The sequence below is a fragment of the Lissotriton helveticus genome, chromosome 6 (assembly GCF_964261635.1).
Source record: "Lissotriton helveticus chromosome 6, aLisHel1.1, whole genome shotgun sequence".
Taxonomy (NCBI): Eukaryota; Metazoa; Chordata; class Amphibia; order Caudata; family Salamandridae; genus Lissotriton; species Lissotriton helveticus.
In genome coordinates this window covers 1,980,335,782-1,980,479,960 of record NC_136067.1, presented here as the reverse complement: position 1 = coordinate 1,980,479,960, position 144,179 = coordinate 1,980,335,782, and positions in this window count along the sequence as shown.

Below are 144,179 nucleotides of genomic sequence, written 5' to 3'. Positions count from 1 at the left end.
ACTTGCAATCTAGAGCTCCTTGCGGAGAAGAGATGCACTGCATACCTTGTTGACAGCAAAGTCTATCTTTATCAGTGGAGGTGTGTAGCAAGTATTCCCTGTGAAGGCACAAATACATGCTGCGGTCTTCCTTCGGGGCTCGGCTTCTGTCTTCAAGTGAGATTTAGCATCTGCAAAGTGTGCTGGCAGTACCTTTTCTGGCAGAATCTTGGGCAAAAATCTTGTCGAAAAACCTCTCCTGACAAGTGGTAGTCGTTGTATATTAAATCTTATCAGAGATTGGCATTTCTTATGTAAATTACGCAATGTCTGACATAGATTATGTGCATCAAGGTGTGCGGCATAGATTATGTGCATCAAGGTGTGCGTCACAGACGTTTCCTCATGAAAATTTAAGGTAAAATGATGTCAAGTCAGACTACATTATTTTGGTTATGTGTCTGTTTGTTCTCTTATTTAACCTTGAGAGAGTGGAAAGTAGATATTTGACCCAGACAAATGTTCCATCATGAGTTGTCTATGTCATTAATCAGATGTCTTTATGTTTTCACCATTCTTAGAAAGATAGGGTTAAATGACATCTGCATTAAATGACATGACAATGATTCTGCATGAATCTGGAATGATGGGGACTTCTATTGTCTAAGATTGAGACATTAGCAACTTCCATTATCCATGATGGAGTCAGGCCTATATAAAATGGAATCAGACCTTAGGGGGTTTACAACACCACTACTCAATCTCCAAAATGTCAACTGACACCTTTTGAGGACAGGATCTTTAGGAGGGACTTGGGGATGGTTTTACGTCCTGCAGAAATAGAAGCATCTGAGAGAAGGGCTCAGTCTCAAGCTCCGGCTTGGCTCTTGTTGAAGGTCCAGTGTCAAATGGATTCCTGTTTATATCTGGTGTCATGGGCCCGTATATCATTTATAGCCTCTTCTGGTTCATACACTGAAATATTGGAAACCTGCATCCACTGTCATCTAATCTAGTGCCTCTGCTTCAATTTAGTAAATAGCTTAAAAAGCTTGAAGTGGCACAAGTACACAGAAAGACACACTACATGTGTGAGATATTTTTGACACATGTTATGTTGTTATCTAAGGCAGTGGTTCTTAACCTTTTAACTTCTGTGGATACTGACTTAATCATTACTACAATCTGGGGACACCTACTGAATAATTATTGAAATTTGGGGACCCTTACATAGTGAATATTGGTATTGGAATCCAGAGACCATGGTCTAAGCAATTTCAATCATTTGAACTGAGAAACACAACAATACAGAAACAAGCATTTATCAAGCAAATACATAAATTAGTAAATATTTTATTTAATTCACAACCAAATATACAAATAATAAAAAAATTTAACTTAAATTCAAAGGTTGGTGCTTTTAAGGAAGGGCTGTGGAGAACCACACCTCCGTCTAGCCACAGGTGACTCTGCCCGGTAAAGGAGTTTTGGCGTACCTGAGTGAGTGCGTCACAGAAAGTGAAGGTCCGGCTGGCAGTCTTTCTTTCTCCTTCACGGCCGGCGTTTTGCAGCTGGCATTTGTGGCAGCCTCTTCTCCTTCAATGGGCTGGCATGAACCTTCGTGGCACCGAGGCGACTTTTGCTGAAGACGCCAGAAGCAACAATGGAGGCTGTTGGGCAGAGCGGGCTCAGAGTTCAGAAGCAGGAGGTAGGAGGATTTTTCTCCATGGCGGTTGAAATGCAATTAACCAATTGAAGTTGTTCTTGAGACACTTGAAGCTGCCTGGGAGCAGTCTGAGAGACGTTTTAGATACTGCAAATCTTTTTACTAGAATATATATTGCTCTGGATACCAATGGAGGGGTGAGTGAGTGCTCGAGAATGGGATTTAAAATGGACAGGGTGACTGATTATAAACAATCCCACAAGGGCACATCACGCTGTGTTCAGGGGGAGTGTCGAATACACAGAGGTTTAAGCGCCCCTCCCCTCCAAAGCTCTTGGTAGATTCTTCACAAGAGACACTTTGATCCATTTAACAAAACAGGCTTCCAGGCAACACATTTACTTGGTACACTCCCGCGAGCACACTGCATACTGCAATTATACTGGGAGGCCGATATATCTCTTCTGGCAGGGCTGGCGCTTTGGGAGGGGGCCGAGTAGCCCTGCTGAAGATGAACTGTGATTCTGGGCAAATCACTTAACCTCCCTGGCTGAGTTTGTGCTATATCAAACTGAAAATGACAAACAGTGAAAACGTAACACACATTCTCATTCATTACCATCACATTCTATTGAGGTGAAAGAAAAACATGCTTCACCAATACACAACCTGCTAATTTCACTTTAATTTATTGTTGTCCGTTCTCAATAAAGCAGCTCAGTTGATTTCACCTTCTCACTAGGGAAAGGTTACTACACGCACATAATGCTCAATGGACGAAGGGACGCTAGAGTACAACTCTGTTTCATTTTTATTTATGTAATGATAGCAGTTCAGGGGTGTAGCATTCGGCAGTGCAGCAGGAGCAGTAGCACAGAAGACCAGAGGTGTCAGCAGCGAATTACACCCCAATTGTGGATTTGTTTTACTACCCACCAGAGGGGCAAAAGAGCCCATGCTTCCCTTGCTACTTTGCAATATTCATTAATGTGCAGCATGCTCAGGTCTGACACCCTATTACTAGTTGGTGAGAAAAAAGAAACATCCCTGAGAACCCTCAGAATGGACTATATTAAGATCAAACATACTGTCTCCAACCTGTACACACAAACATTCTCACACAAATGTCCCATACACACAACCCTCATCCTTCCACACATACAATCACGCTTACACAAATTACCTCGCTATATATATACTCAGGCACACATACACAAGCTCCCTATATAAACACACAAACACAATCTCCCTATCTACACACACGCATTCAAACATACATACGCCAACTCCCTATACACATCCAAACACACACGACTCCCCATAGAGACACCTGAGCAAACCACATGAATATAACCTTTTTGTAGACACCTTAGCACACATTCACACACACACACCCACAAAAGTGCGAGCACACCCCCACACATACACAAACTATTTGCCAAACACCGAAGCCCACACGCGCGCACACTCAATTACTATGAGCGGTTTTGATTTACTTCCAGCTGCGCCAGCTCTCTCTTCATTGAGTCCTTCCTTATACAGCAGAGCAGCCAGGAGGAACCTGCCTGCTGAAGGGGTTCTCTGCTGTAACCTTCCTGCCTCACCGCCCCTGTCACAGCTGATGCTCAGGTGAGAATTCCACACGCAAAAAATTGTTCACATGTATCATTTAGCATACATTTAGGAATTCCGAAATTTGCCATAATCTTGACATTAGCTATTTTTTAAAAGATTTTTGTTTTAACATAGAACTTTAAGCACATTTCAAATCCCATTTGATTTAGTTACAAAGTCTATGGAAAGTCTGAGGAAGAAGCCAGGTCAGTAGGTATAGATACTGCAGCTGGCACAGTGTGTAAGAAGCTCACTGCTTTACAATTAGTTGTTGTTTTGCTTCAAAGCCGGAGGGTGTGGGCCAATTGCTGCAATGGGAAATACAGATAAAATGCGCACATGTACTGAGAGAACGTGCTTCCTTTTTGTCACGCTGCTCCGAAGCATACACACCTATAGTTACTGTTCCAATGCAACTTGTTAATGGCATTGTAGGTTTAGGCTGTTCAGGCATGGAAAGGGCCTTGTTGCTTGTTGGCAGTGCTTTATTGTCAACTGGAAGTCTCATGTCTGTTCAATTTCTCCTTCCCTCCAGCATTCATCTCTTTACTAAAACACCAGAGTGGCTTTGGACACCATACATCATTTTTTGGCCTATACAGCTCTAATCGCACACTAATTGGCTACGTAACATTAAAACTCTACTACCTACGGGCGCATTCTTGATTTAGGCATTTTGTCAGCTGCACCAACTGTCACATAATTAAACATTTTCTGCATTTGCCAAATGTTCAATCATCTGCTGCATATTCTGCAGATTTGAACAAAAAAAGTCTTGTTTCTAGCTCATAATATACCAAGCAAATGATGCCTAGGGCATAATTAACATACTATTTGTAATAGGCGAGATAACTCAATTGTCTCATCCTAAGAGAAATGTATCATCTGCACAGAAAAATTCTAAATCTAGTTTTTTCACTTCCCACATCCAAACCAAAAACACAACGTTCTTATTTCTTATTTATTTTTCACGTAAATTGGAAAAATTCAACTTTGGATTATATAATTTTTTAAACCCATTTTGAAATATGCAAACAAACAAACATATATATATATTCACTGAAAAAACCATAGGTTATAGACCATATATAGTTAGGAATTAGCATTTAAAAAACCTTATTTTACTCACACAAAACCATTGAAATTCCATATATAGTTAGTTGCACTAACTATATATCGCGCACCCGCAATCCACTGCTGATGATGTCACATATTACATCATTCATGACATGGTCAGTGACATCACTGATGACAACATCCAGTGATTATGTGTTTCTGTAAAGTTTAAATATGTTTTACATATTGAAGAATGAGTGGATGTATAAGTGTCTGAATGAAGGTTTTAGTAGGTGCGTGATTGACTGTATGAGTGAGTGATTAAATGCGTCTTACTGAATGCACGGGTTAGTGACTAAACTGTCTGAAAGTGTGCATCAGTATGTCTGTTGTTGTGCAAGCTGCTGCATGTGTTGATCAGTAGCTATATAAGTAGCTATATGGGTTATTGATTGGTTGCACAACTATTTGTATGGGAGACTGAGTGTGTGTATGGCTGGCTGGGAGGTGTGTGACTCTGTGCAGATCAATGTGTACTTGTATCAGTGATTCTATAAGAGAGTAACTATGTGTTAGTATATGTTTCAAAAATGTAAGGTGTTCTGTGTTTAACTGTATAGATGAGAAAATGGAAGTGTGATTGATTCTTTTCAGGACTGACTAGGTGTGTGAGTAACTCCATGGATGAGTGGCAGAGTGTGAGTGTCTGTATAGGTGTATGAGTGCAAATGATAGTGTTGTAAAGATGAGTGATTGTATGTATGAATGATTGTATGAGTGAATGTGTGTGTAGACATAGGAATCAGTGAGTGCGTATGTAGTAACTAGTATTGGTGTGTCAATGGTTTCAAAAATGATACTCTCTATTTAACACTGGGTGTAACGGAGGTTATATTACAGTGTGAGGAGATGCATTGTATTATCACATGAATGATATCATCAGTGATGTGATCATTGATGTCAAGTGAGATGTCATCAGTGATGTCATTTGAGATGTCATCAGTGATGTCATCAGTGATGTCACTGACCATGTCATGAATGATGTAATATGTGACATCATCAGCAGTGGATTGCGGGTGCGCGATATATAGTTAGTACAACTAACTATATATGGAATTTCAATGGTTTTGTGTGAGTAAAATAAGGTTTTTTAAATGCTAATTCCTAACTATATATGGTCTATAACCTATGGTTTTTTCAGTGAATTTTCAAGGTTTTGTAAATGCTAATTCCTAACTATATATGGTCTATAACCTATGGTTTTTTCAATGAATTTCAATGGTTTTTTAATAGCAAATATCATAAGCTGTCGAATGTCAAGTACGTGGTAAGTAAAAACATTTTCGTGTTTATGCACACTGATCTGCTTTGAATGCTGCCCCCCACCCCTCATTTCTATTAGGAGTACTCTCTCTTTGCAGATAGTGAAGGGTAGTTAACGCAGCCCTTTGCCCCCTTTGTAATCCGTCGTGCCTGCTTCTCTCTCCATTTGATTGATTGTTCTCTTTGGTTCATTCTCTATTTACAAACAAGCACAGAGTCGCAATACTCTGTTTAGTCTTTGCAGATAGCGAAAAACCGTGTATAAAAACAAAAGGAATCGAGCAAAATCAGTAGGCCACTAATGGGATCTCTTTTTGACCTCGCTAAAATAGAAACATTAGGAACAACCTGTTGAAAATAGCAATGCGTATGTACATAAGCGGCGTTCATTTGTGTTCACAGTACCCCTTGTTGATTGTTTGAATCGAGCATTGAATTGTTCGAAGTTGGTTCTCTTAAGGATCTTCTCTGCCTGCAAACGAGGAAGAATAGGAATATTCTCTCTCCCTTTGCAGATAGTGAAGGGTAGGTAACGCAAGCCTTTAACACGTCGTAGCTATTTCATTCCTCATTGATTGATTTATTGTCCGAACATTGACTGTTTGGGAATTAGTTCTTTTTGGAGGTATTCCCTGTTTGCAAATAAACGTAGGAAAATCTTTGCAAGTAGTGAAAGGGTACGTAATGCGGACCTTTCTCCCCCGTTGTAATCTGTCATGCCTATCTACTCCCCACTGATTGATGCACCTGTTTCACCCGGACCATTTACTAGACATACGTCATCTGGCCCGACCAGAGAGCACCCCTAGTGAAAAGGACATATGCAATAATAACGAAGTGATCACTGTATCCTGTTAACAGAAACTTTAGCATGAAACAACCTGGAAAGAAAAGAATAGGAAAACGAAAATCAGTAGGCCACTGATGAACATGAACTTTTATTAAACAACGAACAAAGAAACGATAACATAACGTAATGATAAAACCTATTAATGTCCTAGAAACAAGAAAACGTTAAAATATGCCATTGGTGAGAGACCAGAAAAACAGTAAGAGAAACCAAATCACCCCTCGCTGTCCCACCGCCTGCCACGCCAAAAAAATCGATAGACTAGGGAAAATGCAAGTCAGTAGAACATCCGCCCCCACTCTGGAAACTTCCAAGGTGGGGCAGGGTTCCGGCTACGCCCAGCCGGGAGCAGCCCATATAAGGCGGGTCCTGCTGCCACGCCTCGGCCAGGAGATCCTAACGTAGGGTGTAGCCAGAGGAGAGGCCGAGGCCAGCGGGACCCGGCCAGGGGATTGCCTTTACAATGCTGAACAGTTGCAGGGGGGGGGAATGTCTCCTCGACCCTCCCCTCTCTCTCCCAGTCCGGCCGCGGTGGCCCTTGAGAGTTGCAGGTAGTCCCGCCACATGTTCTTCCGGTCCGGCCACCAACGGTCGGGGGGCCGAGACCGACGGGATCCGGCTGCAGCCGATAAACCAAGAAACCCGTTCATGGGGCCAGAGCCAGGGGCGTCCGGCCGACATCTACCGGAAGCCCGGCCTGAAGACGGACGGGACACTTCTTCTTTCTTGTATAATTGCTGCAACAACCCTGGGGGGGGGATGTCTTGCACATGCCTCCGACCCCCCCCCCTCGTCCTCATCGCCTGGTCCGGCCATAACAAATATCAAGCGAGACGCCGTGGGGTGCACTGGGAGGGAGAGACGGTGCAAACAGGCCTCTCCCGCCTCCCCAGTGGAGGCTTCCCAGCTGCACCCTCAGCGCTCCAGGCGCCCGGAAAAGAGTTCTTCCACTGTGGCCATGCTGCAACGTCTCGCCCGGCAGGGTGGAGCCCGTCCGCTCATTTGACCCCGCGATCGCCAGTAGCTACCGAACTCTCAAAATGGCGGTCGACCTCGCAAGAGCGGGCCCAGCATAAAGAAATGGCCCGGTCACTGGTTGACTCCACCACCGTAGTCCTCCACGACCTTGAAGATTCTAGAGGAGCCGCGGGAGTCTCTGACCCCCGATGGGGAATGACTGCCATGATCACCCGTGGAGTGACGAAACTGTATCCGCGGGACGTCGGCGCCAGCCTCACTTTCAATTACTAGAATCCTGCAGACCTCACTTCCGGTGAAAGCACAGGGTGACCCGGTAGGAAAAATTGTTGCACCCCCTCCCCTTTTTGACTGATAGTTCAAACCACCGATCCTTTCCTTTGCCCTTTTAACGGAACTTTGGACTGCCTCCCCCTCTTTTACATTTTCTAGAGAAAACAAAACATTAACCACTACATTAGCATAGCAGTTGACACCAGAACTGTTTTCAAATTGAAAACCAACAACATCTTCAACAGAATCCTTTTTGTTTATGCTGTGACCCTGCTACAGCACAGGCATTGTCCCCAGCAGTAATTCTGCAATGCCGGTAAGAATAGCTGTGGTGCCTACTGGACTCACTCACCCCCGCGGCGCCCCACGCCGTTATGTGCTGGGCGGCAACTTGCTAGACATCACTTTCGTGCCATCTAGATTTCAGCGCGTTCTGCTGCCTTGGAACTATTCGCACAACAGACCGCTACTGACAAGAATATTTCATTATTGGTGCTGTCAATTTCAATAAATCTATTGGATAATTCAAAAGAAATTGCCACGGTCTCTTCGTTGTTTAAATGTTTTTACTGTTTTTGTTTTGTTGTATATATTTATATGTTATTAAAGTTTTATATTCCTACTACTTTGTTGGAGTGCTATATATTTTTAATGTGACACATAATTGTAAAAACTTTGATGTACAAAGAGTCATTCCTGGAATCTTCCGCTTCAGGCTCGCTCCCCTCCCCAATCACAATACAGGATAGTTTTCAGATAGTAGGAACACGTGTGGTGTGACGGATCTCATCGGGTGTGGGCCTTGATCTACTATAACTCCTTTGAAGAGGGGTGATTCTTTACAGCTGGAGCCATAAACTACATCTGCAGGGCTAGCTGATAGCCTGGACAATCGGACACAGAGGAAGAGGAGTGTCAGAGGTTGCGGTAGTGAATAGGGCGAAAGTGAGGTGTCGGGCGGGCACAGAGTGTGATTCTCAGGGAAGAGCAGCGCAGATGGGGGGAGGTTTATTGCCCATGCATAAGACAGAGAGCGGGGGTGACCAGTGCCTAGGGGGAAGATGCTTGCGAGGGTGAGGAGCCATGCTACGAATCGACAGCGTGCAGAGAGTGGGTCTGGTCAAGACATCTAAAATGGCTGCCGTGCACGACAAAAGTGTGGCATTTCAAAAAAGGCAAGATGGCGCAGACAATGTTTTTCAACACTTCCTCATTTCCTTCGAATCGAACGTTAACAGACGTTGGGGCATATTACCAAAGTTAAGCGATATTTATCGCTAACGATGCTTACCAACCAATTTTTTACCTCGTCAGAAATTATCGAAGATAAACCTTGCTATTATCAAGGTTTATCACAAATGCGATAATAAACGGCCGCAATGCATGAATATCGCTAAAAACTCAGCGATATTCATACATTACCGAGCTAATGCTCTTAGCCATGTTATCCACCTCCCTTTGGATAACATGGCTAAGAACTGCTCAGGGCAGGTGTTACTTTTTGGAGATATTCGCGCTTAGCGCGAATATCTCCAAAAGTTGGTAATAGGAGATAGATATCTTGCATGTTGTAATGCAAGTTATTGTGGTATATGGAACTCATACCATAATCTCTCAGGAAAGCAGAAACTGATCCTTTTGGGACCGCCTAAAAAGGCCTAGGGGGTGAGGAGTACTCTACTTTGCCCCCTTTTCACGTTCCGAACTATTTTATTTTACTCTCTTCTGTAATTACACAAAATAGCAGCGATAAGATGCATCGGAGACACACAGTGAGAGAAAGGAGGCCGGAGATGAAGAAGAGATGTCAAATACACATTGGAGATAATATAGTGGCAGAAGGGAAGTAAATATGAGTAAACTTACCATGTAACATAAAAATGTTGCACTCTATACTATAAGTCTCATTTTATACTACAATCACTTCGCTACAACCTCATAAATTAAAAATAAAAATGAATAATGTCTCAAACAATTTTTGATTTCTAAATATAAATTTATTCTTCAGAATTTTCTAAATTTGAAACAACTACTAACATGTCCTCATCAGCAATGTCCTCATGAAAAGTCTGCAATAATGATTCTTGTAACTCTATGGTCTCCAAACACTCGATAAATTCGCCATCAAGAGATTGATCAAAAAAATCATTCAAGTAATCTCCTCCTTCTGACAATATTTCATTATTGGTGCTGTAAATTTCAATCAATGTAGTGGAATCATTCAAGTCATCTCCTCGTGACAATATTTCATTATTGGTGCTCTCAATTTCAATCAATGTAGTGGAATCATTCAAGTCATCTCCTCCTTGTGACAATATTTCATTATTGGTGCTGTCCATTTCAATCAATCTAATGGAATCATACAAGTAATCTCCTCCTTGTGACAATATTTCATTATTGCTGCTCTCAATTTCAATCAACGTAGTGGAATCATTCAAGTCATCTCCTTGTGACAATATTTCATTCTTGGTGCTGTCCATTTCAATCAATCTAATGGAATCATACAAGTCATGTCCTCCTTGTGACAATGTTTCATTATTGGTGCTCTCAATTTCAATCAATGTAGTGGAAAATTCAGAAGAAATTGCCACGGTCTCTTCATTGTGAGCCATTTTATTTTGAAATTGCTTGCTGTAAATTGCAGAAAAAAATAATCACTTTCATTTATCGTTTTTAGTAATACATAATATAAAACTAACTTTATCAAGTATTTAGTATAACAGAAGGACTGCAAATAAATAACAGAAAACATTTTTCAAATTATCTTCAAGTGTACAACATAGTTCCCCTTACAAATTAACAACTCACCTTTTTAAAAGTAGGAAAAGTGTTAGTACTGTGTAAATCAAACACCAGAAATTCACCACCAAAAATTCCTCACAAATGTACCTCAGACAGTAGTATCACAAAATGGCTGTGGTTTCCTCTCATTTGAGATATATACATAACCAATTAACTTTCATCACACACAAATACAAAACCAAAGTAACATTTTAATTGGTTCTAAATTTCAACACTTTCAAATGTGTTTTCCCCATGCAATTTCCCATAGGACATTTACATACGTCTACAGCCTGAATGGCTGAACGGAATTACACCAAACTTGGCAAAATGGTACATCAAACCTAAGAGGTCAGGAAGGATCTACTATGCCCCCTTATGGTCATTTCCCCCTTCGCTTTGGCCTCCTCTTGTCTCTCAATCCTACCGAGAGACAAGATGGCGGCCGCTACGGACTGTTTGGAATGTTGACAGACGCCGGAGAACCAATCAGCTTCGCAAAGCTCCGTAACGCGAAAAGTACGCGAAGCGGAGCGCTGTTACAGATATATATATTTTTTTGAACGTTAATTTCTCAAAATCCACTGGAGCACATATATTGAGACCTAGCAAAGGCACATCGGGCTACCAGTCCCTAATATTTTACCAAGTTTCGTGCAAATCCATTCAGCCGTTCGATTATTATTATTATTTTTTTTTTTTGCCCCGCGGGGCCCTTTTAAAACCTCCACATCAAACCTAGGGGGTCAGCGAGGATCTACTATTCCCCCTTATGGTCATTTGCCCCTTCGCTTTCGCCTCCTCTTGTCTCTCGATCCTACCGAGAGACAAGATGGCGGCCGCTACGGACTGTTTGGAATGTTGACAGACGCCGGAGAACCAATCAGCTTCGCTTCACAAAGCTCCGTTGCGCGAAAAGTCCGCGTCCTGGGCCGCTGCCCAGTCCGCTGTTACAGATATATATCTTTTTTTAAACGTTAATTTCTCAAAATCCACTGGAGCACATATATTGAGACCTACAAAAGGCACATCGGGCTACCAGTCCCTACAATTTTGCCAAGTTTCGTGCAAATCCATTCAGCCGTTCGGGCTAAAAGTGAGGCCAACCGCCCTATGGAAATTAACATGGGAAAAACGCGTTTTGGGACCCCCCTTTTTTCTCGGCCCCCCCTTGACGAACCCCCCAAAATTTTCAGGGGCTGCTCAGAAACAAAATGTGCCATTTTCCTGAAAATTTCAGCCAATTCCGTCCACAAACGCCAAAGTTATTAGACATAGAATTTTCAAAAAACCCATAGAGAAAAAATCCTAACTATATATACCTACTGGCGACCGCCAGTAGGTAATATATATATTCACTGAAAAAACCATAGGTTATAGACCATATATAGTTAGGAATTAGCATTTATAAAACCGTATTTTACTCACACAAAACCATTGAAATTCGCATATATAGTTAGTTGCACTAACTATATATTTCGTGCACCCGCAATCCACTGCTGATGACGTCACATATTACATCATTCATGACATGGTAAGTGACATCACTGATGACATCACTGATGACATCTCAAATGAAGTGGCTGTAAAGAGTAAAAGGAAAGAGAAAAAATGATGTACAAATAAAAGGTAATAGCGGAACCAGATTTAAATAACACTGGTGAGGGAGAGAGAGAAAAAAGTAGTGTGCATAACTAAAGAGGGATGAAATAAGATGGATAAAATCGACAAAAGTTAAAACATGTGGATTGACAGAGAGAAAAAACTGAAAGAAGAAAAGAAGAAGTAACAGAAAGGGAATAATTGAAGCAGCAAAGAAATATAAATAACGTAGTGTGCTTGAACTTCAGGGAGAAAGCATAATGAATAAGTAGTGAAGAAGTGAAGAGACAGAGACAATTACAGAAAGAGAGACTGACTGAGTGAACGGGAGTGAGGAACTGTGAGAACAGAGGGACTGAGAAAAGGAGTGGAAGGAGTGCAGTAAGTAAATCACCAACACAACACAACAGCTACCCTACCTCAATGCACTCTAAAATATTATTTTACTGTTTCTCTTGGTTTTCCCCTTGTTACGCTTCCCGGTGCGCTACCCATAGTATAAGTAAAGACGGGTGAAAGAGGGAGAAAAATTGAATTAGGATAACACATGGAGAGTGACAAAGAGAGAGGACATAGAGAGTAAAGGAAACAGTACCTGAATGGGCTTGAGTAAAACAGCAAAAAAGATAAGTAATGCAGTGTGTGTGACTTACAGGGAGTCAGTGGGTGTAGTTCGGAGTGTGGGTGTGTAAGATGTGTCTGTGGGTGTGGTTGTGTGGAGTGTTTTTGTGTGGGTAGAGGTGAGGGTTTGTGAAATATGGGTGAGAAGTGTATGAGTGTGAGGTGTATATGTGTTCAATGTATGTGTGTGTATGGAATGTGTGTGTGTTTTTGGGAAGTGTGTGTGGGAGTTTTTTTTGTGTCTATGAGGTGTGTGTGTGGTGTGTGTGTGGGGTGTATGTTACAGGTGTGTGTATGTGTTGGGAGGGGAATGAGGTATATGTGTAGGAGTAAAGTAAATAATTTAGAAAAAGAGAATGAGTGAAGAAGCAAAGGAAGGGAACAGAGGGTAAGTGAAGTAAAGAATAGGGATCAAAAGAAGTTGAATATGAGAGGGTAAATAAAGAAAGGGGAGTAAACATGGAGAATAAGAATAAGTGAGAGAAGCAGAGTAAAAACACAGGAGTGAGGTAGATTGAGAAAATGTTAGTGACCTTAAAGCAAAGGGTGATAACATAGTACTTTTTTTAGTCATACTTATCATATAATAAATGTAACTTTAATTTTTTTTATTACAGTTGGTATCTGTGAAAGAGAGAAGAAAAAATAAGTTATAATTAGTAAAATATGTATTTTAAATTAAAAGATACAAATGAAGAGGTAAAAAATAATAACACTCTATTTAGAAATAAAGTTAGAGTGAAGGACACAGAAAGCGAAATAAAGTAAAGTAGAAGGACAAAAAGAGAGAAAAAGAAATAAAAAGAGAGCAAATTACAAAGAGTAAGGCATATAGTTTCACTGACAAAAAAAGAAAGAAGAACAGAGAAATGAACCGAAGGTAAGAAAGATACTAAAACAATGTGAATTAGAAAAACTAAATCAGGAAACAGAAGTAAGTAAAAAGATAATGACTGAGACAGAAAACAGTCTGATTAAGGATGCATTTAGAAGAATTAGGAATAGAAGATAACTGAGAGTAAGTGAAGAACAGTCAAAGAGTGAAAGGATGAAGGGAGACAGAATAATATACAACAATTGAAGGAAATGGACTGAGGAAGTTATATGGTAGACACACTAAGAGAAAAACTGAGTGAGGTGGAGTACAATGAGTGAGAAAAGAAAAAAAGTAAGTGAGCAAAAAAAAGGAAAGAGAGGAGAAGACGACTAAAACAGTGGTACTGAGAGAAAATAATTTGGTGATGAAAGTAAAGAGAAGGACTTTGAAAGAAAAGAAATGATGGATAGTAACGGAACCAGAGTAAAAGAAATGGGATGAAGAACGATGAGAGAGGAGCAGTGAAGTTGTTGTAAAAGAAGTGATAGAAGGTAGATAAACACAAGTGAAAATAACACAAGTAGAGTGAGGCACTGAGCACAGAGAAGTAGTGAACGAAAAATAGAGAGAAGAGGTCAAAAGTAAGGAGCAAACAAAGATAAGCGAGGGAGAGTGGATGTCAGAGAATGGGAATACAATTTAATTTACACAATCCAAAGCATAGAATACATAGTTTATTTTTGCTGTTCTCAGAATATATTGAATTTCACTTAAAGCAGTGAGTTCAAATTACTCATCATATGACAGCGGGAAAAAAAACACAATCTAAAAGATTGTGTTTTAAAAAAAAACTTATATACTGACAAATGACAAATGAACGCTAATCTTTGATTGGCTTACTTTTCCTTGAGGTCAAATAGTATATCATGGAGGTCCTTTTCTCGTTGCATAGTATTTTGCTGTTCACTTAGAAATCCATTTCATCGACTTTCTACAAGAAAAGCTCCAAGAACATCTGAAATATTTTCAAAATTTTAATATACTCCTTTTTTTCAGTCATGACTCTTTACTCATTCTTGCGCCTTTCCATTTGGCCAAATAGTGTCAGATGTATGAGTATATATGAGTACTCCTCCCGTCTTCATAGGCCAATTACCTTTACCTAAATTTTGGCTGTAAAAACACTAGGTATGAATTTATAAAGCCAAAAGGCAAACGTTCTTTGAAAGTCAAATGAGTGTCGTTACATTGGGTCCAACCTTTAGAAGTTTTGAAATAGCATGTGTAATGCCCTGATGTTGTAGAAGGACCGTCATGAAAAATAATAGCTACAGTTGCAAAGGTTCTTCCTGATATCGATAACTGAGAAGCCACGAAATTTTTAATAGAAGTTGTAAATTTAGTTCCATCAGGTCTACATCGTTGGAACATTAAAATAACATAGTGACCATAATTTTGTAGAAATAATGTGGACAGCATTGCAGACTTACATTGGGTACACACCATATTGTGATCCGCTGCTTTAACTAGATTATTGAAAGACACTGATTTGCAGTCTGGTAAAGTTAAATATATAAATCTTTCAGAGTCTATTCTAGTAGTACTTGATGAAGCACAGTTATCACAGTCATATTGCCATTGATAAGAAAGGCCAAATAGATTTTTTATATCTACTCCATACATCAAACATATATATTAAAAATTCCTGACAATCCTGCTGAATATTCTGTGAAAATTGATTTTGACCTGAACATATATCTAGAAGATTTCTAATTTCTGAAACACTTTCTATTTTTGCTCTATCACTACTACATTTGTCTAACACAGAATTCAACAAACAGCACAATGTTTGTTCCCGATTTTCAACAATCTGTCTTTGTAAATTTTGAAGAAAAAAAACAACATTAACTTCTACATTAGCATAGCAGTTGACACCAGAACTGTTTTCAAACTGAAATCCAACAACATCTTCAACAGAATCCTTTTTGTTTCTCTTTACAATTACACTTTTATCTACTTTATGCCTTTTTGCGGATACCTCACTGCAATTACTCTCATTTCTTCTTTTTCGGCCTACCACACGTTTTTCAATCAGAGGATATTGAGGCAAATGTGGAGCATACTCTCTTCTTAACCTATTATATTCTTTTACACAATCTAGATCTGCACAAATCTTTGTTTCATCACACTCAATCAAGTACAATCCTGATAAAGTTCTGACTTGTGATAATGCCACATATGCCATACCCTCTTTAAACACAGAACTTCCGATGTTCACCAAAGCGCTATCTACACTTAAACCTTGAGACTTATGAATTGTCACCGCATATGCCAAACAAATAGGAAACTGTTTTCGGCGAACATATAAGTCTTTCACGAGCAAAAATCTAGCTGAACAACGACAAATTTGTTCTATTTCATCAATGTCATCAAATGTAATTTTGAAAATTTCAATTCCATCTCTATTTTTGTAATTCACAAAACCAACAACATAACCCATTGCTCCATTTACCAGACCTCTTTCAACATTTAAATTCCTTCTTAAAATGACACGACAATTCAAATACACATTCAGAGTCTTTTCAAAACCAGCAGTTTTAGATATAGTCTTCTCTAATGAATCCAATTTTGATTTCAAATTTTCAGACAAAATAATTGTTGCTCCCATATGCTCTATTTTATCAATAGCTTCCAGCCACAAGCCTCACCACCTATGCTCCCCAGGAAAACCCAAACAAGTACCTTTTTGCCCCATATTTAAAAATTGACACATGTAGGTAGATGCGTCACTTTTTAAACCTCTGCGCCACATTATACTCAAAAATGTAAAAACTATGTATTTTCCCCAAAATCGTTTTTGACATCACATCTAGGAAACACAGCACAGATCCTATTTACAATCATCTGCCTCACAACAGGAATAAGACTCAGGCAAACGCTTTCACATGGAGCTTCACAATTTTACAAAATACAATTCCTCTATGCAAACAAACTCAATATGCTTCCTACATTGATTTAAAACACAGGTAACATCATTGTAAAGAGTCAAATTGATACCTGCGTCTAAGAATGCAGACAGGTATATGCTTCATGAAGCCTAGTCCACTGCACTCTTAGACACAAGCTTCACCACCTACGCTCCCCAGGAAAACCCAAACAAGTACCTTTTTGCCCCATATTTAAAAATTGATGCATATAGGTAGATGCGTCACTTTTTAAACCTCTGCGCCACATTATACTCAAAAATGTAAAAACAATTTATTTTCCCCAAAATCGTTTTTGACATCACATTTAGGAAACATAGCACAGATCCTATTTACAATCATCTGCCTCACAGCAGGGATAAGACTGAGGCAAAATCTTGCACCTGCCTCACAACAGGAATAAGACTGAGGCAAACGCTTTCTCATGGAGATTCACAATTTTACAAAATACAATTCCTCTATGCAAACAAACTCAATATGCTTCCTACACTGTTTTAAAACACAGCTAACATCATTGTAAAGAGTCAAATTGACACCTGTGTCTAAGAATGCAGACAGGGATATGCTTCATGAAGCCTAGTCCACTGCACTCTTAGATACAAGCCTCACCACCTAGGCTCCCCAGGAAAGCCCAAACATGTACCTTTTTTCCCCATATTTAAAAAGTGACGCATGTATGCGTCATTTTATAAACCTTTGCGCCACATTTTACTCAAAAATGTAAAATCCATTTATTTTCCCCAAAATCGTTTTTGACATCACATTTAGGAAACACAGCACATATCATATTTACAACCATCTGCCTCACAGCAGGGATAAGACTGAGGCAAAATCTTGCACCTGCCTCACAACAGGAATAAGACTGAGGCAAACGCTTTCACATGAAGCTTCACAATTTTACAAAATACAATTCCTCTATGCAATCAAACTCAATATGCTTCCTACACTGAGTTAACACAGGTAACATCGTTGAGCCATTTGGCCTGTAGCCCTGTCTAAATATCCTGAGGTAAATTACATAACAAAATCACATCTGAAGTGTTAGAATTGACAACCAATTTCATTTTCTATATATTTTTTCCTGACATTTGATTGGTTATGTACATGAATATAAATGAAAAATGAGAGGGAAACACGGCCATTTTGACTACAACTACCTGAGGTACATCTTGAAAGGATTTTCGCATTTTGTCTTCTTCACCTCTCTGTAAAGTAAGTTGATAATTTGTAAGGGGCACTTTAAGTTATTTTTTAAAAACATTTTCTGATAGTTGTTTACTGTCCCTCTGCTATAGGTATAGATAGAGATAGGCTCCTCTGTTATATTTATAGATTGACTTAGGCTTCTCTGCTATAATTATGAATTTACTTACGCTTCTTCACTGGCACTTTTTAATATTTCTACTTCCTGCCTGTTACCATACATTACCCAAAGTTAACTTCACTATTAAAAAATCAAAACTACCTGTCTGAACTTAAACCCAACAGTGCCATATTTCTACTGTTTTTTTTAATGCAAATTTCAGCACAAAAATGGAAGGAGAACAGAATGTTTCCTTTGAAATTGTCCTAGAGATGAACAATGAGGAAATCATTGAACCCATTGACTTGGAATTCATGGATGAATCACAGGACCATGAACTTCTACAATGTGTAGAATCTGTGGATTTGTTAATTCTATATGAGGACGTTTCTGACAGTCAAATGTTGGAAGTTATGTTCACTCAACAAGAGAACATTTCGGACAGTCAAATGTTAGACGTTCTATTAAATTTTGAAAAAGAATCAGAAAAATAAATTTATATTTAATAATCAAAAATTGTTCGAGACATTATTCATTATTATATGTAATTCATAAACTAGTACCAAATTGATTATAATATAAAGTCAGACTTATAGTATACTGTGCAACGTATTTGTGTTACATAGTAGTTTTGCTCATAGTTACTTCCTTTTTCCCACTATATTATCTCCAATGTGTATTTGACATCTCTTTTTCATCTCCTGCCTCCATGTTGTTTCTGCTTCCCTGACAGACTAAGGTATAGATTCCATATACCACAATAACTTCTGTAACAACATGCAAATTATCTACAGAGGAGACGGTGTACATTGACTTTAAGACTCAGCATTGGTACCTACATGTTGGTACTTAAAACACCCAAACAACACAACAACTCTATTCAGAGATACCCTACCTCTAAGCACTTTAAAATATTATTTTAGTGTTTCACTGAGTCTTCCCCATGTGTAGGCGTGGGGGAGGTGTGTGTGGGGGATGTCCACTGCACTCTTAGATACAAGCCTCACCACCTAGGCTCCCCAGGAAAGCCCAAACATGTACCTTTTTTCCCCATATTTAAAAAGTGACGCATGTATGCGTCATTTTATAAACCTTTGCGCCACATTTTACTCAAAAATGTAAAATCCATTTATTTTCCCCAAAATCGTTTTTGACATCACATTTAGGAAACACAGCACATATCATATTTACAACCATCTGCCTCACAGCAGGGATAAGACTGAGGCAAAATCTTGCACCTGCCTCACAACAGGAATAAGACTGAGGCAAACGCTTTCACATGAAGCTTCACAATTTTACAAAATACAATTCCTCTATGCAATCAAACTCAATATGCTTCCTACACTGAGTTAACACAGGTAACATCGTTGAGCCATTTGGCCTGTAGCCCTGTCTAAATATCCTGAGGTAAATTACATAACAAAATCACATCTGAAGTGTTAGAATTGACAACCAATTTCATTTTCTATATATTTTTTCCTGACATTTGATTGGTTATGTACATGAATATAAATGAAAAATGAGAGGGAAACACAGCCATTTTGACTACAACTACCTGAGGTACATCTTGAAAGGATTTTCGCATTTTGTCTTCTTCACCTCTCTGTAAAGTAAGTTGATAATTTGTAAGGGGCACTTTAAGTTATTTTTTAAAAACATTTTCTGATAGTTGTTTACTGTCCCTCTGCTATAGGTATAGATAGAGATAGGCTCCTCTGTTATATTTATAGATTGACTTAGGCTTCTCTGCTATAATTATGAATTTACTTACGCTTCTTCACAGGCACTTTTTAATATTTCTACTTCCTGCCTGTTACCATACATTACCCAAAGTTAACTTCACTATTAAAAAATCAAAACTACCTGTCTGAACTTAAACCCAACAGTGCCATATTTCTACTGTTTTTTTTAATGCAAATTTCAGCACAAAAATGGAAGGAGAACAGAATGTTTCCTTTGAAATTGTCCTAGAGATGAACAATGAGGAAATCATTGAACCCATTGACTTGGAATTCATGGATGAATCACAGGACCATGAACTTCTACAATGTGTAGAATCTGTGGATTTGTTAATTCTATATGAGGACATTTCTGACAGTCAAATGTTGGAAGTTATGTTCACTCAACAAGAGAACATTTCGGACAGTCAAATGTTAGACGTTCTATTAAATTTTGAAAAAGAATCAGAAAAATAAATTTATATTTAATAATCAAAAATTGTTCGAGACATTATTCATTATTATATGTAATTCATAAACTAGTACCAAATTGATTATAATATAAAGTCAGACTTATAGTATACTGTGCAACGTATTTGTGTTACATAGTAGTTTTGCTCATAGTTACTTCCTTTCTCCCACTATATTATCTCCAATGTGTATTTGACATCTCTTTTTCATCTCCTGCCTCCATGTTGTTTCTGCTTCCCTGACAGACTAAGGTATAGATTCCATATACCACAATAACTTCTGTAACAACATGCAAATTATCTACAGAGGAGACGGTGTACATTGACTTTAAGACTCAGCATTGGTACCTACATGTTGGTACTTAAAACACCCAAACAACACAACAACTCTATTCAGAGATACCCTACCTCTAAGCACTTTAAAATATTATTTTAGTGTTTCACTGAGTCTTCCCCATGTGTAGGCGTGGGGGAGGTGTGTGTGGGGGATGTGCGGGGGGGACTGTGAGGTGTGTATGTGTGTGTGTGTGTGTCTGGGGGGGATGAGGTGTATAGGTGTGTGGGGTATGTGGATGTGGGTGGGGATATGGGTATGTAAGGTGTGTGTGTGGGTGTGAGTGTGTGGGGTGTTTGGGTGTAGGTGGGAGTGTGGGTGTGTGAGGTGTGTGTGGGGTGTGTGTGGGTGTGGGAGGTATGTGTGTAGGATGTGTCTGTATGTGTGGGATGTGTGGATGTGTCTGTGAGGTGTCTCTGTGTGTGTGGGAGGAGATGTGTGTGTGGGATGTGTGGGGTGTGTCTGTGAGATATCTGTGTGTGTGTGCATGTGTGTGTGTGTGTGGTGGAATGGGGGTGAGGTGTGTGTTTGAGTGTGGGTGTGTGGGATGTGGGTGTGGGTGTGGATGTGTAAGGTGTCGATGTGGGGGTGTGGGGTGTTTGAGTGTGGGTGGAGGTCTGCGTGTGTGAAGTGTGTGTGGGGAGTGTGTGGGTGTGTGGGTATGGGGTTGTGTGCATGTGGGTGTGTGTGGGACACACTTGTAGGTACCTAAAACAGCCACAGAACCCAAAAGCTCTTTTCAGAGCTACCCTACCTGTAATCACTCAAAATGATTATTTTACACTATTATTTTCACTATTTTTCACCTAAGTACTCTCCCTGGTACGCTCCCCGGTGCGCGTACAGGGCGCTCCCCCCGCGAAAATCGAATTCCCCCTTTGATTTTTGCCACCTCTTGTATCCCAATCCTACCGAGACACAAGATGGCGGCCGCTGCTGACTGTTTCGAATGTTTACAGACACCCGAGAACCAATCAGCTTGCCGTGCGCAAGTCGCGTGGCGCGCCCGGAGCGCTCCCCGGTACGCGTTCCGGGGCGCGCTTACAGATATATACATTTTTTTTAAACCTAAATTACTCAAAATCCTCTGGAGCACATATCTTGAGACATAGCAAAGGCACATCGGACTACCACTCCCTACAATTTTGCCAAGTTTGGTGAAAATCCATTCAGCCGTTCGAGCTAAAAGTGCGACAGACCGCCCTATGGAAATTAACATGGGGAAAACATGTTTTGGGACCCCCTTTTATCTCAGCCCCCGCTTGACGAATCCCCCCCAACCTTTCAGGGAATGAGCGGAGCGTCGCGAAGCAAAGTTGCTGAAAATTTCAGCCTGATTGCTCAACCGGCGCCAAAGTTATTCCAAATAGAATGTTGCGATTTCCCTATGGAAATCAATCCTAACTATATATACCTACTGGCGACCGCCAGTAATTAATACATCACTTTTTACACATATATATTCATACCATATATAAACATTGATACATTGATATTTCTTTTATCCTTTTCAAATAGTGTAGCCCACACGAGGATGCTCCATACAGGTAAAACTCAGCATTCCTCTAAAGAAAGATCAACCAGAACTGAAACAAGGAGTATAAATGGTCTATATTCTTTCAACCTCTCTTAATTCCTTGCTCCTTATTAAGTATATTTACATAACATACATTTTTTGGGCTGGAGTCTTCTTAAATAATGTCGACGCGTTTCAGCCCACTGAGTACGGGACTCATCAGGACTCGGGCTAGTGAAAGTCCGTCGTAGTGTATATCTTCCAAAAATATATAATCCGCTATCCGCTCAATTTTCGTCATTGGAAACAAATTCAAAATAAGGATCAAGACGTAGGTGTACCTTATGCACGAGCTTCAATACATAAATAATAGGCTGCTTCCTCTGCCACTGAGGCGCAGGCCACTCTGTACAACTGTGGAGTCAAAAGGCACGATATACAAGTGTTCTCGGCAAAATTCAGGGGCGGTATCCAGTCTACTTGCTTCGCTCTCTAGCTGCCTCACCCACCATATTGGAAAAGCGGCGAGTTAAAATATATTGATAATGACAATGCACAGACACCGGCTATTTATGGCCATCCCAAGATTCATAAAGATCCATTATCTCCCACAATGCGCCCTATAGTGAGCGGCATCGGGTCACTACTGGAAACTTTCAGCCAGTATGTGGATGCGATCTTAAAACCCTTGGTACCTAAGTAAAAATCCTATGTGAGGGATTCAGCTCATATAATCTCTATGGTCGAGGGCACCACCTTCTCTGAGGGCGAGCAGTTGTTGGTGACCCTCGACATAGAGACTAATAATTAAGTTGTATCAGATGCTGGTGATCAAAATTGATCATCAAAGAATAAGAGTAAGCATGTCTGTGAGAAAGAATGATGTGACTTAGGATTCACAGGAGGAATAAAAATAAGGATTTATGTGATAACTGTTTGTAGGTATTACTAAAATAAATGATATAGCAATGCTGAATGAATTGTTTTATATACACCAGATAGAGGGATAGGAATAATATATAGAATAAGTGTACTGTTAGAGATGTTTTAACTGTAATATTTGCCCAAAAGGATACTGACTGTATTATGTTTTCTGCTAGATTATAATGGAAGCAGTAAGAGAGGAAGGATCTCTATTGTAAATTGTCCTGAAGAAGGTGGAAGAAAATAGCATAACCCTACCGAAACGCGTTGACGCCTAAATTGAGGTTAAATCTGAAGCAGGACACAGAGCAGAATTGCTGAATCCTTGGTCTCTTTCTGTGGTTCTAGCGTAATACCGATTAACACTGCAAGGGCCGAAATATATGGCCTTGTTCGTGTTTTCCTTCCGTATGACGTTTTATTGGTCTTGAGATTGTTTTACTGTTTTGTGTGTTATACATATTCAGATAGGAATATGATTTTTAATGTGTATTAATAATGATGTTTATGTAATGAAATTTTATATATTGTAACACCAATTGATTCAATTTGAGATATTTTATATCTCCTTTTTTTTAATTACTTGTTTGACACTTAATAAATTTGTAACAGACAGTACAGTGCCCTTTGAGTGGTTCCAAACCTTTGAGTGTGTCGTGTATGACTGAAAAAGAGAATAGAAGAGTCCATAGGGAAAATTTGTTTTATAAAACTGTATCTGAAAAATACATACATAGTTACAGGGGTTCGGGTGAGTTCTCGATTCTGCTCAGGTGTCATTCACTGTTGCTTGCCTGCTGCAGAGCCTTTGATTCTTGTGCCCGGGGGCAGGCGGCGGCTGTGCCAGCTGGCCAGGGCGGAAGAGGGCGGGGCGGGCAGAGCTTGCGCATTGTTCTTGTTTACCTACCTGTGTCATCTTGAACCTCAGATCATGCAACTGTGGTAGGAGACCAGGGAATAATGTGGATTGACTGCAAAAATGCAAGATTGTAGGTCAAGCAAAAGTGACACCTTGTGACAGCTTGATAGAACTGCTGCCCTAGCTACAGGCCACTGCTGCGATGCCATGCTAATCTGCGCCATTTATATGCAAGAGTGGGATAATATGACTGCTCAGTATCGGAATGTATCACACTGACGAGAAACTTTTGTGACATTCTCGTATATAAATAAAATCAGCAAAGGCATCTGAAGCGGCTAAATTACATCACTATACATTTGTTATTCATCTTCCTTACTTGCTTCTCCGCTTTTGCTCTCTTTGTTAAAAAGTTCTTATCCTTTTGTTTATCTTCACAATTCCCACCATTAATGTCCTTCCTGCTCTGTATTTCTCTATTTTGCTGCCTTCCACTCCCATTTTACCATCCCTCCCTCCTTTTTCTTGTGTGCCCCTTTATGTCTTTCTCCACCATTCCCTCTTCCGCTATTCCCTTCTCCCAGACCCTCTCTGATTTACTTTACTACTTCTCATCTAGCTCACAAATCATGAGTCAGTCCACCCCTATTATAAATATCCCCTGTCATTTTCACTTCTGTTGCAACCTCTCTCTCTTCTCCATCCCTCCGCTCACCCATCACGTTGCCGACCTCTCTCTATTAAAGCCTCCGTTCTTGTTGCTTTTACTCACACTCCATTCCTTGTCTCATGGGTTCTTCTGGCCCCTCTGTATTGTCTCCCCAAGTCCTCCGTCTGTTCCTCTCACCGGCTCCCCTTCCTTCCATACCCCCCCCCTGCCTACCTCACACATGTCCAGGCATTGCAGAAGGGGCCAGGCCTGGATGGGGCTGTAGCCCACCCTGCTTTCTTTATCAGGCAATGAAGGAGGCCTGTTTGTCAAACAGCCTTTCCTCGGGTTGGGTCACTTCCAGCCTGGCTGTTAGGCAGAGCATCAGGGCAGATTCCATGTAAACTCAGCAAGTAACAAGCCGCTGATGGGCCTGGGCCCTTCTGCAGCACAAGCTTACTATAGCCCGTGGGATCACTCAGTGGATTCATGCTTGTATCTGTGTTTCGCTGCTTGGCCACAAGTCTGAAACAGGCGGGTCCACTCACCCTTTCATCTTTTCAGCAGCGATAACATGAGCACCTCTGGCTTAGTTCATTCTTTTTTTTTTAAATCAAAATCATTACACATTACACGTGATTTGGAAAACAATTACATGCCATATAATCAAACACGGAAAATATATATCCAGTTTTTTGTTTTTTTCCTCCCCCCCCTCTTTTCCTCCCCCCTGACTCCCAGCCCCCACCAACCCACCCAATTCCCGGAACCAAAGGAGAACAAATTTCAAGAGAGTAAAAATTTTAAAATTAAAATTAAATTAACATAAATTAACTTAGATTTAACTTAAGGCCAAAGCAAACCTTTAGCTATTGCTTTTTTAGTCCAGCCGGTTCTAGTTCTTAAAACCTAGATTCATTAATCCATGAGCTAATTGAAGCCCAAATATCAGCCTCATTTTTCCTTGCTCTTAGACCTCTGCGTTTGTATATTTCTTTCTCCCAATGATATGTAGCAAGCAGTTTTCCTAGCCAACAGTGAACTGAAGGGGGCTCTTTATCAAGCCAGACTGTCGCTATGGTGAGTCTAAACACCGCCATCATTACATAAAGCAGCGTCTTCTTGGTTAACGTCATGCCCTGGTTGCTTACGCCCAACAGTATAACTTGTATTTGTTTAACATAGTAGCCCATTTCCCAATTAGACTCGTCAGGCAAGGACATGTAGCAAATACATGCACACTATCAGCAGCTAGCTCCCCACAGCGGGAGCAGTGAATACCTGAAGTACCTCCTCACCTAAAAATCAGCGCTGGAGTAATGTACAAGTTTGACCACGTCTTGTAGCATTGAGCCTGAATGTTAGCTGAGATAGCTGCCGTATAGCTTAGCATTAGAGAGTACTCACAGACCCTCGGATCTGCTTGAACCTTTTCTTGCCACCGTACCTTATGCTTAACACGATCATCCGCCATTAAATCATTGAGAAGTGTATATAATTTAGAAATTGACGCCCCTCGAGTTCCTAAGACAGTCTCCATTAGTGGAATTGTTTGACCCTGGATCGTCGTTTTAAAGAGGAAGTCCCTGATCTGTAAGTATTTAAAAAAATGATTATTCCCCACACCAAACTTTTCCTTTATTACCGCGAATGGGGAGAGGGGTTGGCCTAATGGCTAGGGCGCTCGACCTCGAACCTGGGGAACTCGGTTCGAGTCTCGGTAACGACGCCAAAAACCCCTTGTGATTCTGGGCAAATCACTTAATCTCCCCGTGCCTAAAATGAAAGTGTGTCCTCATGTAACGTAACTGGTGCTATGTAAGGCGCTCTGATAACTGATTCGGTTCGGTTCTAGTTCGCGCTATATAAAAACTCTGCAAAAAAAAAAAAAAGAATGACAGAATTGTATTATCCCATATTAAGTCCCCGATGTTTCTTATCCCTTTCTCCCTCCAAGCATCCATATAACCATCATGAAAAATTTCTGGTAATAGTGGATTATTTTGTAGTGGCGTATACCTGTGAAACCTATTTAATTTCAGTTTTTTTCTGATTGAAATCCATATTTTAAAAGCACCCAGCAAAACCTTGAATTTTACTCTTTTGTAGTAAGCAAAATCAATGTGAAGTGCCAAGCACCCGTGGGCCTCAACCCCAAGCAAAACCTTGTATATGGAGGGATAGGATCCGTCTTGGGTGTTAGGATATCCTTTACCCAGCAGCTCAGACATCTGTTGGAGATTTGCAGCCCAATAGAAAATCTAGATATCTGGGACAGACCACCCACCCCGATCCTTGGGGAGAGTCATATATTTCAAAGCTCTGCTGGGATGCTTCCCTGCCCATAACAACTTAGAGATGACTTGATTAAAGGCAGAGAGCCAGGTTTTGTTAACTTCCAGTGGGATTGATCTAAAAAAATATAAAATCCTGGGCAAAAACAACATTTTGATCACATTGCTCCTTCCCAGTAGAGTCAGGTGAAGGTTATTCATTCTGTGAAAGTCTGATTTCTTAACTAACAGGGGCGCCAGGTTACATTGCACTATATCTTCCACATTTGCTGTAATTTCCACCCCTAAGTATCTAAATTTCTCTGTTACCCTCTGTCAACCAGATTTACCAGGGAATTTTTAATGATCATGGTCTTCTCCCTGTTCAGAAAGTAACCTGAAACTTCCCCAAATTGTTCAGCCTCCTTTTCTACTTCCCTAGCTGTATCCGCTGGGTTAGATGTTGTTATCGCAAGGTCATCTGCATATGCCAAAATCTACTTCTCCCCCCAAGGTTTGCGCTGCCCCGATGTCATTGCTCTCCACTATTATCCTAATAAAAGGGTCTATATATAAAGCAAATAATAGTGGAGAACAAGGACACCCTTGGCGTGAGCCACGTGTGATTTTAATTGGATATGATAAGTTGCCCATCACGCTAATCCTAGCGTCAGGGTTTTGGTACATGCAGCTTATTGCATTGATGTAATTTCTGCCTAGACCCTGTTTTTCCATAGTGTCCCACAGAAAGGGCCAGGAGACCCTATCGAAAGCCTTCTCTGCGTCCAGAAGTATGGCTGCCATAGGGTCCCCTGATACCTTCGCTTGATCGAACAGCGTAATCAGCCTTCTTATGTGATCTGTAGTCCCCCTGCCTGGCACAAATCCGTGCTGGAACGGAGAGAATAATTTTCCTATAACTGCTGAAAGCCTATTTGCCAAAACGTTAGCGTAAATCTTTAAATCGCTGTTCAGCAGGGTTATTGGCCTGTAGGAGCCTAGTTCCTCAAGTGGCTTGCCTTTCTTTGGGAAAACTATGATGAATGCCCCTTTCCATGAATCTGGCGTGATCAGATCCCGTTGTGCCCTTTGGAATACTTTCAGCATCAATCCCATAATGTGTGTCTTGAATTTTTTATAAAATTCACCTGGGATTAAGTCTGGACCTGTGGCTTTCCCTATTGGGGTCTGATCTATTACTATTGCTAGTTCTTCCCAGGTAATTGGCCCCTCTAGACAGTTTCTTTCTTCTACCGAGAGTTCGCCCAAAAACACCCCTGATAAGTAATCCTGTATTTCCTGCCTTCCGCCCCTGGTATCTTCACTGTATAATTTTTGGTAACATTTCTGAAAAGCCATAATAATTGCCTTTGTCTCGGTCACCAACCCCAGATCCGGATCTCTAATTTCTCTTATCCTGGTATGTGATGTTCTGGAGAACCTGACCTTAAGGGCCAGGCGGCGCAGGGCATGCCTAAGATCTCCGGGTTCACCTGCCTTGACAGACAGAGACACGAGACACTCTGTTGGGTGTAGAAAATCAGATTTATTAGCTGCAGCTAAGCACAGTTGTCCTGTAAGTACACCAATGGTAGGTTCTCAGGAGACTGCCACTTCAATCCGTGGCTCACAATCTAATATAGTATATACATTTACAATACCCACTCCCAAAACATACCAAACTGACGAATAGGAATAGTTCGAAAACAAACTATCGGATGTCCAAAACACACCTTCCTTTCAGACCCCGTGTGCTCTCCTCCCCTCAAGTTATTCAACACTAGTGCCCGTGATTCAATTTGCAGGTGGTCGAACATGTTTGAATGCTTCAAAGGATAGTTTATGTAACAAGAGAATACACGAAGAGAATAGCGAAGGCCAGTTAAATAAGATAAAGTCAGGAAGAATGGTGGGACCCAAACAGTGGAGTATAGTAAGGATTAATGAGTCTAGACATGGATTTAGCAAACTCGGCCAGGCCCTCACATCAGTTTCGTAATCAAGGACAGAAGTTACTCTTTAACAGAAGGGACACGTAGCAGCTGAAAAGGCAAAAACACCGCGTTCGCCGTGCTGCCTGCGTTAAGCAACACAAAATGGCGACTAAGCACAAAATGGCGGCTAGATATGAAGCGAAGCCGAAAACCACGTAACCTCAGACCCTCCTTTTGCCATACTCAGGCAAAGCACACAGGGACCCATGTTAGTCTGAGTCGATATTGATGGTCATGAGGTCATTGAGTTGCAACATCATTCTTATATTCTCTGTTTTCTGTGACATTGACTTTGGAACGCATACAGTGGCACAAAGTCCACAGATGGCTGGGCCACACTGCAAACAGAGGCAACAAGAAAAGATAAACGCTAGAACCGCTCCAAGGAAAGTTAACACTTTCCATCCCCATGTGGACAGTAGTCCCCAAAACCATCCCATCACAGACCAATCGCCGGTGTCCTGATGAATGGATTCAGAGATGACATGTAGCTTAGAAATGGCTTGGTATACTGTAGGGGCATTATCAGGAACGTAAACACAGCAACTAGACCCAATCAGTTTACAGACTCCTCCTCTATCTGCAAGGACAATATCCCAAACCATTCAGTTTTGTAAAGTCATAAGACGATCCGCCTGAAGTTCAGCTGTTAAATTATTCAATGCTCCAAAAGTCACATTTATGGTAGCATCGACTACTCGGACTAGACGTCTAATGTTTCTGCTGTTAACTATTGGACCCCAAAAGGGAAGAAACCCTTTCAAGAAATCTCCTCCCTCTTGTCCAACTGTGTCTTCATAATCAATAACCCCTCTACCATATCTTTTCCTATGGTGATCTGCAGGAGCAGTGTATGTTGGAGGAAGAAGAAAAGCTATATAACATATTCCAGAGAAATATGCAGGAAGCCATGTATAGGCTCTATCATGGCAGATAAAATATGTACCTTGAGATGGTACCAACAGTGAGGAAACCAAGGGTGTATAAACGTATGTATGGGAACAATTACTCTTTCCCTGTTTAATCTTAGTGTTCTGTCCATTGATTTGTAAACACAAATTACCTTTGTGAGGTATAGTCCAAATTGGTGAAGATCTCTGTTTAACCTTGTCGGTGAGGCTAGTGATATAACGAGTCACGTTCCACCCATCATATGCTTGTTTCTCATCTTTGGCAATTTTACTAATGTCAGCAATTTTTGCCATCGTAACTATTCCCTTTATCAAAGGACTGTGACTAAAATCTACTCCACCATTATAGGACCCACCAGGAGGGTATCGAAGTTGATTTTGGTATGCATTAGAAAACATAGCCAGATAAGCCCAAGCAGAACCTTCATAAGAAAATGGGAGAACTAAGTACGGCATGCCTCTCTCTGTATTGTGGGGCATGAGCCCACAGACCCAACAGTCAGTAGTATTTATTACCAATTGATGTTGATGTAACAATTGGATAAATGAATTGTTGAGATATTCTGTTCTCCTCATCTGCTGATGGTCTGGAAGTGCATAGAACTTGTGAGGAGAAATAGTAGTAGAAGGAATCAAGGAGACAGAAGTGGGATCGGGTGTTGGCTGTATAACGTGTACAACCCATCCTAGACATGTTAACAAAGTACATAAACAAACTAAAATGCATATTGCTACGCCACAACGACTAAACATTAATTTCTTATAATGGTTTCTTTTCATCATTTTAATATCGTCCTCTTCCATTACTTTATCCATTACTCTAAAGGCGTTGCTCACGATAATCTTCCTTAATCACTTGGCTGTGATTGTTAGCCGTCCTATGACACTGCAAGTCCTGTTGACCTAGTCACTATTCAGGTCACAGCCCAAGACTCCTACCGTGACCCTGCAACTTGATGGATAATGGAAAAGGAAAAACAAAATTTAAAAATGCCAAGTCTCAAGTGTCCTTGGTCAACCTTGGTCGTAGGTTGTACCGCGTCTTCCTAGATATCGTTTGGTCCTTAAACAAAAGTTCTGGATCTGATGTATTTAGTCGCAAGTGTGAAGGTACAGCTTCCTGCAAAACATTGTCGACTTTTTTCTCGGAACTTGTCCAGTCCAGGCGTGCACTACTGAATGGTACAAATCTGGGTACCTTCTCACAGTCAGTATCACCCACACCTTCTCGTACTCACTGGTCGTAAGGTAGGGGTAATGGTACCCTTTTACAGTGCACGCCGTGGATCCAGTTTTTCTTCCCAACGACCTTCACTGCTGTACGAGTGACCAGCAAGACTTGTCTCGGCGGCCCCCAGCGAGGTTCCAGGTTCTTTTTCCTCTGAAAATTCTTCAGACACACCCAATCCCCAGGTTGGATGGTGTGCCCTGGATCTGAGGAGGCCTCCGGCAAAGCGTTTTGGACCTGTTGACGAATAACACATAATTTAGTGGTGAGGTCATGCAGAAAATCAACCAACAATGGATATGGAACATCTGAGTATTTCTTAGGTCGAGGGACTCCCCAGACATTGGCTGGGCGTCCAAAGACAATCTCATATGGGCTAAGTCCCAGACGAGAATGGACTGTCGTTCTTGTTGAGAGAAGTGCCAAAGGCAGGGCATCAGGCCAGGAAAGGCCTGTGCTGGCCTGTATCTTTGCTAACTTAAGCTTGAGAGTGCCATTATAACACTCTACCAAACCTGCCGACTGAGGGTGGTTTGCCGCTTGGAATTTCTGTCTAATACCAAGACCTACACACACCTTTTGCATAATTTGGCCTACGAATTCACTCCCATTGTCACTCCAAACAATGCGCGGCAAACCAAACCTCGGGAAAAATTCCTTCAGAAGGACTTTAGCAGTGGACAAAGCAGTATTGTCCTTTAGGGGGTAGACCTCTATCCATCTGGAAAAGGCGCAAACCACCCCCAGGACATACTTGAGATTGTTAAAACGTTCCATGTGAATATAATCAATTTGCAGTACCTCAAAGGGATACGTAGGGGGAGCAAAATGGCCTGCCGGAGTCGGTGTTCCCTTTCCTGGATTGTGCATCAAACAGACAATACAATGCTTCACCACATTTTCTGCACATTTGGGAATACCTTCATTCTGCCATACTGGAGCCAGAAGTTTGCATATACCCCTTGCATTAATATGGGCTGGTCCATGTGCCATAGTTACTACAGGTAGTACATACGCGTCTGGTAACATCCATCGCTGGTGCTCTGATAACTCCGTCCAACATCCTGTCGTATCCAACATTCCCGTACTTTCTTTCCACTTACTCAATTCTTTCTCAGTCGCTTCCTTTTGAATCATTTTCATACTTTCTACCATGTCTTCACACATACCTCGCTACCCCCCTCCCCCTCCGCCCCACTCCACATCCCCCCGCCTCCCCCTAGGAGTGACTATCCCCGTACCGTACAGGCTCATACTCTCCCTGGTTCCCTACCTCTTCTCACGAAAGTCCCGACGAAGTCGCGAGCAGTCATTCCCAGCAGAAACTTAACCTCCCTCTCCCCTCTAGAAGTGAGCGCACTCGTCGCTTCATATGAACTCCCCCCGGACCAGCCTGCCCTGGCCCCTCCCATGATTTCGACCCTCTCCTCCTCGATCCAAGTCATCACCGGAGTAGGTAGGGACCTGCCCACCCGTAGAACCGTCAGACCCCCACTTTATCTGTCCCCCATTCCCAGAGCCATCCCTGACAATTTGAAAGCAAAATAAGACCCCCCCCACTTGAATTGCATGCTTATCAACAGACGGTCCGCAGTCAAACATGCAACGGAAATAGCTGAATCCATCCTCTCCCATGACCTGGATGTAGCCTTCATAACTGAAACGTGGCTTAACTCCCTATCCCACCCCATTCTGGATATGCTGGTGCCTCCCGGCTTCTCAATTATCCGCAAAGACAGGCCCATTCACAAAGGTGGCGGCATACCGATCATCTACAAAAGCAACCTCGCAGTCTCTGAAGCTCCCTCCTACCTGCACAGCTCCTTCGAATGCCTGTCGGTCAACATCAAATCTCACGGTCATAGCTCTCGTCAGTGTTATCTCCTCTACCATCCCCCAGGCAATTCCAACGAATTTAAAGCTCAGTTATGGGCGACCTCAACCTAAGATGGAACGACCACAAAAGCCCGCTGATTCAATCTCTCAACACCCTTCTACAAGACAACGATTTGGTCCAACATTGCTCAGAAGAAACACATTACAGAGGAGCGACCCTGGATGCCATCATTGCGAACAAAACTGCAGTCTTGATTGACCACATCATCCCGGTGGACTGGTCAGACAAACCACATCATTTTATTTCATATCATCCTGCCGGCCGTGTCACTCCCACCCACTCAAGACCCCCCTAAATGGGTCAGGAACACCTCCAGAGTTCCCCGAGACAAGCTTGAGGAAGTACTCAGCACTCTCCTCCCGAATACGTCGGAGCCCCCCTCTACCTCGGAACTCACCTCGCTCTACCATTCCAATCTAGAGCTTGTCCTAGATCAGCTGGCACCTCTGAAACTAAAAAAATCCAGAAGCATCCCCTCCAGATCATGGTTCTCTACTGACATTAATGAGGAAAGAAGACACCTTAGATCCTTGGAAAGAACTTGGAGAAACAACCCCTCTGCCATGCATCGGGACCAACTGAAGGCAACCCGCAAAATCTGCTATACTCACATCAAAAGTAAGAAGACTTCCTTCTTCAGTTCTGCATTAGACAATGCCAGAAACTGCCCCAAGGAACTCTTCGACATCATTAGAAACCAAACCTCAATTCCCAAGGCAGCCAACTTAGCTGCCTCTAAAACCCAATGCGACAACTTCGCAAGCTTCTTCAATGAAAAAATCGCCAAAATCCATCGCTCCTTCATCCAGAGCCCTGCAATCATCCACAACCCCCCAGTAACCTCATCTTTCCGCTTGTCTTCTTTCCAGCCGGTCGAGGTTGAAATGATAAGCAATCTTATTGACGCAGCAAAACCCTCCTCTCACTCTCTCGATCTACTTCCCTCGAGACTGACCAAGGACCTGAAGCTCACCCTAGCCCCAATCTGGGGCAAGATCATCAATAGCTCCTTAAGCGAAGGCCTCATCCCTGACTGCCTTAAACTAGGACAAGTCACCCCTCTGCTCAAAAAAACCCGGCCTTGATCTCACAGACATGAACAACTTCAGACCGGTCTCGAATCTTCCGTTCCTAGCCAAAATTCTGGAACGATGTGTGCTGTCACAATTAAACCAATACTTAGAGAATTCTAACCTACTGGATCCTCTCCAATCAGGGTTCAGAAAGGGCTGCAGTACGGAAACCGCTATCCTAAATGTCCTTGATGACTTGCACATGTCACTCAACTCCAACCAATGTAGCCTCCTCATTCTCCTTGAGCTCTTGGCTGCATTTGACACAGTCGATCACTCCCTCCTACTTAATGTCCTCCGAGAAAGAGCGGGCTTCGAAAACACAGGCCTAAAATGGTTTGCCTCCTTTCTTAACAACCGCTCTCAAAGAATAAAGATCAACAGTTTTGAGTCAGACCCCCTCCCCATCAACAGAGGTGTTCCCCAAGGATCAGTACTCTCCCCGCAACTTTTCAACATCTACATGGAACCCCTCACCTCTCTCCTAAGGAACTCTAACATCCCCTTCCACCTGTACGCGGATGACACTCAACTCTACTTGGAAACCACTTCGATCGCTGACATTCACAGACTTAATGCTACACTCATGGAGGTTCAACACTGGCTCTCAGCCAACCACCTCAAACTGAACAAAGAGAAAACGGAAGTTCTCCTAATTTCGAACAAAGATGAAAACCCACAAATAGTGGAATGGCTCAAAGCCTTAAATGCCCTCAATGTCTCCCTTACTCCAACGGACTCAGCTAAATCACTAGGAATCAATCTCGACCCCAAACTGGACATGAAGAAGCACATCTCTAAAACCGCCAAAAGCGCGTTCATGAACTTGAAACTTCTCTACAAAATTAAACCCTTCCTCCCCCCCAAAGATCTGAAACATGCCACCCAGGCACTTGTGCTCTCAAGAATTGACTATGGCATTGCTGTACTGACTGGAACAGCCAAGTCACACCTGGGACCCCTCAACTCCACCCTCAATGCTGCCGCAAGAATGATCACAGGAACAAAGAAATTTGACCACATCTCAACGGTACTCAAAGAACTGGAATGGCTCCCGATTGACCAACGAGCCAACTTCCGCACAGCCTGCCTCACACATAAAGCCTTGCATACAGGCAAACCAGAATACCTGGCCTCTAAACTCAAAAGGGCTGGACAATCCAGGAACCTCAAAAGCTCCAACACACTCCTGCTCATCCCGCTGAAATCACAGAAATGCAAGATCTCAAATAAATCCTTTGCGGGGAACGCTCCCAGGATTTGGAACTCCATCCCCCCACATATCAGAACGACCGCCTCCTTCCCACAATTCAAAACGCTACTCAAAGCCCTCTTCCTTGAACGCTCCGGTGCTTAGCGAGAAGCCCATCTCCCAACAGCAGGAAGCTGATATCCTTTGCGGAACTCAGAACTAACTGATTCGCCCCCGAACTCCGTCTCTTATTATTGTTGTTTTTTTGTTGGTGTACAGGCTATATTTCCCTCCTATTGTTTCCGATTCTTGTACTCTATGCTTATTGCCTTGGTTGCATTTCTCTATGTGCTGTGAAGCGCTCTGATACCCCCGAGTCCAGCTAGCGCAATCCAAAACTTCAATAAAAAAATAAAATAAATAAATAAATAAATACCTCCTTCTGCAACCCATCTCTCAGGGCCTGCGACATACATGTGACTTTCAACATCTTTCGCTGTTTCCCTCGCTACTTCATCCGCAAATGCATTCCTTCGACCCACATCATCAGTGACCTTCTCATGCACGCTGCACTTTACAATCGCTACTTGAGCAGGCAAAGTAAGTGATTCAAGAAGGTCAGTTACCAACTGACCATGCTGTATTTTAGTGCCGTGGGAGGTAAAGAATCCTCTTTCCTTCCACAAACGGCCAAAACTATGGGCAACACCAAAAGCGTATTGGCTATCTGTATAAACGGTCACTCTTTTTCCTTTCGCCAACACACATGCTCTTGTTAATGCAATTAACTCCGCAGCTTGCGCTGAATTCTGTGCAACGCGTGCAGTTTCTACTACTGTGTGCAAAGTTGTAACAGCATAGGCTGCTGTCGTCTTGCCATTAGGAAGCTTAAAACAAGACCCATCTACCCACAGGATTCCATCCGGATCCGTGAGTGGCGTATCTTTTAAATCAATGCGACCTCTAGTTTCTTCTTCTGTGCAAAGAAAACAACCATGCTGATCTTGTACCTTTCTTCCATCTAAAACAGGTAACAAAGTTGCTGGATTCAGAACATTACATCTTTTGATATGTATGTGACTAGCTAAAAGCGTCAACTCATATCCAGACAAACGAGCACTTGTTAAATGCTGCGTCTTTGTTTTGTTCAAAAGGGTATCTACTGCATGTGGTACCATGACATTAAGAGGATGATCTAACACCAATCCAGCAGATTGACGAATGAAGATCGCTGCTGCTGCTGTTGCTCTGAGACAACTAGGTAATGCCTTGGCTACAGGATCCAATGTAGCCGAAAAATAGGCACATGGCCTTTGTTTGTCTCCAAATTGTTGTGTTAAAACCGACAATGAACAACCTTCTCTTTCATGAACATAGAGTGTGAAAGGCTTACTGTAATCTGGAGTACCCAACACAGGAGCAGAACACAAAGCAGTGCGTAAATCAGAAAAACTCTCCTGACATTCATCAGTCCAGGGAAGAGGTTGGGGTGTATCTTTCAGAGTAAGTGCCAACAAATGTTTGACCAAAAGAGAAAAATTTGGGATCCATTGTCTACAATAAGAGGTAATGCCTAAAAAAGAGCACACCTCTCTTTGTGTAGATGGTACAGACATTCGTGCAATCGCATGGATACGCTCTGGGGTCAATCGCCTCCCCTCTTACGACAAGAGATGACCTAAATAGGTAACCTCTTGGCGACGATATTGTAACTTAGAAGGTGACACTTTGTGGTGTAAATAAGAGAAATGTTGCAAGAGCAACACAGTCAAATTTTTACAACCATCTTCCGAATCGGCAGCCACTAATAAATCATCCACATATTGAATGAGAGTAGCACCTGGAGGCAAAAAAAAGTGTCAATCTGAGATTTCAAAGCCTGACTATAGATGGAGGGACTCTCACAATAGCCTTGGGGTGCACATTTAAATCTGAAGCTTCTGACTCGGAGAGAGAAGCCAAAAAGATCCCTACTCTCCTCAGCAATAGGAATGCTAAAGAAAGCATTTTTGAGGTCGATGACCGAAAACCAAGCTGCCGAAGCAGGAATCATAGTGAGCAAAGCAGTAATATCCGGGACAACAGGAAATTGAGGGACAACAATTTTGTTGACCTCTCGGAGATCAATCACAAAACGATACACTGGTGGTTGAGAAGGATCAGTACGTTTAAGAACAGGCAGAACAGGACTATTGCAAACATTTCCGCTGGTCTCTTTAACCACACCCTTCTGAACCAGGTCATAAACAATAGCTAAAAAGCTCTCTCACCATCATTAGAGATCTTGTATTGGGGAATGCGTGGCAACTTAACATCAGGCTTAACAGTAATGACATAAGGTGGAATGTTAAGCAAACCAACATCATTCGGACCCGTAGCCCAAAGCGTAGCAGGAAGGGTAACGCAGTTCAAGTGGCAGTTGGTCTTGAGACACATACATTGGAGAAATCAATTTATCACCCAAGGTAAGATGTACACCAGAGGGGGAACAATACAATGTGGCATGCAAGCGTTTTAACAAATCCAAACCAAACAAGTTCTCTCCGCAACCTGTCGTTAAAAGAAGTGGAGCTTCTAATTCATACCGGCCAATGGAAATAGGCAGAGGACAGGAAATAGGGTTACTAACTGGGGCGCCAGAAAATCCCACAGAAACATTTGTTAAGCCAGACAAAGGTGACCCAGGGAGTTTGGAATGCATAATAGAACTTCTCATTGCACCAGTATCCAGAAGAAATGGTTCTGTAACACCCAATGCTACAACATCAACATAAGGTCCATTCTGATCCACTGGAACTGATACGACTCCATTACTTTGTCTATGGCAGTCCTAGCTAGTGTGAAAATCAGGACTTTCACTCTCTGCATAATAATCGTCATTATAATATTGCGCAGACTTAGAATTCCGTTGATCAAAATAGTTCATAGTATTCTGCCGTGGTAAGGAACGCTGTCCCTGAGGCAACGCACCTCGCCCTCTACCCCTAGGTGCTGACTGAACACCACCACCACCTCGTGGTACGGATTGTCCTCCAGTGCGTTGTAATAAAATCGGACAATTAATCTTAAAGTGACCTTCTCCTTTACAATAGGCACATTGATTAGGACCCAACTGGGCTCGCGGAACAAAAGATGTAGGTTTCTGCAACAATCTTTGGAACTGCGGCGGCTGTCGTGATTGCGACTGGTCGGAACGAGGGGAATAAGCCTGTTGCAAAAGAATTTTCTTTTTCAATTCTTTAGTCTATTTCTACGCTTTTTCTTTTTCTTCCTTATCCCTATTCTCATAATACTGAGCAGTAGCTAATATCTGGGCAGTCGATGAAACGGCCCATGAACTCTCTGATTGTTTCAATTTATGCGATAACCATGGAAGCAAATTAAAAACAAATTTGTCTACAAATAATCGCTGTCCACCTTCAGTACTCATATCTTGACCACTATGGTCAATGAAAGTTTCGTCAAAACGAGTAAAGAAGTTGGAGACACTTTCATCCGTCTTTTGTTTGCACGCCGCTAACTTATCCTAGTTAACGCGGACAGCAGGCATCATCGTTTTCATAAGAGCTATTATTCTACCTGGTAACTCCGTGATCAGATCATCGGGTTTGGCACCACCTATTTGTCCTGCATCTGCGGCTGTTATGGCAGCCCAATTACCACCCAAAGCTTGATCATGATCTACCTTACGAATTTTAGCCCATACAGCTTGTGGGACTACATTTCCCATCAGTAAATCAATCTCTGCCAAATTCATGATACATGCATAAACAGTCTGGGACAACTCTTTATAATACCCAGCAGGATTTTTAAGAGGGTCCGGTAAGGACTGTGTAAGTGCCAACACTTCCGATCTTTTCCAAGGATCATGTACCCATATACGCTGAAAATGAGCTAGAACAGGCGGATTAACGTTCGCATCTCCATCTCTCCATATCGGAGGAACTTCTCGCATAGGAGATTGTGCCGTTCTACGACGAACTGCAGGATCAGGCTCAAGAGAAGCTTGAGAGAAAAAGGAAGACCGGAAATTAACAAGCTTTTGAACAGCATGCTCTACATCAGGACCCAGGACAAGTCCCTTATCAAATTGATCCCGTATCTCGAACAAACCCTGAGGAGGTAAATCCAAATACATATCTCCCCACCCTTTGATAAGAGTATTACACATAACATTAAAAACGTACCTCTGCGTAGGCGCATTCAATTGAAGAAAAGTGTCTAAAATATCACGCACGCTATACTGTAAATTACTCATGATCCAATTACGAGCGAGAGAATCTAACTTAATCCATTCTTCTAAATCTGGAATCTGGCTACGAGATTGCCTTCGAGACGAAGCAGGAGAAAAAGAAGGAGGTCTAAGAAAAGGTGACAAGAGACCGGAAACAGTGTTAACTAATCGTTGTCGAGCTGTAGGGGAATCTGACACTAAAACAGAAGACAATGTATTCTGTAAGACAGGAGAAGAACTAGTAGGAAAAGAAACTGAAGACAAGGGAGACTGAAGCACAGAAGATTGGGGTACAGAAGTCGGTGGCAAAGGAGGCGGAGGTGGAATTACTGGAAGAGGCAAATCTGCAGGAACTGTAATAACTGGATTAGCAGCAGGTTGTAATGGGGGTGCGTTAGCACCTAATACATAAGGTGGAGGTAATGTCAATAGATGGGACATGAAAGGATCTTCATCAGGATTCTTACTCGTTGAGGAAGCAGGCAACAGGGGATAACATCTATCTGTTGCCATACGATGCTGTCTTTATAAAACTTCAAATATCTGGTCAGTCTCGTCATTTTTAAACTGTTGGGCAGCCTGTAAAATTGTCATACTTTGCTCCTTCTTATCTTTCTTCATTTGCTTAATTTCTTTCTGTTTGGCTTCCTTACGCCATAGGCGAAAAGAGTCCAACATTGCGGCCCAGGCTTTTCTTTTAAATAGAATTGCTTACAAATTATTTAATACATCAGGCTCAAAACTACCATTTTGTGGCCACTGCAAAACACCATCTTTGTTCGTATATCGGATCCATGTTTCGTTAAAAATAATGGGACCAAGACCATGTTTCGAATAGAGCTCGTAAGTGGGAGTTCCAACCGGAGGAATCGGACAAGAATCCTCTAGCCGGGAATCCCTAGAACAACCAAAGCATTAGAATTTCCTAAACTTACTAAATCCAGGCATTTCGTGACAAACTGGATTCTTCAAACGTCGAGAGGTTTTTAAGACAATATAGTCACAGCACAAACGTACTTACCCCTCGGCTCCGATTAGTCCACTGATCGAATAACAAAAACCAAAACAAAGAGTGGGCGCTACCCACAAATACTTAACTAAATGTTTTCTCACGCCAACAGATGTCTGTCTAACGTCTCGCGATACTGATCATCACCAAAGGGCCAAGGCAGGGCGACAGTCAGGGCAGCAGTCGTCAGCAGCCATCGGAAAGGAATAGCCGCACTTCAAAAGACTTTCGTTCCACTTCGACATACAAGGGTCGCTCACGTGGTGTGCAAATCCTCCAGAATGTTTTTGCGAAGCTCCTCACGACCCTCGGGCTGAACCACTACCACTGAAGTCACCCACATGTTGGGCCGCCAATTGGAAAACCTGACCTTATGGGCCAGGCGGCGCAGGGCACGCCTAAGATCTCCGGGTTCACCTGCCTTGACAGACAGAGACCCGAGACGCTCTGTTGGGCGTAGAAAATCAGATTTATTAGCTGCAGCTAAGCATAGTTGTCCTGTAAGTACACCAATGGTAGGTTCTCAGGAGACTGCCACTTCAATCCGTGGCGCACAATCTTATATAGTATATACATTTAAAATACCCACTCCCAAAACATACAAAACTGGCGAATAGGAATATTTCGAAAACAAACTATCGGATGTCCAAAACACACCTTCCTTTCAGACCCCGTGTGCTCTCCTCCCCTCAAGTTAATCAGCACTAGTGCCTGTGATTCAATTTGCAGGTGGTCAAACATGTTTGAATGCTTCAAAGGATAGTTTATGTAACAAGAGAATACACGAAGAGAATAGTGAAGGCGAGTTAAATAAGATAAAGTCAGGAAGAATGGTGGGACCCAAAGAGTGGAGTATAGTAAGGATTAATGAGTCTAGACATGGATTTAGCAAACTCGGCCAGGCCCTGACATCAGTTTCGTAATCAAGGACAGGGGTTACTCTTTAACAGAAGGGACACATAGCAGGTGAAAAGGCAAAAACACCGCGTTCGCCGTGCTGCCTGAGTGAGGCAACACAAAATGGCAGCTAGATACGAAGCGAAGCCGAAAACCACGTAACCTCAGTTCTCTCCCTAGTGCGTGTAGCAAGGAGGTGCCCAATTCTTTCACTGCTCTCATGAGCTTGTGTTTTCCATGCCAGATATTTACTGCTGCCTTTCTAACTGAAATTTGTGTGACTGCAGATCTTGCAAAGGTAACTTTGATCTGCATGGCCTCTGAGTCTGTTCCAGCAGAAAGAGCCTCTATCAGCTGAGCCTCTGCTGTGCCTAGATCTTGATATTGTAATTGTAACAGGGTTTTCTCTTCCCTCTGAGAATCCCACCCAAACCTGTTTGATTCTCCCCTTACCCCTGCTTTCAGTGTGTCCCACACATTGCTTAGGTTAGTACTTCCATAGTTATCTTCTATAAATCCGGGGATCCACTCACCCAGCTGCCGAATATATTCTACATCGCTGAGATATGTCCTGTTGAAAGACCACTGTGTCTGCCTGATGGGAATTTCGATATCTAATTCGACCACCAGAGGGTTATGGTCCGACATAACCTTCGTGTATAGGTCAATTTTACTTTTTGAGGCTAGTTCTTGTGAAACTAAAAAATAATCCAACCTTGCAAAAACCTTATGAGGAGCGGAAAAATAAGTGTACCCTAGATCAGCCTCCCTATTCAAAGCCCACACATCTTCTAACCCATGTAATGCCTGTAGCTGGGATAATGAATTAAACACTTTGGGCTTTCTGCCCTGTTAGGGGATCTTCCTTAATGCAACTTGACAGTTCAAATTGATATTTAGATCCCCACAAAGATTCAGGGGTAAAGACCAGCCTACTAATTCTATTCTGAGCCAATCCAGCAGGGCGGGATCATCCAATACTGGGCCGTATATTGAGCAAAGAGTGAATATTTTAATTTCTATACACCCCTGTACAATCACCGACCTACCCATGCTGTCATCCTGGTAGTGAGGAAAGCTAAGAGAGCTCCTTGTCCCATTCCGTGCCAAGTGCGAGTTTCTTGTGATGTATTTGCTACTATATAATACCCAGGCAATTCCAGAAGCCTCTCCCTGCTACCCTCTCTGTGAGTTTCTTGGAGGCATAGGATGTCGGCTCTTAAGGCAAGTACATCAATGCTTACCTGCCTCCTTTTTTGGGGGTTATTTAAGCCACAAATATTCACTGAGGCAATTCTAATTTTCCTCCCCATTTACAACATAAAGTACTTTAAAAAAAATACAATCCAACAGCATACAATACAACATGTAATACCACATTGTGAACACCTGTCTACAAATAGATACTACTTCTCCTGTGGTCCCGCCCCCCCAGCCCATCCCTCCCCCTCCCTTCAAAATTGCAAAAAAGGTCAAGAGACCCTTGTGATGCCTCCTACATGGTTGCGCCCCTAGCCGCTCCCGGCCCCCACCCTGCACCAAACCAATATGTGAAGCTGCATCTGAGACTGCCTGTCTATCAGCTTGTCCCTTGATACCTATTGTTACCTATTTTCCCCTGCTTTTAAGCTCATTCAGGTATTCCTGTGCTTGGATTTCGGAAGTGAACACTCTAACCGTGCCTTTACAAATAAGCCTAGCAGGATTCATCAGAAATACTTCGCACCCCCGCTGCTGGAAGGGAGAGATCAGAGAGTGGAGTCTCAAACTCCTTTCTACCGTGGAATGGCAAAAGTCAGGGCGGACAAAAAAGGAGTGCCCTGCTGCTGTTCTTTTTGCGTCAGGCCTGGCTTTCTCGAAAATAGCTTGCCGCAAGAGAAAGTTACCAAAGAATATTAGTATGGCTCTGGGTTTGTCATCCTGGCCTGGCCTTTTTTTGAGCATCTGGGGGAACCTGTGCACCCTTTGCACTTCTGCATTCCAGTTCCAATGAGACAGTTCTGGGAAGGCCTCCCGAAAGAGTCTCAAAACAAAGCCTCGGATGTCGTCGCCTTCCTCTTTCTCCGCAATTCCTAGAAGCCGAAGGTTGTTGCGCCGCTGTCTATTTTCAAAGTCCTCCAGCTTCCAGCGGACATCGGTCATTCTACTTTCGTTGGAAGTGGATTGTTTGATGGAATTCTCCGCGTTTGCCTCCAGATGGACTATGCGCTCCTCTAGTGCAGTGGTCCGGTCGTTGATATCAAAGCAGGTCTTACTCACTTTTCTTACTGCCCCCTGAAGTTTTCTAGAAGCTGCATGGGCTCTCTTGTGTTCCTGTCGGGCTTCTGTCTGCATTTGTTTTAAAGTAGCATACATTAGCTCCATTGAAGGTGAACCTCCTTGTGCCCTGGTTTCTGTGTCAGGTTCGACACCCTGTCCAGGAGTGGTTTCTAGTTCCAGAGCACCTCCCAGATGTGAAGATGAGTAGTCCCATATCAACTGGTTTGATTGACTGCCATTGGAAGTAAAACCATGCTCTTTTAGGGTTCTCTTTCTGCCGCAAAATGGTTTACGCTTCTACGTGTCAGGCTTCAGCGTGGGGCTACCGCTGTCTGATGAGAGCTCATCAGAGCTATTCTGCCAGCTTTCCTCTGAGGTTTCAGATTCATCTGTCATTGAGTAGAATGTATCCACCTCGGGGGTCCCTGCAGCTGCTCCTTCCATTAGTGCCTGGCAGGGCTTGATCAATACTTCCTTAGCAGGGGTTTGGAGGGGCCTGTTAACAGTATTCTAGAGCTGTCCTTCATTTTTCTCCCTGTCCTCCATGAGGCTTTCTGAGAATTGATCTAAGAGCCCGCTGGTTATTTTAGGGGGAGCAGTAGTGAAGATGTTTGCCAGATTGTGAGCAAGGCCATTAATCTCCTCTGCACTTGATATCGGAGTAGTCACGGTAATCAGCCCACTATCCTGTCCCCCTTTGTCGGCCCCCTTTTCTTCTACTTGCTTTTTTTCCCAGTGTCCTTAATTAGTTTACCATTGGTGCTGGTAACAGGTTTGCCTTTGTTTTGTCCTGTGTTCAGTTGTAACGCAGAGATATTGTTTGCTCCTTTACCTGCGAACATACCTGGCACCGTTGGACCCTTACCACGGGCGCCTTTCTCCACCTTCTGTTCGCTCGGCGTTGTTCTCCCCCCCTGTGCGCCGTCTCTAGGCAGGTCAGCAGGACGAGCATCAGTGTTGGAATCCAGGGCTCTGCAATCGCCGGCACGCCGAGTTGAGGATGCAGTGAAAGATGCCTGCTTGACGCCGGCTCCATCCGAGTCTTTTGCCACCGGTTTTCCTTTCGGGGGCATTACCGCGCCGATGTGAGTATGCTTGCCGGAATGGGCACCATCTTCAGAGGCTCCAACAAAATATCGCCGATCCCCTCGAAACACGCTGCTTCTGTCAATGGCAGCCGGCGCAGCTCTCCACACTCGCAGCGCTTGAGTTGCGAGGGTCAGCGCCGCAGGAGAAAGTTGAAGCCGCATCCGATTACAGCCAGGTAGGAGCTGAATTTCTATTTTAAAGATGCTTTAAGGGTGTTACAGTATTCAAAACCAATATCACCCGTTATCTGTAATTCCGCAATGAGTTTTTTTAGGTGGTCTTCATGGCATCCAGAGTTAATTGCGGGGTCGTGGTCAGGGAGCAGCTACTCGCAAGACTCACACAGCCGCCATCTTGCCGATGCACTGCCAACACCGGCTTAGTTCATTCTAAGTATCTTTTATAGAGTGGTCAGAAGAGGTTATACTGTTTCATGTTCTTATAAAATCACAGTCTGCATTTAGAAAAAGGGGACAGGCCCTGGAGGATGGGGTCCCCAGGGCCCCTAAACAGTAGAAAAAAAGGGGGGTCACACAGCCCTCCTTGTAAAAAAAGAAAAAAAGATGGCATCTCGCCAGAGTCCACGCCCCCTTTCTCCACCACTCTGCAAACACTCCATCTGGTATGTTGTTAGTTGGGGAAATAATTCCCCTTGAATTTTGAGGGTCCCTGTGGGCCAACTAGCACCTCGAGGTACCTCCAATGTGTGCCACAAAGCTGCTTTGTAGAGAGGTGGTCCAAGGCCACGCTCTTTTTTAAACCTCTCTGCAATGCAGCTCTGTGGTACTTACTAGAGGTACCTGATGGGCTAGTTGGCTGCCAGGGACCCTCAGGATTCAAGAGGAGTTAATACTCCAACTTACAATGTGCCAGGGGGCCTGTTTGCGCTGAGCATGGGCGAATTTTGCGAATTGGCAATCCGCGAAATTGCGTATTTACGGATTCGCAATCCGCAAAAAAACGCGAACTCTCGCAAATTATGCAGATTTTTTTTTTTGGGTTCGCAAGTGTTTCTGGCGTTTCGCGAGGGTTTTTTACCAGTTCGCAAACGCAAACTTACTTGTCGGGTAGCAACGGTCGCGACCATGTTGTTTCTACGTCTGGTTCATGACAGCACCCTCTTTTTCACCACTGCCACCCTCTGTTTCACCACTGCCACCCTCTGGCTCACCCATGCCACCCTCTGTTTCATCACTGTTGATTATGGGGGGAAAATCACACCTGCCCTGCCTCAACTGACATGAATGAATTAGGGACTGATTGATTAATGTGTCACTGAATTTGAACTTCCAGTCTGGCACCAGCTTCCTTATCTGTAATTGCTTTCTGTTGCAGTCTAATTTTTTTTAGCAGGACCGTTGGCATACTTGTAGCTATTCTCTGAGCCTGCTGTGAGGCTCAGAGCAGGGTCATAGAATAGTTGCAAGTAGGCAACTGAACTCTGGAGGGGCCCCTCAGGAAGCACTAGAGGGAATGGTTACTAATGTTAAGATTGAACTTTTGCACCTGCTGAGTGCTTTCGGTTTTTCAAAAATCGTTTTTCTGCAATTTCGCGCGATTCGCGGGGCGCGAATTTGTGTGAGATCGATTTCGGAAGCCGCGAATTCGTGCAAATACACAATTTGTTTTATTTGCGGCGTGTTTGTTCGTGTGATTTTTTGCGTGTTTGCAAGCCGCTTGTAGCACAACGTTTGCAAAGTTACCCTAGCGGTCGTACATGGGCGCGGCCATCTTGTTTGCGTGACGTAATTCCGTTTCCGGGCGCTATGTGTAATCTCGCAAAGTGTGCGGCTCGCTAGTACATGTTCGCGTGTGATCGCGGGGAAAATATCGCGCGAACTTACCCACGCAGTCGTCAACGGGCGCTGCCATCTTGTTTTTCATTCATTGCTATGGTTCTGGGCATGCTTTCTGTATCCTCTGTCAATCTCTGCCATCCTTTGCTTGTTTGAAGTTTTTTTTGTTTTATTTTACTTATTATCTATCCCTCTATTTTTCAAGCTCTATATTTTTGTGTTTTCTTCTACTTTTAGTTAATTTTTAACTACTTTTTTAACTCTTTTCTTTTCTTCTTCCCTATTCTATTTCTTCTTTATTATTTACCTTCCTTTCTGCCCAGAATATGGTAAGGGGAGCCGGGAAGCAGCCCACGAAGGGGAAGGGTCCCGCACCCCGTGCCCGGCTCCCGTGCGGGCGTTTGAGGGGGGAGCAAGTTATAGCTCGGGAGATTTTTAGTGCGGAGGGATCCGGGAGCGCCGGAAGCGGTGGGAGAAGGTGTGCCGGGCCATGTTTGAATACTCTGGGGTCCGGCGCACCTACAACCAGGCCACCCACCGCTGGACGGATGTCATGGACCGGGAACGCGACTTGGTGGACGTGCTCGGCATCGAGATCCCCGGGCTGGTGAGTAGTAGTAGCTATTTCTAGCTATTTCATCACTACTCTGTTTTCTCCCGCTCTGTGTGTTATTATATTGCAAATTTTTGTTTTTTACCAAGAGCAATAATGCTGCCGATTACATTGTAGGTAAATGATATTTCAAAATCTTTTGTGCATTTCAGGTGCACTGCTCTCCTTCTCAGTAGCGTTGCTACTATGCTTATTTGTTTTCTATTTTGTGTTCATTTCATTGGCCTGAGAAATTATGTATGAGTGTAGTGTAAAGAACTGCGTAATGCTAGGGACTAAGGGTCAAACTTTCAATTACCGGCGCATCCCTGCAAAGTAGCAGGGATGCGCCAGTAATTGTGCGCCACGCCACCACCACTCATGGTGCGCCGTATTTACAATGCGTCGCACCATGGGCCCAAAACGTCACAGAAGCGTTACGCATCTGTGCCATAAAGGCGGCACATTGCTGGAGTTGCGTCACAACGATGGCGCAGCTCCAGCAATGCTCTGGGGTGCCCTATCTCCCCAATGCTGCATCAAGCCGTACGTCTGCTTCAAGCAGGCGCAGGGTTTGAGTCACGCATCATTGTCCTAAAAATTACTGATTGACATCTTGTAGATTTCCCTCAGCCACTTTTAGGATGCTTTCCTGCGCAGGAACGCCCTCCCTTGCGCCGGAACGCCCCTTGATGACGCAGGGCTTTGCAACGTGATGCATCTCCCATATGCGTCACGTTGTTAATATACGCCGCGCCATGGCGCCTCTTTTGTTCTGTCGCTGCGTCACAAAAGTCACGCAACAATGGAGCAAAAGAGCCGCAAGGGGCTTGTAAATCTGCCCCTACAGACTCAAGTCCAGTCCTTCCTTTGTACACCTGGCAATAAGAAGAAATAGTTGTGGTGGATTGATAGTTTGAGTATTTTAATGACTGGTTAATGTAGTAGGAAAGTTTTTAGTGTTGTCGCTGATCTGCAGTCACGATGGAGTTTGTCTGTCACTTCGCGTGCTGCGGACTGCTGCCTGCCAGTCCTAGGCAAACCTTTTTATTAGTTTGTTTAGTGAGTTGCATAACTTTCAAAGTCGACGGTCCGCAAATCAAGCAATACTATTATCGTAGTAGACCACATGAGATAGGTCAATATATCCCGTTGAATAGTTGTCTATTTGCTATTTCGCCAAAAAGATTTTGTTATTGTTCTTTTGAAATGTTTGATTTGGTTGACAACAATCATCCATGTTTTTGGGTCTTTCGTTCTTTCATGTTGTACATCAGCTCCCCCCATGGGCAAGATGACATTGGAGGAGGCTGCTGCTGCTGAACAAGGCCAGGATCGGTCAGGTGAGGGCTCCTTTGCTGGCCCGGTAAGTTTTAATTTTAATATAGAGTACCTATTTATTCCTAGCGTTCCTCATTCGATTTTTTCTAAATCATCTTTGATCTTCTTGTAGACTGTATCTAAATTCTTATCCTGCCTCGACTATGACTCCCTGTGGTATTACTAGATTATTCTTATTAGTCTGTCTGTGTAGCTAACTAAGATTGAACATTTGGCAAAAGGTGTAAAACGAAACTCCCATTCTAGTCAGCAATAGCTCTATGCACTGAGTGCATTCCTCTGGGATTGTCCATAATGTCTTTTCAAGTCTTATAAATGTTTATGCTTTGACAATTACCAACAATAAAAAGGTGAATGACCACCAAGAAAGAATAAGATACTACTTTACTTTTAGTTTGGATAGGAGGACAATCCATACTACTAATGTTGCAGGGACTGATCTGTACAAACAGAACTATGGACACTAAATAGTGCATTGTTTATCAATTATAATAGGCGCAGGTAGACTTTCCACATACCTCAGTGATATCAGACTTTGAAGAACCCCCAATCTCCTTACTGACTAGATAGTGTGGCAGAGTCATTTAGCTCCCGAATTCATGGATGATTGATCCCCAATGATGATTATCCAACGCAGGACAAGAGTACGGAGTCAGAGTCCAGAAGTGTCAGAGGCACGGGCTCATGCATTGCAAATTGCAAAACCTTTTGCTCATTCACTCATGACCAAAAACCACAGAGTCTAATTAAGTTTTAAAGCTTTAATAAAAGTAGAAATATTTATTAAAATAAAGCTTGTCATAAAACATAAACGGTTGATTAAAAATGGAAAAGTGCTTATAGTGATTTATTTCACACATTTATTGTGGGCGAGCCGAGCCCTCACCTGGTTTTAACTTTAATTTTTCTTTTTGGTGCTGAATCGTTGGTCCCTCCGTTCTAGTGATGATGATTTGTTCTTAGAAATGAAGCTTCCGTCTGGTATGAGACAAATGGTGCTTGTTAAAAAGCAAGCATTCATCAGTCGTGCCAAAAAGTGCAGCAAGACAACACCCTTCCCTGGAAAAAGGGACATTTTTACTTTAGAGTAGACAGTCACAAATTATTAGATTGTTTTCTGTATTCACATTTCTTCATTCCTAGACAAAATACTAGTGATTGGTGTATGTATATGACATCTAACATTCTTAAATGTACTTTGTAGGTGGAACATCTGGTGCTGGGCCCAGCGCGGAGGTGGAGGAGGAAAGTTCTGGGGAGGAGGCGGTGCAAGTGCCGGACCAAACTGCTGTGCGGGTTGCCACGATAGTGGCGGGCAGTGGTAAGCTCTTATATTCCTTACTTATTGAGATTGCAGACTGCATAGTGTGCTCCCCGTGAGAAAACGTAAGGTTTTTCCAGATGAGAGACATGAAGAAGAATGATTGACATATAGTTTGAATGGACGGATGCCTGGATCATGGTACTATCTGACTCTGAGATAGCATATGTGTATCTCGAGAGAGTAGACAGTCACTGGATGAACTAAGTGTTACTTTGAAGAGCATGTAACACCGCACCCGCACGTCCGTCCCAGTGTAGGAAAGGCAAGGAAAAGAAGTTGTAATTTTGTCCGAATACTACCATGAATAGTAGCAGTAGTTTGTATTGCAAGCACAGCATATATCCGGCTATTATGATGGCCACTCACTACCGCTGTTTATAGGTTTAGTAGAACTCGGTCATTCTTGTGTGGATGTATCACTGTTCACTCAATAAAAAGTAAAGCACCTAAAGTCATCCCATATGTAAGGAAATACATACCATGTGCAGTGATAGATAATCAGATTATTTATCTTCTTCATTTTCCTTTTCTAGTATCTATTCATTGGCACTGTAGGGTGTAAGTTAAATTAATTAAGCAGTAGCCCTTGTAACAGAGTATTCTCAGTGCCACCCATAACAGAAAAGTAAGAGCATCACCACCTGCATGTACTGGACTGGTACAGTAACGCAAGTCTGTCTCACTCATCATGGCGGGCGTCTGTTTTTCTTGAGTGCAAGTTGACTGCGCTGGCATTATGCCGGCTTGCAGAAGTTAACGTACCAATTTTGCTAAACAAGAGAGAAGAAGAAGAATAAGACTGGTGTACTGTCATAGTCGACTCTAATGGAGTGAGTCCATAGTGCTCGTAGAATTGATTCCTTAAACTCCCACTAATGTTAGAGCAAGGATGAAGAAGTGTGAGGTTAAATAGATACTGGACACAATAGTTATGTACTGCTCTTTCAAGTTGCTACTTCTACTGTGACACAACTTTCTGCTGAATAATTTTGTGTTAATCTCAAAGAGCATTGGTTACAGACTATGTCTTTCTTTCTTCATATAGATGCTCCTTCCAAACCAACAAGGAAGGAGCTGGCTGAAAGGGCCCAGCAACAGAGGCTGGAGGCCACTGTCGCCGAATATCGGCGGCTGGTGGCCCAGGAGGAGGAGGACACGCAGAGTACGTCAATAACATCCACGGCGACACCTGCATCCTCCTCCGCGCTCCCTGGGTCAGCCAGTCAGCGCAGCAGGTCTCCAGCGGTACGGAGCTGGGGTACCGCAGCCACCCGCCACCGCCGAGCAGCAAAGAAATCGGCTGCCCCCCACAGCAGTTGCAAAAAAAGGATGCACCGCCTTTCCCTGAGGGTTTCCTACCTCGAGCAGGAGCTCCTCAACACCAAAACTCTGCTCGAGACCCTCCGCAAGGAGCATGCTGACCTGGCCCGAAAAGTCAACAGCAGCCAGTAGGAGGAGACTGTCCCTTGCCCCTTTTTTAAAGACTTCTGGGGGGTGGGAATTGGGAGTTGGGTTTTCTACTTTTTGTACTTAGTTTTCAGGGACATTCTTTGGGGTTCGGGAGGGGGGGTGGGTTGGGTCTTGCGGGAGATTTTTTATGTTACTGGATATATAAATATACTTTAAACTTAATCTTAGCATATGTGTTTTTTACTGCTTTTGAGGCTGGTGGGTGGGGGTTTAACAGTCCTGAAACTTAAGTGGCATCTTGATTCAAGTTGTGTAAGTACTAATGGCACAAATGTTTTCAAACTAAGTGCCTCTCACAGAGTAAGTGAATTCAATAGTCCTAGGACCGTCACTCTCTCGTCTCTCCTAATACTCCATTATACTACCTCCCCCCAAACGCTTATCTTACCTTTAATTTGTGTTTGGAAATAGGGCTAGGCACAGGGCTGGCTGCACGCGAAATGGCGATTAAGGTTGGGAATCCTGGGCGGATGAAATGTCATCATTGCGGTGGTACTTGTGGTGTTACACAGTGGCAGTTGCAGCATCTGAAAAAAAAGAAAATGAAACCTTGTTTGTCCTTACCGTAGCATTAGAACGGTATGATAGAGAATATAGCAGGTGACAGTGCACTAGAACAGTGCCACAATGTAGCCTAACAAATGGTAAAGTATTGAAAGTATAACTTCTACTTGCGTTGAATTTCTTTGACATTGGCTATTATTACAAGTAATAGTACTGAAGGTGAAGGACACAGCAGCGTAATAATTTCATTTGCCACGTTTAGGAGGAGGATGTTCTTGATGACCAATCAAGTTGATGGCGCACATGAAAATCTGCTTTCATTTGCCAATATTGACTCAGTGTCAAGCTGAGTAAGAATATATCCTCGGATTCCTTCACCAGCCTGTTGCTATGACCTTATCCTCCCCAGCAAGTGTGTGGAATTATTGATGTCATTTAGTCACACATCAATCAAAACCACACAGCCCGGGGGAAGAGGGTTAGGGTTTGGAAAATGGATGGGAATGGGGGTTTTTGGGAAAGTTTTGTTGAGAGAAGAAAAAAAAAGCACAACATGGACAAACAATAATTGAAGATAAACAAATCTTTGGGTACAAAGCTAACCATGAATCTTTTAAGTGACATAAAGGAAGTGCATGCACTACTGCAGGCATGGTTACTGAAAAGTAAGTAGTACTATCGACAACCGTGAATGAAAGAATGCGACAGTACAGGGCTGCAGTAATAATTATGCGTTTTCACTTGCCTATCTCTGCACTCAGAGAAACACTTCGTACATTAAATTAGGTTTGAAAAATAGCAGAAGTAAAACCTATCCAATGGCTGTAGGGATGAATTTAGAAGCAGAGATCAAAGAAATGCAGAGTCACACTCATAGAAGTTCACAGCAATAACATTACTTAAAAGATAATTAGAAAAGAACGGATACTGTATCTGTATGTTGTTGTAGTTGTCCTGTTGAATTTGGAAAGTTGTAAGATGCATTCAACCATTCCTCTAATTAGCGGGACTCCTCCATTCCATCTGACGCTCTGTCCATCAATGTTGTTGACCAGAAGACACCCTGTCCACTGCCTGCCTGGCGGATGCTGAATTGCGGCTCGCTAATTTGTAGCTTGACTTCCTCCTTTTCCCATTGCACAGGCTGAAACCCGGCTTGTAATTATTGATGGAAAAACAGGAAGTGATATTAGAACACCACTGACAAATAAATATAAGGTATGTACACTGTGTAGTGCAAAAAGTCACACTTTGAGTTTCCTAATAGACAGTACAATATTTTTGAAAGTGCGTACTCTGTCTGAGTCTCCTTTTGAAGGATAAATAAGTATGGACGAATTAATTTAGCGGATCTTTCCCCTCAAGCTAGGTGTACTGTAAACTGTGTTTTTGAACAACATTAGACCTTCCCAGCAGTGCTCCCAGACCCTTACTAAACCCAGTCGCAAAAATGTAGAAGACCCCCAATCAGCTCTCAAAAAATGAGGCCTAGTAGAAAATGGTGATAAAACGTACTTTGAAAGTAAAGTAGGCCCAACTCCCCCTTACCAACCGTGGATTGTATTCAAACCCCTTGCAAGCAAGCAAAACTATCCATACCCAGCATCGCTCCAAGACTCGCAAACCCTCCCACAAACAGCCCCCCACTGATTGACATCTTGTAGATTTCCTTTAGCTACTTTTATGATGCTTTCCTGCGCAGGAACGCCCTCCCTTGCGCCGGAACGCCCCTTGATGACGCAGAGCTGTCCTTCATTTTGCTCCCTGTCCTCCATGAGGCTTTCTGAGAATTTATCTAAGAACCCGCTGGTTATTTTAGGGGGAGCAGTAGTGAAGATGTTTGCCAGATTGTGAGCAAGGCCATTAATCTCCTCTGCACTTGATATCGGAGTAGTCACGGTAATCAGCCCACTATCCTGTCCCCCTTTGTCGGCCCCCTTTTCTTCTACTTGCTTTTTTTCCCAGTGTCCTTAATTAGTCTACCATTGGTGCTGGTAACATGTTTGCCTTTGTTTTGTCCTGTGTTCAGTTGTAACGCAGAGATATTGTTTGCTCCTTTACCTGCGAACATACCTGGCACCGTTGGACCCTTACCACGGGCGCCTTTCTCCACCTTCTGTTCGCTCGGCGTTGTTCTCCCCCCCTGTGCGCCGTCTCTAGGCAGGTCAGCAGGACGAGCATCAGTGTTGGAATCCAGGGCTCTGCAATCGCCGGCACGCCGAGTTGAGGATGCAGTGAAGGATGCCTGCTTGACGCCGGCTCCATCCGAGTCTTTTGCCACCGGTTTTCCTTTCGGGGGCATTACCGCGCCGATGTGAGTATGCTTGCCGGAATGGGCACCATCTTCAGAGGCTCCAACAAAATATCGCCGATCCCCTCGAAACACGCTGCTTCTGTCAATGGCAGCCGGCGCAGCTCTCCACACTCGCAGCGCTTGAGTTGCGAGGGTCAGCGCTGCAGGAGAAAGTTGAAGCCGCATCCGATTACAGCCAGGTAGGAGCTGAATTTCTATTTTAAAGATGCTTTAAGGGTGTTACAGTATTCAACACCAATATCACCCGTTATCTGTAATTCCGCAATGAGTTTTTTTAGGTGGTCTTCATGGCATCCAGAGTTAATTGCGGGGTCGTGGTCAGGGAGCAGCTACTCGCAAGACTCACACAGCCGCCATCTTGCCGATGCACTGCCAACACCGGCTTAGTTCATTCTAAGTATCTTTTATAGAGTGGTCAGAAGAGGTTATACTGTTTCATGTTCTTAGAAAATCACAGTCTGCATTTAGAAAAAGGGGACAGGCCCTGGAGGATGGGGTCCCCAGGGCCCCTAAACAGTAGAAAAAAGGGGGGTCACACAGCCCTCCTTGTAAAAAAAGAAAAAAAGATGGCATCTCGCCAGAGTCCACGCCCCCTTTCTCCACCACTCTGCAAACACTCCATCTGGTATGTTGTTAGTTGGGGAAATAATTCCCCTTGAATTTTGAGGGTCCCTGTGGGCCAACTAGCACCTCGAGGTACCTCCAATGTGTGCCACAAAGCTGCTTTGTAGAGAGGTGGTCCGAGGCCACGCTCTTTTTTAAACCTCTCTGCAATGCAGCTCTGTGGTACTTACTAGAGGTACCTGATGGGCTAGTTGGCTGCCAGGGACCCTCAGGATTCAAGAGGAGTTAATACTCCAACTTACAATGTGCCAGGGGGCCTGTTTGCGCTGAGCATGGGCGAATTTTGCGAATTGGCAATCCGCGAAATTGCGTATTTACGGATTCGCAATCCGCAAAAAAACGCGAACTCTCGCAAATTATGCCGATTTTTTTTTTTGGGGTTCGCAAGTGTTTCTGGCGTTTCGCGAGGGTTTTTTACCAGTTCGCAAACGCAAACTTACTTGTCGGGTAGCAACGGTCGCGACCATGTTGTTTCTACGTCTGGTTCATCACAGCACCCTCTTTTTCACCACTGCCACCCTCTGTTTCACCACTGCCACCCTCTGGCTCACCCATGCCACCCTCTGTTTCATCACTGTTGATTATGGGGGGAAAATCACACCTGCCCTGCCTCAACTGACATGAATGAATTAGGGGCTGATTGATTAATGTGTCACTGAATTTGAACTTCCAGTCTGGCACCAGCTTCCTTATCAGTAATTGCTTTCTGTTGCAGTCTAATTTTTTTTAGCAGGACCGTTGGCATACTTGTAGCTATTCTCTGAGCCTGCTGTGAGGCTCAGAGCAGGGTCATAGAATAGTTGCAAGTAGGCAACTGAACTCTGGAGGGGCCCCTCAGGAAGCACTAGAGGGAATGGTTACTAATGTTAAGATTGAACTTTTGCACCTGCTGAGTGCTTTCGGTTTTTCAAAAATCGTTTTTCTGCAATTTCGCGTGATTCGCGGGGCGCGAATTTGTGTGAGATCGATTTCGGAAGCCGCGAATTCGTGCAAATACACAATTTGTTTTATTTGCGGCGTGTTTGTTCGTGTGATTTTTTGCGTGTTTGCAAGCCGCTTGTAGCACAACGTTTGCAAAGTTACCCTAGCGGTCGTACATGGGCGCGGCCATCTTGTTTGCGTGACGTAATTCCGTTTCCGGGCGCTATGTGTAATCTCGCAAAGTGTGCGGCTCGCTAGTACATGTTCGCGTGTGATCGCGGGGAAAATATCGCGCGAACTTACCCACGCAGTCGTCAACGGGCGCTGCCATCTTGTTTTTCATTCATTGCTATGCTTCTGGGCATGCTTTCTGTATCCTCTGTCAATCTCTGCCATCCTTTGCTTGTTTGAAGTTTTTTTTGTTTTATTTTACTTATTATCTATCCCTCTATTTTTCAAGCTCTATATTTTTGTGTTTTCTTCTACTTTTAGTTAATTTTTAACTACTTTTTTAACTCTTTTCTTTTCTTCTTCCCTATTCTATTTCTTCTTTATTATTTACCTTCCTTTCTGCCCAGAATATGGTAAGGGGAGCCAGGAAGCAGCCCGCGAAGGGGAAGGGTCCCGCACCCCGTGCCCGGCTCCCGTGCGGGCGTTTGAGGGGGGAGCAAGTTATATCTCGGGAGATTTTTAGTGCGGAGGAGGTGGCCGCACTAGTCTTTCAGGTCCAGCGCCGCCTCCCCAAGACCATCATGGGAGGCGGCAAGATCGCTACTGGCTACGGGATCCGGGAGCGCCGGAAGCGGTGGGAGAAGGTGTGCCGGGCCATGTTTGAATACTCTGGGGTCCGGCGCACCTACAACCAGGCCACCCACCGCTGGACGGATGTCATTGACCGGGAACGCGACTTGGTGGACGTGCTCGGCATCGAGATCCCCGGGCTGGTGAGTAGTAGTAGCTATTTCTAGCTATTTCATCACTACTCTGTTTTCTCCCGCTCTGTGTGTTATTATATTGCAAATTTTTGTTTTTTACCAAGAGCAATAATGCTGCCGATTACATTGTAGGTAAATGATATTTCAAAATCTTCTGTGCATTTCAGGTGCACTGCTCTCCTTCTCAGTAGCGTTGCTACTATGCTTATTTGTTTTCTATTTTGTGTTCATTTCATTGGCCTGAGAAATTATGTATGAGTGTAGTGTAAAGAACTGCGTAATGCTAGAGACTAAGGGTCAGATTTTCAATTACCGGCGCATCCCTGCAAAGTAGCAGGGATGCGCCAGTAATTGTGCGCCACGCCACCACCACTCATGGTGCGCCGTATTTACAATGCGTCGCACCATGGGCCCAAAACATCACAGAAGCGTTACGCATCTGTGCCATAAAGGCGGCACATTGCTGGAGTTGCGTCACAACGATGGCACAGCTCCAGCAATGCTCTGGGGTGCCCTATCTCCCCAATGCTGCATCAAGCCGTACGTCTGCTTCAAGCAGGCGCAGGGTTTGAGTCACGCATCATTGTCCTAAAAATTACTGATTGACATCTTGTAGATTTCCCTCAGCCACTTTTAGGATGCTTTCCTGCGCAGGAACGCCCTCCCTTGCGCCGGAACGCCCCTTGATGACGCAGGGCTTTACAACGTGATGCATCTCCCATATGCGTCACGTTGTTAATATACGCCGCGCCATGGCGCCTCTTTTGTTCTGTCGCTGCGTCACAAAAGTCACGCAACAATGGAGCAAAAGAGCCGCAAGGGGCTTGTAAATCTGCCCCTACAGACTCAAGTCCAGTCCTTCCTTTGTACACCTGGCAATAAGAAGAAATAGTTGTGGTGGATTGATAGTTTGAGTATTTTAATGACTGGTTAATGTAGTAGGAAAGTTTTTAGTGTTGTCGCTGATCTGCAGTCACGATGGAGTTTGTCTGTCACTTCGCATGCTGCGGACTGCTGCCTGCCAGTCCTAGGCAAACCTTTTTATTAGTTTGTTTAGTGAGTTGCATAACTTTCAAAGTCGACGGTCCGCAAATCAAGCAATACTATTATCGTAGTAGACCACATGAGATAGGTCAATATATCCCGTTGAATAGTTGTCTATTTGCTATTTCGCCAAAAAGATTTTGTTATTGTTCTTTTGAAATGTTTGATTTGGTTGACAACAATCATCCATGTTTTTGGGTCTTTCGTTCTTTCATGTTGTACATAAGCTCCCCCCATGGGCAAGATGACATTGGAGGAGGCTGCTGCTGCTGAACAAGGCCAGGATCGGTCAGGTGAGGGCTCCTTTGCTGGCCCGGTAAGTTTTAATTTTAATATAGAGTACCTATTTATTCCTAGCGTTCCTCATTCGATTTTTTCTAAATCATCTTTGATCTTCTTGTAGACTGTATCTAAATTCTTATCCTGCCTCGACTATGACTCCCTGTGGTATTACTAGATTATTCTTATTAGTCTGTCTGTGTAGCTAACTAAGATTGAACATTTGGCAAAAGGTGTAAAACGAAACTCCCATTCTAGTCAGCAATAGCTCTATGCACTGAGTGCATTCCTCTGGGATTGTCCATAATGTCTTTTCAAGTCTTATAAATGTTTATGCTTTGACAATTACCAACAATAAAAAGGTGAATGACCACCAAGAAAGAATAAGATACTACTTTACTTTTAGTTTGGATAGGAGGACAATCCATACTACTAATGTTGCAGGGACAAATCTGTACAAACAGAACTATGGACACTAAATAGTGCATTGTTTATCAATTATAATAGGCGCAGGTAGACTTTCCACATACCTCAGTGATATCAGACTTTGAAGAACCCCCAATCTCCTTACTGACTAGATAGTGTGGCAGAGTCATTTAGCTCCCGAATTCATGGATGATTGATCCCCAATGATGATTATCCAACGCAGGACAAGAGTACGGAGTCAGAGTCCAGAAGTGTCAGAGGCACGGGCTCATGCATTGCAAATTGCAAAACCTTTTGCTCATTCACTCATGACCAAAAACCACAGAGTCTAATTCAGTTTTAAAGCTTTATTAAAAGTACAAATATTTATTAAAATAAAGCTTGTCATAAAACATAAACTGTTGATTAAAAATGGAAAAGTGCTTATAGTGATTTATTTCACACATTTATTGTGGGCGAGCCGAGCCCTCACCTGGTTTAAACTTTAATTTTTCTTTTTGGTGCTGAATCGTTGGTCCCTCCGTTCTAGTGATGATGATTTGTTCTTAGAAGTGAAGCTTCCGTCTGGTATGAGACAAATGGTGCTTGTTAAAAAGCAAGCATTCATCAGTCGTGCCAAAAAGTGCAGCAAGACAACACCCTTCCCTGGAAAAAGGGACATTTTTACTTTAGAGTAGACAGTCACAAATTATTAGATTGTTTTCTGTATTCACATTTCTTCATTCCTAGACAAAATACTAGTGATTGGTGTATGTATATGACATCTCACATTCTTAAATGTACTTTGTAGGTGGAACATCTGGTGCTGGGCCCAGCGCGGAGGTGGAGGAGGAAAGTTCTGGGGAGGAGGCGGTGCAAGTGCCGGACCAAACTGCTGTGCGGGTTGCCACGGTAGTGGCGGGCAGTGGTAAGCTCTTATATTCCTTACTTATTGAGATTGCAGACTGCATAGTGTGCTCCCCGTGAGAAAACGTAAGGTTTGTCCAGATGAGAGACATGAAGAAGAATGATTGACATATAGTTTGAATGGACGGATGCCTGGATCATGGTACTATCTGACTCTGAGATAGCATATGTGTATCTCGAGAGAGTAGACAGTCACTGGATGAACTAAGTGTTACTTTGAAGAGCATGTAACACCGCACCCGCACGTCCGTCCCAGTGTAGGAAAGGCAAGGAAAAGAAGTTGTAATTTTGTCCGAATACTACCATGAATAGTAGCAGTAGTTTGTATTGCAAGCACAGCATATATCCGGCTATTATGATGGCCACTCACTACCGCTGTTTATAGGTTTAGTAGAACTCGGTCATTCTTGTGTGGATGTATCACTGTTCACTCAATAAAAAGTAAAGCACCTAAAGTCATCCCATATGTAAGGAAATACATACCATGTGCAGTGATAGATAATCAGATTATTTATCTTCTTCATTTTCCTTTTCTAGTATCTATTCATTGGCACTGTAGGGTGTAAGTTAAATTAATTAAGCAGTAGCCCTTGTAACAGAGTATTCTCAGTGCCACCCATAACAGAAAAGTAAGAGCATCACCACCTGCATGTACTGGACTGGTACAGTAACGCAAGTCTGTCTCACTCATCATGGCGGGCGTCTGTTTTTCTTGAGTGCAAGTTGACTGCGCTGGCATTATGCCGGCTTGCAGAAGTTAACGTACCAATTTTGCTAAACAAGAGAGAAGAAGAAGAATAAGACTGGTGTACTGTCATAGTCAACTCTAATGGAGTGAGTCCATAGTGCTCGTAGAATTGATTCCTTAAACTCCCACTAATGTTAGAGCAAGGATGAAGAAGTGTGAGGTTAAATAGATACTGGACACAATAGTTATGTACTGCTCTTGCAAGTTGCAACTTCTACTGTGACACAACTTTCTGCTGAATAATTTTGTGTTAATCTCAAAGAGCATTGGTTACAGACTATGTCTTTCTTTCTTCATATAGATGCTCCTTCCAAACCAACAAGGAAGGAGCTGGCTGAAAGGGCCCGGCAACGGAGGCTGGAGGCCACTGTCGCCGAATATCGGCGGCTGGTGGCCCAGGAGGAGGAGGACACGCAGAGTACGTCAACAACATCCACGGCGACACCTGCATCCTCCTCCGCGCTCCCTGGGTCAGCCAGTCAGCGCAGCAGGTCTCCAGCGGTACGGAGCCGGGGTACCGCAGCCCCCCGCCACTGCCGAGCAGCAAAGAAATCGGCTGCCCCCCACAGCAGTTGCAAAAAAAGGATGCACCGCCTTTCCCTGAGGGTTTCCTACCTCGAGCAGGAGCTCCTCAACACCAAAACAATGCTCGAGACCCTCCGCAAGGAGCATGCTGACCTGGCCCGAAAAGTCAACAGCAGCCAGTAGGAGGAGACTGTCCCTTGCCCCTTTTTTAAAGACTTCTGGGGGGTGGGAATTGGGAGTTGGGTTTTCTACTTTTTTGTACTTAGTTTTCAGGGACATACTTTGGGGTTCGGGAGGGGGGGGTGGGTTGGGTCTTGCGGGAGATTTTTTATGTTACTGGATATATAAATATACTTTAAACTTAATCTTAGCATATGTGTTTTTTACTGCTTTTGAGGCTGGTGGGTGGGGGTTTAACAGTCCTGAAACTTAAGTGGCATCTTGATTCAAGTTGTGTAAGTACTAATGGCACAAATGTTTTCAAAACGAAGTGCCTCTCACAGAGTAAGTGAATTCAATAGTCCTAGGACCGTCACTCTCTCGTCTCTCGTCTCTCCTAATACTCCATTATACTACCTACTCCCAAACGCTTATCTTACCTGTAATTTTTGTTTGGAAATAGGGCTAGGCACAGGGCTGGCTGCACGCGAAATGGCGATTAAGGTTGGCAATCCTGGGCGGATGAAATGTCATCATTGCGGTGGTACTTGTGGTGTTACACAGTGGCAGTTGCAACAATGGTCCCATGCATTCCAAAAATACACGCAAAAAAATAATAAATATAGACAGAGTCAATCTATATTGTGAGTGACATGTCCAGCCGGACAGCGGTCTACAAAGTTTACTCAATAAACGTTTAGTTAGAACACAAGAAGTACCTTCCACAGTTACATAGTAGTCACGTTTTGTATTAAGTGCTAGTTAGGTCGACGACCATCATCAGGACATTTCATTGAAAGCCTTAACAATAATGAGCCTCTAATTGCCGGAGTTAGGCAGTTCAATCCGCGGTACAAAAATAATGTCCGTCGGGGCCAAGGGAAACCGGGTGAATCGGCATGAAGATGTGCTCCCTGGCGTCAGGCAATTAGAGGCTTATTATTGTTAAGGCTTTCAATGAAATGTCCTGATGATGGTCCCCGTGATTTTATAGGGGTCCGAAACGCCGTCGACCTAACTAGCACTTAATACAAAACGTGACTACTATGTAATGTAATGGTGCTTCTTTGCAAATTCTGTACATTTGAATTGAAAAACAGAATACGTCTTTTGCCTTAAAAAGCCTGTCTTTGCTACTTTCCGCACCCGACCTGTCAGTGCTGGGCACAGGCTTGTGTATCACACGGGTTGAACTGTGGAAGGTACTTCTTGTGTTCTAACTAAACATTTATTGAGTAAACTTGGAAGACCGCTGTCCGGCTGGACATGTCACTCACAATATAGATTGACTCTGTCTATATTTATTATTTTTTTGCGTGTATTTTTGGAATGCATGGGACCATTGTTGCATATATAAAGTACGTTCCCCGAGGTCCCTGCTGACTGATTTGGGGTCCCTTGTTGTTGATAAAATAACAGTGGCAGTTGCAGCATCTGAAAAAAAAGAAAATGAAACCTTGTTTGTCCTTACCGTAGCATTAGAACGGTACGATAGAGAATATAGCAGGTGACAGTGCACTAGAACAGTGCCACAATGTAGCCTAACAAATGGCAAAGTATTGAAAGTATAACTACTACTTGCGTTGAATTTCTTTGACATTGGCTACTATTACAAGAAATAGTACTGAAGGTGAAGGACACAGCAGCGTAATAATTTCATTTGCCACGTCTAGGAGGAGGATGTTCTTGATGACCAATCAAGTTGAAGGCGCACATGAAAATCTGCTTTCATTTGCCAATATTGACTCAGTGTCAAGCTGAGTAGGAATATATCCTCGGATTCCTTCACCAGCCTGTTGCTATGACCTTATCCTCCCCAGCAAGTGTGTGGAATTATTGATGTCATTTAGTCACACATCAATCAAAACCACACAGCCCGGGGGAAGAGGGTTAGGGTTTGGAAAATGGATGGAAATGGGGGTTTTTGGGAAAGTTTTGTTGAGAGAAGAAAAAAAAAAGCACAGCATGGACAAACAATAATTGAAGATAAACAAATCTTTGGGTACAAAGCTAACCATGAATCTTTTAAGTGACATAAAGGAAGTGCATGCACTACTGCATGCATGGTTACTGAAAAGTAAGTAGTACTATCGACAACCGTGAATGAAAGAATGCGACAGTACAGGGCTGCAGTAACAATTATGCGTTTTCACTTGCCTATCTCTGCACTCAGAGAAACACTTCGTACATTAAATTAGGTTTGAAAAATAGCAGAAGTAAAACCTATCCAATGGCTGTAGGGATGAATTTAGAAGCAGAGATCAAAGAAATGCAGAGTCACACTCATAGAAGTTCACAGCAATAACATTACTTAAAAGATAATTAGAAAAGAACGGATACTGTATCTGTATGTTATTGTAGTTGTCCTGTTGAATTTGGAAAGTTGTAAGATGCATCCAACCATTCCTCTTATTAGCGGGACTCCTCCATACCATCTGACGCTCTGTCCATCAATGTTGGTGACCAGAAGACACCCTGTCCACTGCCTGCCTGGCGGATGCTGAATTGCGGCTCGCTAATGTGTAGCCTGACTTCCTCCTTTTCCCATTGCACAGGCTGAAACCCGGCCTGAAATTATTGATGGAAAAACAGGAAGTGATATTAGAACACCACTGACAAATAAATATAAGGTATGTACACTGTGTAGTGCAAAAAGTCACATTTTGAGTTTCCTAATAGACAGTACAATATTTTTGAAAGTGCGTACTCTGTCTGAGTCTCCTTTTGTAGGATAAATAAGTATGGACGAATTAATTTAGCGGATCTTTCCCCTCAAGCTAGGTGTACTGTAAACTGTGTGTTTGAACAAAATTAGATCTTCCCAGCAGTGCTCCCAGACCCTTACTAAACCCAGTCGCAAAAATGTAGAAGACCCCCAATCAGATCTCAAAAAACGGGGCCTAGTAGAAAATGGTGGTAAAACGTACTTTGAAAGTAAAGTAGGCCCAACTCCCCCTTACCCACCGTGGATTGTATTCAAACCACTTGCAAGCAAGCAAAAGTATCCATACCCAGCAATGCTCCAAGACTCTCAAACTCCCCCACAAACAGCCCCCCGCCCAAACACATGCAATACAATACTGCTAACCCTAACGAGCCCTAAGTTAAGAATAGTGGCAAACGCTTTCTTTAACTAGGCCAAATCCCCCCTTCCCCACCATGGATTTTCTTCAAACCACTTGCAACCAAAATTACACATTCCCACGAGTGCTCTAAGACCCCAGAACTGAGTTGCAAAAATCTAGAACACCCCGAAACACATGCAATCCTGCTGCTAGTGCTAACCCTAACGAGCCCTAAGTTAATGTGCAAAAACGCTTTTCCACATGGATTTTCTCCAAAACACTTTTATCCGGTATTAGACCTTCCCAGCAATGCCCCAAGACCCGCCAACCCACCTGCAAAAAAGCACAACACCCCCAAACAGGCAAAAAGCAAAAATGGAAAATCTCATACTCAGAATATTTTTCGGCCTTCTTTCAATTCTGTCCAAACGCGCTGTGCAGCTAGGTCATAACTCCACTTTTCCACCATGTATGTCCTGTAAAACAAATGCAATCAACATTATACTGTGCCAGCGTTGCACCCAGACCCCAAAACCCACCCCCAAACACCAGGAACCCCCCTAAACAGGCCCCCGAAAACATGATAGTGAGCAAAAACTTTTTCGGCTCCGATTTTCTCCAAACCACTTTTATCCGGTATTAGACCTTCCCAGCAATGGCCCCAGAGCCGTCAACCCAGGCGGAAACAAGTAGAAGACCCCAAACAGCCAAAAAGCAAAACTACGAAAATGGGGACTTAGTAATTTTCCTGGCAAATTCCCAACATCACACCACGCGCGCTCTGCAGCTAGGTCCTAACTCCCCTTTGCCACCACAGATTTTCTTCAAACCACTTGCAATGAAAAGTATCCATACCCAGCGTTGCTCAAATACTCCAAAACCCACCCACAAACACCAGGAAGCCCCCCAAACAGGCCCCCGAAAACGCTGTAGTGAGCGAAATGTCAGAAAATGCAAAAACGTTTTCCTCATGGATTTTCTCCAAAACACTTTTATCCGGTACTAGATTTTCCCAGCAATGCCCCAAGACCCGCCAACCCACCCGCAAAAAAGCACAACACCTCCAAACAGGCAAAAAGCAAAAATGGAAAATCTCATACTTAGAATATTTTTCAGCCTTCTTTCAATTCTGTCCAAACGCGCTGTGCAGCTAGGTCATAACTCCACTTTTCCACCATGGATGTCCTGTAAAACAAATGCAATCAACATTAGACTGTGCCAGCGTTGCACCCAGACCCCAAAACCCACCCACAAACACCAGGAACCCCCCCAAACAGGCCCCAGACCTGTCAACTCACCCGCAAAGAATTAGAACACCCCCACAAATGCAGAGTCTTTCTTCATTGGGCGTAAGCCAGCCATCTGCTTTGAGGGAAATAGGAGCCTGGAGGAGGAGGATAGAGGAGCATGTTCTTGTGAACTTGTGAACCTGAGGAATAGACTGCGGCACCTTCAAATCAATTATCAAATAAGTGAAGACAGTTCTGCTGATGGGCTTGTTTTTGTGATTAGGTGATTAAAAAAAAATTTTATTTAGATTTTGCACAACAAAGAAAGACAGACACACAGGAATAAAAGTGAATAAAGACAAAAAAGAAAGTTATTGATTCATTGGCTCATTTTCAGGGCTCGGTGTCAGGGAAGAAGAGTTCGTCCTCATACTCTGTGAATTCAGGCGGGAGTACGTCACCTAACAGAGAATACATTCCCTCATCTAAGTTGGTGTCCTCCTCGTCCTCTTCCTGCGTGTATTCTCGTACTTTGTAATCTCGTGGTATGAGGTGCTGATTCATCTTGATCATTGTTAACCTCTCCACATTTTTGAGCAAGAGGCGGGTCCTTTTGCAAGTTACAATGCCACCAGCAGCACTGAAAACACGTTCAGAAGACACGCTTTCGAGTGGGCAAGACAAATAATTTATAGCCAGGTTGGTAATCTCTGGCCACAATTCTTTTTTCCCATGCCAATACGCCAATGGGTCATCATGAAGAGAGACCTCTGTTGAGTCATTCAGATAGTCCTGCACCATCGACTCAAGGTTCTCCACGGTTCCTCCACTTTTCTTACCTTTTCCTGGGACCTTTTTAGAAGCAAACCCAAGCTCAGTTAGCCAATCCTCTTCTCCACACAATGTTACTGTTGTGTCTGGTGCAGATGATCCGGTTGCTGGTGTCTTTAACGGCTGAGAGGGAAAATCACTCAATTCTGCCACAGCCACAGATGGAGAAGGGGATTCCATTTCTTTTGACTCCGGATGGTCTGCTGATGCTGATGCTGATGCTGATGTACTGCCTTTTCCTTCAATTTCCTGCCGTTCTCTTTCAAACCGAGTGGCTGCCATAGCTAGCCAATGTTTGTACTTTGTAACTTCTGCGTCATCAAAAGGAAAGAATACTCTGCCTGCCAGTGCCTTTTTGTACCGTGGATCCAGAATAGTAGCACAAATGTAATGCTGTTCCGTGTGGATCTTTTGAAGACGTTCATCGCAAAGTAGGCGCTCTAATAATTTCCCCGCCAAATCAAAAGCTTCTTGCTTTTCTTCATCTTTTGAAACCTAGAAGACACCGCCTTCAGTTTGTGTTCTAGCATGCGCAACAATGGGATAGCTTTTCCCAAATTACAGTCCTCCCTGCTGACTGCACGCGTGAAGACCTCAAAAGGACGAAGCATGTCTGTCACGCTTTGAACTAGCTTCCATTGCTCCGCATGTATCCTCAGGTCCTTCATAGCTGCACCCTGTGTAAAGAAATACTGATCGACTACCGCACACTGCTCAAACAGATGCTCAAGCATGTAGAAGGTTGAGTTCCAACGTGTTGCCACCTCCTAGATGAGTGCTTTCACTGGCAGGTTACGATCATATAGCAGGCGCCTGAGATGCTTCCGGGCCTTAAAAGAATGGTTGAAATGTGTGCACATTCTTCGGCAGGTGGTCAGTAACTCGCACACTGGACTTTCTTCACTCAAGAATTTTTTGACAACCATGTTTATACAGTGCGCCAAACACGGCACTCTGAAATAGTTACCCATATCCATGGCCTTAACTACATTGGCGCCATTATCCGTGGAAACATAACCAATCTTGCATTTTATTGGGGACAGCCATTGAACCACCTTTGTGTTAAACTCCTTCAAAATGTTTTCTCCTGTATGACTTGTCTCCATGCCAAACATGGCTAGTGTTGCATGTTTCTGAGCAGCTTTAAAAACGTTGTCCGGGTCAACACCTGCCCTTAACTTTGCTGTAACCCCTGAAAAAGAGACCCAGTGTGCAGTGATGCACATGTAATCAGTGCCTGCGGAACTGGTCCACATGTCTGTTGTCAGATGTATAGTGTGAACAGCACTCTTCTTCAAAGCTGCCCCAATCACCTCCAGCACATCTTCATATAGTGCTGGAACCGCAACTCTGGCAAAATAGAACCGGCTAGGAACCTTCCATTTAGGGCAGAGCCTTCCACAAAAGAAAAAGGGAGAAGGTCCAGCGCTAGCATTTTAGCCAGCTTAGTGTTATACAGACGCACCATTGGGTGGTTGCGTTCAAATGGCGCATCTGAAAACAACATGCTTCTAATGGTGGGCTGGACCATTTTTTTATGGGAAGATGATGACTTCTTCGACCCAGTAACGCTCGGTGATGATGAACTTTTTCGCATTGGTGTCTCACTCTCTCCCACACTCTTAGTGTCGCTCATATATATTGCAGGGGGTGTGCTGCTGACAGGGGTACTGGGTGTAAGTGAAGAAATGTTTGACGCTTCTTCCTCCTCGCCATCATCAGATGAAACATCAACGGATACAGTTTGTTGACTTCCAATTCAGGCTTCCTTGATCTCCTTTAGGTGCGCAAGCCATTTGACAGTGTGCTGTCTCTTAAGATGACCTCTCAGGCCTCAGGTACCATAGTTGGTACCAAGCTTACCACGACTAACTCCAAGCTTACAAATGGTACAAATGGCTATGTTTTCCCTTGTTGGGCAAACACTAAAGAAGTCCCAAACTGCAGACTTCAAATTTCTGTGGGGGGAGGAGGAGGCGATACTGGTCATGCTAATGCAAGATGAAGTGAAGGATGTGTGTTGCCGAACTTTACTATGTTGTGCACTTGCAGCACTACTAATTGAGGAAATGGAGGTTGAGGTGGATGGAGGTCCCTTCTGACGAGAAAATATGGAAGCGGTAGGTGGTGGTGTACTAGTAGTTAACTGCAATGGTGGTGGTCCCACTCCCATTGCCTCGTCGACAACTTCACGCTCAGCAGGTTTTCGGCCTAGGGTAAAAATGTCTGTTTGCTGCATGCCCGCTGGGGCTTCAGTGACGTTTGTGATGACTGCGTCGTCGTCGTGAGAGTCTTCACCAGCAGTAGTATACGCCACTTCTTGTTCTGCGTCATCATCACACTCCATAACTCTGAGACTTTCGGGGACCTTCCTTTTACGCTTAGTTACCTTTGTCAGATCATGGTGTGCCTCACTCTCAGACGGCCGTGGTGGTTCCCAAGTTTCATCCATATTATCAGAAGGAAGGGGGCTTGAAGAAGATGTAGACACCATCCTTGATCTTTTACTTGCTAGGGATCTGGAAGACAATGAATGATCAGGAGGAGTGGCTTCCTCAAATGATACCTCGGCTTCAATGTCGATTTCCTGATGTGCCCCTACTTCGGGAGGAACAACTAATGTGGGCACTTGTGCCGCTGCATGCACCTCTGCTTGCGCATCTCCTTGCGCTGCCTCTCCTTCCACATGTACTTGGAATTTGTACTACTTGCACAGGTGGTTGTTGTTGCGGCTGTGGTTGTTGAACACTCGTCAGATGAGTTACAACAACCTGTGTTGATTGAGGGATGATGCTACTTTCTTGCGATGAGCCAACATCACTGGTCGATGGTGATTGAACAACTATACTGGCCACCTCTGCAGCACTCAAGGGCTTGGACTTAAGTTGGCATGGCGGTCGTGGCACTGAGCCCAATGGAGCGGGGGTGCTGCTCCCAGCTTGGTCCCCAGCAGACCCCGCTGCTGCTGCAGGCGTCCTTTTTTCCCCAAAAAATGTGGCGGGCGGCACACCAGTCCCCTTAGTAAGTGGCGCCACTTGCTTTTTCTGCTCCTTTCTGGCAACTTTCTTGCTAGAGAAGCTACGGGGAACTTTTTTTGGGGCCATCTTCTTCAGATGTCAAAACCACAGGCCGCAGTTGCACGAGTTGCAGAGTTGTCTTGTCTGTTGCCACACGTGACGTCGCGTGACGTTATGCCGCACACACCACTGCAGGACTTCTTCCTGGCACTGGTGGTTCTCTTGTGCACCTAAAAGCAATGGAAGACAGAGAAATATCAGTTATACACCCCAAAAAAATCGAAAAACACACAAAAATCAGCACAATCCCATGCCATCCATGCCCTCAATGATGTTTAAATTCAAGACACCCCACAGAAAGACTAGGCCCATGCACCACTCACTACCCCTGGGCATAATGGATGAAAGCTAGGCAAAAAAATTGGTGCAGGCCTGAGAACACTACCTGCCTTCAAAATGGCCCCTTGCACCCCTAGCACATGGCCAGGGCCTGCCTGTACCAGCACTCAAAATGGCCCCCACCCACAAGTCCAGTCCCCACCAACACCCCAAAAAAAGGTAAAACACACAAAAATCACCACAATCCAATGCCATCCATGCCCTCCATGATGTTTACATTAAAGAGACCCCACAGAAAGACTCAGTCCATGCACCACTCACTACCCCTGAGCAAAAGGCCCCAACAGCAGCCCCAGAAATCGAAAAATACACAAAAATCAGCACATCCCATGCCATCCATGCCCTCAATGATGTTTTAAATTCAAGACACCCCACAGAAAGACTAGGCCAATGCACCACTCACTACCCCTGGGCATAATGGATGAAAGCTAGGCAAAAAAATGGGTGCAGGCCTGAGAACACTGCCTGCCTTCAAAATGGCCCCTTGCACCCCAAGCACATGGCCAGGGCCTGCCTGTACCAGGACTCAAAATGGCCCCCACCCACATGGTCAGTCCCCATCAACACCCCAAAAAAAGTTAAAACACACAAAAATCACCACAATCCAATGCCATCCATGATGTTTACATTAAAGAGACCCCACAGAAAGACTCAGTCCATGCACCACTCACTACCCCTGGGCAAAAGGCCCCAACAGCAGCCCCAAAAATCGAAAAACACACAAAAATCAGCACAATCCCATGCCATCCATGCCCTCAATGATGTTTAAATTCAACAAAACAGTTGTATCATGCACCCATAACTAACCCTGGTCCTACTGGATACTGTGGCTACCCACAATATATTTTATTTAATGTTCTGAAAAAGTTCCAAAATTGTAGTTGCAGCAACTGTAATGCCCCAAACAAACTTACTTGTGAAAGTTGATTTCTAATCCAAAAGTGATCCAAATAAAATCAAAAAGGCCTCAAATCCAAATATCCAGCAGCATCCACAAAAAGTAATCCTTCCAGGTCAAGATCCAAATGAAAGTGACCAGCACATGAAGAAAGCACTGGGAGGAGCCTGCTGGACAGGAACAGGAAGTTAGAGACTGTGGGGCACTTCCTTCCTCCCACCCCCCCAAAATGGACTCCTTGTAAAAAAAGTGCAGGCAAATGTCAACCTTAGGAGTTATTCTGATAAAAATCATCATTTTTAGAAGGTTTATGCTGCTTGCTGGTGGATTCTTGTGCAAAATTGCAAATTTTGCAATTTCGCGAGTCCGAGATTGTTGCTGCTCGCCGCATCTACGTGTTCGCAATTGCGAACTCTCGCGATGTGTGCTGTGCAAGGTGGCAAGCCGCGATGACGCCAAACTCCCGCGGGATCCCGCAGCAAGATCCAAAATGGCGCAGCACACGCAAAATTTGGAGAAAAACAACTCTGCAAACGCTGAACGACGGTAAGTGAACGCCGGGCGCCGGAATATTGTATCACCAAGCAAAAAAATCCGCTGCGTGCGAATTTGCGGATTTTCGGCAAATTCGCGAGAGTTCGCGGATTGCGAATTTGCCGAAAATCCGCAAAATCCGCGAGCGGAACAGATTTTACACCCATGCTTAGTTTGCGCATTGATGCAAGGAGGGGGCAGGGCCTGATATGACAAGTGTGCAAACACAAACCTTGGTGTGTTGTAAATTGGGGGATTAAGTTCCCTTGATTCCTGAGTGTCCCTTTTTGCCCCATGCTGCATACGTGGCTTCAGGCACACTGCTACTCTGACGATGAGTCATTTGTGTCCTGAGGTCCTCAGTACACAAGAGGACCTCATTGCCCCACCAGCAGTGCATCAGAGGCCGCGTTTGCAGAGTAGTATAAAAAGGGGCGTGGCCTAGGAACACCTCTCTGCAACTCAGCTCTGTGATGCTTACTGGACGTTTCTGGTGGGCTACTTGCCCACCAAGGACCTTCAGGATTCAAGGGGAGTTAATAGGGATGATAAAGTTAGACATTAGCATTTAAAAAAATTATTAAAATTCACTGAAAAAACATAGGTTCAGGCATGTTATAGTTAGAAATTAGCATTTGAAAAACCTTAGCAATTCACTAAAAAACATAGGTTTCAGGGACCTTATAGTTAGTTGGACATGTCAGTCGTATAAAACCATAGAAATTCCCCCATTATAGTTAGTTCAGCTAATTATAACTCGCGGGCCCTCAATGCACTGCTGATGACATCACATATTACTGAATTCATGACATGATCAGTGACAACACTGATGACATCACTGATGACATCTCAAATGGCATCACTGATGATATCACTGATGACATCATCCATGTGAAAATCTGACGCACCTCCTCACACTCTAACATAACCTTGATACAGCCACTGTAAAAAAAGGACTACCATTTTCAAAACCATCGATACACTACTACTAGTTACTACCTATGCACTGACTGATTCCTAGGTCTACACACACATCCACTCATTCACACACACGATCGCTCATACATGCAGTCACTCATCAATACAACAATATCATAAGCACTCATACACCTATATAGACACTCACACTGTCAGGATTGCACTCCGCAGGATCCGCATGCAGCAACAATGCTCCAACTCCGGACCTCCCGAACACCCTGAATGTGTCTCACAGGGTGTTCAGAGGATACGGTGAGGGAAAAATCCCAAAAGGGGAAAAAAAACAGGAGAAAAGGGAGGAGGGAAGGGACAGCAGGGGAAAAGAAGCTGAAAGAAAAACACACAATGGTTAATATAATTCTTAACCCTACTCTCATTACATTCTCACTACATGAAGGGCAGTATGAGTCACCTGTAGGAAGTCTTGTGCTTTAACCTTCATACAGCTGGCTCCCTCCCCGAAGCTTTAAAGCGGAGAGCTCTGAAGAACTAATCCAGAAAGCATAGTATAACCAGTGTTTCAATCCAAGAATGTAATGTCAAAGAAGCGCAACAAACACTGTACTTTAGAAAAAAGAGAATATTTAGTCACTGCCAGCAGAATCCTTCTCTGCTATGAAATGTACTAAAGTGCCCAACACCGCACAACAGGTAGCAATGTTAAACCAAACACGGCATGGTGTAGTTCCTTCACTACTGCCATCCGCTTTGGCATTTATAATCCACAAGGTAAAGTATTATACATGCAACGCCATGTCTTCATGACGGTAATGCGAGGACCTCCCCCCCTGCATTCCGCCACTTGAATGCGAAAACGAACACCCCCAAATGAACACACAACTGAGTCACTCATCCGGAGTGTTCTATCCAACTCCTTACCAGCCCTCACAGCCGCGAGGCACTGTTGAGCTCGTGCAGACTTGCTCCGAGCCGTTTACTGTTACACAAGCAAGCGCGCTTAGCCAGCGCGCGATCACATTACCCAAACGTTTCCTTCCAAGGGATGAACGGAATCAGTGTTCACCTCCCACTGCTCTGACAGGATCCAAGGACATCCGGAACCAGACGCTCCCGCAACCAATTCAGAATCACGAGCCCCGATCTCCCGGTTCCGCCCTGCAATATCCTGCGGTACCGCTAAGGGTCATGGGACTTGTAGTTCGGGGCCTATGAATCATGGGGATTGAAGTTCAGGTAGGCGCACACTGCTCTAAACCCTGACAGTACGCCCTCCTCCCAAGCGCCTCCTTGGACCGGGCTTGGCAGGAAACCTCGAGTGGAAGGAACTGACCGCCCTAGGAGCATGTACGTTATGCCACGGCTCCCAAGAGTCATCCTCGGTCCCATATCCCTTCCATGAGACCAGATACCAAAGCTCCCCCCTACGTAGTTTGGAGTCACAAATAGACCTCACCTCGTACTCCAAATCCCCATCACAATCTACAGGGGAGGCGCTTTTCTACGAGACGTGAGGGCTCGTTTCAACAAGTGCACACGGAACACCGGATGAATTCTCAAAGTGTTGGGCAACTTCAATTTGTACGCCACAGGGTTTATTTGTCTCACGATGGGATAGGGTCCAATGAAACGTGGGTGGAAAACACTCCTCAACTTGAAACAAATGTACCTTGTTGAGAGCCGCACCTTGTCCCCTACCTTGAACTGAGGACCCGGATCACGGTGTTTATCCTCCCATCGTTTGTACACCTCTTTTGCCTTTAGCAGATGTTTTTGTACCCCCTTATGCACCTTCCTTAAAGCCGCAACACGTTCCCTCACAGTGGGCTGATTATTAAAATCAGCGGGGATATTGATTGGCAAAGTGTTAGCATCATAGCCAAAGTTAGCCTTGAAAGGCGACTTGCCTATTGAACGGTGCCATGAATTGTTATACGCCAACTCAGCCATCCATAACAATTCCACCCAGGATTCTTGTGCTTTCTTGGAGTAGCAGCGCAAATACTTCTTTAGGGTCTGGTTTAGTCGTTCAGTTTGTCCATCTGTTTGGGGATGGAAGCTAGTAGAGAGAGCTGACTCAATACCCAACGCTTTGCACCACATTCGCCAAAAACGAGCGATGAACTGAGGCCCCCTATCGGACACAATTACTCTAGGAATGCCATGTAATCTTATGACCTGAGAAGCCAGCAACTGAGCGGTTTGACCAGCCGTGGGGAGATTTATGCATGGTATAAAGTGTCCCATTTTCGTTAAGTTGTCCACTACCACCAATACCGCGGTTTTCCCCTGATCCAAAGGTAAGCCTGTTATAAAATCTAGACTTATGCTCTGCCATGGGCGATCAGGTGTGGGCATAGGCATCAATAGACCTTTCTTTTTGGTAGATTCCCCTTTTGCTCTGGCACAAGTCTCACACCTCCCTACCTATTGGGTATCGTCCCTGACCAAGGACTCCCACCAAAAATGTCTTCTAAGCAGGCTCACAGTCTTGGTAACCCCAGGGTGTCCTGCCAACGGAGCGTCATGACACCAACAAAAGGCTTTCTTTCGTATCTCATCGGTAGGTAAATCAAACACTCCCCCTGAAAGGGCAAACCCTGTCTCACCTTCCTACGCGGCTTAATAGCAGCCCAACGGTCCCAAGACCCCTAAGACCTGGAGCCCTTGATTTCTTCCAAAAATCTCTCAGCGCGAACCACACACACCACCTTAGCAGAGGGGATGATGGATTGCTGTTCTTCCTCATGCTGTTCTGCAGGTATCTCTTGCCTGGACAACACATCTGCTTTCCTGTTCTCTACGCCGGGTCTAAAGGTCACCACAAAATTGTACTCAGAAAAGAAAAGCATCCAACGCATTTGCCTTTGTGACAGATGTCTCGCTGAGGTCATATACTGGAGATTCCGGTGATCGGTATATACCGTCACCGCATGACAAGCCCCCCAGAGATAAGGCCTCCATTCCTGAAAGGCCCTCTTTGTAGCCAAAAGTTCTTTCTCTGCTATAGTGTAATTGACCTCCGCCGGGCTCAACTTCTTTGACAAGTAAGCAACAGGATGGAGCTGACCATTGTGTGGATCTCTCTGGGAAAGGATTGCCCCTATGGCTTCATCCGAAGCATCTGCTTCGACCATGAAGGGATGTTCTAATACAGAGTGTGCCAACACCGGTGCTGTGGTGAAAGCTCTTTTCAGGGTCTGGAAAGCCTCGTCAGCCTCCCTTGTCCATACAAATGGCGTTCCCTTTCTTAACAACCTGGTAATGGGGACTGCTGTCTGAGAGGAGTGTAGAATGAACCGACGATAGTAATTGGCGAACCCCAAAAAAGTCTGCACCTCCCTCACGTTCCTCGGGGCTGGCCAATCCTGGACCGCCTGTACCTTTCTCCCAGACATCTGCAGTCCACGTGGGCTGAGATTCACACCCAAAAACTCCACCTCCTGTACACCAAACTCACATTTGCTCAGTTTCACATATAGGCAATGCTCTCTTAGTTTGTCCAGAACCTTACACACCTGAGCTGTATGACATGAGACATCCTGAGAATAGATCAAAATGTCGTCTATGTACATTGCCACAAAACGATCCACATACTCTTTCAAAACGTCATTTATAAAAAATTGAAAAGCTGCAGGAGCGTTACAAAGCCCAAAAGGCATAACCAGATATTCGTAAAGACCATATCGCGTCTTGAACGCCGTTTTCTACTCGTCCCCTTCTCTTACCCTGACCAGGTGATAAGCCCCGCGGGTGTAGATCTTAGCCTCTCTCACCTGGTCGAGCAAGACTGAGATGAGGGGAAGAGGGTAACGGTTACGTATGGTATTCTTGTTCAAAACGCGGTAGTCCACACACGCTCTCAGGTCCCCATTGGCCGTTGCAATAAAAAACAGAGGGGTGGCAGCTGGAGAGCGGGAAGGCCGGATGAACCCCAAGTGTAAGTAATGGTCTATGTATTCTTTCAAATGGGTGGTTTCAGGCACAGACAAGGCGTATACTATGCATGTTGGTATCGTAGCCCCTTCCACCAAATCTATGCGGCAGTCATACTCCCTGTGGGGAGGTAAGGTTTTCGCTTTAGTCTCACTGAATACATCCCTATAAGACCCATATTCAACGGGTAGTTGAACATCCGTTTCCACAGCGGTTGCTGCCAAAAATGGGGTAGTTAACACCGCAACATGAGCTGGAGCACATGGCACTAAGTGATCCTGGCAATTCTCGGGTACAAAATGGAACGTTTTCGTCTGCCAGTTTACCACAGGATTGTGTTTACGTAACCAAGGCATGCCCAAAATGACCTCAGACTGAGGCGCAGATATAATGTTCAGAGTCAAGTTCTCAGAATGCACAAATCCTGTCAATACGAGAGACAACCCCAGCTCACTGGTTCTTTCAGTTATTTGACCCGATGTTAAAGGCTGCCCATCAACCGCTAAAACTTCTTCTGGATTCTCCCTAGGAACACGAGGCAAGGCCAGACGGGTTACCAGGCCGTCATCAATGAAATTGCCTGTTGCTCCGGAATCCAACAACACCATAACCTGATGTTGCTCTAGTTCGCATTCAAGTGTCATGACATCCACGGATTGCGATTCTGTTTCGTCTTTTCCTAAAGAGGACAGAGAGGTGAGTTTCCATTCATGTCCCCCTTCGACCCGAGGTTTGTTGTCCTCCTTCTGTTCTATGTCCTGCACCGTCTTAGATACAGCCACCTTTTTAAATCTGTTGACATTACCCGAAGTCTTGGGTTTGGAGGGGCATTCCCGAACATAATGCCCCTTCTTCCCACAGTACATGCATAAGCCCTGTACTCTTCTTACTTCCCTCTCTTCTATTGACAAAGGTTCCCTGAGTGCTCCTATTTCCATAGGTTCAGGAGTGGTCTCTGATCCCCCCGTTACCTTACGAGGGATTATTTCACTACTATACGTTCCTCTTTCCCATCTTCTTCTATTGCTCCCTCGTTCAGACTAGCGGCTATCCAATCTTAACACCAGATTCACCATATCAACATAGGAAGTAGGCTGAGGATCGACCTGTGCCACCACATCCTTTAAATCTTCTTTTAACCCTTGATAAAAAAGGGACAACCTTTTCTCCACTGGCCATTCCGCTTCAGCCACTAGCCTGTTAAAAGCAGTCAAGTAAGTAACTAGTTCTCCCCTACCCTGCCTCAATTCCAAGAGTTCTCGGTCAGCACTAAATGACGTAGCCCTTCGGTCGAAAAACCTCTCGAATTCCGCTCTAAATGCTGAACAATCTGACAAGATAGCATCATCGCGTTTTACTAAAGGCACCGCCCAATCAGCCGCATCCCCAACTAAATATGAGATAGCAAAGGCCACCCTCGAATGATTCGTAGGGAATGAAGATGGCTTACAGGAAAAGTGCATGAGAACTTGAGTCAGAAAAACATGCACCTTGCGTGGATCACCTGAGAACCTTTCGGGAGTAGCCAGAGGAATGGGTGGAGGCACGGTAACCTGTACGGAACAGGCTGGGGTGGAAGCGTTAAAAGGATTACCACTCAAACGGTCCACCTTTTCCCGTAAAGCAGCGGTCTCAGCCTTAGAAGAGGCCAACTCCTGCACTACCAATACCAAAGCATGCAACACATCCTCCATGGACGCCATTATTCCTACACGTGGACTGGGCAGAGTGAAATTCTTAGGCTTGGGATTCTGTCAGGATTGCACTCCGCAGGATCCGCATGCAGCAACAATGCTCCAGCTCCGGACCTCCCGAGCACCCTGAATGTGTCTCACAGGGTGTTCAGACGATACAGTGAGGGAAAAACCCCAAAAGGGGAAAAAACCCAGGAGAAAAGGGGAGGAGGGAAGGGGCAGCAGGGGAAAAGAAGCTGAAAGAAAAACACACAATGGTTTATATAATTCTTAACCCTACTCTCATTACATTCTCACTACATGAAGGGCAGTATGAGTCACCTGTAGGAAGTCTTGTGATTTAACAACTCATACAGCTGTGTCTTCTGGCTCACTCCCCGAAGCTTTAAAGCGGAGAGCTCTGAAGAACTAATCCAGAAAGCATAGTATAACCAGTGTTTCAATCCAAGAATGTAATGTCAAAGAAGCGCAACAAACACTGTACTTTAGAAAAAAGAGAATCCTTAGTCACTGCCAGCAGAATCGTTCTCTGCTATGAAATGTACTAAAGTGCCCAACACCGCACAACAGGTAGCAATGTTAAACCAAACACAGCATGGTGTAGTTCCTTCACTAATGCCATCCGCTTTGGCATTTATAATCCACAAGGTAAAGTAATATACATGCAAAGTCATGTCTTCATGACGGTAATGCGGAGGACCTCCCCCCCTGCATTCCGCCACTTGAATGCGAAAACGAACACCCCCAAATGAACACACAACTGTGTCACTCTTCCTGAGTGTTCTATCCAACTCCTTACCAGTCCTCACAGCCGCGAGGCACTGTTGAGCTCGTGCAGACTTGCACCGAGCCGTTTACTGTTACACAAGCAAGCGCGCTTAGCCAGCGCGAGATCACATTACCCAAACGTTTCCTTCCATGGGATGAACGGAATCCGTGTTCACCTCCCACTGCTCTGACAGGATCCAAGGACATCGGGAACCAGTCGCTCCCGCAACCAATTCCGCCCTGCAATATCCTGCGGTACCGCTAAGGGTCATGGGACTTGTAGTTCGGGGCCTATGAATCATGGGGAATGAAGTTCAGGTAGGCGCACACTGCTCTAAACCCTGACACACACTACCATTCATCCAGAGTTAATCACACACCCAATCAGTCATGCAAATAATCAATCATACTTCCATTTACTGACTTTTACAGGTACACACATACCACATCACTTATTCAAACACAAACAAATGCATACTTACTCTCTTATACAATCACTGATGCAAGTACACACTCATCCATACAGCCACTCTTACAATCACAGACTCACATATAGTCTTTTATATACTATACCTCTTACATATACAGCCTTTTATATATGTAGTTACTTGGACATGTACCACTGAGACATACATTCACTCACCAACACACCCATACACACTCTCACCCATCCATACAGCTGTATCAACAGGCAGTCTAGAACCCATACACCCAGTGAATCTACCATTCGCACAGCTATGCACAGTCACACACCTCCCACCCACACTTACACTCAGTCTCCCATACAAATACTCAGGCAACCAATCAATAACCCATATAGACACTCATGTAGCTACTGACCAACCCAAGCAGCAGCTTACACAACAACAGATAGACTGATACAGACATTCACACAGTTTAGTCACTAACCCATGCATTCAGTAAGACACATTTAAGCACCCAATTATACAATCAGTCACACTCCTCCTAAATCCTCCATCTAGACACTTATAGACCCACTCATTCTTCAATAAACCTTCGTATATATATATATAATACATATTTAAACTTTATTGAAACACACAGTCACAGGATGAAGGCATCGGTGATATCATTATAGATGTCATCAGTGATGTCACTGACCATGTCATGAATGATGTAATATGTGACGTCATCAGCAGTGCTTTGCAGGGGCGCGAGTTATAGTTAACTGAAGTAACTATAACAGGGGATTTTCTATCGTTTCGTACTAGTGAAATATCCAACTAACTATAACGTCCCTGAAACCCATGCTTTTTTAGTGAATATATAAATACATTTATATATATATAAATATATGTTATTAATATTTATTATTAATTTTGATCGATCAAATATATGATCATATATATATTTCATACAAAATGTTTGAAATTCCTCCGTTATAGTTAGCTCAGCTAACTATAACTTGCGCGCCCGCAATGCACTGCTGATGAGGTCACATATTACATCACTCATGACATGGTCAGTGACATCACTGATGACATCTCAAATGTTTCTTTCTGAGTCACAACTTGCTCCAGACCTCTATTTTTATAAATTGTTTGTGCATGTATTTCTGTGTAGTATTTCTGTAGTACGCCACGTGCTTAGGCCTCTATTATTAATTGTACATGCATGATGGTATTTTTTTCTACGTCACGAGACCGTCCCAGGCCTGTATTCCTATTGATATTCCTTTGTTGATCCTAATATTTCCTTCTGTGTCACAGAGCACTCCCAGGCCTCTTTTTTTACAAATTGAGCGTGCATGAATTTCTGTGTTGTATTTTTGAAGAGTGTCATGTGTTTTGGAATCTGTTCATTTTATTGTACATTCATGATGGTATTCTTTTCTCCATCACGTGGCCCTCCTACCCCTCAATGGTTTTAAATTTTATGTACATAGTATAAATGTTTCTTTCTGCGTCACAAGGTCCTCCAGACCTCTAGTTTTAAAAATTCTCCGTGCTTAAATTTCGGTTTCGTATTTTTGAACTGTCACGTGCTTTACCCTGTATTCATATAAGTTGTGCGTACATAATAGTATTATTTTTTTTTATCCGTCACGTGGCCCTCCCAGCTCTGTTTTGCTTTATTTCTGTGTCATATATACTTTCTGCTTCATCGTATTTGCCCCCTCCTAATTCTCCCATTAGTTTTAATATTTATTACTGCGTCAGGTGACACTCCCAAGCCTGTATTCTTTAAAATGATGCGTACATGGTTGTAATAGTTACTGCTGCCTCATATAGCCCTCTCAGACCTCTATTTGAATTAATGTTTAAGAGTAGAATCGAGTAACGTTTAGAAGACTATGACAAATGTAAGATGTTTTTAAAACGTTTTCAAGGGAAGATTGTTTATTTTGAAAATATATTCATTAATATTCATTTTTTCGAATACTTAAAAGTCTAAAGAAATGAAATTGGGTTGTGATGTAAAGCTATTAATGATTGCATTTTAACTCTACATGTACCTTTTGAGAAAATGGACATTCTTCTCAGTCCGACAAATACTGCCTGTCATTGGATACTTCTGGTAAGTGCAAGTTTTTCAACATTTATTAGTCCATTTTCAAAGTTTATCTTGGAAAATATAACTGGTTGTAATAGTTTAAACTATCTAAATTTTGTTATCAAATAATTTAAAGGGTAATCATTTTAAATAATTTTGTAATGTATCAAATGTAGACATCTGTACCGTAAAATGTAAACTCTCCATACTAAAAATCATATTTCTATAATATTTTCTATACACTTCCAGACCTTTAACAAACACAATCGGTCATGATTCACGGAGTAACACAATTCAGACCTATCAAGAGTTTTTTATTAAATTGAAGGTAACTTTTCCCTACAAAAAATGTTCCTTATCTCTTTATTTATTATATTGCACGAATATAAAATTGCCAATATAATTTCTCTTTATGAAATTAAAAAAAGCAAACTATTAAACATAACCATTCGTATCTCTGTAAAGGGATTTCCCACAACAATTGAAGCGTCACGACTATGACCAATGGCAGTTACTCATCTTAATAGTTTACTTCTTTAAAATACTCGTGAATAGCAAAGACGGTTTTCAAATATAACATTTATGAACGTCTACCAAATGAATCTATAGTGCCCGTCGGAAGCATATTGCTATTTGCATATCATTTTGTCTCACCACTACTATGGTCCTAACACGGTTGCTATGAAACCTATGATTGGTTTTCAACCCCAATCCTAATACGAACAATTATTGTTGTTTTGAATAGTTGCCACAGTCCCATTGTTTTGATTTCAAAACACTAGCAACATCTACAATAATTTGCAAATTAACTTTCCAATGGTCCATTGCTATTATGATGCGCTTATATACATCTTTTTTACATTTACAGTCTGTTGAAAAGTATTGTGCTGTCTACAACCAAAAAGTTTCAGCAATTTATACAGAAGACGTTATGGTAAGGAACTTTTCTCAGTTGCCTCCAGTATGTTCGAAAGCTGGCTATGCACCGTCAGGGATGTGGAATTCCTATAGCCCGACGCACAGGACATATTTTTGGGATCAAGGGCAACAAGTTTTCATGTGTATTATATCCTTGGAACAAGTAGGCCCAACTCCCAGCAGCACAAACCCTTTGGCTACCAATTAGCAGTACCACATAATGGGTCAGGAAAGGACACTGTCTGCAGTTAAGGTAATATGTTTTCCCATATGTTAATGCTTTAAACCTGTATTTATGCTTCATTAATTGAATGCCTTTATTATTCGGCTGCACAGTCTAAGTAAATGTTGTAAGCTCTCACTGCACTACTGTCAGTGGCTGCAGTATACAAAAACATACAGCTCTGAAACACGTCTGACCCACGTATACTTATCACAAACTCTTGCACCTCTCAATGATCACCATGATATATTTATTGAGGCCAGGGCTATCAAAAATTCACATTTACTTTGTCCTTGGAACAAGTAGTCCCAGCCCCTGCAGCACAAATCCTTCAGCTGCCAATTTTCAATAAAACGTTCTGGAGCAGGAACGTGAACTGTCTGCTGCCGAGGTAATATTTGTGTCCATATGTTAATGACCTTCCAACTTCTACAACATTGATGCACAGTCATTATTATTAGAGTGAGTGTTCTAAATAAATGTTGCAAGCTGAGACTACACTACTGACAGTTTTTCTAGTAAAAAAAGTGTACACACATTTGAAAAGTTTCCCACTATGAGGCTATGTATACTGCTCCCAGAATGCTCTGCAATTTGATGCAAATAACTGCAGAAGCTTAAAAGCAAGATTGATGATTCTTTGCTTTCAAACTAAAATGTTCATAAAAAAGAGAAAGCAGGAAAAAAAATTTTTGCTAAACTCCTATAAAATGTCAGTTACCATTTTTTCTTCAGAATCATTTAGTAACGTGTTGATCCATACTACTATTTTTCAAAAATAGTCATTATGGAAAACAAAATTAAACAAGCATTGGCAAAGGCAGTAGGTCTGAAATTGATGGTCACCTTTTTAGTTTTGTCATTGTGTGACTTTTTTGGCATCGTGTTTGTAAAATGTTATTGCTGTGGAAGCTGCTGGGCCCTCACCATTATAACAAATATTTTTGGTTTTAAAAAGCACAAACTTCCATAGTAGTTCCTGGCACTGAACAAAACTACTTTGTGTGCCGATATGCTGGTTATGAAACCGCATATTCTGACCCTGGAACTATGTTTACCATGTAAATACATATAAAGTTTTTATTTCAACAAGCTATTCACCTTTAAACCATGCAATATTAATTACAACTTACTTTTCACTTTCTTTTCAACAGGCCCATTAAATCGAGTGCAGCAGATGACTGCGAATGCAGCAGATGACTCCACCTTCAATCCATAAAAGCAAATGTAAATCATACTTACCTGTTACTGCCTATAAATGAAAAAAAACAGTGTTGCTTCTAAACACCCTTTCACTGCTTCCCTCCATACCTTCAAAAACGAGTTCATGGATTTACATGCATAGTCTTTCAGGTCAGTATATCTATAATGTAAAACAATCGTACTTGTTTTTCTTTTGTCACTGACATATATAAACTCATCAGTCACTCCTATGTCAAGATTTTACAATCCTGAATGCTACATTTTCTGTGAAAGGATGCCCATGCATAACAATGCTAAGTTTTCTTTAGCTGCATGCACACATGTAGTTTAACCTGTCAAACACTTTAAAATGCTACCCTCCCACTAGTTCTAAAGGGGGATGTAGAATTCTACCGTTCTTCACAAAATAGAATTGGTTGTCACTAAGTACAAAGTGTTTCTGTATTATGAAAGCTCTACTGTGTCCCTTAAAGATTCCAGCAAAGTCCAAACACATACTAACTGAAACACACTAACCATTAGTAACCTGTTAAATTTACCAAACAACTATTTCAAGGTATGATCAAACCAAAAAATCCTGCTTTGGCTCAGCAAATATAGTGCAACACTTTAACAACTTGCACCCCAACAACTTTGCTTCACTGCAACACAGAGATTGCAGAACAACCCACTTGCTGCTGCATCAAGCACATCAACTACTGCAACAGCATCTTCAGCAAACAGTCCATACTCACATATCGATCTTCAATTTGGTAAACTTAAATTTCTATGCATTTATTGCGAATAACTTTTGTGTTACGCGAAACAGTTTATCAACCTCATCAATTTATCAAACTTTTTTGTTGTAAAAACTACCCCGTCCAAAGGCAGTGGAAAATGTACACACTTGCTGTGTTTCTGGGCTGGAGTTATGAATTATTCTGAAATTAATTCAAATTCAAAATGCAGACCCTTTATTCAGCCTTCATGGTAACTACTAACCGTGAATGGCAGTGGGTAATTTGCACACTTGTGTCCTTTTTTACGTCCTTTCTACCGCACAGTGAGTGTACTTTCTGCACTTGCACTGTTTGCTTAGATGTGATACCCATTTCTCAGGCTCCCACTACAGAATCTGACGCACAGTCTGTGTAATGGACCAGAAAACCAAACACCCACTTCCTTTACAAAGCCGTCGGTAGTTTCCACGTCTGCTGTCTTTCTTAATTTTCACCTTATTCTGCATCCACTAGCACAAACACACCTACCTGCTGCCTTTCTTGACTGTCTTTGCCAACTATTATTCTAATTAAAAGTAGAGACCCTGAAAAGGGCCGGTGTTGTTATTTTTAAACACTACGTCCCACAGTGGGAACTTAGTACACTTTCTTTCCTTCCTTAGATGTGGTAGTCATTTCTCAGCCTCCCACTGCAGAATCCGGCACCCTCTCTGTATAATAAAAAGGATATCCAAAGATCCACTTCCCTGACAATGCTGAGAGTAGTTTCAATATCTGAAGCCTTTCTTAGTTTTCACCTTATTCATTTTCTACTCAATCAAGACACTGTAGTGTAGTTCCTATATTCCCAATAGGCTCTGCGCATTGGAATAATATCTTCAGTAGTATAGACGTAGGACAGAGGTTAACTAGGTCTTCCACTGACTATATTAGACTTAAGTTTTGTGTGCCAGCTAGCTCAGAGATCACTAGAAACTTTCTCGAATAGGCGAGGAGGAGTTTAACCTCCCTGGATAGACAAGAAGGGATTTAGTTTCTGACAACCATAAAACATGACAACTTTGCTCTCCCTGATTAAGAGTGTATCTCTAGAGTCTTGTGAAAACAAAAGACAGCTATTTTACTCAGTCAATACGTGCGTACTTAGTTTCACCAGATTTGCAGAGAAAAAGAAGAGACGGGCGTTTTCAATAAAAGTTGTTATTTATTGAGCAGTCTCTTTTCTCATACAAGAGAAATTAATTGCTACAATTGCAATACTTATAGTTAAGTAAAGTGCATATAGTAAAAGCAGGATTATGAAATAATACTGTAAAAGCATGGATATGGTTTCTTAGCCATATGATACTTTAAAATGGATAAAAGAGATACATACATATATACATTGACTAATCGTACTCAACCGGTGCTTCTAACTACGCCTACCCCGGTGTACCTGACCTAAGCCTAATACATGGGAGGGAGTAAGAGAGTAGCAGTTTAAGTTAAGTTTGGTTTGCCAAGAAACTGACTCAAGAATTCTCTGTAAGGGTTTAGTCAGTTCAGTACCTGGGATTTAGAAGGCAGGAGGGCTGGTATCTCTTTCTCAGGACTCGGCATCCCAGTCACCCGCAAGGGCAAGCTAGAAACGCTGGAAGCTGGATTTCTCGGCAAGAGAAAAGACAGCGTCTTTCTCAGCGCGTCAAAAGGGAGTGGCCGCGTCCGTGGGCTCTCGCATCAGCTGGGCTCTCCGGCAAGTAGTCGCTGCTCCAGGTTCATCACCACCGTGTGTTTGCTTAAGGCAGCGTTGGTATATTTATACCTGGAAGGTGCCGGGTTTGACGTAAGAATGGACATAAGATGTCAATAAAGATGTCACTAAGAACTGGTCATTCTTACAGTGCTCTACAGGAGTTCTCGAACGGATTCAAAACAATCGCAGGCGGGGATTTCCCAGGTTACTCGAGGTTTGGATTTGTTGTAACTACTTCCCCAACTAAACACACTAGGTAATCTGCACGCTTTTGCAGCCGATAAAAATATTGGAAACTTTAATTAAAAATGTTGTAGCTGGTCAAGTTTCAATATCAGGAAGAACTTTTGTAGCTGTTGCAATTATTTTTCATGATGGACCTTCTACAACATCTGGACATTACACTGTTTATTTAAAATCTCTGAAAGGTTGCATACATTGTAATGATAGTCAATTCGTTTATAAGCAACATTTGCCTAAAGAGTTACCAAATTCTTACCTAATATTTTTAAAGCCAACATTTTAAGATCAAAATTTGGCCTTTCAGGATTACTGCTGTTAAGGTCGATTAGTCTGATGTTGTAGAGTATTTTAGAAGTGAGGGTAAGGAGCTTGAAGGCGATCCTATTGTTGGTATTGAGGCAGTGTAGGTGTATCAGGTGGTGAATGATGTGGCTGCAGCAGAGGACATTGATAATCACTCGGGAGGAGGTCTTTTGGATTTGTTGTAGCTGTTGTACGTGTTTTGCTGGAATTCCTGTATAGAGTGTTTAGCCACTGTGTAGTCTGCTGATGAGGAGGGAAGGTGTCACTGTTCTTCTTCTTTTGTTTAGGATCCAATTGTAAATGTTGCAGAGCATGTGGAGGGTGTTATAGCAGTACGAGGAGACGGTATAGACTTGCTTACACATAGAAAGGGAGGAGTTGAAGATGAATCCTAGGTTGTGCACATGGTTGATAGGTGTTGGTACTGACCACAGTGTAGTCAGCTAGCATAAGTCGTCCGAGGCTGAGGGGGTGGGTCAGAGGATGAGTACCTTCATTTTGTGCGAGTTCATGTTTAGAGAGCTGCTCTTTATGTACTTGGTGACATTGCAGCCATTCTTATTTTTTACATTATTCATCTTCCACTCAATCAACACATCATCTACACATACACACACCTGCCTTTCTTGACTATAGTTATAAACTATTCTTCTTTTTCGTATTCAAAGTGCAGGCCCTTTATCGAGCCTTTTTGTTGTAGCTACCTCCCCGTCCGAAGGCAGTGCGAAATTTGCACACTTGCTGCCTTTCTTGGCTGGGGTTATCAATTAATCTTGAATTTCATATTGTGCTTCCAAGTAAAGTCCCTTAATGGAGCCTTTTTGATCTAGCTACTACCTTGACTGAAGGCAGTGGGAAATGTGCACACTTGCAGCCTTCTTTCGCTGGGTTTATCAATTATTTATCAAGTAATTCAAAGTTCAGGCCCTTTATTGAACATTCTTGGTAACTACTACCCATGAATGGCACTGGGTAATTTGCACACTAGCGTCCTTTCTCGCGTCCTTTCTACCGCACAGTGTGTGTACTTTCTGCACTTCCTAAACTCCTTAGATGAGATACCCGTTTCTTAGGCTCCCGCTGCGGAATCCGACTAACAGTCTGTAATGGACTGGAAAACAAAACACCCATTTCCTTTACAAGACAGTGCGTTCTTTCCGCTTCTGCTGACCTTTCTTCCTTTTTACCTTATTCTACATCCACCACCTCAAACACACCTACCTACTACATTTCTTGCTGCCTTTGCCAAGTATTATTCTATTTCAAAATGGAGTCCCTGAAATGGGCCCGGTGTTGTAACTTTTCAGCCCTACCGCCACAGTGGTAACTTAGTACACTTACATTGCTTCATTTCATGTGGTAGTCATTTCTCAGACTCCCACTACGAAATTCAATGACCTATCTGTATAATGAGGTGGGAAACCAAACATCCACTTCCCTGAGAAGGCAGTGGGTACTTTGCGCCTCTGCAGCCTTTCTAATTTTTCACCTTTTTTATCATCTTCTCAATCAACACATCATCTACACATAACACACACCAACTTACTGCCTTTTTTTGGCTAGGGTTATCAATTATCCTTGAATTTTATATTCTGATTCATACTCATGCCCTTAATCAAGCCTTTTTGTTGTAACTAAAGTGGAAACAATACTATTTTGGAATGGGTAAGGTGAATAGGCATATTCTAAATTTTTTAGTACTGTATTTTACTATAACAGCCTGAGCCTTTACCTAAAGTCATAAGGAATGACTGGTTTCAAAATTTAAGAAAACATATGAACAGAATATCCTTATAAGTAATTATATTTATATAACTTTGTAAAGGAGTAAAACTCTACTAATGAAATGTTATTAGATAATGGTATTTATATAATATTTCTTGTAAGCCAAAATAGGTGAAAACGCTACTTTTGGAATATATATTACGAAAACTGATAAAATTAACTGTTTATTTTTTTATACAAGGAGCAACAACATAAAGGAAAAATTATGGTAAGAGAACAGCCTCATACTGAGGAGATTTTGGATGTTACCTTGAGTGTAATTCAGGAACTAATCATATCTATCACAGGCAATGAGAGTGAAGAAGGGGAAATTAGTGCTGCAGACATGAGCTATGATTTCAAAGATGAACGCTTTGATGCAGATTTTCTTGAAGCATTAAATTATGTTGAAATTTTAGAACAAATCAATTCCGATACTGCTAACGAGGGAATTGATGTGCATGAAATACCTGATGAACTCATTCAAAGTCAAGGCCCTTAATTGAGCCCTTTTCTTCTAGCTACTACCTCGGCCGAAGGCCGTGGGAAATTTGCACACTTGCAGACTTTTTTGGCTGAGTTTATCAATTATTCTTCAAGTAAATCAAAGTTCAGGCCCTTTATTGAACCTTCTTGGTAACTACTACCCATGAATGGCAGTGGGTAATTTGCACACTTGCGTCCTTTCTTGCATCCTTTCTACCACACAGTGTGTGTAATTTGTGCACTTACTAAACTTCTTAGATGAGATACCCATTTCTCAAGCTCCTACTGCAGAATCCGACGCAAAGACTGTGTAATGGACTGGGAAACCAAACACCAACTTTCTTTACAAAGCAGTGGGTAGTTTGCGCGTCTGCTGTCTTTCTTATTTTTCACCTTTTTTATCTTCCACTCAATCAACACATCATCCACACGTACACACACACCTACTTTCTACCTTTCTTGGCTATGGTTAACAACTATTCTTCTATTTCATATCCACATTCAAAATGCAGGCCCTTTATCGAACCTTTTTATTGTAGCTACTACCCTGGCCAATGAAAGTGGGAAGTTTGCACACTTACTGCCTCTCTTGGCTGGGATTATCAATTATTCTTCAATTTCATATTCTGATTCAAAGTCAAGGTCCTTTCGAGTCTTTTTGATGCAGCTACTACCCCAGCCGAAAACAGTTGGAAATGTGCACACTTGCTGCCTTTCTTGGCTGGGGTTATCAAATACTCTTGAATTTCATATTCTAATTCAAACTCATGTCCCTTTATCAAGCCTTTTTCCTGTAGATACTGCACGGCCAGAAGGCAGTGGGAAATTTGCGCACTTGCTACCTTTCTTAGCTGGGCTTATCAATTATTCCTCTTAAAATTCAAATTCAAAGTGCAGGCCCTTTATTGAGCCTTTTTATGGTAACTGTTACTCGTCAATGAGTCGGTAATTTGTGCCCTTCCTACCGTTCATGAATAATAAAAAGCTTAACAAAAGTCTACCAATATTAAAAAAGAGCCACTATGGTCTATTAAATCTTCTGTTTCTTATCCTAATTCAAAGTACAGACCCTTTATTGAGCCTTCTTGCTAACTACTACTCATGAATGGCAGTGGATAATTTCCACACTTGCTGCCTTTCTTATTTTTTCACATTATTCATCTTCCACTCAACCAACACATCATCTACACCTACACACACCTACTTGCTGCCTTTCTTCGCTATGGATATCAACTGTTCTTCTATATCATATTCCTAGTCAAAATGCAAGCCCTTTATCAAGCCTTTTTACATTAACAACTACCCCCGCCAAAAGCAGTAAGAAATGTGCATACTTGCTGCCTTTCTTGGCTGAAGTTATCAATCATTTTTCAATTTCATATTCTGATTCAAAGTCTAGGCCCTTTCTGGAGCCTTTTTGTTGTAACTACTACCCCGGACAAAGACAGTGTGAAACTTGCACACTTACTGCCTTTATTGGCTAGGATTATCAATTATTCTTCAATTTCATATTCTGATTCAAAGTCAAGGTCCTTTTTAGAGCCTTTTTGTTGTAGCTAATACCCCAGCCGAAGGCAGTGGGAAATTTGCACACTTGCCGCCTTTCTTGGCTGCGGTTATCAATTATCCTTCTTGCAATACAAATTCAAAGTACAGGCACTTTATTGAGACTTCTTGATAACTACTACCCGTGAATGGCAGTGGGTAATTTGCACACTTTCAACCTTTCTTATTTTTTTTACATTATTCATCTTCCACTCAATCAACACAACATCTACACGTACACACACACCTACTTTCTACCTTTCTTGGCTATGGTTAACAACTATTCTTCTATTTCATATCCATATTCAAAATGCAGGCCCTTTATCGAACCTTTTAGTTATAGCTACTAACCCAAACGATGGCAGTGCAAACTTTGCACACTTCCTGCCTTTCTTGGCTGGGATTATCAAATACTCTTGAATTTCATATTCTGATTCAAACTCAAGTCCCTTTATCAAGCCTTTTTCATGTAGATACTGCACTGCCAGAAGAGAGTGGGAAATTTGTGCAGGTGCTGCCTTTCTTAGCTGGCCTTATCAATTATTTTTCTTGAAATTCAAATTCAAAGTGCAGGCCCTTTATTGAGCCTTCTTCGTACCTATTACTCATCAATGGCAGTGGATAATTTGTGCACTTCCTGCCGTTCATGTATAATAAAAAGCTTAATACAAGTCTACCAATATTAAAAAAGAGGCAGTATGGTCTATGGTTATCAAATTATACTGTGTCCTTAGGTTCTGTTATCTGTGACTCAATAGCATTCTTTAATCTTTGTGTGAACAACTGCCTTCAATCTACACTACGGACAGCTGGTTTCACAACTTGAATTCAACTTTCCTTCTACATTAAGGACAGCATTGAATGCAGCCTTGCTTTCCTTAAGGCAGAGACAATTATGACATGACTTATTTAAAAAAAAAAAATATTCTACTTTTTGGAGATATTCTTCAACTTAACTTCTAAGAATGGACAACCAATATTTATGAGAAAACTTAATTTGAAAGACTTTGCTACCAATACATCCTGCTTCGATCATGGATAATAGCAGACTCCACAAAATGTACTTGCTTCAGGTGCCACTAACTCATTCCACCACTTATCAGTGCTGCATTCACACACACACTAAATTAAGAATATTGTACAGCTGTCACACAGACATGAAGTCTTGGTAACCGCTACCTCCTACCATCACCACATATCCATATTCATCCGGATTCTTCATTCAATCTACATCACAGACAGCAGGGTTCACAACTTCAATTCAGCTTTGAATCTAAATGTGACTTCACTATCTGTGCCAAGAACTGCCTCCAATGTATTCTGCGGTCATTAGTGTTCAAAACTTCATACCAGGAGCACCACTACTGCAGAAATAAATTGAATATAACCTTGTTTATTGAAGGTTGAGACTAATGGATTCTATTTCTTTGATTTTGTAAAAGAATGTGACATCTATAACTGTGTTCACTAGATCCTTCAATGTACATTACGGACAGCAGGGTTCACAACTTCAATTCAGCTTTCCATCTACACTAAGGTCACCATTGAATCCAACCTTGCTTTCTTTTATAACAGAGACAATTGTACTGTGTCCTCAGAATCAGTTAACTGCAATGAAATACCATTTATCGATATTTCTGTCAACAACTGCCTTCAATCTACACTGCGAACACCTGGGTTCACAACTTAAATTCAGCTTTGAATCCAAATTCATGTTCAGTATCTCTCCTGAGAACTTTCTTATGTAGATACTACCCTAACAGAAGACAGTTGAAAATGTTGCACTTGCTGCCTTTCTTTGCAGGGGTTATGAATTATTCTTCTTGTAATACATTTTTAAAGTACAGACCCCTTATTCAGCCTTCTTGGTAACTACTTCCCGTGAATAGCAGTGGTTAATTTCCACACTTTAATCCTTTCTTGCCACGCACAGTCTGTGTAATGAGCTGGATATCTAAAGAACTACTTCCCTAATGAAGCAGTGGTTACTTTGCACGTCTGCAGCCTTTCTTACGTTTTACCTTATTCATCTTCCAACCACTCAACACATCATCTACACATAAACACACCTACTTCCTGCCTTTCCTGCCTGGGTTATCAATTATTCTTCAATTTCATATTCTGATTCGAAGTTGAGACCCTTTATCGAGCCTTTTTGTTGTAGCTACTACCCCGGCCAAAGGCAGTGGGAAATTTGCACACTTGCTGCCTTTCTTAACTAAGGTTATTATCTCTCTCTCCCAGCACGGAAGCAGATAGTGGTGGCATTGGTGGGCTCGAGGTTGGATTACTGCAATGTATTATATGCAGATGCCAACAAAGGGCTCACCCAGCGACTACAAATTGTCCAAAATGCTGCGGCCCGTTTTGTCCTAGCACTCCCAAATACTTCATCTGCCACTATGGCCAGAAGGACCCTTCACTGGCTCCCTATTCAACTGAGGATTTCCTTTAAAATTCTCTGCTTAGCCTATAGAGCTCTATCAGAAAGATCTACGCACCCGTTAAGCGCCTTGCTTACTCCCTACCAGCCGGGGAGAGCGCTTAGATCTGCTGAGCTGAATCTGCTGGTTGTCCCTCGAGCCAAAATAGCACGATGGGGAGATAGGGCATTCTCAATTGTTGCACCTAAGTTGTGGAATTCTCTCCCCCAAGATATCAAGACACAGTCCTCTCTTTCCTCTTTTAAAAAGGCCCTTAAAACCTGGTTTTTCGTCAAGGCTTACCCGCAATAGTTGTATAACTGCAATAGTTGTATAACTGTAATAGTTGTATAACTGCATAGTGGTATTTCTAACAGCTGTTACTGTTTGGTTATGCGCCTTGACGCCCATTGGGCTTAGTTGCGCCATACAAATTGCCTTTAATAATAATAATAATAATAAGGTTATCAATCATTCTAAAAATAGCTACAAACTCAGTAATAATATTTTCATTTGCAAACAAATTGCAAAGTAATCGTATCTGTAAAACTTCTTTGCCATGTTCAGCCTTTTTTACAATTCTTCTATCTCATAGAATACTTCCATAATTAGCATCATATGCTTGTCGCATATTTGTAATACATTCCATATATTCAAAATATGACCAAATATTAACATTTCCAATGCTACATTACATTTTTTACTTAATCTACCTCTGGAGCATGACAACAAATTACAATACCACAAACTATCTGGAGAAGTTTGTTGTGAAGACTGTTAAAGAAAATTAAACTTGTCAATATTGATGACGTAAGCATGGTATCAAACTTAATGCTTGCCTTAGTGCATTTAAAAATGCAAAAAAATTCTTAAAACAGAGTATGACATATTACTCTCAATTTATTTAAGACAGAGACAATTGTACTATGTCCTAAGATTATATTAACTGAACAAAAAAGTATACATTAATATTTGTCAAGTACTACCTTCGATATACATTGCAAACAGAAGACTTCAAAAGTTCAATTCAGCTTTGCATGTAAATTTCTCTTCAGTGTGTGTACTGAGAACTACCTTCAATCAATTCTGCACTCAGTAGAATTAACAACTAGATACCAACAGCGCCAGCACTACAGAAAACATTCAATACAATTTTAATTTACTTAAAACCGAGACAACTGCACAATGTCCTCAGATTTTCTTAAAGTTTGAACAGTAGGAAATTCAGCCTTAATTTTTTTAATTTAGAGATATTTCTACTATATGTCTTCAGATTTTGTTTAAATAACTGGCAAAAAGCTTTCCTCCATGTCTGTGTCAACTACTGCTTTCAATCCACATGTCTTCAATCAATTCTGCGCTCAGTAGATTTCACACCTAGATACCAACAGCACCAGCACTACAGAACACATTCAATTCAGCCCTGCTTTATTTAAGATATAGACTAATGGATTTTATATCTTCAGATTTTGTAAAGGAATGTCACAAACAGCATTCATGTATAACTGTGCTCACTAGAGCCTTCAATGTACAGTGCGGACAGAAGAGTTCACAACTTGAATTCAGCTTCCCAACTAAATTTGTCTTCAATATCTGTGCTAACAACTACGGTCAGTAAAAATCACAACTTGATAACAATAGCTCCATTACTACAGAAAAAATTTAATTTAGCCTTGCTTTAATTAAGGTAGAGACTAATGGATTTTATGTCTTCCGATTTTGTAAAAGAATGTCACAAATAGTCATTCATCTAAAACTGTACTTACTAGAGCCTTCAATCTACACTGCGGACAGCCATATTCCCAACTTCAATTCAGTTTACCTTCTACATTAAAGACAGCATTGTATTCAGCCATTTTTTAATTAAGACAGAGACAATTATACTGTCTCCTCAGATTCTGTTATCTGTAACTAAATAGCATTCTTCAATCTTTGTGTGAACAACTGCCTTAAATCTACACTGTGGACAGCTGAGTGAGTGAGTGAGTGAGTGAGTGAGGAGGGATTTGTAGAGCGCAACTTAGCCCAAGGGCATCAAGGCGCATACAAGATGGTACAACTGTTTGGGGAGTAAAGATGCGCCAACTACAGGTAGGCTGCTAAGAAGAGCCAGGTCTTTAAAGCTTTGCAGTAAGATGCAACCGAAGTTTGCCCTTTGAGCTCGGCAGGAAGAGTGTTCCACAGTCTGGGAGCGAGGGCGAAAAAGGCCCTCCCTCCCCATCTGGCCTTATGAACTCGAGGGACGGACAGAAGGTTCATATTGGCGGAGCGTAGGGCCCTACCCGGAGCATAAAAGGACACAAGGGACCTGATATCTTCAGCTCCAGAGGTGATGCATAGGACCTTGAAATGTATCCTGGCATGAATAGGTAACCAGTGCAGATCTTTCCTAATAAGGGAGCCTGATGCGTGTCTAGGGGCATCGACAACGAACCTGGTAGCTGCATTCTGCACTATTTTTAGGCGATGAACCAATCTTTTATTTATACCGAGATACAGTGTGTTGCAATAATCCAGCCTAGAGGAAATGAAAGCAACCGTAACCTGTTTTCGTGCTTCAGCTCCCACTATGGAATCCAACTCACAGTCTATAATAGCCTGAAAAACAAAACACCCACTTCTTTTACAAGCAAGTGCATAGTTTCAACGTCTGCTGCCTTTCTTAATTTTCAACTTTTTTATCTTCCACTCAATCAACACATCACCTACTTGCTGCCTTTTTTAACTGGAGTTATCAATTATTCCTCAATTTCATATTTTTATGTAAAGTCAATGCCCTTTATACAGCCTTTTTATTATAGCTACTACCTCAGCCAAACACAACACAACATAGCACCACTATAAAAATCATCTAAATCTACAGCACTACATGCCAAAAAGAAATACTTACTGTGCAACTGACATTTTCCACCTGTAACATATAAGATGTGTTAATAGAAAAGAAACATGTTCTCAGTCAAGAGAAATTCGTTTTTGTGATATATCTATTCTTATAACGCGTGTAGGAACCATAACCATTCCTGTCCTCCTATACGCAGATGACGTTGTGTTACTTACTCAAACATCTGTAGGTTTTCAGACACTCTTGGAAACATTTGGGACCTTTATACATTCCCTGGTTTTGTTGGTAAATATCTCAAAATCCCATCCCTTGACCATGCGACAACATAAGAATACAAATACAACTTTTTACTGTAACGGGGCAGAGCTCACTACAGTAAATGTTTTCACATAATTGGGTATACTCTTTGAAGACAGATGCTCTTGGGCCCCCCAGCTTAAAGCCAAAAAATATCCTGTGCTGAGATCGTTATCAGCACTACTAAGTTTTGCACAACAATTGAGAGCCAAGACCTGTAACACTATTCTCACCATCTATCGCTCGAAATACCTGTCTATTGTCACCTATGGCGCAGGTATTTGGGGATACAAACAACCGGTAGAGGTCCAGATGGCAGAAAACACATTTTGAAGACAAAGATAGCGGTCGCTGGCTAGACCGCAGTGCAAGAGCTCCCTGGTGAAAAGAAAAATGGCGAGCTAATATGCCATAATGTTGTTAGACGAAAGAGAGTATGAATATGCGGAGGTGAAGCCCGTGAGCACCCACATATATTCAATAGGAACCTTTATTGGATTGGCAGTATTGCGGTGCCTCGCTAGGAAGGCTGGAAGCTAAGAGCTAATCGGTGATAGCTAGGAGCTAATCGGTGTCCCGGGACAAGCTTTTCCATAGCACAGCAGGACGGTGCTAGTGGGCGCAGCCGGCCACTGTTGGTCTACCAGAACATTCATGACTGAGGGGAATCTTACCTTTTGAGAGAGGAGTGGCGTTGGTCCTTGTTGGCTCTACGGCCTCCTTTCCCTGGTGCCGTTCCAGCAGCTACTGGACAGAGCTCCTCTGCCCTAGTGGGAATGGAGGCAGCCCACAATAGAAAAGAGAGGACACTGAAAGAAATGCTCACAAACTAATCGGGGATGCCCTCAACATCTGGTGAGAAAATTCAGGGACTGTGGGTTGGCGATGACTCCCTGGCTACCAAAGCATTCAAGCTGGAACTGTCTGCCATTAAAGAAGACATACAGGAGCTCAAGGGTCAGCTCGCCGCAGACCTACGGGAAGTACGTAAAATGTGAATGAAATTGGAGAGCGATTGGCCATGCTGGAGGAGCATGATGTCAACCAAGAGGAGGATCTCCATCAGCTACAACAAGATATGTGGCGCCTTCGGGAGCAACACCTGAACTTACAGGCGCATGCCAAGAACTTAGAGAACCGGTCTTGGCAAAACAATGTACGGATCCAGGGTGTACTGTGGAAAGAGGAGGGGGATGATCTTAGGGCCTACGTGGGGGCACTGTTTCGTCAAGTGCTGGGAGAGTCGGAGTCAACTGACATTTAGATGGATTGTGTACATAGAGAGGCCTCCCACCTGGCACTAATTCACCCCCGCCTGAAATCCTTTTGTGTGTCCACGACTTTCAGTGGAAAAAGCGCACCATATGGAAGGTAAGGGAACCAAATCCCTTCCAGTTCAGAGGACACTCCCCGGCTATCTTCCAGGATCTGGCGGCTTCTATGCTTATTAAACGATGCAAATTTGAAGCAGTAACAACGCACCTGCGAGAGAAAGGAATCCCATACTCGTGGAGTCATCCCTTACGTATCATATATAATCTCAGAGGAAAGCTGCTTCAGATCTGCTCTCTAGCTGATGCCACGGAGATCCTTGGCCTGGAGGACACCACAGTGACCGAACGGCCTATAAATCCCAACCCACATTGCACAGCAGGATGGTAGAAAGTAGGAAAGTAGGAATAGCGGCCACAGCTTGGAAGCTTGATAAGGCCACACAGGACAGAGAACGAGAAGCAGTCTTTACATCGCTGAAGCAAACATCAGAGAGACCGGATACTCTATGAGGTACTCAATCAAAGGATCAGGAAGGGGTGCCTAATTGGGTGTCGGGGAGACTGGAAGGCCTTTCTGCAGGCGGTTAGACACAACTTGGCCCACTAAGGGCTGTGCAGCTGCCCAGAGCCATGTCCCTCCGGGATTGTCTTCTCACGACGTACCTTTTCTCTTTATTACATGTTCTGAGAATCTGTTTATCTTTTTTGGGGGGTTTGTTTGGGTTAATAATTTGGGGAGCTCCGGACCAGCCACCATGTTCGTTCTGCCTCAGGGGATTGTTAGAGACCACTCCAGTCAAAGTGCGATTAGGCATAAGCACATCACTACACCACATAGCGTGGTTACATTCCTTGGATGGGGAAAGATCTTAAAATAGTTAGGCTCAATGTCAGGGGCCTAAACAACCCAGTGAAGAGGGTAGCTGTGTTATCCCTCCTTGACAGTGCAGAGGAAGACATATGTCTCCTACAGGAGACCTATCTCCTTTCCAAAGATACTGTAAAGATACATGATAGACACTTCCCGCAACAGGTCTGGTCCACGGGTCCATCAAAAAGGAGTGGCGTAGCAATTTTGTTTGAGGCATGCTTCTCAGGTAAGATCTTAACGACTGTTTCTGAAATAAAGGGACGCTTACTAGCTATTAGAATACAATGGGGTGGGTCTTACCTCACCATAGCGTCACTCTGAGCTCCAAACACACAACAGGAATCCTTCTTCTTCGCCGCACTTATGGACGCTCTCACATCTCCGGAAGCAGTGATCTTGGTGGGAGGAGACATGAATCTTGTTATGGACACCGAACTCAATGGGTCCGGTAAACAAACACATCAAAGAGGGACACTTTCTGCAAAGGGCCAAGAATGGTTAAGGGATAACGGGTTAATTGATGTTTGGTACACACAGCACCCTGTGGAACATCACTATATATACTACTCCGCGGCACACAAAACATATGCACGGCTAGATCACTCTATCCTTGGCTTCCTTACTACCTCACCTCCACACGGCCATGATAAAACCCTGCTCTCTCTCAGATCATGCTCTTATCACTACATACATCCCAGCGTAGCAATCATGATTGCTACGCTGGGATGTATGTAGTGATAAGAGCATGATGCCAACTAAGGGGAAACGCTCATCGTTTCCCCCTAGTTGGCACCATCTGCGAGACTCTTCTACACTCTGACAAGATGGTGCAATGCCTCAATCAGACAATACAAGATTACCTAGCACTAAATGATGTGGGCTTCACACCCGTGTCCTCTGTCTGGGAGGTGGAAAAACTAGTGAAACAAGGTGATTCATTGCCATTACTGGGGCATATAACAATCTCCGTAAGGAGAAGCGTGGTGCATTGGAAAAAGAGGTCGTGGAGCTTAAGTCTATGCACAAACACACTGGGGCACTGAGGATTTGGAGGGAACTAGAAAATTGCAGGCGCATGCTCAAACATTTAGATGTGAATCAGGTGGAATATGCTCTTCTTCGACTCCCTCACAAGTTCTACCTTAGCAGCGATAAATGCGGTAAGATGCTGGTGTATAGACTGAGTGCTAGAATGCAAACATCGCTAATCTAGTACATTTGTGATCACAACGGGGAGGAGCACGCTTCAGACGATCGAATTGTGGACGCCTTCCGCTCATTCTATAGTGCTTTATAATCCGGGCAGGACCCTAGTGGGTATATGAGCAGCTGCAGGATCACACCTCTCTCTAAGTCTTCGGCGGAGGTGGTTGATATGGCGATTAGAATAGAGGAGGTGATCACGGCAATCTTCAGACTGAAGGTGGCCAAGTCACCTGGTCCCAATAGATTTCCGGCTAACTTTTACAAGACCTTTTGTAGGGAGCGGGCTCCCTTTTTAACCAAATTGTTTGATTCCTTTTTAGAGATGGGTGATTTCTGTCATTCTGAAGCCTGGAAAGGATGCGATGGAATATGGTTCTTATAGCCACATCTCCCTCTTCATTATCGAAGCGAAGATTTTTGCTGCCATTTTATCTGTCTTCCTTAATCCCCTTATGCCTGACCTAATAGACCCCGACCAATCTGGTTTAATCCCCACCAGGCAGGGAGATGAAAACATCAAGGGTCTCTTCCTCCACCTTGACAGCACGCAGCCGTGGAAGAAGAAGGCATTCCTGTAAGCAATAGAGGCCGAGAAGGCATTTGACAGGGTGGGGCGGGCTTATCTCTTTGAGTCCCTGCACTACTTTGGGTTCAGGGAAAATTTTATCAACTGGATTTGGTGTATTTATTATGCTCCCACGGCCTTCGTGCGGGTCAATGGCAAAAGATCCCACTCCTTCCCGATCTCTTGATGGACCCGTCAGGGGTGCCCCCTATCCGCGTTTTTATTCATGATTTATATATAGAGCCCCAAGCTCAGTGTATTAGAGCACATAATCGGCTTGTAGGTATGAAATTCAGAGCTGACGTCCGTAAAATAAGCCTTTATGGGGATGATGTGATTCTCTCCCTGACAGCCCTGCTGACGGAACTATCCTCCTTTGGGGATTTCTCAGGATTCAAGGTTTACTTAGATAACTCTGTTATCCTAAATCTGGAGATTCCTTCCGAAGAGGCGCTTGCACTACAACATTAATTCCTTTTTCAGTGTAAGCAGTAAGATACCTTGGTATCAGATTAGTGCCCACCATTGCCCGAATGGTTACCCTCAACTATACAATGCTATTGGAACTAAATCCCATATCTCCACCACCCCAGGTGATCAAGCACTCGCAGGTTCTCATTAATAGGTTTGTGTGGAGTGGGAAGAAACTGCGTCTATCGCTCGCCCAGATTGCATTCCCAAAATCGCAAGGGGGAGTGGGCTTACTTTTGATTGGGGGTTACTATCAAGCCACATGCCTCAGATACTTATTGGAGTGGAACAAGCCACCGTCCAGCAAACACTGGAACTTTAAGGACTAGTTTGTCACTGGTGTCAATATGTGAAGGGAATAATGGTTACCCACTAGCATAGGGATTGGGGTCTCTACTCTTTGCCAGTCACGTTGCCCGCACTCAGGATCTGGGATAGGCTGGTGCTTAAAAAAGGCCGGACTTCCTTTTCCTCACCGATTACGCCCATTGTATATAACCCTGATTTCCCTCCAGGTCAGTACTCTGTGGTATTTCAGCGATGGAGGGAAGCGAGCTGTAAAAGAGTGGGATCCCTCTTTGACACAGAGGGGCTGATCCCATTTGCACAGCTCCGATAGGACTATTGCCTTCTACTCACTGAAGAGTACCCCTAACGTCAACTATCACACTGGATTACAATGCCCTTGAATTATGCACAAATGTCCTGACCGCTTACCACATTTGAAAAATGGTTGGTTTGCAAACAAGATGACTGTTGCCTCATATCTGAATTGTATATTATGAGAATAGCAGGTCCCATTGCACAGAGCACAAAGGCACAGGTGCGTTGGTAAACGGAAATAGGTAGGCCACTATCTTTGAAGGAATTGGAACACATCCTATATCACACCCACCATACAGCTCACAACACAGCGGGGACAGAATCCTCCTTTAAGCTTTTTTCTTACTGGTATTGTACACCGGTCTACATTCAAAATTTGGACAAAAGTAAGACAAACCTTTGCTGGAGGGTATGTCGGGTACTTTAGCACATTGCGATGGCATTGTCCGAAACTACAACGATACTGCTCAGAGGTCCTTGACAACATTGATGCTGTTGATATCTCTTTGCCCCGAGCACCAGGATACACCCTCCGTGGCCTTTCTCATGGCAAGATCTTCCCATTAAAATCCATACTGGGTAGGCAAATAGCCTTGGCGCTGCTGGCGGGCTGGACAGGTCATACTAACGCGATGGAGAACTATGTCAGAGCCTGATCTTTTGTACTGGATCCACCGACTATGGTACCTTTTGGCTATGGATTGCATGTCTCTTGGGATGCAGGACAAGGGAAAAGATTATGCTAAACTGTGGGCGCCTCTTGCAGCTGTTGAATCGCAATATGAGGGAAGTCGCTTATGCATAGTATTTGCAGGTCCTTAATGTATTACCACTGGAATGGGTATCCACTGCCCAGTCATTGACAACGTAATCGTATAGCTTTCCCAATAACTAATATTGAAGCTTTAATGTTCATAATGAGGAAATAGCTGGTGCGGAGATGGTGGGGGTGGGACAGAAGGGTTAGGGTGGGATTTTGCTTGATATTCTTGATCATTTGTTATGTTTCTATATATTGTTTTTATCTTTTTCTTCAAAATCTGAAAGATGCAATTTGCCAAAGCACCAGTGCTGCACATTACACGGCCGGCCCCCGGGTTGTAGGCTTACAACGCTGTGTAGTTCAGTTTATGTTCGCTCTGCTGGCCCAAGGATGTAGGCAGGGAGCTGTTTATGATGCCTTTGTCTTCCACTAATAAAAATGATTGATTCATAAAATGGACAGAGTGACTTATTATAAATCGCCGCCGGGGAACATCACGCTGTGTTCAGGGGGAGTGTTGAATACACAGAGGTTCCAGCTGCCCCTCCTCTCCCAAGCTCTCTGTAGATTCTTCACAAGAGACACTTTGGTCCAGTTAACAAAACAGGCTTCCATGCAAAACGTTTAGTTGGTACACTCCTGCTGTAACACTGCGTACTGCAATTATACTGCAAAGTGTAAGCCGTCCTGAGAAGCCGATATGTCTCTTCTGGCAGGGCTGGGGCGGTGGGAGGGGGTGGAGCAGCCGAATTGTGATTCTGGGCAAATCACTTAACCTCCCTGTGCATAACAAAAAAAATGTATGTGTCCTTGATGTAACTGGTGATCCTGCAAAGCGCTCCAAAACCTTTGGGTCGAGTTTGCGCTATATAAAACTGTAAAAGATAAAAAATACGTAACACGCATTTTCATTCATCACCGTCACATTCTATCGAGCTGAAAAAAACATTCTTTAAGAATACACAACCGGCTAATTTTGATTTAAATAATTGTTGTCCATTCTCGATTAAGCAGCTCCGTTTATTTCACCTTTTCACTAGGGAAAGGTCACTACACGCACACAGTGTTCAATGAACACAGTGACGGTAGGGTACAACTCTGTTTTATTTTTACTTATATGATGATATCAGTTTAAGGGCCTAGCATTCAACAGTGCAGCAGGAGTAGTAGCACTGAAGCCCAGAGTTGTCAGCAGCCCATGACACCCCAGTTTTGGCTTTCTTTTAAAAGCCACCATAGGGGCAAACGCTCCCACGTTCCCCTTGCTACTTTGCAGTATTCATTAATTTGCAGCATGCTCAGGCCTGGCACCATGTTACTAGTTGGTGAGAAACAAGAAAAACCCTTGAGAACCCTCGGAATGGGCTATATCAAGATCAAACATACTGTCTCCAACATGTACACACAACCTTTCTCATACAAGTGTCCCTGAGAAACAACCCTCGCCCATGTGCTCGCACATATGCACGCTAACAACCTTCCACACATACAAGCACGCTTACAGACATGACCTCGCTATATACAAACTCAGGCACACAAAGACAAGCTCCCTATGTAAACACACAAACATAATCTCCCTATCTACATACACTCATTCAAACACATACAGACTAACTCCCTATACACATCCAAACCGAACAACTCCCCACAGAGACACCTACGCAAACCACAAGCACACAACCTCTCTGTAGACACCTAAGCACACATTTATGCACACACACCCACAAACGCACGTGCACACCCCCATACTTACACAAACTATTTCCAAAACACCGAAGCCCACAAAAGTGCACACACAATCACTATGAGTGGTTTAGATTTACTTCCGGCTGTGCCGACTCTCTCTTCATTGAGTCCTTCCTTATACAGCAGAGCAGCCAGGAGGAACCTGCCTGCGGAAGGGGTTCTCTGCTGTAACCTTCCAGCCTCACCACCCCAGTCACAGCTAATCAACAGATGAGAATTTCACACACAAATAAAGGTCATTTGTACCATTTAGCATACAGTTAGGAATCCCAAAATTTGCCCTAATCATGGCTTTGGCATTTTTTTTTATTTTAACATTTAACTTTAAGCAAATTTTAAATCCCATTTGATTTCATTACAAAGTCTATTGAAAGTCTGAGAAAGAAGCCAGGTAAGTAGCTTACTGCAGCAGGTACGGAGTATAAGAAGCTCACTGTTTGTAATTAGTTGTTGTTTTGCTTCAAAGCCGTAGGGTGTGGGCCTGTTTTCTTTACTTTCACAAAATGATGCCATACCCCAGTCACGCTATTATCCGATCGATGCAAAGGGAAATAGAAATAAAACACACATGTACCGAGAGAGCGTACTTGCTTTTTGTCACGCTGCCCTGAAGTATACACACACTATAGTTACTGTTCCAAAGCATCTTGTTAATGGTATTTCAGGTTTAGACTGCTCAGGCACAGAAAGGGCCTTGTTGCTTGTTGGCAGTAGTTTATTGTTAACTGGACGTCTCGTGTCAGTTCAGTTACCCCTTCCCTCCTGCATTCATCTCTTTACTTCAACACCAGAGTCCATTTTAACACCATCCGTCATTTTTGGTCTATACAACTCTATTTGCACACTAATTAGTTACGTAACATTACTACTCTACTACTTACAGACACATTCTTGATTGAGGCATTTTGTCAGCTCCACCATTTGTCACATAATTTACAAATTTTCCGCATTTGCCAAATATTCCATCATCTGCTGCATAATCTGCAGATTCAAACAAAAAAGATGACTTTTTAGCTCAATCAGCTTCACGTGTTACAGCGTGGTGGAAGGCCCTTTGCAAAGCTGGAATTGTCATGTGTTACTTATTGCTAAATATGGGTGTTAAATTGATAATAATTGTGCACAAACCTCTCCCACCTTTCTGTACCTGTCTTGCCTCTTTCTACATTTTTCTTCCCTTTCTTCCTCTTCCTGAACCTCACTGTCTTCTTTCTGCACTTCATTTTGCACCTCTGGTAGTTCTTTATGCACCCCGTTTGCCTGTTTCTGCAACTCTTGTGCATCTTTCTGTAGTTCTCTTGCCTCCTTCTGCCCCTCACTTGCCTCTTTCTAAATTTCTATTGCCTCTTTCTGAACATCACTCTCTTCTTTCTGTAACTCTCTTCCCTCTTTCTGCACCTCTCTTGTCCCTCTCTGCACACCTGCTCCATCTTTTTACACCCCTTTTTACTGTTTCTGCAACTCTCTTGCCTATTTCTACAGTTCTCTTGCCTCCGTCTGTACCTCACTAGCCTCTTTATGCAGCTGTGTTCCCTTTGTGCACCATTTTTAAATTTTCTGCACCTCTCCTGCCTCTTTCTGTAGCTCTGTTGCTTCTTTCTGTACTTTTATTTCTCTGTCTGCATCCTTCACGTCTCTTTCAGCACCTCTGTTACTTCTCTCTGTACTTCTCTTCCTTCTTTCTGCACCCCTGCTGCCTCTTTCTGTACTTGTCTTGCCTCTTTGTGCACCTCTCCTATTTATTTATGTAACTCTCTTGCCTCTGCTTACACCTCTGTTGATTATTTCTACATTGCTCTAGCTTCTTTATGCACATATTTCGCAAATTTGTGCACCAATCTTGCCTTATTTTGCACACCTTTTATCTGTTTCTCCACCTCTCTTGCACCTGTCTGCACTTATGTTCCCTCTTTCTGTACCCCTTTTGCCTGTTTCTGCAACTCTCTTGCCTCTTTCTGGAGTCCACCTGCCTCCCTCTGCATCTCTGTTGCTTCTTTCTACACTTCTGCACGCTTGTTGCTTCATTCTGCACTTTCCATCCTTTCTGTACCTGTCTTTCTTTCTCTGCACCCCTGATGTGTCTTTCTGCAATCATATTCCCTCTTTCTGTACCTTTCTTGCTCATTTCTCCATCTCAATTGACTATTTATAAACTTTTCATGCTTCTTTCTACACCTCTGTTGTTTCTTTCAGCATTTCCGAAGTTCACTTACCTGTTTCTGCATCCTTCTTGCCTCTTAACACACCCTTCTTCCCTCTTTGTACAACTGTCTAGCCTCTTTCTTTACCTCTCTTCCCTCTTTAAGGACCATTCTTGCCTCTTTGTGTACCTCTGTTGCTTCTTTATTCACTTATCTTGACTATTTCTGTACCCTTAATACCTCTTTTAGCAACTCTGTTGCTTCTTTCTGCCTCCCTCTTCCTTCTTTCCGCACCCCTCGTGACTCCTTCTGCACCTCTGTTGCCTCTCTTAGCACCTCTGTTGTATCTTTCTGCACTGCTCTTGCTTCTGCAACTCTGTTGCTTCTTTCAGCAATTCTCTTGCCTCTTTCTGCACTTCTCTTGCTTGTTCCTGCACCCCTCTTGCCTCTTTCTCAACCCGTCTTCCATCTTTGTACAACCCTCTAGCCTCTGTGTACACCTCTCTTCCCTCTTTCTGCACCACTCTTGCCTCTTTTTGTATCTCTGTTACTTCTTTCTGCACTTCTCTTGGCACTTTCTGCACCCCTAATGCCTCTTTCAGCACCTCTGTTGCGTCTTTTTGCAATTCTCTTGCTTCTTTTTACTCATATGTTGCTTCTTTCAGCATTTCTCTTGCCTCTTTATGCAGTTCTCTTCCTTCTTTTTGCACCCCTCTTGCCTCTTTTTGTACTTCTCTTGCCTCCTTGTTACCTCTCCTACTTCTTTCTTTACCCCTCTTGCTTCTTTTTGCACCTCTGTTGGTTCTGTCTGCACAGCTCTAGCTTCTTTCTGCATCTCACTTGCCTCTTTCTACTCTTATCTTGCTTCTTGTTAAACCGCTGTTGCTTCCTTCAGCGAGTCTCTTGTCAGCATGGGCAGATTTTGCGAATTGGCAATCCGCGAAATTGCGTATTTACGGATTCGCAATCCGCAAAATCCGCGAACTCTCGCAAATTTGCGGATTTTTTTTTGTGTTCGCAAGGATTTCTGCCAGTTCGCGAGGATTTTGTACCAGTTCGCAAACGCGAACTTACTTTTCGGGTAGCAACGGTTGCGAACATGTTGTTTCTACATCTGGTTCATCACAACACCCTCTGTTTCACCACTGCCACCCTCTGTTTCACCACTGCCACCCTCTGGCTCACCCATGCCACCCTCTAGTTCATCATTGCAGATTATGGGTGGAAAAGCACACCTGCCCTGCCTCAACTGACATAAATGAATTAGGGGCTGATTAATGTGTTACTGAATTTCCTGGCTGGAACCTGCTTCCTTATCTGTAATTGCTTTCTCTGAGCCTGCTGTGAGGGTCAGAGCAGGGTCATAGAATAGTTGCAAGTAGGCAACTGAACTCTGAAGGGGCCCCTCAGGAAGCACTACAGAGAATGGTTACTAATGATAAGATTGAACTTTTGCACCTGCTGAGTGCTTTCAGTTTAGCAAAAATCCAAATATCCAGCAGCATCCACAAAAAGTAATCCTTCCAGGCACTACAGGGAATGGTTACTAATGATAAGATTGAACTTTTGCACCTGCTGAGTGCTTCCAGGTCAAGATCCAAATCAAAGTGACCAGCACATGAAGAAAGCACTGAGAGGAGCCTGCTGGACAGGAACAGGAAGTTGGAGACTGTGGGGCACTTCCTTCCTCCCACCCCCCCCCCCCCAAAATGGACTCCTTGCAAAAAAAAAAGTGCAGGAAAATGTCAACCTGAGGAGTTATTCTGATAAAAATCATAATTTTCAAGGTTTATGCTGCCTGCTGGTGGATTTCTTGTGCAAAATTGCAAATTTTGCAATCTCGCAATTGCGAGATTGTCGCTGCCCGCCGCATCTATGTTTTCGCAAGTGTTTACTCCAGCGAAATTGTATAGTATTCTAGTTGGCAAGTGCGACCAAGCAAAAAAATCCGCTTCGCACGGATTTACGAATTTTCGGTAAGTTCGCGAGAGTTCGCGGATTGCGAATTTACCGAAAATCCGCAAAATCCGCGAGCGGAACGGATTTTACGCCCATGCTTAGTCTCTTGCCTCTTTCTGTACTTCTTTTCCTTCTATCTGCACTCCTCCTGCCTCTTTCTATACCCCTCTTGAATCTTTGTGCACCCCTCCTACCTGTTTCTGCACCCTCTTGCCTCTTTTTGCATCTCTGTTGGTTCTCTGCACACCTGTTCCCTGTTTCTGCACATTTCCTGCCTGTTTATGCACTTGTCTTGCCTCTTCTGCACCTCTGAGCTAGAGGTAGTTTTAATTCCCCTGCTCTATTATGTACTAGTGCCTTACAGGGGAGGCTCATGCCAATCACAAGGGTATCTCAACCCATAATGTACTCTAGTGTAAGTAGGAGTTTTCGCACTATTCAAAGTATCTTTCAGCATAGCACTGGCTCCAGACCTCAGTCAGAGTAAGTTACCACCAGTAGCAGTCAGTATAAAAGCTGGGGGCATAGGATGACTTTGCAACAAGGCCTCTTCTTTAGCTCTGTTAGTTCTTTCTGCATATCTCTTGTTTCTTCCTGCACTTTTTGTCATCTTTCTAGACTACTATTACCTTTTTTTGCATTTCTATTGCTTCTTTCTGTGACTTTTTTCCTCTTTCTTCACACTCCCTACCTCTGTAGGCATAGTTAGACATTATTTTAAAAACCTTAGAAATTCAGTGAAAAAAACTATATGTTTCAGGAACGTTATTGTTAGAAATTATCATTTAAAAACCTTTGAAATTCACTGAAAAAACCATAGGTTTTGGGGACGTTATAGTTGGAAATTAGTATTTAAAAACCTTTGAAATTCACAGAAAAAACACAGGTTTTAGGGACATTATAGCTAATTAGATATTTTACTTGTACAAAACCAGAGAAATTCGGCCGTTAGAGTTAGTTGAGCTAATTATAACTCGCTTCCCCAAAATGCACAAATTATATAATTCATGACATGGTCAGTGACATCACTGATGACATCTCCAATTACATCACTGATGAATTCACTGATGACATCATCCAGTGACGATATGTTTCTATAAAGTTTAAATATGTTTTATATATATATATGTTTATATACCAAGGTATATTGAAGTATGAGTGTCTAAATAGATGATTTAGTAGGTGCATGACTGAATGTATTAGTGAGTGATTTAACTTGAATGCATAGGTTAGTGAGTAAACTGTGTAAATGTCTGTATCAGTCTGTCAGTTGGTGTTTAAGTAGCTGCATGGGTTGGTGAGTAGCTATATGAGTGTCTACATGGGTTAATAAATGGTTGTCTGGGTATCTTTATGGGTGTCTGTGTGTCTATGTGGGTCTGGTATTGGTGTGTCGATGGTTTTGAAAATAGAAGTCTGTATTTTACAGTGGGTTATCAGAGGTTATATTAGAGTGTGAGGAGGTGCCTCAGATTTTCCCGTGGATGATGTCATCAGTGATGTCATCAGTTACGTCACTAACCATGTCATGAATGATGTGATATGTGACATCATCAGCAGTGCATTGCGGGGGGTGTGAGTTATAGTTAGCTGAACTAACTATAACAGGGAAATTTATATGGTTTTGTACGAGTGAAATGTTCAACTAACTACAACGTCCCTGAAACCGGTGTTTTTTTCAGTGAATATATATATATATTCACTGAAAAAACCATAGGTTATAGACCATATATAGTTAGGAATTAGCATTTAAAAAACCTTATTTTACTCACACAAAACCATTGAAATTCCATATATAGTTAGTTGCACTAACTATATATTGCGCACCCGCAATCCACTGCTGATGATGTCACATATTACATCATTCATGACATGGTCAGTGACATCACTGATGACATCACTGATGACATCTCAAATGACATCACTGATGACATCACTGATGACAACATCCAGTGACTATGTTTCTGTAAAGTTAAAATATGTCTTACATATTGAAGAATGAGTGGATGTATAAGTGTCTGGACGAAGGATTTAGTAGGTGCATGACTGAATGTATGAGTGAGTGATTAAATGTGTCTCACTGAGTGCATGGGTTAGTGACTAAACTGTCTTAATTTGTGCATCATTATGTCTGTTGTTCTGTAAACTGCTGCATGTGTTGATCAGTAGCTATATGAGTAACTATATGGGTTATTGATTGATTGCCCAAGTATTTGCATGGGAGACTGAGTGTGTGTGTGGCTGGATGGGAGGTGTGTGACTCTGTACAGATCAATGTGTACTTGTATCAATGATTGTATAAGAGAGTAAGTATGTGTTAGTATATGGTTGAAAACGTAAGGTGCTCTATGTTTAACTGTATAGAGTAGAAAATGGAAGTGTGATTGATTCTTTACAGGACTGACTAGGTGTGTGAGTAACTCCATGGATGAGTGGCAGAGTGTGAGTGTCTGTATAGGTGTATGAGTGCATATGATTGTGTTGTAAACATGAGTGATTGTATGTATGAATGATTGTATGGGTGAATGAGTGAATGTGTGTGTAGACGTAGGAATCAGTGAGTACGTATGTAGTAACTAGTATTGGTGTGTCAATGGTTTCCAAAATTATACTCTGTTTTTAACACTGGGTGAAACAGAGGTTATATTAAAATGTGAGGAGATGCATTGTATTGTCACATGAATGATATCATCAGTGATGTGATCATTGATGTCAAGTGAGATGTCATCAGTGATGTCATTTGAGATGTCATCAGTGATGTCATCAGTGATGTCACTGACCATGTCATGAATGATGTAATATGTGACATCATCAGCAGTGGATTGCGGGTGCGCAATATATAGTTAGTGCAACTAACTATATATGGAATTTCAATGGTTTTGTGTGAGTAAAATAAGGTTTTTTAAATGCTAATTCCTAACTATATATGGTCTATAACCTATGGTTTTTTCAGTGAATTTTCAAGGTTTTGTAAATGCTAATTCCTAACTATATATGGTCTATAACCTATGGTTTTTTCAGTGAATTTCAATGGTTTTTTAATAGCAAATATCATAAGCTGTCGAATGTCAAGTACGTGGTAAGAATTTTTTTTTTCGTGTTTATGCACACTGATCTGCTTTGATTGCTGCCCCCCACCCCTCATTTCTATTAGGAGTACTCTCTCTTTGCAGATAGTGAAGGGTAGTTAACGCAGCCCTTTCCCCCTTTGTAATCCGTCGTGCCTGCTTCTCTCTCCATTTGATTGATTGTTCTCTTTGGTTCATTCTCTATTTACAAACAAGCACAGAGTCGCAATACTCTGTTTAGTCTTTGCAGATAGCGAAAAATCGTGTAAAAAAACAAAAGGAATCGAGCAAAATCAGTAGGCCACTAATGGGATCTCTTTTGACCTCGCTAAAATAGAAACATTAGGAACAACCTGTTGAAAATAGCAATGCGTATGTATATAAGCGGCGTTCATTTGTGTTCACAGTACCCCTTGTTGATTGTTTCAATCGAGCATTGAATTGTTCGAAGTTAATTCTCTTAACGATCTTCTCTACCTGCAAACGAGGAAGAATAGGAATATTCTATCTCCCTTTGCAGATAGTGAAGGGTAGGTAACGCAAGCCTTTAACACGTCGTACCTATTTCATTCCTCATTGATTGATTGATTGTCCGAACATTGACTGTTTGGGAATTAGTTCTTTTTGGAGGTATTCCCTGTTTGCAAATAAACGTAGGAAAATCTTTGCAAGTAGTGAAAGGGTACGTAATGCGGACCTTTCTCCCCCGTTGTAATCTGTCATGCCTATCTACTCCCCACTGATTGATGCACCTGTTTCACCCGGACCATTTACTAGACATACGTCATCTGGCCCGACCAGAGAGCACCCCTAGTGAAAAGGACATATGCAATAATAACGAAGTGATCACTGTATCCTGTTAACAGAAACTTTAGCATGAAACAACCTGGAAAGAAAAGAATAGGAAAACGAAAATCAGTAGGCCACTGATGAACATGAACTTTTATTAAACAACGAACAAAGAAACGATAACATAACGTAATGATAAAACCTATTAATGTCCTAGAAACAAGAAAACGTTAAAATATGCCAGTGGTGAGAGACCAGAAAAACAGTAAGAGAAACCAAATCACCCCTCGCTGTCCCACCGCCTGCCACGCCAAAAAAATCGATAGACTAGGGAAAATGCAAGTCAGTAGAACATCCGCCCCCACTCTGGAAACTTCCAAGGTGGGGCAGGGTTCCGGCTACGCCCAGCCGGGAGCAGCCCATATAAGGCAGGTCCTGCTGCCACGCCTCGGCCAGGAGATCCTAACGTAGGGTGTAGCCGGAGGAGAGGCCGAGACCAACGGGACCCGGCCAGGGGATTGCCTTTACAACGCTGAACAGTTGCAGGGGGGGGGAATGTCTCCTCGACCCTCCCCTCTCTCTCCCAGTCCGGCCGCGGTGGCCCTTGAGAGTTGCAGGTAGTCCCGCCACATGCTCTTCCGGTCCGGCCACCAACGGTCGGGGGGCCGAGGCCGACGGAATCCGGCTGCAGCCGATAAACCAAGAAACCCGTTCATGGGGCCAGAGCCAGGGGCGTCCGGCCGACATCTACCGGAAGCCCGGCCCGAAGACGGACGGGACACTTCTTCTTTCTTGTATAATTGCTGCAACAACCCTGGGGGGGGATGTCTTGCACATGCCTCCGACCCCCCCCCCTCGTCCTCATCGCCTGGTCCGGCCATAACAAATCTCAAGCGAGACGCCGTGGGGTGCACTGGGAGGGAGAGACGGTGCGAACAGGCCTCTCCCGCCTCCCCAGTGGAGGCTTCCCAGCTGCACCCTCAGCGCTCCAGGCGCCCGGAAAAGAGTTCTTCCACTGTGGCCATGCTGCAACGTCTCGCCCGGCAGGGTGGAGCCCGTCCGCTCATTTGACCCCGCGATCGCCAGTAGCTACCGAACTCTCAAAATGGCGGTCGACCTGGCAAGAGCGGGCCCAGCATAAAGAAATGGCCCGGTCACTGGTTGACTCCACCACCGTAGTCCTCCACGACCTTGAAGATTCTAGAGGAGCCGCGGGAGTCTCCGACCCCCGATGGGGAATGACTGCCATGATCACCCGTGGAGTGACGAAACTGTATCCGCGGGACGTCGGCGCCAGCCTCACTTTGAATTACTAGAATCCTGCAGACCTCACTTCCGGTGAAAGCACAGTGTGACCCGGTAGGAAAAATTGTTGCACCCCCTCCCCTTTTTGACTGATAGTTCAAACCACCGATCCTTTCCTTTGCCCTTTTAACGGAACTTTGGACTGCCTCCCCCTCTTTTACATTTTCTAGAGAAAACAAAACATTAACCACTACATTAGCATAGCAGTTGACACCAGAACTGTTTTCAAATTGAAAACCAACAACATCTTCAACAGAATCCTTTTTGTTTCTGCTGTGACCCTGCTCCAGCACAGGCATTGTCCCCAGCAGTAATTCTGCAATGCCGGTAAGAATAGCTGTGGTGCCTACTGGACTCACTCACCCCCGCGGCGCCCCACGCCGTTATTTGCTGGGCGGCAACTTGCTAGACATCACTTTCGTGCCATCTAGATTTCAGCGCGTTCTGCTGCCTTGGAACTATTCGCACAACAGACCGCTACTGACAAGAATATTTCATTATTGGTGCTGTCAATTTCAATAAATCTATTGGATAATTCAAAAGAAATTGCCACGGTCTCTTCGTTGTTTAAATGTTTTTACTGTTTTTGTTTTGTTGTATATATTTATATGTTATTAAAGTTTTATATTCCTACTACTTTGTTGGAGTGCTATATATTTTTTATGTGACACATAATTGTAAAAACTTTGATGTACAAAGAGTCATTCCTGGAATCTTCTGCTTCAGGCTCGGTCCCCTCCCCAATCACAATACAGGATAGTTTTCAGATAGTAGGAACACGTGTGGTGTGACGGATCTCATCGGGTGTGGGCCTTGATCTACTATAACTCCTTTGAAGAGGGGTGATTCTTTACAGCTGGGGCCATAAACTACATCTGCAGGGCTAGCTGATAGCCTGGACAATCGGACACAGAGGAAGAGGAGTGTCAGAGGGTGCGGTAGTGAATAGGGCGAAAGGGAGGTGTCGGGCGGGCACAGAGTGTGATTCTCAGGGAAGAGCAGCGCAGATGGGGGAAGGTTTATTGCCCATGCATAAGACAGAGAGCGGTGGTGACCAGTGCCTGGGGGAGATGCTTACGAGGGTGAGGAGCCATGCTACGAATCGACAGCGTGCAGAGAGTGGGTCTGGTCAAGACATCTAAAATGGCTGCCGTGCACGACAAAAGTGTGGCATTTCAAAAAAGGCAAGATGGCGCAGACAATGTTTTTCAACACTTCCTCATTTCCTTCGAATCGAACGTTAACAGACGTTGGGGCATATTACCAAAGTTAAGCGATATTTATCGCTAACGATGCTTACCAACCAATTTTTTACCACTAAGCATCGTCAGAAATTATCGAAGATAAACCTTACTATTATCAAGGTTTATCGCAAATGCGATAATAAACGGCCGCAATGCATGAATATCGCTAAAAACTCAGCGATATTCATGCATTACCGAGCTAATACTCTTAGCCATGTTATCCACCTCCCATTGGATAACATGGCTAAGAACTGCTCAGGGCAGGTGTTACTTTTTGGAGATATTCGCGCTTAGCGCGAATATCTCCAAAAGTTGGTAATAGGAGATAGATATCTTGCATGTTGTAATGCAAGTTATTATGGTATATGGAACTCATACCATAATCTCTCAGGAAAGCAGAAACTGATCCTTTTGGGACCGCCTAAAAAGGCCTAGGGGGTGAGGAGTACTCTACTTTGCCCCCTTTTCACGTTCCGAACTATTTTATTTTACTCTCTTCTGTAATTACACAAAATACCAGCGATAAGATGCATCGGAGACACACAGTGAGAGAAAGGAGGCCGGAGATGAAGAAGACATGTCAAATACACATTGGAGATAATATAGTGGCAGAAGGGAAGTAAATATGAGTAAACTTACCATGTAACATAAAAATGTTGCACTCTATACTATAAGTCTCATTTTATACTACAATCACTTCGCTACAACCTCATAAATTAAAAATAAAAATAAATAATGTCTCAAACAATTTTTGATTTCTAAATATAAATTTATTCTTCAGAATTTTCTAAATTTGAAACAACTAGTAACATGTCCTCATCAGTAATTTCCTCTTCAATCATCTCATCTGGAATCTCCTCATTAAAAGTCTGCAATGATGATTCTTGTAACTCTATGGTCTCCAAACACTCGATAAATTCGCCATCAAGAGATTGATCAAAAAAATCATTCAAGTCATCTCCTCCTTCTGACAATATTTCATTATTGGTGCTGTCCATTTCAATCAATGTAGTGGAATCATTCAAGTCATCTCCTCGTGACAATATTTCATTATTGGTGCTCTCAATTTCAATCAATGTAGTGGAATCATTCAAGTCATCTCCTCCTTGTGACAATATTTCATTATTGGTGCTGTCCATTTCAATCAATCTAATGGAATCATACAAGCCATCTCCTCCTTGTGACAATATTTCATTATTGGTGCTCTCAATTTCAATCAATGTAGTGGAATCATTCAAGTCATCTCCTTGTGACAATATTTCATTCTTGGTGCTGTCCATTTCAATCAATCTAATGGAATCATACAAGTCATGTCCTCCTTGTGACAATATTTCATTATTGGTGCTCTCAATTTCAATCAATGTAGTGGACAATTCAAAAGAAATTGCCACGGTCTCTTCATTGTGAGCCATTTTATTTTGAAATTGCTTGCTGTAAATTGCAGAAAAAAATAATCACTTTCATTTATCGTTTTTAGTAATACATAATATAAAACTAACTTCATCAAGTATTTAGTATAACAGAAGGACTGCAAATAAATAACAGAAAACATTTTTCAAATTATCTTCAAGTGTACAACATAGTTCCCCTTACAAATTAACAACTCACCTTTTTAAAAGTAGCAGAAGTGTTAGTACTGTGTAAATCAAACACCAGAAATTCACCACCAAAAATTCCTCACAAATGTACCTCAGACAGTAGTATCACAAAATGGCTGTGGTTTCCTCTCATTTGACATATATACATAACCAATTAACTTTCATCACACACAAATACAAAACCAAAGTAACATTTTAATTGGTTCTAAATTTCAACACTTTCAAATGTGTTTTCCCCATGCAATTTTCCATAGGACATTTACATACGTCTACAGCCTGAATGGCTGAACGGAATTACACCAAACTTGGCAAAATGGTACATCAAACCTAAGAGGTCAGGAAGGATCTACTATGCCCCCTTATGGTCATTTCCCCCTTCGCTTTGGCCTCCTCTTGTCTCTCAATCCTACCGAGAGACAAGATGGCGGCCGCTACGGACTGTTTGGAATGTTGACAGACGCCGGAGAACCAATCAGCTTCGCAAAGCTCCGTAACGCGAAAAGTACGCGAAGCGGAGCGCTGTTACAGATATATATCTTTTTTTGAACGTTAATTTCTCAAAATCCACTGGAGCACATATATTGAGACCTAGCAAAGGCACATCGGGCTACCAGTCCCTAATATTTTACCAAGTTTCGTGCAAATCCATTCAGCCGTTCGATTATTATTATTATTATTTTTTTTTGCCCCGCGGGGCCCTTTTAAAACCTCCACATCAAACCTAGGGGGTCAGCGAGGATCTACTATTCCCCCTTATGGTCATTTGCCCCTTCGCTTTCGCCTCCTCTTGTCTCTCGATCCTACCGAGAGACAAGATGGCGGCCGCTACGGACTGTTTGGAATGTTGACAGACGCCGGAGAACCAATCAGCTTCGCTTCACAAAGCTCCGTTGCGCGAAAAGTACGCGTCCTGGGACGCTGCCCGGTCCGCTGTTACAGATATATATCTTTTTTTAAACGTTAATTTCTCAAAATCCACTGGAGCACATATATTGAGACCTACAAAAGGCACATCGGGCTACCAGTCCCTACAATTTTGCCAAGTTTCGTGCAAATCCATTCAGCCGTTCGGGCTAAAAGTGAGGCCAACCGCCCTATGGAAAACTCAATGTTAAAAACACGTTTTGGGACCCCCCTTTTTTCTCGACCCCCCCTGGACGAAACCCCCCCCAATTTTCAGGGGCTGCTCAGAAACAAAATGTGCCATTTTCCTGAAAATTTCAGCCAATTCCGTCCACAAACGCCAAAGTTATTAGACATAGAATTTTCAAAAAACCCATAGAGAAAAAATCCTAACTATATATACCTACTGGCGACCGCCAGTAGGTAATATATATATATATATTACCTACTGGCGGTCGCCAGTAGGTATATATAGTTAGGATTTTTTCTCTATGGGATTTTTGAAAATTCTATGTCTAATAACTTTGGCGTTTGTGGACTTAATTGGCTGAAATTTTCTGGAAAATGGAACATTTTGTTTCTGAGCAGCCCCTGAAGATTTGGGGGGGGTTCGTCAAGGGGGGGCCGAGAAAAAAGGGGGGTCCCAAAACGTGTTTTTAACATTGAGTTTTCCATAGGGCGGTTGGCCTCACTTTTAGCCCGAACGGCTGAATGGATTTGCACGAAACTTGGCAAAATTGTAGGGACTGGTAGCCCGATGTGCCTTTTGTAGGTCTCAATATATGTGCTCCAGTGGATTTTGAGAAATTAACGTTTAAAAAAAGATATATATCTGTAACAGCTGACCGGGCAACGCCCCGGTTCGCGGACCGGGGCGCGTACCGGAACTTCGCGTAGCGAAGCTGATTGGTTCTCCGGTGTCTGTCAACATTCTAAACATTCCGGAGCGGCCGCCATCTTGTCTCTCGGTAGGATTGAGAGACAAGAGGAGGCCAAAACAAAGGGGGAAATAACCATAAGGGGGCATAGTAGATCCTCCCTGACCCCCTAGGTTTAATGTGGAGGCTTTAAAAGGGCCCCGCGGGGCAAAAAAAAAAATATATTTTTTTTGTTTTTTTGCGTGGGTAGCGCCCGGTCCGCGAACCGGGAAGCGTTCTGGGCAGCGTACTGCAATGAAAAATGAATGATAGACTTTTTAAATGCTGTATGTTAAATGATTGTTGGTTTTGTTGATTATTTTTTATTTTCTTTATTTTTTAAGCTTTTTTTATTGTGATTGTGTTTCATAATTTATTAAACTTTCTAACATTTCATTGTCAGAAATTTCATAATTATCATTGAATATACATTGTAGTCTCTGAGGGTGTAAAATGTCCTCATTTTCAAGGAGGTTATCTACTGCTTGTACACATTGCAGTAGTTCTTTGTCCCAAGTTTCATCGAAAAATTCAATAGCATTTTCATCAGTGATTTCTTGGCTGCTCTCTTGCAGGACAATTTGAAATTCAACTTTCTGTTTGCCTTCCATTTTGCCTGAAATTTAGATTAAAAAAATATATATTAGTAGAGATAGGGCACTGTTGGGATTAATTTTAGATGGGCAGTTTTTATCAGTGAATTTATCTTTGGGCAGTGTATAGTATCAGAGTGGAAGTAGGAATATAAAAAAGTGTATGTGATTTAACGTAAGTAAATTCATAATTATACAAGAGAAGCCTAACTCCATCCATAACTATAACAGAGAAGTCTATCTAAATCTATAACTACTACAGAGGGATAGTATATAACTATCAGAAAAAGTTTACCATATTAACTTATAGTGCACAATATACTTCAGTTTTAAAAATAAAAACTTACCTTTAGAAAGAAGTTGAAGGAATTAGTGAAAATACTATTGAAATGTACACCAAGAAGTAGTAGTCAAAATGGCTGTGTTTTCTTCTCTTCCTTTATATATATTCAGGTATATAACCAATGAAATGTCAGGTAAAAAAAGTAGAAAATGAAAGTAACATATTAATTGGTTGTCAATTCCAACACTTCAGATGTGTTTTGTGAAGTAATTTACCTCAGGGTATTTAGAGAGGTCTACAGGCTAAATGGCTAAATGGAATTCCAATCAAATTTGTGAAAATGGTAGGGATTGGTATGTAGTATGAGCTAATCTATATTTGGTGAAATTGTCTCCAGTGGCTTTTCTGTGAACTACTTTCCCACCTTTTTTGATGGTGCGCTTCCCAGGGAGCGACCCGGTACGCGAACCGTTGAGCGCCCCGGTTCGCGAACCTTAAGCGTTACGGGAGTCCACCATTTTGTGTTTCGGTCGAATTAAGATACAAAATGGAGGGTAAATAATGTTCAGAATGGGTAGAAGGGGGCACGGTAGACTTATCTTGACCCCGTAGGTTTTGTGAGGGTGGCTGAGGAGGCTTATATGTGCGAAAAAAAAACATTTTTTTAAAAAAATTCGCGAGGTTAGCTCCCGGTTCGCGTACCGGGTAGCGTCCCAGGGAGCGTACTTTGTTGAAAATTAGTGAAAAATGTGAGTGTAAAATAATAATTGTGAGTGATCAGATGTAGGGTAGCTCTGAGAAGAGCTTTTGGGGTTATGGTACATTTAGGTACTTATAAGTAGGTACCAATGCACAGTCTTAAATTCAGAGTGAAAATTCTGTTGCCCTCATCTGAGAAGTGAACTCCATCTCCTCTGTAGATATCTTGCATGTAGTAACACAAGTTATTGTTGTACAGGGAGCCCATTCCATGGTCTCTCATGTAAGCTGAAACAGATTTGTTTACATGTTTCCTCGACTTCTCAATTTGTGGACAAAATTGGTTTGACCACCTCCATTTCTGTCTTTGGCATATATTTGAATATACCAAGGCAGTCTGAGGAAAAAGTGCCATCAATTGCTCAAAGGTGTCATTACCTCCACAGTGCACAATTAACAGGTCAGGTTTGGGCAAATGCATAAAGGTTTTCACCAATGGTATCAATTGGTGACATTTTAATCCTCTGTGGCCAAACCACTTAATTTCCACATCTTGTAAATTGAGGTTAGGTAATTTTCTGTTCTCAGCATACCTGTGAGCCCAGTGAATATAACTATGTCCAACAATCCAGACAGAAAACATGGTGAGAGGAGGTTCTCCTGCAGTCAGATGAAGTGTGGCAATGAAATGGCAGTTGAAAAAATGAGAGTTTAAAATGAAAAAAACTGTGGAGTTTCTGTGTTCATGAAGCAGTAACAGTGATTGGTGGATTTTGATTGCTGAAAACAGAAAGTTAGGGTGCATGGATGTGTTCTTTGAAAGATGTATTTTGAGTGGTCAATAAAAAATCATTAAATGAAAGATTGCAGTGGATACGCAGGTGCACTGAGAGTTCAGAGTTCAATTGCAACATTGTTGTGTGAACTTGCAAACACCAGAGGTCTTCCAAGAGGTGGTTGCTATGCAGAAAAGGCATGAAATGGCAGAGGGGGGAAGGGTTTTCATTTGAAAAAAAGTGAGGGAAGAGTTTTGATTGGGTGACATGAGAGATATGTGTGAAGAATTACAGCATTTCTGTGCTTTTGATAGCTGCAGACTCTGGAGTGCATACCTTTTGCTCTGCTGAAGACAAATTGGTGTGTTTCTGAGACTGTTTTCAAACTCAAAGTATTTGCTAAGGTGAGAAAATATTTCTTTAATTTAGATAGAGAATAGTGTGCTTTAAGGAAAAAATTATGAATTATGTGGCGCAAATTGCTTGTAAATATGCTCCCATCTGTGCATGGAAAATTTAGATTTTGAATGTTTGTGTTACATAGCCATGTTAAAAGTGATACAAACATGCTGCAAAGGCAATTAAAAAACGCTTTTATGTGTCTTAAGGACATTTTAAGTAATTTTCCCATGTGCAGTGTTTTGAAATTATGATTTGAAAATCGTTTTTGGGGAAAAGGAATTGTTTTTAAATTTATGACAAGGACATAATGGTGTATGCTTCTTTATACGGCAATTGACTGTCCCTGATGTTATTTTTCCCATTTTAATGTAAGACCTTTCTCTGTGGCGCAAATTGCTTGTAAATATGGTCCCACCTGTGCATGGCAAATTTAGATTTTAAATGTTTGTGTTACATAGCCATGTTAAAAGTGACCCAACCATGCTGGAAAGGCAATCAAAAAACACTTTCATGTGTCTTAAGGACATTTTAAGTCATTTCCTCATGTGCAGTGTTTTCAAATTATGATTTGAAAATCGTTTTTGGGGAAAAGGAATGGTTTGTAAATTTATGACAAGGACATAATGGTGTATGATTCTTTATAAGGCATTTCAGTGTCTCTGATGTCATTTTTCACATATTACATTAAAAGACCTTTCCCTGTGGAGCACATTCCTTGTAAATATGCTCCCACCTGTGCATGGTAAATTTAGATTTTGACTGTTTGAGTTACATAGCCATGTTAAAAGTGACCCAAAAACTTGCAAAGGCTTTTAAAAAAAACTTTCATGTGTCTTAAGGACATTTTAAGTAATGAAACAAGCGAAAGGGAGTCCCATTAGTGTTTGGGAGGAAAGTTTGGAAGCTCGGTGTTTCCCATAGCTTTTTCCAACAGGTCAGGGAGGAAGATATGATGAGCGACCTCATCAAATTCCTGCTTCTGAATACCGGACTTTGCGATTGTATGCAGGAGATGCTAGGTTTCGACAATACATTCCTTATTTGTTTCATCTCCTGTTTGAAAGCGATCTGTCTGGACTGTCATATGCAGTGAACCACATCTTGAAAAGTGGTATACACATGCAAAACATCTCGGCAAGTGACTTTATGGATAAAGTCAATGTCCAAGACAGTATTTTGGATTCTCACCTGATTAATCTCATGGCGTGTCAGCGTGGTACTAATGAGTACTGGTACCGTCGTCATGGTGATTTAAAATGTATGCTGAGGAACTTAGGTACTCCCATATGGTTCCTCACTCTGAGCTGTGCCGAGTATGGCTGGGAAGACTTACTTGAATTTCTACGAGAGGCAAATGCTAACGTAGATAACATCGAATTTTAAACGTTAATTTCTCAAAATCCACTGGAGCACATATATTGAGACCTACAAAAGGCACATTGTTGATGATATGGCTCTATGTTACTTACATTTCTTTGCTGTTTCAATTAATCTTTTTCTGTTCTTTTTTGTTTTCTGTTTTCTATTTTTTCTCTCTGTTATTCCTCATGTTTTAATCTTATTTTGAACATTCACTCACATTCTCCAAGAAACTCTTCTTTGTTAATGTTATACTCTCTTTTTTTTTCTTTCACTTCGTTATCTATTTTGTTTTTCACAATTATACCCTCTTCCGTCTTTTCTTCGGTAAATAGATCTATTAAACAGTATCTCTTCTTTACTCCCTATAGCTGTCTTTCTTTTAACATCACTCTCTGTTTACTTTCCTTATACTTACTCTTTTTTAAAAAAAAAAAAATTTTTGGTTAGCTCCCGGTCCGTGTACCGGGAAGCTAACCGGGAAGCGAACCAAAAGAAATAGAGCTTGCCAGAGTGCTAAACATTCTAGCAATTTTTTTTGAAAGGGAAGGTAGTTCTGAAAAGAACTTTTTTTTTATATTTTTGTTGTTTTATATATTTTTATTTTTTTTAACATTTTTTTTTTTTTGTATTTTTTGAACGATTTTATATTTTTTTTGGTTTTTTTGGGGGGGAAACAACAAAAAACAGGCATTGAAAAGGGCTCAACAGGAGCAAAAAAAAAATTACTGGGGGCGGTTAGGGCAATTATGGTGTTCATACGCCAGGTTTATAGCATTTATGCTCATGTTGCCACATGCTAACAACGCACGACAGTGCATACAAGAGTGTATCATGTGGCCAAAATTTTCTTGTATATTTGGCACAGTTTCCCGTGCCTCTGCTGGTGTCAATGAAATGGGTATTCTTGATCTGGCCACAGGAGTTGATCTTGGATTTTCCTGCAAATCCCGTATTTCCGCCCGGCTATAATTGAGTGGATGCTTCCTTGTCATGTGCCTGTGCATTGTATGATTTCCGTAACTATATTTCTTATCCGTCCCTCTGGATAATTTTTCTTTACAGATGAGGCAGGTGACATACCTCGCATTGACTTTTTTTGGCCAGGAGGGATCGAATAAAACTGCCAGATGAAACTGGCTTTCTTATGTGAAACCCGGGGCACCTCTTCTAAGAACTGTGGTTCTTCTCCCTCCTCTTCATCCATTTCTTCCTCTTCCTCCTCAGTGTTGGTCATCACCTGGGGAGGTGGTCCTCTCTTCCCATGAGGAGGTGGAGGTGGTGGTGGGGGTCCACCAGCTGAAGCATCTACTGAAGCCATTTCTGATATAGTAATGAAGGTCTTCCTCTCACAATGATGAAAGTCAGAGTGAGGAAAGAAGGAGGGGTTTTCATCATTTGGGAAAAACAATACTTCTCAACCAATGAAAAGTGTTATTTTTAGGTCACCTGACCTAGCCTTACATCATTATGAAACCAAAAGTGAAATGAACCAATGAAAAGTTTTATTAACAAGTCACATGACCTCTCACGTTCATGTTATGCGCTGCGGAACGCGCCCCGGTTAGCTTCCGGGTCGCTGAGCTTCGCGCCTCGGTCCGCGCCCCGGGACACTTCCGGGTGCGCTAACGCGGTACGTCACAAGACGCATTACGCGGCAACGCGATACGTCGCGCTTTCGCGACGCGCCGCGGATCGCTTCCGGGGAGCTGCGTTTCGCGCCCCGATCCGCGCCCCGGGGCACTTCCGGGTGCGCTAACGCAGTACGTCATAAGACGCATTACGCGGCAACGCGATACCGTCACTATGTTGATTTCTTACCGGTTCGCGGACCGGGTCGTGGCATCAAATTGAGCTAACGGGAAGCTTCCCGGTTCGCGGACCGGGAGCGAAACAAAAAAAATATTTTAAAAAAATTATTCATAAACATATAAAATATATTTTTGGATTTAAAGAAGAATACATTTTACAGCTATAGATATTAGCTTTTAAAAAACCAATGAAATTCACTGAAAAAACCATAGGTTATAGACCATATATAGTTAGGAATTAGCATTTACAAAACCTTGAAAATTCACTGAAAAAACCATAGGTTATACACCATATATAGTTAGGAATTAGCATTTAAAAAACCTTATTTTACTCACACAAAACCATTGAAATTCCATATATAGTTAGTTGTACTAACTATATATCGCGCACCCGCAATCCACTGCTGATCATGTCACATATTACATCATTCATGACATGGTCAGTGACATCACTGAAGACATCACTGATGACATCTCAAATGACATCACTGATGACATCACTGATGACATCTCAAATGACATCACTGATGACATCACTGATGACATCTCAAATGACATCACTGATGACATCTCAAATGACATCACTGATGACATCACTGATGACATCTCATTTGACATTACTGATCACATCACTGATGACATCTCAAATGACATCACTGATGACATCACTGATGACATCTCAAATGACATCACTGATGACATCACTGATGACATCTCAAATGACATCACTGATGACATCACTGATGACATCTCATTTGACATTACTGATCACATCACTGATGACATCATTCATGTGATAATACGATGAACCTCTTCAGACTCTAATATAACCTTAGATACACTCAGTGTAAACACAGACTCGCAGATTGTCACTCATCCATGAAGTTACACACACACCTAGTCAGTCATGCAAACAATCAATCACACCTCCATTTCCTTAACTATACAGTTAAACACACCTTACTTATTCAAACATATACTAAAACATATTTACTCACTTATACAATCCTGGATACAAGTTCACAATGATCCATACAGCCACTCACACATTCACTGGCTCTTATGCACAGTTATTTATATATGTCAACTCTCACATGTACTGTATTTTACATATGTACTTACTTTGACATGTAGCACTGAGATATCTATTCACTCACCAATACAGTCATGCACACAGTCAACCGCCCATACAGCTGTTTCCACATGCACTTTTGAACCCATACATCTATGCAGAGAGTCATACACCTCCCAGCCACCCATACACACTCTCAGTCTCCCATACAAATACTTGGGCAACCAATCAATAACCCATATAGTTAATCATATAGCTACTGATCAACACATGCAGCAGTTTACAGAACAACAGACATAATGATGCACAAATTAAGACAGTTTAGTCACTAACCCATGCACTCAGTGAGACACATTTAATCACTCACTCATACAGTCAGTCATGCACCTACTAAATCCTTTGTTCAGACACTTCTATATCCACTCATTCTTCAATATGTAAGACATATTTTAACTTTACAGAAACATACAGTCACTGGATGTTGTCATCAGTGATGTCATCAGTGATGTCATTTGAGATGTCATCAGTGATGTCATCAGTGATGTCATTTGAGATGTCATCAGTGATGTCATCAGTGATGTCACTGACCATGTCATGAATGATGTAATATGTGACATGATCAGCAGTGGATTGCGGGTGTGCGATATATAGTTAGTACAACTAACTATATATGGAATTTCAATGGTTTTGTGTGAGTAAAATAAGGTTTTTTAAATGCTAATTCCTAACTATATATGGTGTATAACCTATGGTTTTTTCAGTGAATATATATATATATATATATATATATATATATATATATAAGCCCTTGTTCTGCTGTGAACATGGGCTTCTAATGAATTCTCAAGGGCATATTATCAAGCCCATTACCGCCGCTTTAGCAGCAGTTTTATGCCGCTAAAGCTGTGATAATTTTAACGCCTTTCTTGATAATATGCCCCTTAATATGAGAGTCAGTGATTGTGAGAGTGGTTGTATAGATGAGTGGGTACTTGTATCAGTGATTGTATACAAGAGTAATTATGTGTTTGTTTCTGCTTAAATAAGTGATCTGTTGTGTGTATAACTGTATATGTCAGTAAATGGAAGTGTGATTGATTGTTTCCGTGACTGACTAGGTGTGTGAGTAACTCTTGATGAGTGCTGGTGTGTGAGTGTCTATGTAGGGTATGAGACCTATGGTTTACCAGTGAATTTATAAGGTTTTTTAAGTGCTACTTTTTAACTATAACAGGCTTGATACCTATGTTTCTTTCAGTGATTTTCTGGGGTTTTTTAAATGCTTACTTCTAACTATAATGTCCCTGAAACCTATAGTTTTTTTTAGTGAATTTCTAAGGATTTTTAAATGCTAATTTATAACTATAACGGGCCTGAAACCTATGAATATTTCTGTGAATTTCTAAGGTTTATTAAATGCTAATTTCTAGCTGTAACAGGCCTGAAACCCATGGTTTGTTCAGGGAATTTCTAGGTTTTTTTTTAAATGCTAATTTGTACATGTAATTTTTTTTAAATATTTTCATTTATTTATGTAATGTACTATGTCTTTTAAAATATATGTAGATATATATTTTTTCAATATTGGAGTTGCGTACACTTCGTGTATCTATCACCGTGGGTGCGCAAATTCAAGCCGCCATATTAGAAAAGATGAGAAGGAGCGGCGTTCGGTTAGCAACGGCTGTGCGTTGCCTGGCCCAGCGTGATGTCATATATATATATGGGATTGCGTCATGTGCGTGTTTGGTATGTGACTAAAGCTAGTTTCCCCGCCCTGCGTAAAGTAATGAACGTGTGCGGTCGCACTGGGTGAGCGACTCCTGCAAAAGAAATGTTATGTCAAAAACTATTTGTATACTAGTTAAATATGTATATTAGACCAAGAGATTATGTAAACTAATTATAAAATTGATATATTTCTAATTGCAAAAAGTTATATTGCTGTTAAATATACTTTCGCGAACTTGCTTCGGGTGCACGCTGGGTGCGTGCTGGGTCTGCACCTACCATGTGACTTTAAAAGACAGCATTCATTGGTTCATAACATTTTCTATTCTAGAAGTTGGAGGACCACACCCATTTTTCTCATTCTTCATACATCACCCCAAGAGACACACCTGCTCTGTTTTTTTTATATTTCGTGTATTTTTCTTTGGTGTTTTCCATGTCACATTGAAATGGCTTCTTCTACTCCAGAGCTGGATATTCCTTCTAAAAAGAAGAATCCGACATTTCATTGAAGAAGAAGAAGGAAAGCAAGTTTTTCACTATTCCAACGGGTGAAAAAAAAAAGAATGCGCGAATGGTCAGCTGTATTCTTTGTCTAAGACTACTCTCGAGGGAGAGTGATAAGAAATACTCCTGAGAAACATCTAGCATGTTCGACCATCTGCATACAATTCACCCTTAATCATTGGCAAGGGAACAACTGTGATGTGTGCAAGATTAAATCCAGCTGTATGACCAGCGAGCTGGTCCCAGTATTTCAGGAGACTCAAGCTCCTCATCTCGAGGCCCGGACATTTGTTCAGAATTTGCCAATCTTAAACAACTCTGCTGGGACGAGTGCGCCTTCTTCGTGGAGCAGCGCTTCGTGAGTCCCAAGGACGGCCGTATGTGGGCTGTAGTGCTCAGCCGTCAGCACATTCTGGACGGCTCTCCAGAGAAGATAGTGCAGCACCTGTGCAAACGCAAGGAGATGTAGCCTCTCCCCTTTCAACACTGGGGGCCATTTAATTCTCTATCTTCTTCCAAGGCGCGGGACGCGCTGGCAGCGCCGGGCAAAGCCCGGGCTAAGGGCGGACCTGTCCAAGCCCGTCCAAGCAAGGACCGGCCAGGGCAGGGCCAACCCCCTTTCCGCCTACTACTACCCATTGGGTGGACCTCATCGAGGACTGATTCATACCGTGACTCCATTCAAAGGTACTGCTTTTTACATGCTAAGTAGAGACCATACAATTGTATCATTGTTTTAAGGGTCGATTTATCATGGGTAAGAGGAAAGCCATGGAGGGGGCTGGGGGAGGAACTAAGCCAATGCAAGGTCCAAGGAAAGTAAAAAAAGCAAAGAAAAACAGTAAGAAGTCTACTAAAACTGATGTAATGGACCGCATAGTAACGCTAGTTGGGGAATGTGAATCTATATTGCTTGGAGATCCAACTGCAGACCAAGAAACTAGTACACTGCAGGTGGACGATACTCCCAAACCCTCCCAGCCAGTGCACATACGCGTACCGGAGATGTTCCATAAATTGCCTGGCCCATGTAAAAAACAGCCTAACCTCACTCTTGATTCTAACGGGACCACGCCGAGACATTCACACCCCTTGGAGCAGCATAGGCCGATCTATTTAGAGCCTACCGTTGTAGTGTGCTCCAATATGTTTGCGGCCCTGGCTGAAGATTCCGACACCCAAAATAACCAGTCGGTCCATGGGACAGTGCAAGCACCAACTGACATCCAACTAGAGGGAGACTTGAGTGTAAACAGTAGGACTTCATTTTTAATATCGACTATGAATCTGTTAACAGTGGAGGTAAGGGACCTAAAAGCCCTAGTTCTAGACTTAAGAGCATCAATGGAAGCGATAGTGTCACATCACACCCCCCAGAACTCCCTCACAATAATGCAGCCCTTGGATTCACTTTTGAAAAAGCCCAGGCAAGTTGGCAGGCCAAGCCCTGCAGCCAACCAACCATTAATCCAAGAACATGGCAGGGCTATCTAAGGGGTCTGAGAAGACAGTGCCCAGTAAGAAGAAAGCCATTGCTCGTCTTACCACACCTCCCCCTATACGCCAGATGCGCCCACATAACACAGCAGTTCAAGGTACTCCTCTTGATGGATGGCGATGCCGCCCTATACCTCCAAAACAGACAGTTTTTATGGTCAACGTCCCCAAGGTGGCAGGTCCCGAACATGGGGACTCTTTAGGCAATAAGGTGATACATTGGATTAGACACGTAAGGGGCTGTCACTATCTAATAGAGGATATTGTCAAGGTAACAAGGCACTCCCACTTAGCGCAGCGATTGGACACCATTGAGCTCACACTGAAATCACCCTATCTGTCCGAGGGACTACTGGCATTGGAGTATAGGACCTGCCCCCAGGCACCTCAGATATACAATTGAGATGCTCACCGTCGGCAAGCAATGCTATTAGGAGTAATGAAACTACCAAGCCTACTGGAGGGTCTCAGCTAGATAATAACGATTGACTGATAGGAATTCCCCACTTAATAACTCCCCATATGCGCGACCTAGTACCACCCTCTGCATTTATAATCCCTACTCCTAATATTGCTCTAGGGAGTGTTAACAATCAGATAGGATTAAACAAACCTGCCCCCCTTCATTCTCCCCTAAAGACTTCAGAGTCCAGACAGATAGCCCTAAGCTCAAGTCCATGTATTGCGAACTATACTAGGGATTTTGATAGTATCCAGACTGAACTGTCTAACAAACAGGGGTATCAGAAAGCAGACAGTGCAAGCCTAAAGGTCCTCTGCTGGAACATAGCTGGTCTTGCCAGGAAGCTAGTGCTTCCAGATTGGAACAGACTTATTGAAGGCTATGCAATTTGTATTGTTCAAGAGACCTGGAGCCAGGATGTCTATCACAAACCAGGCTCTGTGTCCTATTATGTTCCAGCAGCACCGTCAATAACAGGGATGGATTAGTATATCTCTGGATTGCTCAGTGAAACAAGTCCATCGTATTTCCCCTGACCTGTTAAGATTGATCATTAGGGAAAATAAAGGGGGTAGAACCCTAGAAATATTTAATATTTATGTCCGGGGAATGAAGGGAGGAGCAGAATCCCCAATAGTTACATCCCTAGAGGCTGAGCTCTCTAATTGCCCACATGACTCGCACATCCTGGTATCGGGTGACTTTAATTGCACTTTCGAGCCTCTCGCTGATGAGGATGTGCTGGACATCAAAGAGGGCGACGCGAACCGGGGTATCCCCGCGCTGAACATCCCACCAATAAAAAGATGGACCAAACTGGCCGTCCAATTGAATTCTATGCCCATAGAGTATGGGCTAAGGGCGACAAACGGAAGGTCAGTGTCTGATCCAAAAGGGGCACACACCTACAATAGGGTGCATTGTTCCTCACAAATTGATTATATTATTTTGAATTACAAATTGTGGCAGCACCTAATAGATATGACAATAATACCAACAGTCACCAGTGACCACAATCCACTGTCTCTATCGCTAAAATCTTCATGGTTGTCTAAACATGATCCCCTCTGCCCAGAACACCTATTACCAACAAGGGAAGTAATCCCCTCCAACTGCAACAGATATCTGAAATGGCATAAAGTCCTCCTGGACGACAATAAACTTGCAGCCATTAGAGAAACAGTAGCAGAGGCCTTGGGGGAAATGAGCGAAGCCTCCATAGACCCTGTTACTATTGATAAAATCCCGTCCATTTATGAAAAACCTATTAGCACACTGAGGAATCTCTTTCGTGTTACCGTCAGGCCAGGTCCTCCCCTAGTGTTTGAGAAGTTCAACAACAATGACCGATGTACACGAAAGATTGCAGGCGGAAAAAACGGCCCTAGTTTCTGCAGTGAAAAGCAAATTGCACCAAAAGATCCAGCAAGCAAGAATGGAGTACAAGGAGCAGTGGCCCATGCTAAAAAAGAGTGGGAAGAACAGCACTGTCAAGACTTAAAATCAGCCAGTCTGGATAAAGATGTTGGCCGATTCTGGAGTCTTATCGGATCGAAGACACGCCCTGATAGTGAATCGATTACCTGCAACATCCCAAGCCATATTTGGCATGATCATTTTCTGAATCTTTATTCCATCACTGAGGATGCTGTACAGGAAGGTACACTAACCGACCCCAGTATAGGCCCACGGGACGAAAATAGCTATCCCTTTACTGCGAAAGAGGTGGAAACCGCTATTCAGCGCATAGTTCCAGCTAAGGCAGAAGGCCCAAACGGCATCCCAGGCAATCTTCTCCGGGCAGAACCCGCAAAATGGGTGAAATTTATCACAATCCTAATTAATGCTATTGACAAAGGCTCCCCAGTCCCAGATTCCTGGAAGGGAGCAGAGGTCGTCCCCATTTATAAAAAAGGCGCCAGGGACGACCCTGCCAACCATCGCCCAATAAGCCTAATTGACTCAGTACAAAAGGTTGTTGGGAGGGTGGTGTTGGAGGGGATCCTGGAATGGGCCGATGATAACACAATCCTCTCTGACTTCCAAGCAGGCTTTAGGGCCGGTACAGGGACAATAGAGCAGGTGTTCAGGCTGACCCTCCTTTGTTGGAAGGTGGTACGGCTAGGTAAAGGCAGTCTTTACCTCGCATTCATAGATCTAAAGACTGCCTTTGACCTGGTCCCCCGAGGGCGCTTGTGGCAGGTATTGGCTGAATTGGGGGACCAAAAGTATCTTCTAAGACTGTTGATGCGTCTTCACGAGGGCAATTATGCCCAATTAAGATGGGGTACCAAAGGAGAGAAGACTGATAGAATACCGGTGAACAGGGGTGTCTACCAGGGCTGTGTTTTAGCTCCCACCCTATTCTCTTTGTATGTGAACTGGGTGGTTGAGCATTTAAACGAATACCATCTGACGCACCAGACCTGGCGGGTGAAAAAATTCCTACCCTCCTGTTCGCCGACGACACCCTTCTCATCTCTAAGACCCCGAAGGGCTTACAGAGTTTGTTAGACAGCTTACAGTCGTTTTGTAACGACCGTGGGCTGGTTATCAATTCTGGAAAAACTAAGTATTTGGTGTTGAATCCTCCAAAGAATCTTGGGACTCCCACTGTACTGTACATGGTCTCACTAGAGAGGGTCACCATGTTCGATTATTTGGGAATTCCCACTTCTGACTCTATGCTTTGGAATTGCCATATACAGAAAATGCTCCTGAATCCCAAGAGGGTTACCGGGGCAATACTTAAAGAACACCGTACCTCAGTGAGCAGGCCTATCGCTCCTGCAATTGATATATATATAAGGCAAGGGGAGTGAGCTCTGCAATCTCCGGTGCCGAACTCTGGGGTTTCTCCAACGTAGACCAACTAGTGCGATCCGAGAATACATTTACAAAAAAACTTATGATGTAGCCCTCGAGGACCCCTTCTAGGCCCTTGTTGCAGGAAATAGGGTGCCACCCATTTAGAGATTTGGCCAGACTGCGTCCCCTCCTGCTGTGGGACCGCCTATGGTGGACACCAGAATTGGCAGGGTATGCAGCAGGGCTAAATGAAATACTGAACATGGACAGGTGGCACAAGTTGAAATGGCTGAAGGACCTGAAAACCCTCTTATACGACCTTAGTCTGGGCGAAGCGTTGCTAAACAGAACCGCTCCGCCGAAGGCAGAACTCAAGAAAATCTATTGGTCATGGGTTCGCACTAAGGTTTTCCTGGATACCAACCTCGGTAGGCTAACTGAAGAGTTTATGCAATTTAAAAACTCCACTTTCTACGAACCCTACCTAGATGTTATCCAGAAACCTTATGATAGGGAATTGCTCTTCCAATTTAGGGTTGGCTCGCTTCCCATGCGCAGATGACTGCCTGATGGAAGGCTCCCTATCAGACACCAGCTTCCTGCCCGATCTGTGAACCCACTCTAGAGTCAGTGGCACATATTATGTTCGCATGCCTAGCCTATAAAGCTCCAAGGGAACGTTGGCTCAAACAACTTTGCAGGGAATTGGGCACTCGTAACCATCTTGCAGCATTGCGCATTCTAAGATCTGATGCGCGAGCCCTGTACGTCTGTGGTTTGGCCAAATTCCTGAGCTGGACTTGGATCATTAGGTCAAGATCGCTGAAAAATAACCCTTAAGTATTGTTGCTGCTATGAGCTACCCGCTTTTTAGAAACTGTACTTTTTCTGATTTTATGTTGTACATATTATCTTTTAATGCTATTTTAAATCTTATTATCAAGGTCCAGATGAATTCTCTGTTCCATCATATAGTGTTAGTAAAACTTGTGATATTGCTTTGTCTTTTTTAATAATAATTCAGTTTTTTAACCTATGTATTATATCTTTTAAGATACGTTTTTATCGAAATTAAGCTAATATGACTGACTGACATACAAAATAGTTTAAAACATACAAAAATATTATGAAAGCAAAAAAAGAAGAAAAAAAAGAGTTGTTTTCAGAACTACCTTATTTGGTTAAAAAAGAGAAAAAACTGCATGCTAACGAGTGGGTGATTGCATGAGTATATCTGTAGATGTTGATTGATTCAAACAGTGCATGGGTAGTGCATGGGTGATTGTATGACTGCATGCGTAGTGCCTATTTAACTTGATTCTTAGAGTATTAAAAAGAGAGTGCATGGGGGAGGAGCTTCGCGAGCAACCGAGATGGACGCGTGAGCACAGGGCTCCCGAGACCTTCGCCACCTCCCGCATCTATCCTGAACTTTATCCTGATTATGACGACGGGTTATTGAAGATGCAACCCAGCTGATATAATAGCTGCTTTCAAAAATCGATTTGGACTCCGGGAACCGTAACTACGACACTTCGAACTTTTGCGGCCTGCTCCATGGCACTGCCCGGGGCTCGAGTCAATGTGGCGCCCAGGTAGTAATTGAACAACAACGGCCTACGGAGCACTGCTCACAACCCCGGAGTTAACCTTTGGTTTCGTTTTTGGTTACTCAGCTTTCTCCTGTCTAGAGCCGCTCTGGCAACCCGGGATGCAGTCTGACCCCACAACCCCACTGTGTGATTGCCACTGAGTGTCTCCGGTCGTGTGAAATCTGGCTGGAATTTAGTTTTTTGGTGAACCTGGTGGGTGAATCGAAAAGAGGTATTTATACCAGGTCTCGATAGCCCCTCAGGGGCGCAACATCCAATAGGGTGGGCAAACCAGACAGAGAGAAACGGAAGACCAAGACCGTTCACCGGGGGGGCACTATTCAATCGAATATTATGGATCGCTACCCTCATCCTAAGGGGTCCCCCGGTGGTACGTGTAGGTCTCTGGGAGATGCGGGAGATGACTCAGCGGCCGTGGATGACTTGACCCTGCGTGATGTCATGGGCGCCATTGCTAGTATGAAAACCTCTATCGGCCAACAATATGAGGCTCTGGCCTTAAAGCTTGACACTGTGGCAATCGATGTCAACTTGATCAGGGCGGATTTATCAAAGACTAACGAAAAAGTCAGCCTCACGACTGATGTGTCCGACTTACAGACGGAGGTTCGCAATCTACGATCCTCCAATGATCTCTTTTCTCGCCGGCTGGAGGATTTTGAAAGTCGGGCCAGACGCAACAACGTACGTATTATTGGGGTCCCTGAAAAACCGGAAGACCCAGCAGTTGATCTCCTTGTCGAGGACCTCATCCTAAATCATCTTGCCGCCAAAGGCCTGAGCAACTTCTTTGCGGTGGAACGTGCACACAGAGTGCCGGACGGGAAACCCAACCTGGGCCTTCCTCCGCAGAATTTTCAACTTTAGGGATAGAGACGCTATCCTGCAGGCATCGCGGGTGGGCGGCCCTACGAAGTTTGAAAACACTACGGTGAGCTTCTACCCAGATTTCACCCAGTTCGTTCAGAAACAAAGGATGGGGTTTCAGGGGGTGAAGCTACGATTGAGAGACATGGGTATGAAATATGCGATGCTTTTTCCATCTCGGCTGCGTGTAGAATACGAAGATCGGACGTTTTTCTTTGACCGCCCTGAGAATGTGAGTGACTGGCTCGATACGTTGCCCATGCAGCGTGACCTCTCTGAACATCCCGGAGGAGCTGAAGGCGGCCCGTTGGAACAGGAGTGAGCAGTGGTTTCGGATCTCTGGACATTGCGCACAACTGGCAGCTGTGGTTCGATGACTTTTACACTTGCACTGTTTGTGATGGGATACCCAGAGGTGGCGGGGGGATGAGACTCTTTCCTCCTCCGGGTTTCTTTTTGTAGACTAGTTTAATGTTAGGGCGACAGGCACACTGCAAGTTGGGGTGGCTTTTGAGTCTAACGCAGGGGTGCAGGGTGGGGGGGTGTTTTGGGTATTTGTTGGGGGAGGGGGGGAGAGGGTTTGTGTATGTTTCACTTTGTTTCAAGGCAACGCATTGTTTAACTTTTGGACCTGGGTGCTGTGCTCGCAGTGGGGTGGATTCTGCATTTATTTCTTGGGATGGGGGCAGGGGGCTGAGATTATTGTGTTGGAATGGTAACGGGCTGGGGGATAGGATAAAACGTGGTGTAGTGCTGCAGCTACTGAGACGCCTCTCCCCTGATGTAGTGTTGCTTAAGGAGACTCATCTGATCAGAAACACATGCCATGCCATGAATCGGCGAGGTTATCGTCTTGTGGCACACTCTGGATTTACTACTGGTTCTAGGAGGGTGGGTATCCTGGTCAGGGGTTCCCTCCCCCTGGAGGTCGACAACATAATCCTTGACGACACGGGGCGCTACGCTGCTCTCACTGGTAGATGGGAGGGGAAGACTGTCTCACTGCTTTCCGTTTATAAAAAAAAAAGAGAGTGCATGATGAATTTGCAAGTGCTTGTGCATTGATGGAGTGATTGGATAAGTACATGGTACTGGCTGGGTGATTGCAGGAGAGCACGGGGAGTGACAGTGTGATTACTGGACTGCATGAGTACTGCCTGGATAATTGAAGGAGTGAATCAGTAGTGTGGATAGAGGACTGCATTGATAGTGCACATTTGATTGTAGCTCGGATTTATGAACATTTGAATGTCCATGATCACAAAAGGATGTAACAATGCTTTTCCCTGGAAATGTTTCAAAGGTATTCTCACATTATAATGATCACAAACATAACAATCAATCAATTAATCAACCAGGATTTGTAAAGCATGCCATATCACCTGAGAGGGTGTCACTGTGCTGTGAACCATGTGGCCGAGGATTAGGTGGGGGGGGATTCAGTTTAACAGCCAGGTTTTGAGTCCTTTCCTGAATTCTAGCAGACAGGGTGTAGTTCAGAGATGAAGGGGGGAGGTTATTCCCGGACCTTGCTGCGTGATAGGAGAAGGAGCATCCTTAAATGTTGCTTCGGTAGATTTGGGGGGTGTAGGCGAGGGAGAAGGAGGCAGAGCGCAGGAGTGGTGGGTTGGTGGAAGCTCAGGCAGTGGTTGATGTATGGTGGTACTTGGTTGTGTAAGGTTTGTAAGTGTGGATCAGCATCTTGAATGTACTTTTCTTCTGAATTGCCAGCTGGTATAGCTTCCTGAGGTGGGGGATGATGTGGGTTTGTCTGGGGAGGTTGAGTGCTCTGTGATTCCTACATAGAGAGTGTCATGGTATTCCGGCCAGCTGGTGACTTTGGCTTGAGTAACGGTTCTTCATGTTTTAAAAAGGAGCCATTTGAAGAATATACAGAGCATGCGAAGGGTGAGGAAGCAGTGGAAGGAAACTGCATTGATATGGTTTTTAATGGTGGGCTTGCTATCCATGATGATACCAAGGTGCTGGCATGGCTGGTTGTAGTTGATGAGGGTCCTAGTTTTGAGGGCCACCAGAAGCTGTGCCACAATGAGGAGTTATTCCAGAAGGTTAGTAACTCTGTTTTGTCTTAGTTGAGTTTAAGCAGTTGTCTTTCATCCAGTTTGAGATGCTAGTCATGCATCTGTGAAAGTTGGCCATGGTGGTGGAGGGTCTTCCGACAGCGAGAGGATGAGTTGGGTGTCATTTGCATGGGATATGATATTAAGTCTGTGTGTTCTGATGATGTTGGCCAAGGAAGTAATGTAGGTGTTAAACAGAGTGTGGCTGAAGGAATAGCCTTTTAGGGACACCGCAGATGATGTTCTTGGGTTCGGCGGTAAAAGGATGAAAGCAAACTTACTGGGTCCTTCTGGTGAGTAAGGAGGCAATCCACTTGAGGTCATTTCCTTGGATTCCAATGTAGTGAAGTCTCTTGATGACGGTGCTGTGGGATACTGTTGAGGAGGATGAGGGCTGCTGTTTCTACCCAGTCAACAAGGGTTCTGATATCATCGGTGGCAGTGATTAGGGTAGTTTTGGTGTTGTGGTTGGTGCAGAATCCAGATTGAGAGGTGTCCCAAAGACTGTTGTTCTCTAGGTGCTCCGTGAGTTGACAGTTAATGGCCTTTTCAAGGATTGGAAGGGTAGCAGAGAAATGAGACGGTACTTCTTGAGGTTGCCTGGGTCGGCAGTTTGTTTCCTGAGCAGGGGCTTGATCTCAGTCTGTTTCCATTGTTTGGGGAATGTGGCCATGGTGATGGAAGTGCTGAGGACCGTGAGTTTGTTACTGATTATCTTGCTCTTGAGGTTGAAGATATGTTGGGGGCAGGGGTTTGAGGGTGCTCCAGAATGGATGGATATCATGATGGCGGCGGTGTTTTGCGTGACAAGCACATCCCAGCTGGTAAGCAGGTGGTCATGGTTTGCGCTTTTCGGAGCCAGGAGGTTGAGAGTGTTGCCGGCAGTGGGTTAGGGTACAAAGTTTTTTTAGATGGTGGCAATTTTGTTATGTAAGAAATCTACAAAGGTGTTGCAGAGTTTCTAGGAGGGGTTGATGATGTTTTCTAACGCAGAGGGGTTAGAGAACTCTCTAGAGATGTTGAAGATGTCTTATCTGTGAAGCTGGCTTCAATGTGGTCGGCGAGTGTGTTCTAGTTTGGTTTTTTCAGTAGTGGTTGGTATTGGTTGAGGGATGTCTTGAAAGTGCCTCAATTTGGTTGATCCAGGTTTTGGTGAGGAAGATGACATCAGAGGCTTTGGAGCTGATGGGTCCTAGCACCTCAATACTGAAGATCATGAAGTGCTACAGGAATGCAGGTAAAATGCTGAGCTAACGTGATCTGGAGAATGAATAGCTGGAGTCTGAAGAGCTATAGCCTGGAGAGATGCTGCAGCATCCTGTTCATAAGTCTCAAAATCAAACAGAGAGATCCAGACCTGGTGTGGCTTTTATACCGGAATAAAGTCAAACTCTACATGACTGCCGGATCTGTTTTTTCATGGCTAAAGCAGGGTTGCAATTCATTAGCTCAGTGTCCATACAACAACCTGCTTATTTTAATATTTTAGCAGTCAAGATGTGTGCATTGCTCAAGAGGCCCCTATATCAAGTCTCCTGGCATGTGCTCTCCCTCTTTATGCCGTGTTGCTTGAGTCAGGCCCATCCAAAGAGACACTCCTTTTAAAGTGGGTGACTATGTTCCAATGACCTGACATTGGCACTAATAATGAGAGATGAGAACTTATTATATGATGGTTCAGGTCTTTTTACCTGAGCTGTCTGGCCCTCTTTGGTAAACTGTGTAGCAAATATATATAGCATGTATAAAAGTGCTTGAAAACCTGTGATGGTTGGGATGTGCATTGAGGTCCCTTTCTCTATATACGGAACCCCTAGGTTAATAGTTTGCTCCATAGGGTTAGTGTTAGTGGTAGGACAAGAGGTGTGTAGCAGCGGCCAAGGCGGCTAACTCCGGGTCAGCACCCTGTTACTCTGGGCAATAACTCACTTAATCTTCCCAACGGCCCCCAGCACCTTGAGTCACTTAGGAGTGAGTAGTTTGTGCTTCACAAATACCAGATTTGGCAGTGAGAGAGTGCTTATCCCCAATCCAGCATGCTCCCCCTGAACTGCTTCTGTCAGTTCGCACTTCCCTATGGAATGATTAGTTAATCCAGTTTAACAGCCTGGCACCAATAACTACCTTGAAAGACAGAGAAGGACAGACCAGTTCTAGCAGACAAATGAGTGACCTGTCTTGAATAACACCGGCCCAAATAAATTACTAAAAAGCAAGGGCACGTTGCAAACTACTTGCAGTGAAGAGCGGCTTTCTGCCCTACCTCCCTATCCTGTGTGCTGTGAAAATAACTTAGTTGGCATATGCAGAAGCAGGAGAACATCTTCTCCCAAAACTGGTTGCCATAGAGATGTTGAGCACTGAAACAAAAATGTTCATTGAGTTCCAGTTTGCCTCTATGTCTTTGTGATCATCAAATTGATCAATCAGATTCAGAGTTTATGTCCGTTCATCCTGGAAGTGGACAAAAGCAAATTCCTGCAAATTATATGGTGTTCATTTGTTTATTTACTCTTGGAACGCTGATCACCTGTGTAGAGGAAGGCAAAGCGCAGCAGAAGAAATCCTGCTGCCTCTCCTTCAGTGGTAGGGCCCATACCCCAAGACTAAGGGAGAAATATCCCCTTCATGCATCCATCATTTTTTCCAATGATTACTTTTTTTTTTTATTCAAATCAATTTTATTGAGGAAAGAAAAAAAAAGCTTCAGACACATAGATTGAATCACGTGAGCTGTTCGACAACAATACAAAACCGAAATAAAATAAATTGCAAATGTCTGGTGATGCCTGGAGGCAGGACTACGTGGAGATAATTAAACAGAACAAGTAAGTAAATAAATAGGGAAATGTACAGTTACATGAATTCCAAGCTGTCAATGATTAGGTCCGACACAGGACTCCGCAGTATACAAGAGCGCCATGAAAGGATACAGCATTAAGTGACACATCACGGAGGATCAAAATGAAATGAAGACGTATCAAGTGATTTTCAGAGTCTCTTATTGGAGGATCGCTATTTGGAAGACTGCAGTGCCAGATTGTCCGCTCCTCTCAGAAAGGAAAGCCAATCCTGCCAAATTTTAAAATTAACTTCTGACGCATTTTTCCATTTACATAGAACCACCTTACACGCCAGTGTGAGCATCAAATCTAAGAGTTGGCGATCCTGTGCATTTGCGAAGTTCGGATCAAGAGCCCCCAATATGACGTACACAAATTCCCTCACGGGGTGCAGATTGAAAACATGTTGTATGCAGTCAAAGATTTTCCCCCAGTAGGTTTGTAGGGAGGGGCAGTGAAAGAGCATGTGGGCTAGATCCCCAACCCCATTCTGGCAGTTCCAGCACATGGGGGTATCTCTCAAATGGCACTTAAAAAGTCTATCCGGGGTCCAGAATACCCTGTTCAATAACATATATTTTGTCTGGGAGAGGATTGGTGATACCTTATTGGACAAGGAAGTTCTGTGGATTATGTCCCAGTCAATCGTAATTCCTGTGGAATTGGGCTCTGTTTCCCATTTGAGTTCTACTTGTCTGTGTGATTTCATGGGCAAAGGGAGTAGTTGCTTATATACTTTAGATACGAAATGACCAGCCGCTAAGAGACGTGGCAAGTGGGTCATGAGCCAAGGTGTGTGAGGATTAAGGCCGCGAGGTGATATGATAGCTTTCAGTTTCAAGAACTCGTAGAAGTCCATGGGGGTTAAGCTATGTGCTTCCTGCAGTGTAGAGAAAGGGAGGGGCTGTGTCCCATCGTAAAGGTCTGTTACCATAGTAATGCCCTTCTTGGACCAAGATTCCCAATAGAGGGTTTTACCATAAAGACATGAACGTGGACTTTCTGATTTTTAGGTTAGATTTGTGGGTTTGGTCAAGTCTTAACAGAGCTCGTCTGGTATTTAGCATGATGTATTTGGAGTGAGGTAGTGAGATAGATTCATGGTAAGCGGGGTCTGTAGTGGTGAGTGTTCTATGATAGATTTCTCAATATTTAACCACATTGGAACATAAGATGAGGTGTCAATCAGCCACTGTTACCCCTGTTTGCAGAGAAATGCTGTTTGGTAATGCCTAAAAGAGGGAAGACCCAGGCCGCCTTTTTCTTTTGCTAATTGTAGCTTTTTCTGTGATATCCTGGTTTTCTTGCCCTGCCACAAGAAACCACCAAACAGTTTGTCTACCTTATTGATGAAGTCATCAGTGAATGTCATAGGGAGCATGCTGGCCAAGTAATTCACCAACGGAGTGGTCATCATTTTAAGGGTTTCTGCCCTGCCCCACCAGGAGAGAAACTTGGGTGACCAGCCGTCCAGTAATGTGGAGATCTTTTTTAGGGTTAACGCCTCATTGATTTTTAAAGTGTAGAGTAGATATTTAAAACAGTATGGCTGCCAAGTAAGACCTGAGCTTCCAAGGATATCTCTACTGCCTATGTTATTAAGTAGTTTGACCTCCGTTTTGTCCTTGTTCAATTTATAACCCTAAGACCCGGGAGAACTCATCGATGGTTGTCATAAGTGCGGGGATGGCCTCACCTGCTCTTTCGGACATAACTAACACGTCGTCCGCGTAAGCAGTGAGTTTTATATTGCAATCCTGAAATGGAATGCCAGCAATCGCATTGTTTTTTCTTATGTGGTAGAGAAATGGCTCGATCGCCAACAGAAACAAAGAGGGAGATAGGGGCACCCTTGTCTCGTCCCTTGTTGTAGACGGAATGAGGAGGAGAAAGAGCCACCTGCCCTAACCTTCGCCGTGGGACAACAGTAAAGGGACATTACTAGTTTCGTGAATGTTACCCCCAGATTAAATTTATGTAGGACTGCTTCCAAAAAAGTCCAGTCAACTTTGTCGAAAGCCTTTTCGGCGTCTAGGGTTATTGCCGCTGTGGGTGTGTCCAGGAGTTTTGCTTTTTCCAGAACATGCGCCAGTACCCTGGTATTGTCGCTGGACAATCTGTTTTTTAAGAACCCTGCTTGTGACGACACTTTAGATGGCCAGCTTAACTTGCATTCTTCCTGCTTTTTCTCTTCTGTATCTGGCTGAGAGGACTTGGGGGTCCCTCCTTGACTTAAATTCACATCTTAATACTAATTTTTCTGTGCTGGACGCAGAGACGTTTTATGTGCAATTTCTTAACACGATGGGGTGTGCTGATCCCTGTGTTTGGCATTTCTACTGTCCGTTTTTGGAGAAGGTAAGAAATGTACGATATTGACCATGCTGATGGTGTCATTACCTTTTAGATGGCATTAGTAAGACTGCTGTGTTAAAAGTTAGGACGTGATACGCAATAACCCGTGAAACTGCATCTCTCAGTGCTGCACCATGAGCGGAGCCCTGCCCACTCATGTTCAGTTACATATTTTCAATTTCAGCCCAAGGATCCCTTTTTTCTTGTGGGTATATATGGGAGCACAATTGTGGCCAATGATTGTTCTATTTTGGGAAGTCCTTTTATATTATGGGTAACATTTCTGGAAACATTCCTGTAACAGCTTTTTCTTCAGCTTCAAGTTCATGTTCTCATCAAGAAAGAGATCAGGGGAGATTTTAGCCTTTAATGGTCTACTGTTGCGTAAGCTATGACTTTGGCGTAGCTCTACAAGCTGTGCTTTCCCACCCATGAGTGACATTGGTGAACTTAGATTACGTCACCGGTGGTGAATGTAAAATACAGATTATTGTAGCCCTGTAAAACACTACTCAATGCGCAAATTAAATGGAGGCATTGCTTTTGGATTAATAACAATCCCATAAAGGGAGCAGGTCACAGTGAAAACAGCAACAAACCTTATGTTCGTTATTCACAGTATCACACACAGACTGTAGTAAGATGAATAAACAATTTTAAGTAAAAGTATTTATTACTAAAGGAACAATCTGTTTCTCAGTACATCTAAAACAACTATTCAGAATATTATAAAAGCACCAAGAATGCATGTTATAAATAATGAGAATAAAACAAACATTTCTGGCATGTTTTAAAATGTCATCTTAAGCCTAACACTGTAATACCTACTTCTATGCGCTACGGTAAGAGAGCATGGAAGACAAAGCTAATTGCAGTCTAGAGCTCCTTAGGAAGAAGAGATGCACTACATACCTTGTAGACAGCAAAGGCTATCTTTATCAGCGGAGGTGTGTAGCCAGCTTTCCCTGTGAAGGCACAAACACGTGCTGCGGTCTTCCTTCTCGCTCAGCCTCTGTTTTCAAGTGAGATTTAGCATCGGCAAAGTTTGGCTGTACATTCTCTGGCAGAATCTTGCGCAAAAATGTAGGCGAAGAACCTCTCCTGACAAGTGGTAGTCGCCATATATTAAATCTTATCAGAGATTGGCATTTCTTATGTAAGTTATGCAATGTCTGACATAGATTATGTGCATCAAGGTGTGCATCACAGACGTTTCCTTATGAACATTTGAGGTAAAAATATGTCAATTCAAACTATATTATTTTGGTTATATGTCTGTATGTGCTCTTATTTAACCTTGACAGAGTGAAAGGTAGATATTTGGCCAGGACAAATGTTGCATCAAGAGATGTCTATCAATCAGATGGCTTTACATTTTCACAGTTCTTATAAAGATAGGGTCAAACGACATCTGCATTAAATGGCAGACATGACAATGATTCTGCATACATCTGGAATGATGGGGACTTATATTGTCTAAGATTGAGAAGTTGGCAACTTCCATTATCCATGATGCAGTCAGGCCTACATAAAATGGAGTTGGACCTTAGGGGCTTTACAACACTACTACTCAATCTTCCGAAATGTCAACTGACACATTTTGAGGACAGAATCTTTAGGACAGACTTGGGGATGGTATTTTTCCTTCTAGAAATAGGATCATCTGAGAGCAGGGCTCATTCTCAAGCTCTGACTTGTCTCTGGTTGAAGGTCCAGTGTCAAATGGATTCTTGTTTATATCTGGTGTCATGGGCCCGTATACCATTTATAGCCTCTTCTGGTTAATTCACTGAAATACTGGAAACCTGCATCCACTGTTATCTCATCTAGTGCCTCTGCTTCAATTTGGTAAATAGCTTAAAAAGCTTGAAGTGGAACAAGTACACAGTAAGAAACACTACATGAGTGAGATCTTTTTGACACATGTTATGTTGTTATCTAAGGCAGTGGTTCATTGAAATCTGGGGACCCTTACTGAGTGAATATTGGAATTGGAATCCAGAGACCCTGGCCTAAGCAATTTCAATGATTTGAACTGCAAAGCACAAAAATGCAGAAACAAGCATTCATCAAGCTAATACATAAATTAGGAAATATTTCACGTAATTGACAACCAAGTATATAAACAACCAAAATTGTAATTTAAATTTAAAGGTTGGAGCTTATCTGGGATCGCTGCAGAGAACCACGCCTCCCTGTAGCCACAGGTGATGCTGTCCCAACCCCCGTAATTGAGTTTCGGCGTACCTGAGCCGGCGAATCACCAAAAATGAAGGACCTGCTGGCGGTCTTTCTCTCCCCTTCACAGCCGGCGTTCTGCAGCTGGCATTCGTGGCGGCCTCTTCTCCTTCAATGATGGGCATGAATCTTCATGGCACCGAGGCGACTTGCACTGAAGACGCCACGAACAACGGTTGCTCGGCAAAGGGGGCTCAGAGGTCAAAAGTAGGAGGCATCAGGATTTTTCTCCACGTGGCTCTAATGCAATTAATCAATTTAAGTTGTGCTTGTTACACTTGAAGCTGCCTGGGAGCAGTATGAGAGACGTTTTATTTACTGCATATCTTTTCACTAGACAATACCAATGGATACCAATGGAGTTGTGAGCAATTGCTTGAGAATGGGCTTTTAAATGGACAGAGTGACTTATTAGGAATCGCCCGCCAGGGCACATCAAGCTGTGTTCAGGGGAAGTGTTGAATACACCTAGGATCCAGCCACCCATCCTCTCCCAAGCTCTCAGTAGATTCTTCACAAGATATACTTTGGTCCATTTAACAAAACATGCTTCTAGGCAACATGTTTACTTGGTACTTGGTATACTCCCACTAGCACATTGCCTACTACAATTATACTGCAACATGTAAGCTGTCCTGGGAGGACGATATATCTCTTCTGGCAGGGCTGGGGTGGTGGGAGGGGGCCGAGCAGCCCTGCTGAAGATGAACTGTGATTCTGGGCAAATCAATCAATCATCTTTAGTTTGGTTTGAAAAACAATAAAAGATATACATACACACATGATACACACATTTCAAAAATACCTCTAGACCATTACATTTATCATGGGAATGCATACCCAATGAAGACCTTTCTAGAAATTTAAAAAACTAAAACATATTCAAAAATTTTGCAAAACATTGAGGGCTTACATTGGATCACATTCTGAATTAATTAATTGATATACTTTCCTTTGATGTAATACAGAATTAGTACAGATTTGGTAGAAAGTTCCATATGACCAACACAAAGTGCAAGTGCAAGACAAAAAGTGCTTAGTATATTTTCACAAAATGTCATGACTTCCCTTTTCCTTATCACACCAAATAAGTACCTGCTCACACTAAAAACTACTGGTTGTGATGTATCTGATCTCAATATTTTTCTGCCTCGTTACAGGATCTTGTACCCAATAATTGACAGATGGGTTTGATCCATTTCCTTCTATATTTAATATACACTGTGCAGAAGAATAGTAGATGTAATTAATTTTCATTTGCACCCATAGTTCAAAAATCACAGCACTCAGAACTTTCATTCTCATTTTTATGGGGCCACTTCAACGTGTTAGCAGTTATCTGTAATACGCTGTAACAAAAGTTATGAAATAGAGATTTTTCCAACTGTGGCTGGATTTCATCTAAAAATTGCTCAACTCTCCAAGTTGGTTTCATTAGAAGAAACTGCATTGTCAATGTACCTGATGCTGAGCTATGCAATAAACTATCTTGAATATTAGCCCAAAAAGTTTGCTTTAATAATTTTTTGGAAGGATATTAAGTTCAGCCGACATTCCCACAATTGTTTAAGTCCTAATTTATGGAACCAACCATGGATATGTTTCAACCATACTAATCCTTTAATGTTTTTAAACTTTGAAATTTCCTTTAGTCCTTCTCGATAGTGGACAAGTTCTGTTGTAAACCATAAGCGACCCCAAAACAATAAGGGTCATAGACTCTCCTGGTAATCTATACGGCGTATATTAAGGTCCATTACTATGGGAGTTATCGGTGTGCACTACAAAAGGCTCAATACCTTTCTAAAACACTTATTCTCCTCCACCCTGAGAGTATTGTTATTCAAAGGCCCCCATAGTTCTGCCCCATATAAGCATGCTGATTGTGCCCTATGTTTATACACCACAAAGGCTGGAGAAACCGCTTTAGATATAGATCTCTCATTTTTTTTTAACAA